The following is a 144179-nucleotide window of genomic DNA, read 5'->3' as shown; positions in this document are numbered from 1 at the left end:
GAAGATTCTCCTCATATATCCTCCCTGTGAATAACTACTCTTCCCATGAAGACCTAAGGCTGATTATTCCAAGAAGTCAAGGAATTCAAATATATGTCTGTAAATTTTAAAATAGTAATTTTTAAAGTTGTGTTATAGTATGGGATCATGAATAATATGATATTGATTTTAATTATCTTAAATGTTTAATCATATTTTCAATTAAAAAGAGCTTCACGAAAAGAATTGGATGGAAGTGATGTCTCAACTTGTCATTCTCTTTTGTGCCCATATTAACTTAGCTTCTCTTCTCAGCATTTTGACATTTTTGTGTAGAAGGGGTGCCTGTTTTTTAAACAACTGATTGCAAATGTCTGCATCTTCTAAACTTCATGTGAAAAGATTAACTGTTTTTATTTAAACAACATGCATTACTGTTATTAAAATCCTCAGCACCCACGGGTTTTGGGTGGGGTCTGAGTTACTCACATTCAGTGAGGGGGAAATTCTTTCTAGTTTTGCTCAAGTGGTTCTTCAATTATTTGAAAAAAACCTTGTTGGTTTCAGCTTGGTGTTTTCGGACTCCTTTACAAAGCCTTTAGTTCTTACAGGCACTACAACTCTGCTCCTATTTGAAATGTAGCATATGTATCTTAATTATCATAGAAACCACCAGACATACACCTTGATGAAGACAAACGTACAGATAAGACTTGTGTTATTCTTCAGGGTAGGCCAGCATGACAGGTTTTTAAAAATTCAAAAAGTTGAGAGAGATCTTAGAACATATATGGGCAAATCCTTTTCTTTTTTTTTTTCTTTTTTTTTTTTTTTTTTTTGGTTATGAAAATAAAGGCTATCAGGTTATGTTCTTTGTCTGAGGTACCCAAACTAGTTAGTGGGGGAAATTGGGGTTAGTATCCAGGTACCCTAATTTCAGGCCAGTTCTCCACACTAAGGAGAGCTATATTATAAAGAGAAAAAGTAGCAAAATAAGAGAAGCTTGTCTGACTCTAACTTAATTTAGGGTCTCTAGCCATTTTCTTGTTTCATATCAATACTCCTTTGATACTTCCATGATCTCACTGACCTTTGAAATAACCCTATTGAATAGCAGATGCCATTATCATCATTCTCATTTTACATTGGTGGTGAAATTGAGTCACAGAGTTTCATTTACACCTCCAAGATCACAGAGCTAGAAGACAGGACACTACCCAGATCTTCTGAAGTCTATGTAGCTCTTCTCTCTACGATTAGTCATGTCAGGAGAAATATTTAAATGATATAGCAAAATAATCTTAGAAAAGAAAAAACCCACTTCTGTGTTGTACACCAGTTGGAAGACAAGGGGGACAAGCTGATGATGGGAAATGTAATGGCTGGAAAAAATAGTAACAACTAACAGTGTTGCCATAGTAGCAAAACTGAGCAATTAGAGGCATTGATGCAAATTTCTTTGAACAAAAAGAATCAAATTCTATGAAAGAAGATAATTTTGGGCAGTCCTTACATAGTTTCAAAATACCAACTGCACAAGTGCAAGGATGAGTAGATTTGAATTAACATCAGCTTCTGGGTGAAGACGTGGGAATTTTCATTCACTGCAAACAGAATGTGATCCAATGTTATAACATGGCTGCCAAAAAAGTTAATGCAATTCTAAACCACAGTGATAGAAAGATGTAGGGAGTAAACTTCTCTGGTTAACCGAAGTTGAATCATTATGTTCATCTCTTGGTACCACATCTTAGGAAGGACGCTAAAACCTTAAAGTTCATGGAAGAGGATGATCACCAGAATGGAAGTCTGGAAGCCATTTCCTCAAAGGAACTTTTGAGGAACTTGGGAAATTAACTTGAAAGTAAGGAGAATTAAGTTTTTTTAAATTTATTCATTCACTTAGTGAAAATTTATTGAATGAATTTATTATATGTCAGAAGAGGTAGGGTCTTTTAGGTGACTGCAAAGACTTTGGCCAGTGCCTGAGTGAATTGGGAGTCTTGTGGAGGATTTAAGGTCGAGGAGTGACTGTATCTCACATATTTTTGAGGCATCATTCTGCGAGTTGAGACTAGGCTATTGGATGTGGGACAAGGGTGGAAGTATGGAGACAAAACGGGTTATTGCAATAATTCAGCAAGAGATGACACCGTTTGGACGAGGGTGAGAGCAGTAGAAGGAAAGAGAAGGGATTGGATTTTGGATATATTTTGAATTTGGGGGATATTTCTCATAAATGAAAATTTTTTTAAAAAAACATTGGTCCAACCTCACTTGAATCTCTGTGTCTCCGGAGGTCAGCACCAAGATCCATAGGTGATATTGTGAGGGGAACGGGAGAAGGAGGAGGGAATTTGCCATTGGTAAAGAGAGGAGGTAGATGGGGGTTAGGCAGAGCTGGAACATGCCTCTCTCCCTGCAATGTTGTAGCATTTCGACTCTGTATCACAGAAGGAAAAAGTTTGTAACTGTCAGAAATATAATAGAATTTCCAAAAGTTCATGAAATCAGCAATACAAAGTGCAAAGCATGAAGCTGCTATTATATTTGTTCTATAATATTGTAAAAATTTTAAATATTGTAATATTTAGAAAATTTTATTTTTTAAAAATGAAAGGAGAAAAGAGAAAAACTATGATCTATCACTTTCTTGAGGACTCAGATACTACTTGCACATTATCTGTATGACCAGCACCACCCCACATTCTGATTCATCCACAATCCTTTTTTGTACTCTATAACTATGAAACAGAAAGTAACTAATAGGAAAATGAATAGCATGGCTAAATATGGGCAAATATTTCTACCTCGCAATGGTCTGATGGGAAAGTAATGGAAATTGAACTCACAAGACATGAAAACCATACCTATGCCATTTAGGGAAGAAGAATTGGAGTGTGGGCTGAAAGCATGTCTAACATAAAAGAAAAGGAGAACTCCAGCTATTAAAAGTATCACAATAACAGGTTGATTTTTTTTAGTGTTATTTAGTAATTGATAGAAATAAATTGATATTGTAATATAATCATGAGTTTATGATTCGATCAATAACTAAGTTAAACCTCATCATTGTTGTTATACATTTGTATATAATCAGGATTATGCTGTTGGTGTAAGAGTTTATTGATTTTTTATTTACCAACTATCTTCTATGTGCCAGGCAATGTATCAGAGATACAATCCTGAACAAGACCAATGCTCTTCCCTGTCCTCAAGTCACTGATAGTCTGGTTTAGTGGTTCTCAAATGTTAATGTATTTGAGAATCACCTAGAGAATTTGTTGAAAATGTAAACAGCTTCTTCCACTCCAGTCCTCGTAGAAGTGCTGACTCAGATCTAGAGTGAATTCCAGGAATTTATCTCCATTTTAGGCTTCCAAAAGATTCTATTTTTTTTTTTTTTCAGTTTCTAGGAGATTCTAATGCAGGTGGTCCATGGACACCACTTTGAGAAATCCTGGAATATCACAGAAAGCCCCTGAAGAAAGGTGATGGGGTCTCTATCAGCCTCTCAGGGATGACAACTGTTGACTACAATCAGGATGACAACTGAGAAGCAAGCAAGTGTTCTTTGGTAAGAAGGATTATTCTTAGTGAATAGGAACTCTTGGATAGAGTCTCTTAAAAAAAAAAAGATTATTTATTTATTTATTTATTTGAGAGAGCGAGTGTGCATGTGCATACAAGCGGAGGGGAGGGGGGAGGAGATGAGGGAGAAGGAGAGCAGACTCCCCGCTTAGCATGGAGTCTGATGTGGGGTTCAGTTCCAGGACCCTGAGATCATGACCTGAGCTGAAATCAAGAGTTGGCTGCTTAACTGACTGAGCCACCTAGGTCCCCCAGAAATCTTGGGTGCTTCTTAGAAGAGAATAACTTCCAATTCCCAGGTTACAATTTTTCAAAATGTCTGGCCTTGTGAGAATCATTTACCCATCAAGAGCATTCCAGACCAATCAGTCAATTTGCCAGATGCTCCCAACTGCACTTTCTACCTTGACCTGCTGCACCCACTGCCTTCAGAGGGATACACAATTAACCTGCCCCTGCCTCCTCCCTAGCTGATTTGATTAAGGATGACTACCTACCTCAAAGTCAGCCAATCTACTACTGGCAGGTCAGGGAACAAATATTTCTGCTTTTAACTAAGAGACATAGAGTTGTAGTCACTTGATTGTAGGTTAACCTAAAAGGTCATGAATGGTCAAATGAGATGGTTAAACAGGAACCCAGCAAGAATAGAAACCAGAATATATGTACAGAAAACAGCAGTGAACCCACAAGAGAGACACTAATATGAAGAAGAACACATGGCCGCTGAGAGATTGAAAGAATAACCAACCACAGTTCCTGATTTCCCATTTCCCAGCTCCATATCCCTCAGATCCAGTTCTAATTGCTCTCCTTAGGTACCTTGAGGCTTCTTTAATGTTCTTTCAATGAGACGCTCATTTTGAGTCAACTGAAATGTGTTCTGTCCATTGTAACCAAATTGCCCCTAAGTAAGATAAGCAGAGACTAGACCCTTCAGGGGAAAAAGCTACTCACCCATTCATATAAAGGATTTTGTTCAGAGATTTGAATTGCAAACAGCAGAAAGAAACTCTAAGATAACTAAACCATTAGAAGGCTACTGGGGCACCTAGAATTGAGATTAGAGGACCAGATTCTGAAATGAACAATAACAAAGGTAGAAAAAATTGATTTGCCAGCCAAAAGTATAGCCACTGTCTCATGATTTCATCGTGCAATTGGCACCTGCCTCTGTGCTGGGTGACCTCTATCTACTCCTTTTACTTATGCCACATTCCCCTCAAGATTAAAAAATTGAAGAGAATTATACACCTGGCCAAACCTAGGCCACACACCTATGTCTGGGTTTATGAGGGCAAGGAAAGGAAGGATTTACCCTTTGTTTCCAGAGTAGGAGGTAGGCACCCAGTTATTCTCTGAAAACCATAAATTATGGAAGAAATATCATTTCCTAAAAGAAAATTGGGGCCTTTTGTGAGGAGGAATGGATACCAGAGAGACTTTAAACATGAGATAAGCAGCAAGAGACCATATGTTTACACGCAGACAGGAAGAAATGACAGAGAGATGACTGGGTGTTCAACAACAAAAAAATAATGTTCTGAAGATTAGAGAAATTGAATAGCAGGTTTGTGAAATAATGAACTGTGCCACTCGAACTGTCCAAGCAAGAGTTGGCTAACCATTAATTAGTAACATTGAGGGAATTCCTAAATCAGATGCCAAATGCTGACATGACAACTTGCCTGACTACTCACAGACCTTAATAGTATCTGAAGAAAACACATTTTTTTATTTTTATTTTTATTTTTTAGAAAACACATTTAAAGCTGTGTATCTATTTCCTGTCTTAAGGCAATGAGCACCATATATCTACTAAATGCTTTATGAAGTAGCTCTGCCTTTGATTCACCTTGAAATTGTTCTTTTGAGCTTGAAGCTGCCCTGCTCATTCCATCTGCCCTGTCCCTTCTCTCTAGTTGTCATTGCTGAGATAACTTCACCTTGGCTAAAGGTACAGTCTTGCCCTGCATCAAACTTGTCTATAGACACAGGAAACAAGAGGAGCCTCAAAAGCCCCAGGATAAAGTTTATCGACTGGCACATCAAGACACACTGTGTCGGATGGAGCACAGCTTGTCCTGAAGTTGGTTTCCTGGTTCCCTGACAATCAGGCTGGCACATTATTTACTTGGGATGGAGAATGTGTCTGGCACATCTGTCTCCCCAAGGACTCAATTTCTTTTTTAAAAAAATTATTTATTTGCCAGAGAGAGCGGGAGCACAAGCAAAGGGAGCAACAGGCAGAGGGAGAGGGAGAAGCACGCTCCCTGCTGAGCAAGGAGCCTGATGCGATACAGGGCTCTATCCCAGGATCATGACCCGACCTGAAGGCAGACACGTAACCAACTGAGCCACCCAGGCACCCCAGGACTCAATTTCTTGTCCCCAAACTGCCTGCTTACCTCCACTTCTGATTAATAGCTGCTTAACCCTGTGTTGAATGTCTGTCTGGACCATGTGTATCAGGTGGGGTTCAGTGCTGGAGAGAGATGCCACCTGAAGTATTTCAAGCAGAAAGTGACATAATACAGAGAATTAGATTATTACAAAATGTTGGCATGGATGTAGAGCACCAGTATGTTCATACGTTGCTGGTGGGAATGCAGAATGGTACACCTACCTTGGATAACAATTTGGCAGTTTCTTATAAGGTTAGGCATACATTTACCATATGGTTTAGCAATTCCACTCCTGGGTATTTGCCCAAGGGAAATTAAATATATATCTACATGAATATGAATGTTAATCACTTTATTCCTAATAGGCAAAAACTGGAAACAGAATCTATCAACTGGTAACTATATATATATATATAAGAAAGTTTTAGTGAAACTACTAAAATTGGAATCATATTGTTACTACTCAGTAATAATAAGAAATGAACTACTAGTACACATCAATCTGGAGACATTTCAAAACCTTTTTTTTTAATGTGAAGATCTAATTGGTTTTATTAAATAATTCATGAATGGAGCAGCATCTCACCTAGTGAGTAGGAGAAGATCCCCCTGCCTCTTCTAGTTAAAATTTAGACACAAAAAAGTACAAACTGTATGATTCCATTTATTTGAAATATTATAATGGGGAAAATTAATTCCTAGTGACAGAAAGCAGAATAATAGATATCTTTGATAGAGGGTGTGTGGACAGAGAATGACAGTAAAGGGACATGAGTGAATTTGGGAAGATGATGAAAAATCCTTTTTGATTAGGGTAGTAGTTACATGGGTACACTTTTGTCAAAACTCACCGAACAGTATACTTAAAAGGAAGTATTTTGTTACATGTAAATTATATGTCAATAAATTTGCTTTCAAATGTAAAAAGCCTGGGCACCTGGGTGGTGCAATTGGCTGAGTGACCAACTCTTGATTTCAGCTCAGGATGTGATCTCAGGGTCGTGGGGTGGAGTGCCAAGTATGGTGGCTCCATGCTCAGTGGGGAGTCTGCCTGAGATTCTCTCTTCCTCTCCCTCTGTCCCTCCCACTCGTGCTCACTCTCTCTCTAAAATAAAATAAGTAAATCTTTAAAAAATAAACATAAAAAATAAAGTGTAAAAAGCCAAACTCTATGGTATATGGACCTCTGATCATAAAACAAATTCCCAATTTATACTCCTGTCTAGGAGCATACAACCATATCTCTTTTTTTCTACATGGATAAAAACACTGGCTCTGATATATCCTATTAAATTTTGTTCCATTTAGCGATGCCTGGGTGTCTCAGTGGTTGAGCATCTGGCTTTGCTCAGATGTGATCCCAGAGTCCTGGGATCGAGTCCCGCATCGTGCTCTCTGCAGGGATCCTGCTTCTCCCTCTGCCTGTGTCTCTGCCTCTCTCTCCCTGGGTCTCTTATGAATGAATAAATAAAATGTTTTTTTAAAAATTTGTGTTCCGTTTGCTGTGTGGAAAGAGGTAGCTAATTGACTTGCATTGCTCTGATATTAGTGACTTGCCTGAAATACTAGCTTTTTAAGAGACTGAGAAGGAAAAATAGGAGAGGTGAGACAAAAACTCATTTTCACAGGAAAAGGAGTAGTAACCTTTCTAACTCCTCTAGGGTTTCTGCCTCCCTGCCCTCCCTCCATCCTCCATCCTCCATCTTTATGATGGTCTCTCTCCTTTCCCTGAGTCAAAACTTTAGGAGCTATTTTTGGCTTGTCCTTATCCTGACCATCATAATCATCCACAGGTCAGTTGCTAATCCCTTTATAATAGTTCCAACATCAGCATCATTTCCCTCCTCTCTATTACTTCTGCCCCTTTACTTCATTTGACTGCTTCCTATTCTATTCTAAGTACATCAGCTAAGTCTGTGGGTCTGGATTCTCCTTCCAAGCCAACCTACTCTCTGCTGTGTGGCCAGTTTTTTTGAAGCACATTTCTATGATGGTGCTTACAAGATCAAAAACAAACAACAGAAAACAAGAACAATAAAAAAATGTCAATGCAAAACCCCAAAACCAGCATTCAAAGTCCTCCAGAAATGGACTGCAATCTGTACTCCCAAACTTACAGCCCATTATTTTCCTGCATCTACTCAGGCTATATAGTGTAGTGGTTGAAAGCTGTCATTACTACCTCTGTTCACAAAAGTAACATGTAGAGCCGAATATTTCTAAAGTTGTGTCAATCATAAGCTGTGTACAAAGGCCAACCTCTGGCACTTCATCAAATATTCAGAAAGATCTCGATTCCTAAGCCACAGCTGTTTCAGTGGCCTGGTTTTCTGACAAAGTACATGTTTCTTTCAGGTTTGCTACCATAACAATGTTGTGTGCCTTCTCTTGTATCATCCAGAGACATGTTTAGCTAGTTCATTCTCCAAGCAAAGATTTGTATATAGAAAATAGCATTTTTCTGTTTGAGTACACCTTTATTTGACTTAGTACATTTAAGAAACCTTGGTCCATGGGGCACCTGGGTGGCTCAGTTGGTTGAGCTGCTAGCTCTTGATTTCGGCTCAGGTGGTGATCTCAGGGTGGTTTATTTATTTATTTCTGCTTCCTACTGGCCCTTTAAGCTGTCTCAGTGGACATAGTTCTTCCACTGCCCCAGGAGAAAAAGTTAGACAGAAATGAGATTTTGTGGTCATTTGTGGTTAGTAGATAGTCCAGGTCAATTTATTTCACAAACAATTAAATTTATCAATTAAAGTTATGTGAACCAAGGCTTTATGACACGGGTGGTTTTGAATAGGTAAGATTTTAACAGAGGTAGCAGAAGAAAGCTTTCTAGGCAGAAAGAATATCAAAGATCAACCCAAAAAGTTCAGAGGATGTTTGGGGTTTTCAGGGAGGAACCAGTGTACCAGATTCACTGACCCACAGTGTCCTTAAGGGGACTAGCTGTTGTAGGTCAGATCCATTTCCATTATAGACTGAGGATTTTAGACCAAAGTTTAAAACAAGGCACCTGTTAAGTAACAGATAATAAATGCATGATTAGCACAATCTTTGAGGGGGATTGAACACTAAGGATAGCAGAAGGGAGAAGAAGTCAGAAAATAAGGAAGAAAACTAGGAGTCTAACTAAACACTGGATGGAGAGTAAAACATTGGGAGGAGGGGGGTCATAGAGAGGAAGGTGAATAGAATTTTTAAAAGTGTTTACAGGATTTTACAATGTATTAAAGTTAAAGGAAGAGGAGGAAGACCAACACTGTCCATGCAACTACATGATACAGGCCCTTAGCTCACCTATCCTGCTGGAGGATGTGGGCAATCTAAGAGGAACAATGAAGATGTCTCCAAGACTTCCAGAATAGAAAACAGGGAGAATGCCTGTTCCGTGACTTAGAAACTGGGAAATTAGATGATGGTTTAATTTGGATGTATTGAGATGGATACTACCTCTGTTCACAAAAGCAACATGTAGAGCAGAATCTTTAGGTAAAATATTTGGTGGAATATTTAGGTAGTGATCTGTAACAAAAATTGAAAATAAAATAAGCCCAAGAATGGTGTCTAAGCAGGTGAGGTAGGTTATAAAATCATCCAGGTCATAGTGATAATGAAAACTGAGGATAAGATCATCAGAAGAGAGCTGGTAGAGAGAGAAGTGCTCTGTGCAGAATGATAATGATCTTGATAATCCTCATCATTGCAAACACTGTTGAATGATTAACATATGCCAAGCGTCGTGTCAAATGCTTTTCATGAATTACCTCATTTACTTATCACAATAAAGGAATCTGTGAAAGTTACAGTTATGACTAATTATTAATACACAATGTAAAAAATTAATTTTCTAGAAATAGAATTCCAGCTAATTTCAATATGTCAAGTAGTGAAGGGGGCCATGGAAAAGATAAAGAGCACCAAAGTTCAATATCTTCTTCAGAGAATGCTGATTAATTCTAGTTGTTGATTAGTAAAATAGAAATTTAATATGCATTTTAAAAGTTTCAAAGGAATACACACACACACAATGGAATATTACTCAGCCATAAAGAATAAAAACTTGCCATTTACAACAACAAGAATGGACCTAGAGGGTATAAAGCTATGTGATTTAAGTCAGAGAAAAACAAATACCAAATGATTTCACTCATATGTGAAATTTAAAAAATAACAAATGAACAACAACAAAAAAGATCAACAACAACAAACCAGACTTAAATATGGAGAACAAACAAGTAGTTGCCAGAACAGAGGTGGTGGGGGGAATGGGTGAAACTGATAAAGGAGATTAAGAGGTACAAACTTCCAGTTCCAAAACAAATAAGTCATGGAAATGAAAAATACAAGATAGGAAATATAGTCAATAAGATTGTAAAAACACTGGCGATAGTTGATGACTACACTTATTGTGGTGAGCACTGAGTAACGTATAAAATTGCTGAATCATTATTTTGTACACCTGAAATTAATATAATACTGTATGTTAATTATACTTCAATATGAAAAAACGTTTTGAATGGATATGGTATGCTCTTTAGTCACTGGAAGGAAAACATGGAATGTAAAGAACAAGTAATCATGATAGTATAACAGTTTTGAATCTTCATAATCTAACAATATAACATCAAAGTATAGGGCTTTAAACTTTAGGAATAGATACAAATTCACAATCATGGTGAAAGCTATTAGCAAATCATCTTATAAACAGACATATCCCTAGACAAAAGTAAACAAGGATTTAAATAACATGATTTGAAAGCATCTACATACTCATACACACATAATGAATTATATGGTGAGTGTTCTTTTCAAAAGACCAGGGGATATTATCAAATAAATGGGTTTGGGATCAGAGAACAAAGATGATTGCAATGAAATCCAAACAACAGAATTCACAAAGTCACACTTTCTAATCATGTTGTAATAAAAACAAAATAGCAATATGAAAGACAGGCAAACATTTTTAAAAATAATTTTGATTAAAGAAGAAATTGAAACTGAAATTACAGGCAAAAATCCACAAACTGATCTACCAATTCAACTCAATCACTATTAAAATCTCAGAGAAGGGATCCCTAGGTGGCACAGCGGTTTGGCACCTGCCTTTGGCCCAGGGCGCGATCCTGGAGACCCGGGATTGGATCCCATGTCGGGCTCCTGGTGCATGGAGCCTGCTTCTCCCTCTGCCTATGTCTCTGCCTCTCTCTCTCTCTCTCTCTCTCTCTCTCTCTGTGACTATCATAAATAAATAAAAATTAAAAAAAAATAAAATCCCAGAGAACTTTTTTTGGAGAAATTGATAATGGACATTAAAATACCCATGGATATGCAATGCACCTAGAATAAACAAAACAGCATTTAAAAAACATAGTAAAGCTGAGACTCCCATTTCTCAATTCCAAAACGTACTACAAAGCTACAGTAATCAAGAACATAAGGATACATAGAAAAATGAATGGGATAAAATTGAGAGTCTAGAAATAAACCTGAAACATCAATGGCCAATTGATTTCAACAAGAGTGCCAAAACCACTTAATGGGGAAGGAATAATCCATCTCTTCAAATGGTGCTGGTACAACTGAGTATCTACATGCAAGAGAATAAATTTGGATCTTGATTTCATAATATACACGAAAATTTAACTTGAAATGGATCAAAGACTTACAGCTGCTTTCTCCAACTCAGCCTTTATAATAATTAAAGGGATATTTAAAATTAGCTTGGTTCTATAAAGAAATGTTAGAGTTTTGTTTGATTGCACTGGTATCTTATGTTTAACGTTTTGAAGAACTACCAACCTGTTTTCCAAGTGACGGTACCATTTTACATTCCTACGGCAATGTGTGTGTGTGTGTGTATACGATTCCAGCTCCTTATCAGATACATAATGTGCAAATATTTTCTACATTCTGTGGGTTGTCTTTCCACTTTCTTGACAGTATCTTTTGAAGCACGAAGGTATTAAGTCCAATCTATATGTTTTTCTATTGTTTGTGCTTTTGATGTCTTCTTACCAAAGAATTCATTGCTTAATCCAAGGCGATGACAATTTATACCTCTGATTTTATAAAAAGATTTATAGTTTTAGCACTTACATGTAAGTGTGGCAGCCTGAGACACAGAACTAGGCATTTTTACCACCCATCAGAGGCACATCTGAATAACCAACTGTGTTCTCACAATGGACCTAATACTGTAAAACATCTGTGGCATAGTAGAGCCTACAAAAATGTGTGTTTCCTCTAAGGAGACGGCCCCCGAGAGGAAAAAAGGGACAACTGACCTGTGGATACCTATTTCTTAAATTCACTAAGCAGAGAAGTCATTCTATCTTCCTTGGGGAAGCTGGAGACAGGAGCTGTGCAAAGGGGGATGTTTAGGAAAAATATTTTTCATGAAAATCAGAGGAATGTGGAAGAGACATGTCACAGTAAACAACTGGATCAGAGGGTGTAAAGATTTTGTAGGCTACACACTGCCAAATCACTTTCCAATAGTATTTCACCAAATAATTTGTAGTACAACCAAAGAGGTATGATGGAGGTCAGTGTACATTACCTTTGACAGGTGTGCCAGCCACTGCAAATTGCCTATGCGATTGCCATTATCCCCCTTTTTTTGGTAATAGAATTACGATTTGGGGTGGCGATATGCCCAGCTTATAAATCCTCAGCCTCTTGTGCAATAGTGAAGGCAGTGTCATACATTACCTACCAATACAATGCAAAACAGAAGGCTGCTAGTGATTCCTAAGAAGTTTTGCTTTCTTAATGCCATACCCTTCCCTCCCTTCGTCTTCCTGCCTACAGCACAGGACTGATGTCTGAAGCGGAAGTGTCTGTCCATCTTGTAACCAAAATGAGAGCCACATGTCAAGAATGATGAAACAGAAACATAAAAGTTCCTTGAAGACATTCTTGAGCAGCTCCATCAACCCTACTTTGTCTTTTCTATAGATCATGCCATTTATCAACTCCAAACACTTTCCTGTTTAATGATTTCAGCTTTGAATAGTATTTGTCTTAAATATCCGTCTGGGTTAGTATCTGCAACTCATTTTACTCTGCCCTTTTATTTCAGAAGTCATTCTTTCAAATAAACGTATTTGATTTTCCATTCCAATCTGAGTATTTGACTTTTTACTCAAGAGAATTAAACTCATTTACATTGACAATCGTAATGTTTGCATTTATATAGTTGGTTGCATGATGTAGAAATTTATCTTCAATTAGCTTAGGCAAAATAGAAACTCATTGGCTCCTGCAACCAGAAAGGACAAGAGTGCAGTTAGAGACCCACTGAGCCAGAGACTTGATGTTGCCGAGATTCTCTTACTCTGCCTCACTTCTTTGCTTCTCTCTACTTTTGTCCACACACACCACTGCACACATCTTCCTGGCTTTGTCTCCTAAGGAAAAAAATTCCTTTCCTGCAAGGCCTGTTGAATAAACCCTAGAGGAGAAGAATGACGTTCACAGTCTGTGCCAGCCTATGCGCTGGATCAGTTTACAGGGCTGGGTGGGGAGTGGGTGGGGATGATGAGGTTCCAGGACTTAGGTCAGACATTCACTTCCAGACAATCCAGTCCAGGTAAGTAAGATCATGCAAAACGATGTTATCTCTATATGGAGTCTATGGCTAGAATAGGATGGGGTCATGGGATGCTTTTCTCAGAAAAATGCAAGCGCTCTGGGCAGAAAAGAGGTAAATGACCATTTTAATTGTCACAGAGTTACAAGGTCTTAGTTTATATCTCCTGGGTTTTAATCCCTTTCCCCTTTTTAGATATGGACTATTAGTTTGTTCTTATTCTCTGCAATAATTAAGAAGGAAAGCATCCTGTTTCAATTAAACTGTTCTTAGATTTTTACCATCTAATTATGAAAATCAGGAGCAACTTAAGAACATTACTCCCCTTTTGAAGGATCTAAAACCCAGTACTTTGGTTTCCTTCAGCAAAGCTTCTCCTTTTTCTCTTAGGTATGTGTTTTTTCCTTTTCCATTTACACTGTAGTCATAGACTACATCATTGTCCTTGTGTTGAAAGGTACAAATCATCTTTTCCAAGTAACTTTATTTCAAATATATACACTATTTGTATAAACTCGATTTATTCCTATATATTTACGTTACCTTACCTATCTCCCCAATCCACTTTCAGCCACCACTCTTCTTTTATTGAATCCCAAAGTTGGGGTTCTGAAGCAGGCCTTTAGGACCACTTATTTGGGAAGACAATCTGGTTTCTGAGCCCTGGGATGCCTAAGAATACCATTCTGTGGCTTCCCTACCTGATAATAAATGCCCCAACAAGCTCAAATGAGTGGAACGTCAATGCCTTTAGTTACTGAGTCATGGTCACTGTAGCAACGAGTAATGAGCAAGAACAAGTCTCTTGTATTTCAATCCTACTTCACAAAAAGGTAAGCAGGACTAGTTTATTTCTTAACAGAATCTGACTCTATCTTTCATTTTACTGTGCATTCATTGAAGATTTTTCTCATTTAACATATTTTCCTGGTTAATTAGGAAGGAATTTGAAAGCGACTTCTCATTATGTCTTTTATCACTGTTTTAGACAGATGTTGAGATTAGTTCTGTGATTCTACAGCTGGATTTGGCAGCTTCAGAGTACGAGCAAAGAAATAGACCTTAGGGATTTTCTTTTAAGCTCAAAGTCTGGCAAGCAGGCAATGGCACAAGTTCATCGCTGATGAAAGAGTCCAGTCTAGTGTTCAGACAAGAGCACTACTGGCAAGGCCGGGCAGAGTCCTACTGAGCAAGAAGGTAAATGAAGTTGCAGCAGATGGATATTCTGAAAGAAAAGGCAAAAGTAAAAACTGGGCTTTATTATTTGGATAAATAAGTTCTGCAGGAGCAAAGGAATGTGATAATTAGAGTATCGGGATGCTGTGATCAGAGAGGGAAATGTCAGAACTGGAAATGTTATAGCATCTCAGCTGCTCAGCCCTCAGGTCAATGTGTAAGTTTTATCCTACATTCAAATCTTGTTATCGGATTTTCTTTCTTTCTATTGTATATTTTGAAAAATCATTTCATCTCCAGCTCATACAAATGTTCTACTGCTTACTTTCCATAAGCTGGGTTTCTAAGCAGCCCTCTCAGTCTTCTTTATGGAAACCTACAGTTTAAGAGTCTGGAATAACATGCTCACTTGTGTCACTGAGAATAATGCCACCTCTGTTTTAACCATCAGCTCTGATTTTTTGAAGTTTCATTCTCAATGTAACCAATATGCCCAAACTTTCATAATTATGCACCTGTAGCGAGAAGGATGTAGATGTGTATGGCCTTTCTTCAGGGGAGAAGAATTAGAAGGACAGACTAATGTTAACTCCAAGTAGGTAAACACACACTTGCTGTGCATGCCACAGAGTATTCAGACTCCTATAAAGACGCTTTTCATGATTCCCTGATTCCATAATCGAGCTTTATAATTTACGTTCTACTACATACCCTGCTACATACCCTACATTTAGCAAAAGATTTCATAGATTGCTAAATTACACTTGTGACAAATCTCAGACTCTGGTGTTTTAATGCCAAGTAGTGTTCTTTCTAATACTGCCGTTGCATCTTTATTTGTGTCCTATGTCCTCTCCTAGACTGTAACTTCCTTGAGAGTAGGCACTCAATAAATATCTGTGGATTCAATTTGCACATATGTTTAAAGGGCTTGTATAGAAAGAAGTTGTGATACAGAGAATTCATTCCATTGCTAGACTATAATTCCTATTCCTCTCTATTTAAGCATATCTTAATTTTATTAATTAAATATAATAGGATATCAGTTAATTATAGATGATATACATATTTAGGTGTATCTAACATTAAGTGTGATATTCATGCTGAAGCCAACTGGAAATAAAGGAGGAAAAATTTAAATTGGAGTTACATCTGTGGTTTAAAACTGTCACTCGTATGAATATACTGGCAAATCAAATCCTCCTCCAATAAACTATGTATGTAGTCATTGTCACATAAGCAACTCTTTTTTCCCAATTTCACCTCAATTTGAGTCTCACACAAGAACATCCACGTATATTTACAAAATTTGGGAACGTCCTCTATGTATGGCTTTATATCTTGGGTTCACTTAAACATTGTGCCACGAACATTAGTCAGTATAATTAGCCACTCATATTCACATAATATTCCATCTTTCCCCCGTGTTGAGCATGCACCTTCTTTCTAATGTTTTTGCTATTGTAAATTATGCTGCAAAGAACATTCTTGCACCTAAGTCTGTGTCTGCATCTTTGATAATTTCCCTAGGATAAATCCCTACATCAGCCAGGATTTTAGCAGGAAACTGATGGTATATTCAAAATGCTAATTCAAGAAACTTTAATGAAGGGGCTGATTGCAAGAGTTAAGGCCAGGGTCCAGGGAAGCAAAGGGAATGGTAAAGTGCTCAGGATTGGCAAAGAAGCCCTCACCACGTCTAGACTTGTTGGAGAGGATTGGGCTCTAGTGTAACTGGAGAAGAAAGCCTTTGCTGGGGAATCGGGGCTGTCCTACACGGGCCTTAAAGTTGTGCCTCTCAAAGGGTGGTCCTTGGACCAGCAAGATCAGCAACACCTGGAAACCTATGAGAAATTCAAATTCTCAGGCCCTACCCCATCCTACTGAGTCAAACAGAAGGCTCCCCCAGTGCTTCTGATGCACTTAAATCTGAGAACCACTAGTTTGGAGGAACAAAGCCACTCATAAAGCCCTAGCTGAAGAGAGGGAGCAGGGGTAGGGAGTTAACTGTCTCCAAATCTCCCTTCTTCTGGCCTCTCTTCTTTCAGTGCCTTCATCGGCTAAACCCAACTAAAAGCTAGGGAGCAAGGGATCCAGGGATCTCATCCATAGAGAGCAGCATGTAGAACAGAGAGGGGTCTAGTAAGAATTTGGAAAGGTTAAAAAAAAAAAGAATTTGGAAAGGTAGAATAATAATCATCCCAGCTCCTAAATAGAGAACCACTGGATCAGAAATGTAAACATTTCCATACCTGAGATACATATGAGCAACTTGTTGTTGTTGTCATTGTTTTTAATAAAGAACCTGTGGATAAATCCTGTTACCAGCAGAAGCTTAGACTGCCAATGTGGTGGAATTTTTGTTCACTTTAAATATGAGTTAAAAAAAAAAAAAAGCCTGTCCCAGTTTTATAAATTAAAAATGGTATCTCAGCTTTGTTTTAATTTGCATTTCCTCATTTAAAATGAGATGGGTTTTTTTTTTAAACGTATGCTTATTGTCATTTGCATTCTTCCTGGGTATTATCTATTTATGTCCTTTTTTCACTTTTCCATCATGATGCTATTTTTTCCCCCTAATTTGGAAGAACTCTTGTTCAATGCTAAAATGACTTCTTCTCTGTCATATTTGTCACATGTATTTTTCTCAGTTTGTCATTTATCATTTAGTTTGGACATATAGAAATTTTACATCATTAAATTTATTGATCTTATTCTTTGTGATGTACTCTTTTGCTTGATCAGTGTTGTCCTTAAAAACTCTTTCTTTGAACTGTGAGGATAATTGGTAACTTGGCTTCTGTATCAGTTTCCCCTCAATGCTGTAACAAATTGCCTCACAATCAGGGGCATAAAACAATACAAATGTATTATCTTACCGTTCTGGGGGTCAGAAGACCAAAATGGGTCTCCATGAGTTAAAATCAAGGTGTTGCCACGACTGAGTTCTATCTGGAGATTCTGGAGGAGAAACCTTGCCTCTTTCAGCTTATAAAGGCTGCTTACATTCCTTGGCCATGGTCTTTTCCTCTATCTTCAAAGTACATTTCTTGAATCTCTGTTTCTGTCATCACATGTCCTTCTCAAACTCTGACTCACCCACTGTTTCACTCTGACTCCCTCTTTCACTTGAAAGGACCCCCTTTTTTTTTTTGAAAGGAGCCTTTTGATCCTACTGGGCCCACCCTGACAACCTGGCGTAATTTCACCACCTCAAGATCCTTAACTTAATCATATCTACTAAGTCCTTTTTGCCATGGAAGATAATGTATTCATAGGTCCTGGGAAGTAGGACATGGACATCTTTGAAGGCCTTCACTCTGCCAGCCACTGTGTCTACCACACTAACCTAGACTCCTGTCAAGCAGTATCGAATGTAGAAACCTCCTTCAACAGATATTTTCCAGACATTTGAGGTTGACAATGCCTTTTGTTCAAGAACCATTTTATTATCCTCCTTCTTTTTAATTTTTTGTTTAAAGATTTCATTTCTTTATTTAGAGAGATGGAGTATGAACAGGGGGAGGGGAAGAGGGAAAGAATCTCAAGCAGACTCCATGCTGAGCACTGAGCTTAATGCAGGGCTTGATCTCATGACTTTGAGATCATGACCCGACCCAAAATCAAGAGTTAGGCACTTAACCAATGAGCCATCTAGGTGCCCCATCCCCTTTCTTCTTTAAATAACCCACAGAATCTTAAACTATCTTGTTGACTATGATGATTCTCACCCTAGCCTAAAGAGCAGTATCTGTAACCAAGTTTCCCATCTTTGTACCCTATTTACTTCAGATTTACTATTTGGCTGAATCCCATGAACTAGTTTTAATATCTACAGCTAATTTATCTCTGAAGCTAAATATCTTCCAAAATCACAACTCCTTTTTGTACTTAAGATAACTTCCAACTTGCAAAACACTTAAAGCAGAAAACTTATTTTTTAAAAAATATTTATTTATTTATTTATTATTTATGATAGACATAAAGAGAGAGAGAGAGAGAGAGAGATCGGCAGAGACACAGGAGTAGGGAGAAGCAGGCTCCATGCCAGGAGCCTGACGCGGGACTCGACCCCGGGACTCCAGGATCGCGCCCTGGGCCAAAGGCAGGCGCTAAACCACTGAGCCACCCAGGGATCCCCAGAAAACTTAATTTTTAAGGGGAAATCCATTGTATACTAAAATTCATGATTTAAGAAATAAATCCCTATTCATAGGAATGAACATTTACTTTTTGACTCACCAATACTGTGCTTAGTGTTGGAGATCAAAACAAAAATTGGATATCATCTTTGCCCCCAAGGTCAAGGGGAAAATATGGTTCCAATCATCTTTGTCATATTTTTAAAATGAAAAATAGAATCAGAAGTTCATGTGTTTGTCTTTTTTCTTACCATGTAAGATTACTGAGAACTTGGATTCCATGTGTTGTGTATGTATTTGTATATGTACAATAATACATGTACAATGCATTCTGAAAAGAGAATACGGCATAGTGAGTCAGACATGGGTTCAAGTCTTGGCTCTACCGCTCATTTGTTCCATGACCTTATATGAGTAATCTAATTTTTATGAGCTTTAGTTTCCATATTTGTAAAATGCTGATGAGAGTACCCATCTCACTAGGACTTTGTAAGGTTTAAATGAGATAAGATGTAAAGCACTTAGAATAATAGCCTGACATATAGTCAACCCTAAAATGTGTGGGTCAGAATGTAGAGTACAGATGCTTTCTTTATACTACAGAGTGATTAAGAGTAAACACTTTGGAGCCAGGCTACTTGGTTTGAAATCCCAGCTCTATTACTTACTAGCTGTGTGATCTTGACTGTAAAGGGGTGATGATAACAACAATAATAATTATTGTTTTAAGGTCATCACAAAGATTATGAGTTACCCACTCTTACATATATAATATGCATAGAAGAGCTCCTGTCCCCTTGAAAATGCCTTACAGTTGTTGGCTATAATTACATATCTCCCTAAATGTATAGTTCCTCAAAATAGAATTAGATTAGTTATATTATATAATACAACTATTTTGATTATATAAACTAAACTTATAGTTTCTCAGCATCATGTATTTCAGCTTCTATTAGTGTGAAAGACCAGTGTCCTGGGCAGACCTGCATGTATAAGCAAGGCTGGACAAGACACCACTCCTGTGAGCTGGCATCTTCCCCTAAGAAATGTCAACACAAATCTCTGCCTAACCCAGGATTCTTTTATCATCAACACATTAAGAAATACAGATATCACAGATGGTCTAGTTTGAATCCTAATTACCAGATATTTTGCCTTGGGTAAGTCACTTAACCTCTTTCTTTCACTTCAATGTAAATTATTTTTTTAATGGATAAAAATGATTTCTATAGCTGGTACCATGGTTGTTCCTACAATGGGGAGAGCTGTTTTTATTTAGGAAAATATCTCAGTGAGTTGAAAGTGCAAATGGGAACTAAAAGCAGGTATTGAAAGGGGAAATTTTAACAAATCCGCGCTTGGAGATAGAAACAGAATTTAAGAATAAGAGAGAATATGGGAAACAGAAGAAAGGAAAAAGGAACAAGAGAGTATGGCAGGAGCCTAGGGCCTATGGAGAAAGATAGCCAGTGGGAAATGAAGGGTGAACCAATAAAGAGCTTTTAGGAAAAGAGATATCCTATGTTTCAATCTATGTTTGCATTTCTGTGATGTAAATCTCCTTTCCTTCCCTAAGACTTCACTGAAGTCTGATATGTCTGTACTTATGTGTGAGTGGGGAACAAAGAGCCAGCAACGGGAAGTGTGGCCCTCCTCACATTCATATCTTCCTGATACGTGTAATGAGGTAAGAGCATCATATGAGGACAACAGATTTGGAATTCCAGGTGGCAACGAGGAACAAAATGCATGATCTGGAAAAGCATCTCTTCTACACTAGAAGAATTACATCAAAAGAGGGAAGCTGGGGAAAAAATACCAATATCTATTTCCTCATGTTATCGTAAAGATCAACTGTGAAATATTGCACATATAGGGTTTGCTATATAGGGTTTTGTTGCTGTTGTTGTTTGTTTGTTTGCTCATGATTGATTCATCAAATATGCATAAAGTGCCTGATAAGTGCCAGGCCTGGGGATACAGCAGTAAACAAAACAGACAAAATCCCTGCTCATAGAACTCAGTTTTGGGGACTGTGGAGATGGGGGGATGAGAAAGTATTAAGTGCACAAGCAAACATCTATTAGATGGAGATAAATGCTACCGATCAAAGCAATGCAGGCAATGGAAACAAGGAGGTAAGGAGTATCGGAGCAAGGTTGGAGGAAGGTGTGGCTCTAAATAAGGCCAACAGGGAGCCCTCAGTGCACAGATGAATCGGAGCAAAGACCTGAAGGAGGTGAGGGAGCATGCCTTGTGGCTCTCAGGAAGAAAAACATTTCAGGAAGTGGGAGTAGTATACGCAGAGGCCTTGGGTTGGGAATGTGGCTCATGGTTGGGCAAAGCAGAGAGAAGCCAGTGTGGCTGGAGTGAAATGACCTGAGGGAAAGTTGTCAAAGAGGCCAGAGAGGTAGGAGTGCAGGTGTCGGAGAAGGCGTGATGGTACAGGCAGAGGTCCCTGAACCCTGACTGCGCTGGTACCATCACCTGGAGAACCCCAGCTCAAAGCCCCCAACCCTGATGTAACTGGGCTGAAATAGGACCTTAGCATGAGTAGGTTTTTAAAAAAGCCCCCTGGGATTCTAATATGCAGCCAGACTGGAGAGCCACTAATATGAGCAATGTAAGCTGCTGAAAACTTTCCTGAGAGGGAAGGGAGATTCCTGCAGGGTTTTGAACAGAGGAGTAAGTGATCTATTCTGATTTAGACTTTAAGAGGATCCCTGGCTTGAAAACATATGCCATCCAGTTATGGTCAATGTATCTTTCAAACCACTCTTAACCACCTACAAGGTTTATCTCTCTGGGAGTACCTGGATGATTCATTTGGGAGAGCACTCAGCTCTTGATCTCAGGGTTGTGAGCTCGAGCCTCGTGCTGAGTGTAGAGATGACTTAAAATCTTTAAAAAAGAAATTAATTAATAAAATAAAATCTCTCTTGGTACAGTCACAAATTTATACAGCCATAAATTTTGCTTATAAAGTAAGACAAGTAAAACTGTCTTAGTGTTCAGGAAAGTACTTGGATTTTTATTATGGTTGCTAAATAAGCATTAGTGTATTACTATGTGTAAAGTTTTGTATACTTTCATAAAAATATCGGGTATCAAAATTATAATTATAATTATCAAAAAGGCTGTATGTATAAGGTGGTATATTTGGCAAAATTCTGTTTAATATTATTCTTCAGTTTCTGATGGAAATTTATTGAATGTTATCTAGTGAATTAGAGAAGAATATACATAGACATATTTTTCTGACTTCTGAAGATGAGAAGAATGGCTTAATATTAATATGACTTATCTACAAAACCTTGTCTGAGATTGGAAATAATACCTATTGGTGATAAAGTTTCTGAAAGTCTTATATGGGTGGTAAATAATAAAGAAGAAGGAAGTCAAATGACCAGATCTTTTCTATACTGAGAGGATGCCATTTATAGTAATTCTTTGTGAAATGTTTTATTATCATGTAAAATATATGACATTTTCAAGCTGACAGTTTTTTTGCTTCCTTTTCTGCAAGAAACAAAAAAAAAAGAGAGAGAGAGAGAGAGAAAGAAAGAAAAATATTCTGTTAATAATGAAAAACATTCTTTTCTGTTCTGGAATATTTGGAAAAACTAGCTATAAATTTGAGGTGCAGTACAATGTTTCAAATATACAGTTACTCTGGGAACTCTATAAAACTAAAATCTACCCACAGCTTTTCAGAACCTAATATCCACATTCACCAGGGGAATTATTAACCTTTTGAAATACTTCTAGGTATTATTATTCCAAAAACATAGTATTATGATTACAAGAGAAATTAGAATAATAGAAAAAAGAGTAGATCTGTAGAGCATGAGGCTGATAATGCAATTCCACAGCAAAAGCTATTGTTGTTTCAAAATGGGTAACTGAAATATTTAATCTACACAGAGAAAACATTTTTAAACATATTTCTCCTTTTTCAACTCTTAATGTTTTGTTATGAAAAATGTCAAGCATATGCATAAGTAGAGAGAACAGCATAATGAACTGCCATACATCAATCACTCAGCTTCGACAATTATCCCTGCTAATATCCCTTGTTCTGAAGTCAATTTTCTTTGATATTAATAAAGCCTCTCCAGCTTTCTTATGAATAGTGTTGGCTTGCTGCATATTTTTACCCATCTTTTTATTTTTAACCTAACTAAGCCTTCATAATTAAACCTTTTTTTTGTAGATGGCTTTGCTGAGTCTTCTTTCTTTAAATTCAATCTGATAATCTCTGCTATTTAAATGGAGTATTTAAACATTTATAATTAATGTGATAATTGATGTGATTAAAGATATAGTTAGCTTTAAGTATACTATTTTGCTATTTATTTTCTATTTGTTATGTCTGTTCCAGATTCTTCTCTGTTAGATTATATTTTAATATTCTACTTTCTCTCCATGGTTAATTTATTAAATATACCTCTTTTTTATGTTTTCATGTTTTTTCTAGGATTTACAACATTCATCTCCAATTTAACACAGTCTATTTTCAAACAGCATTGTACCAATTTACATATAATGAAGAACCTATGACAACATCCTTCTGTTTCCTTCTCATTCTTTGTGCTATTGCTATTATACCTTTTACTTTTACATATTACAAACTAATCATGCATTGTTATTTTTGCTTTAAAGAGTCAGTTATTATTTAAATAAAAATAAATAAATAAATAATCTGTTATTTTAAAGTCGATTTTAAAAAGAGAAAAGATATTTATCCACATATTTAGCTCTTCTGATTTTCATCTGGTATAACCTTCCTCTCATATATCTTGTAATGCAGGTCTTCTAGGGACAAATTTTCAAACTTTTGTTTAAAACGTTTTCATTTCATTTTAAGTTATTGAAGAACTAACCTTCCAGTGGTATTTCTACTATATATATAATCTCTCTTCTAAGTCCTTTGCTTTCAAATTCCATCTGCTTCTATCTCTGCCTTTTCAGAGACTACCTTGTTTTATTCAGATTCCTCTCCCTGTTCCATAGTCATGAAAGTGCCTTTGGAAAAAAAGCCAGAGTGATCATTGGCTTAAGTTAAATTTAATTTTAACTTTAAATTTAAGCTTCAGGGCAGCCCGGGTGGCTCAGCGGCTTAGTGCTGCCTTCAGCCCAGGGCGTGATCCTGGAGACCTGGGATCGAGTCCCACGTCAGGCTCCGGCATGAAGCCTGCTTCTCCCTCTGCCTGTGCCTCTGCCTCTCTCTCTCTCTCTCTCTCTCTCCCTCTCTGTGCTTTTCATTAATAAATAAATAAAATCTTAAAAAAATAAATTTAAGCTGCAGATTAAATTTGCTTCCTTTTTTGTAGGGTTTATAAATTTGCACTTCCTATTGTTCAATACCTTAAGACAGATGTTTCTTAATGTTGTCCAATTTTCTAGTTGTGTGCACTAGGAGGACCAGTCCATTACCAGTTACTCCATCATAGCTTGCAGAGGAAGTTTCTGTTTCAATAATTATCTACTCATAGCCAATTTTATTTCATCTATACTTCTTTCTACCTCCACTTCTACCCCTCCTCAATATGATAGAAACTACCAGCTTTAAACTGATGGTGGAGGGCATGATTGCAAACCTAATTAGGAGTGATTTATTTTTTTAAATTTTTTAAATTTTTTATTTATTTATGATAGTCACACAGAGAGAGAGAGAGAGAGAGAGAGAGAGAGAGAGAGAGAGGACAGAGACACAGGCAGAGGGAGAAGCAGGCTCCATGCACCGGGAGCCCAACGTGGGATTCGATCCCGGGTCTCCAGGATCGCGCCCTGGGCCAAAGGCAGGCGCCAAACCGATGCGCCACCCAGGGATCCCCTAATTAGGAGTGATTTAAATAGTAGTATCACTGGCAGGTTGATTGTGTGCCACAGATGCTAGACTGTACAGTGTGGGCATCAATACCCTCATCTTGCCTTTAAATCCATAGCTCAGCTTACAGTCAGTAAAGTACATTTTTTAATTTGAATTCACAGTCAATTGCAATGTTAATTACCATGAAGCAAATGTACTATAGCGACAATTATTTGGTTCTTCTTTTATAAAGCAATCACACTGGATTTGAATGACAGATCCTTAGCAAAGGTATCAATTAATGATTACCTAAATGTTATTATATTCTTGTTACTGATTCGTGTAGCTTAATTGGTTCTATGGATATTGGGCAAGAAAATTTTTGAATAGCTAATAATATATCATTCTGACACTTATTATTTGGACATGATCCAAATTAAGGCATCTATTAGGTAATGTTCCTCCCTTAACCATTTTAATCATCTACAATGAGTGAGCTAAACATTTCTACATGTTAAAATTTCCCAAAGCAGTTTCAGAAGGCTGCAGAATAAATACTATAAATGGCAAAAAACCTTTAACACCCTAGCCAAAACACTGACCTACTGTAAACACCTTATAAAAAACACAAGAGACTTGTATTTTCTGTCAACAGAAGTGACATTATAGTACACTTTTCTTCTAGGAATGTGAATGGTGATGTTATTAAGAAAATGTTTTATTTTATCTTTGCTTTCTTAGTAAAGTCAGGTGGTAGTATGACGTGAGTAGTGGTATTTTATTTTATTTTACTTTAGAGTAAAATGGCTATGAATGGAAAAACTTAAGAATTCACAGTATTTTTTTCATTTTAGCATAAATGAGTAAGGCAATGTGGTGTAGCAACTGATCACCAGAATGAAGTGGCTAGGTTTTAATCCTAACTGCCAATAACTTGCAGGCTTCAGTTGAGATGAAATTTGTGCATTGTTATGAATTCCATAAAAATAAATTGTTTCTGTTTTTTTTTTTCTATCCACATATTTGAGAATGAGAATGAACAGCTCACTCATGAGGGGTAGGAACTGTACTATGGAGGCATGAATGCCATCAGGGATTTCTGAGGCCTATTATAGTGATTCTTAACACTGGAAACCAATGCTACCATTTTGATTGTCTTATTTCTGTGTTTGATTTGTATTTTCTTCCCCCTATTTTGAAACGCTTTATAATTTACATACAGCGAAACTCACTTTTTTTTTTTCGCAAAACTCACTTTTGAGGGCATACATTTCTAGAAGTTTTGACAAATGCAAACAGTCATGTAATTGCTGCTACAGTCAAGATTCAGAACAGTTGGGATGTCTATGTGGTTTGTCAGGTAAGTATCTGACTCTTGATTTCAGCTCAGGCCACTATCTCAGGGTCCTGAGGTCAAGCCCTGCCTCGTGCTCCACATTGGGCATGGAGCCTACTTGAGATTCTCTCCCTCTTCCTGTGCATCACATGCACATGCTCTCTTTCTCTCTCTCTCTCTCTCTCTCTCTCAAAAAAAAAAAAATCAGAACAGTTACCATTACCCCTCAAAAAAATTCCTTCATGCAGCCCCTTTGTCATTAAACCTTCTTGGGAACTCCTAACCTCTAGCAACCATGGATGTGTTACCTATTTGTAGTGATTATCTAGATAGCCTTTTTCACCGACCCAGAGCTGCCCTTTTTTATAATAGATATTCTGTTATTTCCCCCTTATTATCCTCGAATAGAATATGAGATAATATCATCTACTCTGACACATATAATTTCAAGTAATAAACATAATGCTCTACCTATATGAACAAAGCAAAAAAAAAATCTATTCTAAAATAATATACTTTAAAATGGAAATGGTCGAGCACAACTATTCTAGACCTAGGGAAGTAATTGGATGCTCACGATTGATTTTTTGGGAGGTAAGAAAATCAGAAGCTATCATGTTTTAAGAAGTACAGGAGAATGAAAAAAAGCAGACGTGTGATGTGATTTTTCCAAAATGTGAATAATTCTTGATAAGGATCCAAACAAAACCAAGAACAATCTTACTTTTCACAGAATCTTACTATTCCCAGTAGTTGCATTTCTGGAAAATTCATTGTGCATTTAAAACTGTGTGTGTAGGGATGCCTGGGTGGCTCAGCGGTTGAGCGTCTGCCTTCAGCCCAGGGTATGATCCTGGAGACCTGGAATGGAGTCCCACATCAGGCTCCCTGCATGGAGCCTGCTTCTTTCTCTGACTCTCTCTCTGTGTCTCTCGTGAATAAATAAATACAATCTCAAAAAAAAGAAGTCTCCTTAAAAACAAAAAAAAACTGTGATTATATGTAAAATAGAACTAGATTCTTAGCTTCAGGTAATTATAAAGTTTTTCATTATATTATATTTTACTTATAAGGTTTTCATCTACATGAATCTCCAGTGGGGTGGGTAATCAAAAGATGTATAGATTGTGGCACAATTCATATGTGGCCCTGTCTCATGCATAGCAGGAAATGTACATCCCTGGCTTAGACCTAGCGGGAGCCCAAAGCACCCATCGGTCATTGTAACAACCAGAAATACCCCCACAAATTTCTCAAATACCTCCTACTGTGTAGCAGTTGAGATTCACTGGCCAGATGAAGTATCTCTCATACCATCCAATACTCTTATCTGGGATCAACAGTCACCAATCTTTTCATTACTAATAGAATTTTGCAGGTAGCCTCATGCTAGGGAATGGGTGTTGCAGAGTGCTAACTTGTGTTCCAGTCCTCAGAAATATATTCCACATCCTGGAGATTAATAAATTATCATTTTGGTTGATCCCAGTTCTGAGTGTGTTTAGCCTAAAACCATCCCTGAGATCTGATCAACTTGGAAGTAACAAAATTGAGATTTATCTCTGCAAAATAAACTTCCAATTTTGTGTTAACTACACCGAGTTTTTATCCCCTCAATAGGTTTTAGGTTCGCAATAAGCTCATCTCCTTTGAAATTTTAAATATGTCTTTTTAAAAATTCATGAGTGTGATCCTGTCTGGTGGCTTAGTTGGTTAAGTATCTGCCTTTGGTTCAGGTCATGATCCCAGGATCCTGGGATTGAGCCCCGCATGGGGCTTCCTGTTCAGCAGGTCAGTCTGCTTCTTTTTCTCCCCCTCCCCGACATGTGTGCTCTTTCTCTTCACTCTCTCTCAAATAAATTAATAAAATCTTCAAAAAAAATTCACAAGTGAACGTTTTTTTAAGGCTACAGCAAATACCATTTGGTATTTTACCTAAAAAAAAAGCCAGTTACACAATCTGGCATTGTTTGATTTTGATTATTTACATGAATGGAAAGAAAATGTATCATGTTCAGGTGGTCCAAGGAAGATACTTCAGGAAACTTGAGAATTCTCAAGAATGAGTGCAAGATAGAAGAACTCAACTCTTAGCGTGGCTATTGTTGTCAGTGAGGCAACTTCCACAATAAATTATATGAAATCCTTGGTTTCTAGACGTTTTAAAATTATATATATATTTTTGTATACGGGAAGGGTTTTTAGAGTCATGATGCTCTCTGAGATTGTATTTGATGCTGCTAGTCTTGCATGGATGATGAAACCAGATTTATGTCTTCGTCGTCCATTAATGGTAACATTTTTATTGCAATATCCAAAGAGTAAAGTAAAATTTGCTTCTTGGAAATAAGCTATATGGCTCCATATAAATTAGCGATAACCAAGGTAGTCATGCTATTAGAGCAGCCTGAGTTAAGAGTAAATTTGTGTGGGCTGCCCGGAGTAACTGAGAAGAAGGAACCAACTATAACCATTTAGATCCTAGTATTGCATTAAGTCTTTCAATGTACATTTAACAGACACTCATAAAGTACCTATTATATTTTAGGAACTTTATTTATTTATTTTTTTAGGAACTTTAAAACCAGAAATATTCCTTAAACTGAATCTGAGTTGAAGTATAGTCAAAGTTAACACCATTTTAACTTACAGCATGACATTCATTGTGTGCTCACTTGTTCAATTTGGATGAGCAATGTTTCTAGTCCTTTAATATTGTGAAGTCAGTCAAGAACATTCTTTTTTAAACATTTTTTAATCTAAGTTCAGTTTAAGTAATGTATACTGTATTATTAGTTTCAGAGGTAGAATTCAGTGATTCATCAGTTACTTACAACACCCAGTGCTCATTACTTCAAGTGCCCTCCTTAATGCCCATCACCCAGTTACCCCTCCCCTCACCCACCTCCCCTCCACAGACCCTCAGTTTGTTCCCTATAGTTAAGAGTTTCTTATCATTTTCCTCCCTCTGTTTTTGTCTTTATTTTTCATTCCCTTCTCCTATGTTCATCTGTTTTGTTTCTTAAATTCCACATATGAGTGAAACCATATAGTATCTGTCTTTTTTCTAACTGACTTATTTTGCTTAGTGTCATACCCTCTAGTTCCAGTCACATCATTGCAAATAGCAAGATTTCATTCTTTTTGATGGCTGATATTCCTTTATATATATACGCCACATCTTCTTTATCCATTCATCTGTCGATGGACATCTGGGCTCTTTCTCCAGCTTGGCTATTGTGGACATTGCTGCTATAAACGCTGGGGTGCAGGTGTCCCTTGAAATCACTATATATGTATCCTTTGGATGAATACCTAGTAGTGCAATTGCTACGGTGTAGGGCAGCTCTATTTTATCTTCTTGAGGAACCTCCATACTGTTTTCCAGAGTGGCTGCACCAGTTTGCATTTCCAGCAACAGTGTAAGAGGTATGTGTGTGTGTGTGTGTGTGTGTGTGTGTTTAAAGATTTTATTTATTCATGAAAGACACAGAGAGAGAGGGAGAAGCAGGCTCCCCACAAGGAGCCTGATGTGGGACTCGATCCCTAGACCCGGGATCACGACCTGAGCCGAAGGCAGACGCTCAACGCTGAGCAATCCAGGCGTCCCCAGAGTTTGATAAGTTCTTTATAGATTTTGGATACTAGCCCTTTATCTGATAAGACACTTGAAAATATATCCTTTCATTCTGTAGATTGCCTTTTACTTTTGTGGACTGTTTCCTTTGCTGTGCAAAGCTTTTTATCTTGATGAAGTCCCAATGGTTCATTTTTGCTTTTGTTTCCCTTGCCTTTGGAGACATGTCTGCAAGAAGTTGCTGCAACTGAGGTCAAAGAGGTTGCTGCCTGTGAAGAACATTCTTGTTCACATATATTTTATGCATTTTAATTATTTTATGCATTTCTAATTATCTCATAAATTCTCAAAAATAAAAATTCTTTAAAAATTTGTGTATCCAAAATGCTAATACAAGGTAATAATATTACTCTTTGGAAAGACTGTATCATTCCTGTTCTCAATACCAGTGAATGCTATGAATTATTTACAACTTTGTTCCAGTGAAAGGTAAAAGAGAGTATCTCATTGTTATTATTTGTATCTCTGTAATGACTAATGAAGTAGGATATCCTTTAAAATATTAAATGACTGTAGCTTTTCATTTATTTTATGTGTATGTCAGTTACCTGGAGATATGCCCATTTTTCCACTGTGATATTCACCTCCTCCTCTAAATTTTGGTGAGAATTGACTTATATTAGAGATGTTAGCCCAACATTTTCCCCAAAGGACATCATTGATCTTTTAATATTGTTTCTTGTATCACTAAGCATATAGATATATAGATACATGTATAGATATGTGTCTAGATGTACACAGAAACCGTACATAAATGCATTTAGTTAAAAAGATAAAAAATATAGATCTTTGGCACCTATATACAATATATGTATATACTATATACCTTTGATTTTTTTAAGAAAGATTGCCAAAAAAAAATAAATAAAAAAAGAAAGATTGCCAAATGATCATGTAAATTTTTTTCTAGAATGTTTACAATCCATCACACTTTCAAGATTTTTTTTTTCCTGCGAGACAGACAAATGGATGCCGTAACCCTCTCCCCTAAGGCCCAACAGACAAAAAAGACTCATAGAAGGAAGGGGTGAGGATTCCTTGGTGGTGGTAGCAGTCACACCCCTACCTACCCCAAACAACACTGTTGCAGTGTGATGGCTCCTGCTCTAGACAAGAAGGCCTCATCAAAGCCGCGTGTCAAAATCATCCTGCTACCTCTTAAGGCTCATTCTGAAAAAAATATCTTTTACATAGTATTTCTGTTACTCATGGAACTTTCCATTCTTCAGGTAAACTGTGTTCTAGGATGTCTGTGTCTGTGATAACTTTCTGGGTGTCGAAATGAGTGAAGGACTAGAACTCAGATTAGCATAAAAATCAGACCTCCATCAAGAGAGGAAGGTTCTTACTGCTCTGGAGACTTCAGAGATCAGTGATCACGAGAAGAAAACCCTCCAGCTCCTCTGTCCTGAGGGTGGCCTCAGGTCTACAGGTGAGTAAGCAGCTCCATGTCGAGGCCTTGAGCCTTAGCTATTCACTTAGATCACTACGACTAGAACTCATGAAATACCAGCTACCAGTGGGGCTTTGCGGTTTACGGTTTGCTTCCACATGACTTATGCAGTTGTTATTGAAACAACATTTCTCATTAACCTATCAGGGCATTTTCTTATGTTCTGTGTGTTTACATTACACATAATACATTACACAGAAACACTGTTCTCCTGGTTTTTTTTTTTTCACTCAAAACTTTATTTTCAGCTATTAAAAGGTATTTGAAAATGTCATTTAAAAATATTTCTTAGGGACGCCTGGGTGGCTCAGTGGTTGAGCGTCTGCCTTTGGCTCAGGGCGTGATCCCGGGGTCCTGGGATCGAGCCCCACATCAGGCTCCCTGCATGGAGCCTGCTTGTCCCTCTGCCTGTGTCTGCCTCTGTGTGTCTCTCACGAATAAATAAATTTTAAAAATATTTCTTAGAGTCTTATTTTTGAAAACGGAGAAGCAAAGAGAAGAAATTTTAAATGGCTCATAATCACATTTACCTTACTAATTCCTAGTAACATTTCAAAAGGGAGAGATCAACTATTAAGTGTCTAAAAAATAGATGATGAGGGATCCCTGGGTGGCGCAGCGGTTTAGCACCTGCCTTTGGCCCAGGGCGCGATCCTGGAGACCCGGGATCGAATCCCATGTCGGGCTCCCGGTGCATGGAGCCTGCTTCTCCCTCTGCCTGTGTCTCTGCCTCTCCCTCTCTCTCTCTCTCTCTCTCTCTCTCTCTCTGTGACTATCATAAATAAATAAAAAGTAAAAAAATATATTAAAAAAAAATAGATGATGATAGATAAAAATGATAAATAAAATTTATCTATCTAAAAGTGATAGATAAAAAATACAAGAGAAAAAAACCCTCTTCCCCCAAAATGGAACTAATCCATAGTTCTCTTCTCTAAAGGAAACCAGCATCCAGTTGGCTATGTATGATAAACTTAGGGTGTGTGTGTCTACGTGTGCATGCTATTGCGTCTTTTTGGTATGTACATGTACATCTGTGTTTAAATGCTTGTATATATAATTTTATGTACATTAAGGAACAGAAACTACATACTCTGCTTTGTACTTGCTTTCATAATGAATCTTGAGAACTTTCATAATCAGCACATACAGAGCTTCCTTTTTCTGAATATTCCTGATATTTGCCTGAAATTCCACTCTATACATGTACTATAATTTGACTAATTTTCGGTTAATGCATATTTAGACTGTCTCATGTTTTTTGTTTCTTTGTCTTTGCCTTTACAAGCAACAGTACAATGGATATCTTTGTAAATGTATTTTGGTGGGTTTTTTTTTCATCTGTATTCATGTAATAAATTCTCAGCAGTGGAATTATTGAATCAAAGGATGTATGTGTTCTGAATTTTTGTTGGATATTGGGAAATTAAAAAATTGTTCTTCAAAAACGATGAATCAATCAACTTACACTTTCATAAGTCATATGAGAATATCTCTTTCCTACATCCTTAACGATACTTTAGTTATTTTTAAATTGGTCTAATTTTTAATTTATTTAATTTTAATATTTAGCAATATTTTGTATTTATTGTTTGAGTTTGCATGTCTTTCATTAGAAGTGGAGGTAGGCACCTCCTAGTCTTTTGTACTTCTGTTTCTGTAAAACAGAATTCTATAGTCTTGTCCATTTTTCTACTAGATGACATGCTTACTGGTAAGTATAACCATTTTGGAAATTAAGAAAGTTCTTCATTTGTCTCTCATATGTTTGCAGGCATGTCCCCCAGTGTTTTGTTTATGGGGCAGATATTTTTATTTTAATTCCTACATAGCTATGTCAAATACTTTTCTAAAAAATACTTTTTAAGTCAAATTTATATATCTTTTCTTTTATAGCTTTCAAGTATCTTGCTCATAAAGGTCTTCCCCATTTGAAATTTATAAACACATTCATATATGTGTCCTACTAGATCTTTTATGACTTTGTTTTTTATATGGTATAACAATTTTTAGTTAGTATTTTATTAAAAAATAGCATGTTAAAAAGTGCACAACTCTAAGTATGCAACTTAATGAGTTTTCACCAAATAAACATTCCCATGTTGCTAATATCAGGATCAAGAAACAAAAACATTATCAGTATCTCAAAGCTCCTTTTATATTCCCTTTCAATCATAACCACCCTCCAAAGGTAATCCCTTCACTATCTTGACTTCTAATACCATGTATTAGTTTTTCCTATTTTTGAATATTTAGTAAATGGAATCATCATCCAGTGTGTACTCTTTTGGATTATTTAGTTCAACATTATGTCTGAGATTCATCCATGATGTATGCGATTGTAGTTTGTATATTCTCATTGTTGTATAGTATTCCATGTATGCCTAATAATAATTTATTAACTCATTACACTGCCAATAGATATTTGAGTTGTTTCCGTTTTGGGGCCAAGATAAATAGTGCTGTTACAAACAGTCTTTGGATACATATATATGCTCTCTCTCTCTTTTCTTTCTTTTGCTAGGCTGTCTCTCTAGGAGTGGAATTGCTAAGTTGAGCTAAATTGAGCTTTTGTAGTTATTTCCAAATGGTTTTCCAAAATGATTGTACCAATTTACACTTTTGCTAGCAGTATATTCTTCACATCCTCGCCAACTTTATATAATCTTTTTTTTTTTCATTTTAACGATTCTGAGGAGTGTGAATTGGTTTCCCACTGTGGTTTTAATTCACATTTCTCTAATGGCTAGTGACATTGGGTAGTTTTTCATGTGTTAATTGGCCATGTAAATATGGTATTCTGTGAAGTGCCTGTTCAGGTCTTTTGCCCATTTTCTACTGGCCCTTTTTCTTATGGATTTTAGAAATTCTCCACATATTCTGGACAAGATTCCCGTACATTCAAGTATCTTGTCCCACTCTGTGGCTTGTCTTTTCATTTTCAATGCTATCTTTTGAAAAAAAGATATTCTTTTTTTTGAAAAAAGATATTCTTAATTTTAATATAGTTCAACTTACCAATTTTTTTCTCTTATTGTTAGTGCCTTTTGTATCCTGGTGAAACATCATTTTTTTTTTTTACTTCTTCAGAAAAAATTTAAACAGATTTAATGATATTCAGTTGACAGTAAACTGCACGTGTTTAAAGTGTATGACTTGCTAACCTTTGGGAGTGATGGGAATGTACATTATCTTGATTGTGATGATAGTTTCATGATTGAGCATATGTGTCAGAACATTAATTTTAATGCGATAATATTTCATCCTATAAAAGTGTTCTAATTTGTTTCTCATTCCTCTAATATTGGGCCATGAAATTGTTTTCCTCTTTTCCCCCATCATAAAAAAAAATAGTACCTGTTAAATGTCATAGAGACGAAATAGCATGTATGAACAGAGAATAAGGGCTATGGCTTGTGGAAGACAAGATATGCTAGGTTGCTTGGCAATGCCATTATGTGAGGGAAGAAGAGCAAGAGTGTTACATGGGATGACGAGGAATGCTCAAGCTGTGCTGTGCTTCAGTAATGAGCTGTCATGTGTTGTGATGTACAGTTTTGAAGTGATAAAGTATGCAAGCAGCATAGCAAGAAGTGCTGGCCTAGGGTGGTGACAGCTGCCTACTTTAGGAGAAACTGAAGCAGGAAAGAAAAGATCTTTCTCCCTTCTTAAAATGGTTTTAATTACAAGAGCATTTGCTTATTTAAAAAAAAATCAGGAAATATTTCTGCATGAAGTGAAAATCATGCCCTAGACCCAGTTCCACTCCCTATGGACAATCCCTAGAGGTATTTTGGTATGTGACCTTTTAGACATTTTCTGTGCATCGTTTTAAACACACACAAATGCATACATATGTCCACATACACATTGTTTTTTTTGTTTTTGTTTTTGTTTTTAAACAGGACTGCAATAAAAATAATGCTTGGCAACTGGCTCTATTTACTCCATATCTTATGGTCCCCTCTCCATACAGGGTACTATGGGGGTGCCCGTTTCCCTCCTTTCCTTTTTTTTTTTAATTTTATTTATTTATTTATTTATGATAGTCACAGAGGGAGAGAGAGAGGCGCAGAGACATAGGCAGAGGGAGAAGCAGGCTCCATGCACCGGGAGCCCGACGTGGGATTCGATCCTGGGTACCCAGGATCGCGCCCTGGGCCTCCAGGATCGCGCCCTGGGCCAAAGGCAGGTGCCAAACCGCTGCGCCACCCAGGGATCCCTCCCTCCTTTCCTAAACACAGATTAGGATGCAGGAGAAATGCCCTGGTCTCAGTGGCAACACCTGGAGCTCTGGTTGAGACCACGAGGCAGAGTAGGCAACAGAAAGACGGCTTGCCTGGTAGGTGGGTGGCTGGACACTGGCAAGCTCCTCCTCTACAGCAGGCTTTGCCCCTGTTCCCTGGGATGACTGCTGGTTTCAACCCCCTCCGGCACCTCCCCACTCCCTGTCCCATTGCCTCTCCTCTAAGTCCAACAGTAGCAAACTCAGAAGCCAACAGAAGCCCAGCAAGTCAAGTCAATGAGTCAAGCAGGCTCAGTAGAAGAGTGTTAAGAATTGTCAGAAGCGGAGCCCTGCTTGAATGGCAGCCTCTACTCATACCACCACTCACACACCTCCTCTTTTAGGAGGGAATGTCGCCAGATCTCTAAATTTTCCTTGAAGAAGTCATAAGAAGCCAGGAAAAGTCTTGAGAAGCTAGAAATCCAAATTTCACGAGAAATCTTCTAAGTTTCAAATATCAGCTATCCCAGTGTTTGGGGATGTACTTAGGGCTGTTACTTTTTATTTTTAAAATAAACTTTATTTTTTAGAACTGGTTTAGATTTACAGAAAAAAGACAAAGATAGTTCAGAGAGTTCTTGTATCCCCTCATACCCACATGTCCCTGCTACTAGTGTCTTACATTAGAATGGTAGATGGTCACATTTAATGAGCCAATATTGATACATTAATATTAATCATTTATTCAGATTTCCTTAGGTTTATCTGATGCCCTTTTTCTGTTCCAGGATCCCATCTGGGACACCACGTTACATTGAGTTGTCATGTGTCCTTAGTCTCCTTTTGACTGGGACAGTTTCTCAGATTTTCCTTGTTTTTGATGACCTTGACAGTTTTGAGGAGTACTGTTCAAGTATTTGTAAAATGTCCCTCAGCTGGGTTTTTCTGATATTTTTCTCATGATTAGACAGAGGTTGTGGGTTTTCAGGAGAAGGCCACAGAGATAAAGTGCCATTCTCCAAACTTACCAAGGATACATATTATCAACATGACACATCCCTGTTAATGTTGACCTGGATCACCTAGGTGAGGAAATGTTAGGCCTTTCAACTATAAATTCACTCTCCCTCCCCCGTTTTTGTACTGAACTCTTATGAAAGAACGTCACTACGCACAGCCCACACTTAGGGAGTGGAGAGTTGTGCTCCACTTCCTTGAGGACAGTGTCTCTCCATAAGCTACTTGCAATTCTTCCCAGCACAGTCTTGCATAACCAACTCCTACACACCTTTCTGGCTTCATCCAGCTGCTCCCTCTCTCTCCTCGTCCAAGCTCTCATGCTGCAGACCAGTACTCGCAGGTGCTGGATAGTTCCATTCTTTCTCTCATCTTTTGTTCTAAGGCCACTCTCTGTGCAGGGACATCCCAAGTCTTCCTCCCTTGTGTGTTCAATTCCCTTCTAACCTTCAAGACTGTTCAAATATCCTGCACTCTAAGAAGTCTTTCTGGAACCCTGTGTATTAGGGGACTCTCCTCTGAGTCCCCGAATACCCAGGGCATGTTCCCATCATGGCATTCATCTCTCACTATGGTTCACTCTTTACACTCTCCTCATAGACCAAGATTTCAAGAGCAGGAGGCATCTTTTTACTCGCTTTTCTAGCCTCTGTGTCTGTGCAGTCCGTACATCAGACACTTCACCAATGCTTTTTGAATGAACTAAAAAACCTTCTGAATCCCAGATATGAGATTTCTTCTTTGAATTCCCAGTCCTTCTGTGAATAACCACCATATTGTGCCTCGCATTATAATTACTTGGGGGCTTGTCTCACTCATTTTAATACCTCTAATACTCCTCAGGGCTGAGGTCATGTTTTGCTTTTCACACAGTTTATTTTTTATTTTTTTATTTTTTTATTTTTATTTTTTGCTGCCTTTGTCTTCCTGTAACTTTTAGGACAGTGCCTTGAACAAAATAGGTTTATTTATTTATTTATTTATTTATTTATTTATTTATTTATTTTAAAAGATTTATTTATTTATGATAGAGAGAGAGAGAGAGAGAGAGAGAGAGGCAGAGACACAGGAGGAGGGAAGCCCGATATGGGACTCGATCCCGGGACTCTAGGATCATGCCCTGGGCCAAAGGCAGGCGCTAAACCACTGAGCCACCCAGGGATCCCCAAAATAGGTATTTAATAAATCTCTGTGGAATGACTGAATGAGTTAACGAACAAACAAATGAATCTGCCTACAAATGTAGTTGATGAGAACGAATTACATAAGGAAAGGAAAAGTAACAGTCTCAAAAATAAATGATAGAATTTTTTAAAAAAATATATTTTTAAAGATTTTTTTTATTTATTCATGAGAGGCACACACAGAGAGAGGCAGAGACACAAGCAGAAGGAGAAGCAGGCTCCGTGCAGGGAGCCTGACGTGGGACTTGATCCTGAGACTCCAGGATCACGCCCTGGGCTGAAGGCGGGAGCTAAACCACTGAGCCACCCAGGGATCCGTTTAAAAAAGATTCTGAAGTAATCTCTACACCTAACATGGGGCTCAAACTTCTAATCCTGAGATCAAGAGTTGCATGGTCTACCCACTAAGCCAGTCAATAAATGGTAGAGGTTTTAAACTGAATGAGTGGATTTGTAATACTACATAACACATTATTTCCAAATTTTTATCATATGCAAATAAATATTACTTTTAATACAGAAATTTGAAACAGGACTGTATTCTAGATGAAAAAGCCACTTTGCTCCTTCACAAGAGAAAGGAGAGTCAAGCCTGATTTAGGTCTTAGGTGACCCTTCCCCCCAAACAGATACACCCTGTTACTCTTGGAAATAGCTCACCGTGTGTACCATATGTTCTTTTCTTCCCTTTAAAATGCAAGGAGCTCAAATCCAAGATTTTTTAAAATAGCATGTTTTTCTAACTATAATCAAACATAATTTTTTTTGATAAGTGTCCACTGCTAAGGTGAAGTGAATAGAGAGGGTCTCAATCAGAGGAAGTTGGATGAGGAGGAAATTTAGGCCCCTCTTTCTCTACCAGAAAGTACATTTTAGGACTATTTCCTCCTAGTATTTGATTATAACAGCCTGTAGAGGGCGTCCTTGCACCAAGAGCCAAAGGGGTTTGAGCATCGCTAAGGGGAAAAAAGTTGCAATTAAGACCACACTTTCTGGAATCAAGGGAAAAGGTCTCTTGTGTTTTGAAACGATCTATAATTGGGAGACAACTAGCATTAAAATGTTAAAGAGTTTTAAGGCTTGCCTAACGCATGTGCATACTCTCTATAAAGGAATAATTACTGAAATGAAATCAAAACTAATAAAATGTCTGAAAAGGGGTAAACCTTTTTGATTTTCAAGGAAGAGTGGCTGTGAGGCTTGGGATGTAAACGCCTAATTATGATTTACTTATCAGTGCGAGGTATAGGGGCTAAAAGAATGGGCCCTTAAATCGGGGTGCCTGGGGTTTGAACCCTGCTGGTGCCCCTTCCCAGCGAGGCAACCACAGGCGATTTACGGGGCGTTTTGGAACCCCACTTCCCAAAAGTAAAATGGAAATCACAACATTGCCTATTTAAGAGAGTTGTGAGGATTAAGTAAGCGCTTTAAGGTACTTAGGGGGCAGCCGGGGGCTCAGCGGTTTAGCGCCTGCAGGCCCAGGGCGTGACCCCGGGGTCCCGGGATCGAGTCCCACGTCGGGCTCCCTGCATGGGGCCTGCTTCTCTCTCTCTCTCTCTCTCTCTCTCTCTCTCTCTCTGTCTCTCTTTCTCTCTGTGTCTCTTATGAATAAATAAATGAAATCTTTTTTAAAAAGTACTTAAAAACTTTGACACTGCAAGTTCAAACCAGTCATAACTAGACATCCACTCTACTCCTAAAGACCAACAGTTGTAAGGCGGGAAATAGTCCACAACTGGAAATGCGTATTCTGGGCCTTTTAGGCGCTTCCCGGCGCCAACCTCCTCCCGCGGACGCCCGCCCTTGCGCGGCTCCTCTTCTGTTCCGTTTCCCTCTTGAGGCGGCCCCGGCTCTGCGAAGGCCTGAGCGGAAGCCCGCGGCCTGGAGCCTCGACCCCCGGGCGTCTGTCACAGCATCTGGAGCTAAGGGACAGAGGGAAGTCGACAACCCTTTTCGGGGTCTGAAGCCTTTCTAAGTTGTTTTGGTTTGAAACCTTTGGCTTCCGTGTGCTTGGAGGCAGCCAAGGGGCCAGGCAGGGGCAGGCGAGACGGGGCGGCCCCTGAGGCTGCAGCCCCCCACCCCCACCCCGACCCCGGGAGGCCGGGCCCCAGCGCGCCGACTGCACGAGGCCGGGGCCAGGCAGGGGCAGGCGAGCTGGGGCGGCCCCTGGAGGCTGCAGCCCCCCACCCCGGGAGGCCGGGCCCCAGCGCGCCGACTGCACGAGGCCGCGCGCCTCCGGGCTCCCGCGCAGTGCTCCGATCGGCGCGCCGGGCGGCAGGTGCACCTGTCACCCTTCGCGGCGCCGCCCGAGCCGCGGGGACGACCGCCCCCTCCCCGCGAGCCCGGGGCGGCGGCTCGGGCCTCCCCCCGAGGGGACGCGCGGAGGGCGGGCGCCGACGGCTGGGCAGCGAGGGCGGCGGAAGGCGGGGAGCGGGGGCGCAGCGCCTCCTGCAGCACCGCGCGGGGCGGAGCCGTCCCCGTCCGTCTCCGTCCCCGTGCCGTGCCGGTCGCCAGCATCCCAGCCGCGGCCGCCGCGCCCCGCCCGCGGGCGCCCCTCCGCGCCTCGGCCTCCGCCCCCGCCCCCGACGGCGCCCCCCGCCCGCGCGGCCGCGTACTTAACCCCGGGGCTGTTGGCCTCGCGGCGCGTGCCGGCACCTCCCGCCCCGCCTCCGCGCTGCGTCCGCCGAGGGCTCGCTCCGTCGCTCTCTCGCTCGCACCGGGCTCGCGGGCTGGGCAGGCGAGGGGGAGCCCCGGGGCGGCAGTCGGCGGGAGCATGGCCCGCAGGGGCGCCGTCCCCGCCGCCGCGCTCGGCCTGTGGGGCCTCCTGCCCTGCCTGCTGGGGCTGCGCGCCGAGCTCGGGCCGCCGCGCGAGGAGAGCCTGTACCTGTGGATCGACGCCCGCCAGGCCAGAGCGCTCATCGGTAAGGCCCCGCCGCCGCGCCGCACCGGGGTCCGCCGCGCCTCGCTCCCCGGGATCTCCCCCCCCCCTCGAGCGCGCGTCCCTCCGCGGAGTCTCCTCGCTCCCCGGGATGCCCCCCACCCCCGCAGCGCGCGTCCCTCCGCGGAGCCTCCTCGCTCCCCAGGATGCTCCCCCCCACCTCGAGCGCGCGTCCCTCCGCGGAGCCTGGCTCCCCGGGATGCTCGCCCCCCCCCCCCCCCGCAGCGCGCGTCCCTCCGCGGAGCCTGGCTCCCCGGGATGCTCGCCCCCCCCCTCCGCCCCGAGCGTGCGTCCCTCCGCGGAGCCTGGCTCCCCGGGATGCTCCCCCCCACCCCCGCAGCGCGCGTCCCTCCGCGGAGCCTCCTCGCTCCCCAGGATGCTCCCCCCCCCGCAGCGCGCGTCCCTCCGCGGAGCCTGGCTCCCCGGGATGCTCGCCCCCCCCTCCGCCCCGAGCGTGCGTCCCTCCGCGGAGCCTGGTTCCCCGGGATGCTCCCCTACCCCCCCGGAGCGCCCCCCCCGCCCTCCCTGCGCGCGTCCCACCGCGGAGCCTCCTCGCTCCCCGGGATGCGCTCCACCCTCTTCCCCACAGCGCGCGTCCCTCGGCGGAGCCTGGAGACCCCTAAGCGGGCCCAGCGTTCCGGTGGCGCGGGTGCGGGCGCCGACGGCCCTGCGGCTGTAGGGTGGGCGCCGCGGGGACCCCCCCCCCGCCCCCCGTCCCCTGCCTTCCCCGAAGGCCTGAGTGCTGGCACTGCTCTCATCACACGCCGCCGAGGACAGTCAGGTGGGGCAAGGACAGGTGCCTGGCAGGTAGCACCACGCTCCTTCTTGGGCGTCCCCCCCGCCGGCGTGCGCTGTCTGCTTTGGCTCCTCTGAAGTCGGCCTGGTTGGATGGTTCTGTTGATTTTACTTTATTATTGTTTTTTTTTAACCAGGATTTGAAGAAGATATCTTAATTGTTTCAGAGGGGAAAATGGCCCCTTTCACTCATGATTTCAGGAAAGCGCAGCAGAGAATGCCAGCCATTCCTGTCAATATCCATTCCATGAATTTCACCTGGCAAGCTGCAGGGCAGGTAAGCTTTGATAACGAGGAAGGGTGGAGAAAATGAGCCTGTAATATTTCCACTGCCGGATGGGCGGATGGGCAGGTAGAGAGAATACTGTGTAGTGTGGAGGCTGCTACACTTTTAGGACTTTTTTAGAGTGATTTCTCATGGGATCATCTCCAAAGCAAATAAGGAATTTACTCCCGTTTATTCCAACGTGTCACATAAAGATTCCCAAAAGGAAAAGGTGAGCAAATAAATAAATGAATAAAAATAAAAAGATGAGCAGTGTGCCTAAGCTTGCTATTTTGATATGACTCTGAGTCTTCAGGCTTCTAGAGACAAACACCAACACCACTTCTTTCTATGATCGTTGACATTAAAATTTAACATAATATCTTAAAAGATTCTTTGCCATGGTATATACCCAATCACTCTTGATGTTGTTTATGCTTTACAACAAATTTTAAACTCTGTAAGTGATTTTGACATTGTGCGTTTGAAAAAATTGTTGAATGTTATTCACTGGGACAATGTAAATGCTGCATATTTCTGGTTGAAGTTCACAGCCTCAAAAAGTGTCACATTTGTAAAATATTGCAGGCTATTGATTTTTTAAGTACCGTTTTAAATACTTTCATATGGAAAAAGAGAACTGCAATATATTTTTATGAAGAAGCATTCCTTTTATTTCTTAGCACATTACCATCCTTTGTATGTTACCTTTTGTACGGTTCCAGTAATACATAAATGATCTCTAATTTTGGAAAGAAAGGGAGAATAAATATTATGTGAGTTTAATTTCTTTTGTGCAGTTGGAGAATTTACCCTGGAGGACAAATAGTAAGTAATAAATTTTTTTGCTCATTAGTCGGTAAAATGTGTCCACTATGAGAATCATTGTAATTATAATTAAAATCACATTTTCAGGTCTTTTTTTTTTATTCGAAATTTACTTACATGGCTATTTTCATGAACAATGCAATCCAGAAAACACTTTATAAAAAGTAATTATTTTGAATTGAGAAGCCACATTGGGTGCCTCTAATTATCTGTTATATGCTGGGTGTGACTGTTTTACTCATCTTTTTCCCTCAGGTCTGTTCTCTTATTTTGTTTTTGTTTTCTAAAATAAACCGAATCTAGACCTATCAACACTCCATCGTTGTAAAAATAAAACAAAAACAAAAAACAAAATGGATTTTGGATCCACCAGGGTTCATAGCAGGAAGGTCATGTACTCTAATATCCCCATTTGGCAGATAAGTTCACTGAGGCTCTTATTGCTCGAGAGGAGATCATTCCTTTTCTCCTATAATTCCCTCTTTATAGATACTTCATAGACTATTAATTTTGGAATAGTGTGAAATCAATAATAAAGCAGTGAATGGCCTTTTATCATCTCCTTTTCTTTTCACCTGACGTAATCTGTGTTTGACCACTTGGCGGATGAGATCAATATTAATTCTGTAGTTTTATTTTTTAAGATGTTATTTATTTATTCATGAGAGGCACAGAGAGAGGCAGAGACTTAGGCAGGGGGAAAAGCAGGCTCCTTGTGGGGAGCCGGACGTGAGACTCCATCCCAGGACCCCGGGGTCACACCCTGAGCCAAAGGCAGATGTTCAACCGCTGAGCCACCCAGGTGTCCCTAATTCTGTAGTTTTAAAAAGGACATCATCTTTACCTATACTTTTATGAATTTATAAGAACCATTAGAAGGTAGCTTGACTTACACCCCCTCCTAGCTGAAAGTATTTGGTAACTATAGGAGAAGCAGAAAATGTCAACAGTTCTTATTTATTACTTTATTTTACATATGCATTTGTCTTCTGGAGAATGGATTTTGAAGCAAAGACTTAAATATCATGTCATCTCCCCTGTTGCTTTATAGTTTAGTGCATGTTTGCAAACACTGACACATTGTTGAGTACAAAATGAGTCTCGAATCAATCTCAGGAATGTCTCTTGTAAAGGATTAGAGAAGATGTTGGAACTGGCATGGACACGAAGCTCTAGCATCTTTTTCTCTCCTGTTTAGGTGTTGATCACCCTTGTGAATCATCTCATTATGCAGGATAGTGTTAGCACTTCGGTTAAGTTATCTTGCTCTTTATGCTCAGTCTGCTCTGGATATAGTTACCATCAGTAACTACATGAACTCTGGTGTCTTTCAATTAGCTAGGAGAGTAGGTGAGGAAGGTAGGGTCTACACAATGCCAAATAGAGGGACATTTAAAAATACTACTTAAATTTTACTTATTTTGCTCAATAAAGTTATGTGACTCCAGCAGCATAATTTTTGAAATGCATGGAAATTTTGAAGATGAGAAAAATAATCATTTCAATGCCAATTAAGTATTTTGAAAGGCATCTCTGGCTACAGCCAAACCACATCAAAACATCGACATGGAAAATGAAAAGTTCATTTCATTATCTAGTTATTTCATCCAAATAATATCAAACATTTAGGATTTCAATACAAGCAAGAACACACAGCTGATTAACAACATTTTAAGCTTAATATTTAAGTGTTTTGGCAACACGTGGAGAAAGTTAAAATAACTTTAGGATTGAAGACCTAGAGGCAGTAGGTATTATCTCTTTCCAATAAATTATTAGTCCATTAACCCAAAGCGTTCTTGGGGCCATTTGAAATAACTTTTATGTTCTACTTCAAACAAATGCAAATAAAAATTACAGTGAGATTCATTTACCCAAATCAAGTTGGTCAGGTTTTTAAGAGTGTTTTGAGTATGTGGAGAAGAGTGCATGCTTATATATGGCTGATGGCCCTGATATCCTTTTTGCAAGGCTATTTATTCTGATAGCAAAAAGTTTGATAGACACCCTTTGACTGGAAAATTTTATTTCCAGAGATTCATTCTAAGGAAATAATTGTGGATGTTAATAAAAATGTAGGTGCAAGACTGTTCCTCATTGTGCTATTTATAAAAGTAAAAATGGGTAGGATCTAAAGGTCCGGTGATCGTGGCAGGAGAATGCAATGAAGCATTAATAAGAGTATTCTAGACATTAAAAAAAGAATATTCTAGGCATCTACTCAATGCCATAGAAAGACATTCATGACAGATTAAGTCAACAGCCTGCATCAGTATATTCTATTTGATTCCATTACAAAATATGTAGGCAGACACAGGAATAAGCATCTGATACACCTCTGATTCTCCAAGGTGCCAACAGTAGTTACCTCTGTGTGTATTATGTTTTTGTTTTCCCACAATGAGTGTGTATTGATTTGTAATTTCAAGAACTATTTTACATTAAATGTGTGCAAAAATCTCTATTTTAGAGTTAAAACTTTCATGATGTTCTACATTATAGTTTACTTATATTTATTAGCCAGTATCATTTTTACACTATGTATCACTCAACAAAATGGTAAAACAAATGGTTTTCATGGCTGATCATAACTACGGAGCCCAAAGAATTCACTAATGCTTATCTGATTGTCACCACTTTCTTTTACGAACCCTAAAAATCTGTATAGGAAGGCTTTCCTATCTGAAATCAGATGACCTGACCCCTTCCTCTTACTGAAATCCTCATTTTCCATGGAAAACCCTGTCTCTACTTTATCTCCCATTTAAAATACTCATTTTCTGACATGCCCCTTTTCGAGGCCTTTAGATCAGAGAAGAATTTCTATTAAAGAAGTTTAGGTTTGAAGGATTTTTAGTAATTAAGGGAAAATACTCTTTATTGCTGTATATAACTTTTAATAGTTGATATTTTTCAATGAGACATTCCTTATTCTAATTTTTCTCTAAATTTGGGACAGGTAGGGGCCATGAGTGACCATTTTGGTTTTCTAAATGATGCACTAAATACAAATTTTATTTGGAAAATAGCCCTTTCTAAAACTAATGACTTTCAAATAAAACTTTAATGAGAAGTTTTGTTGAACAAATCTGAATTCTAATACTAGGACACCACTGCTGATTTCCATATGAACCAATTTGGTTCAAGGCCAAATTTTTTTGTTTATATAGACCATATAAATAGATTTTTATTTATAAAGATTTATAAAGATCATATAGACTTGATTTTAATAACTGCAGTATAGTCTATCACCCGCATATAGATGCCAAGGTTCTGTGAATTTAGTACCCATTTGGTAGGGCATCTCTTTTAATGTTGGCTTTTTTTTTTCTTTTTTAAGCAGTGGTGATGGATTTATGTTGAGCCATTTGTACTAGTTTACCAACCTCCTTGTGACCAAATGCTTGGATTTCTGAGATGGTTGGCAAGGACTGGGATGAAACTGGGGTGTATGGAATAAAAATTCTCCGGGTGAAGATAACTAGTCACTATTAACTTCCAACCCACCACGTGGATTACCAAGCAAGCTCTTGTAACAACAGGTCCAGATCTCAAAGTACGCTTGTTATCATATATAGTGGTCCCAATTCTTATAACCACTAGAAGTCAGTGACAGAGCTTCATTTTTCTCAGTTGCAAGATATTTAAATACATAACTGAGAATGTCATTGTGGATACGGGAAAGGAAGAGGAGAATTTTGCTGTCCTGGGAAGGGAGTGGTCACATGCATATTTTAGAAGAATCTTTTATTGGGTTACAGTGCAGAAATGTGCTCCTGTGTTTTATGTATCACCATAGAAAACAGCAAGTATGACAGATGGTGAAGATACAGTGTATCTAGTGCAATATTCACTCATATGTAAAGAACATAAATGTGTTCATAACCCTTCCTAGCTCCCTGTCAGTTAAAAAACTTCTTGAGTTACTTCAAACTGCCAGCGATAAGGGCAATAATAATACAAAATCAAGTATGAGGAAAGCTCAAGGACTTTGTCTGGATAGTGGTGTCTTTGTGAATGATTCCAGTCAGTAGCACCCAAAGTTAGCTTGAAATGAGGAAGGTACTGTTGGCAAAAAGGAAAATAAAAAACAGACCATTTTCCTGAAAACTGACTCATATTTTTGCTAATTTTTTTTAAAAAAAGAATCCTTCTGACGTGTTTCCATAATATGAACTAGATAATATGATTCTGGCATTTAAATGCCCCTACAGCTCTGGATAGCTTGTTTTTGCAATGTACAGTGTCACACTAGTCCCATTAAACTGGCTATAGCTTGCAGCCTCAAATCTCCCACTGGACTGGTTGAGGAAAGGAGACCTGTATGAAAATGTTTCTTTCTGGGACCCCTGGGTGGTTCAGTGGTTCAGTGTATGCCTTGGGCTCAGGTCATGATCCTGGGGTCCCGGGATCGAGTCCCACGTCGGGCTCCCTGCATGGAGCCTGCTTCTCCCTCTGCCTGTGTCTCTGCCTCTCTCTCCGTGTCCCTCATGAATAAATAAAATCCTTTTTAAAAAAAGAAAGAAAAAAATGTTTCTTTCCTTCTTTTCTCCCCTTGACAAAAATGAAAGAAAAGCAATAGAGAAGTGAATTTTAATTCACGTACTTCCCCTCCTTCTTCAAAGGAACTGCCAAATACCGTTAACCGCCTTCTTCCAATTCCCTAAGTTATGGTAACACTGATTATTATTATTTAGGTCCCTGAATGTGTACCGTCCACATTTTTTCCTAATGGAGTTGTGATTGTTTTGGTAGTTACAAGTGGTTGCATACTTGCATACTCCTGGGGTTAGCCATCATACCTTTGCAGTGGTTTTATGTCACCAAATGGAGGAAATACCTCGGTTTTTAACCCCTGGCCCGTGGTTTCAAAGTGGGAATGCGAATATGTTTACTCACTGTGGGCATGATTTTTTTTTTTAAGAAGGTACTCATATCGAAAACACAGCTTTAAACTTTTAATGTTTAGATGTTGCTCCGCTGTGGTATTTTGCATTGTGGTGTTGTGGACATGCCACTAGGGATCAAAGAGTAATTCTGCAGAGAGCCCATTTCATTTAGCAAAGCAGGCATGTGCCAGCCATCTGTTGTATCTGCTGATAGAAAACAGCAGTAAGTTTCTCAAACTTTTGCCAGAAAAAAAAAAAAAGCCTTTATTGCTTAGAGGAGATGAGTTACAAGGTACCTTGTACGCCACATCTGGTTCTATAGCGATTTACATGGCACAAATGTAAACTCTGCTGTGTCTTCCTTACACGGTGGTATAAAAGCGCATAAACAAACCCTTCACCACTATCCTCTGTGTTTATTCCTGACTTTAAAACACTTGCACAAATAAAAATCTTTTAAATTGTTGTGGCGAAGCGGAAAGGAATGATATTCAATAAAGCATTTTGTTTTGGATTAAGCTCATTTCACTTAAATGTCCCTGATGTGTTGTGAGAGGAGAAGTTTAGGGGAATAAGAGTTTAGTGAAAATGTTCTTCATCCTGTAGCAGGATATCTGGAGGAAGCCTTGTCAGGTCAGGACTTTAGCCAACTTGCCCCATTTGCCAGCCTGGGGGTAACTTGGTTCCATTGCTGTGAACCCTCCGTTGTTCTCCCCTGCCGCACTTCTCTGCTTCAAGCAGTCAATCAACAAACATAGACACTGAGTCATAGAGCACACGGACGGGAATAAATATGGTCCCTGCTCTCAGGAAGCTAATAGTCTAGGAAGCACATATTCATCATCCTCATCCACATGAGGTTAGAAAGAATGGGATTGACTGAGAGCACGAAGAAGGCCACTCTATTCCCTGCCTGGAGGAACGAGAGGCAGGAGCTCTTCACTGAGCTCACGGAGCAGGTGATGTCTGAATTCATCCCCGAAGGGTGAGGAAGCATTCATCAGACCAGCAAGGGAGGAAATTTCTTTCCAAGGGGAGAGCTCAGGATGTTCAAGTGCATGGAGATCTTAAAGAGAAAGCTGTGTTCTAGGTGATAATGAGGGCCTCCTATCATATCTGAGAGGTCTTGGAAATTCAGCGAAGGAGAGGTCAAGGTCAAATAATGGAGAAGGGTTCTGGGGGGAGAGAAGATGGGAGAAACAATTCAGGGAGATATCTCTCTTCTCTGCTGTGAAAATAACAGACTCAACATTTTGCAGGTTTGTCCCGGGGATATATTAAATAAATCTTTGGTTTAGGTGTTGGGTGGACAGTGGCTTTTCTACAATCATCAATTAGTTCTTCTTTTTTACTAAACTTTTGGAAAACTTTGTGATGGTTAGTCTCAGTTCCAGGTTAAATTATTTTTGGCAATTAGAGTATGGAACGATAAAAAAAAAATCTCATTTTGTGAGTGCGTAGAACTTTTAAAAAATCCATTTAATTTTCTAATGGAGCCTAAAACTTTGACCTTAGTGTAAAAAGAAGCTTAAATAAGGAAAATAACACGTTGATATGGGAAGGAATTGATTTAGCATCTATTCTCCACTCCCAAACCTTTTTAAGTATCAAGCAAAGTACAATAAAGGTAGAGAAATTACACTTGGCAGGTGATACTTCCATTTAAATGAGGAGAAGTAGACACTGGACATAGATTTATTTAAAATAAGCCTGTTTCTTCAAGTATTTACCTTTCTTTTAAAACTTACTAGTTAAAACTCTAAACTCGGGCACCCGCGTGGCTCAGTTAGGTGTCCGACTCTTGATTTTGTTTCAGGTCATGATCTCGGGAACATGAGATGGAGCCCTGTGTGGGGCTCTGTGCTCAGCAGGGAGTCTGCTTGAGATCCTATCCCTCTGCCCCTACCCCCCCCCAGCAAGTGCACCCATGTGCCCACACACACACACACACACACTCCCTCACTTTATCTTAAATAAATCTTAAAAAAAAAAAAACAACCTTCTAAGGCACTTTCTGTTCTCTGTTTTTCTCAGGTAGACATGTGGATTTTGCCTTCTTTTTGAATTTTAAGATGAATGTGATTAAAGAATCTTGAAAATTGTCGGGCATCATTTGAAACGCATTTACCTGAACACAGTCTCATAGAGCAGCTATGTCTTGTGTGGCCCTGAGACAGGGGACATATTCACGATCGACTTAGCTGACGGTATGAGACAGGCCATGAACACAGTTCTTGCCTAGCTGCTCTTGGCCAGAACGCAGATCATGCCCTGGGGAGGCAAAACATGATTAAGGACCAATTCTCTGCCCTTGAGAAAATTAGAAGCTAACTGGAGAGGCAGATATATATAAACAGATCATCCTAATAATTACTGGGAAGTGCTATTGTAGCAGTACTAGGACATTGCTAGGCTATAATGAGAGAAGAGAGAAGTAACTCCAGAGCTGAATCTGACTTTTGGGTTAGCCAAGAAACAATGTGGAAGAATGGATGGTTTTTAGGAAAAGGAAACAGCTTAAGGCAAGGTGTAGAGACCAGAAAGACGGTATCTGGGAACCAGTAGTTTGGTGTGGCTGACGTGTATGTTCAAGTGGGAGGTAAAGAGGTCGGCAGGAGTTAAAGGACTTTGTGCAGAATGTTGATGCACCTGGGATTTACTCTACAGACAAAGTTGAGTTAGTCCACAGAAAAGTATAAAGCACAGGATAGTGGCGTCAGAGTTATGTATTTAGATTATTGCATCAGCAGGATAGAAGATAGCTTTAAGGGGGGTTGACTGCAAGGAGAGAAATCAGGGATAATAGCATACAAGATCAGGGATGAAGAGAAGGGGAAAATGTATTGGGGAAACATTTAGGAGATGAAAATCCAAAAGTCTTGGTGCTAGGGATAAAATCTCATTTCCCCCACCGTCTGCTTCATTAACTTGGTAGTCGCCCTGTTAGCCTTTCTGCCCCCTGCCACCCAAGCTCATCCTTCCTGCCCAAGGGCCTTTGCACATGAAATTGCCTCTTGCCTACAATTCACTCGTGCTAGATTTCTGTGTGGCTTGCTCACTCAGTTCCCCCATGTGCAATCAAACATCACCTCCTCTAACAGACTTTCCCTGCCTCCCCTCTGCAAAACAACAGCCACTGCCCTCAACACTCTTGAGTCTGCTTCTCTGCTGTATATTTTTTATGGCCCTTACAATAATGATTATACTTGATTATATTTTATTTTAATTGTTCAGCCCTCCCATTCAGTCTAAGCTCATGAGAATAAGGACTTTGTCTCATTCACCATGTCACTAGTCCAGGTCCTGAACAGCTCCTGACACACAATAAGCAGTTGATAACTATTTGTTGAATGTATTAAGACATGAAGTAGATCCCGTGATTATTTCCATTTGATAGATAAGGCGACTGAGGCAGAGAAGAGCAAGAGAAACACAGGTAGTAAGTGACAGAGCTGGAATTTAAAGCCAGGCAGTTGGGATTTGGAGCCTTACTCTGATGAGGGCTGGATAGAGGTATGAACACAGAGGGGGCCACAGCCAACCTTGGCTGAGTTGGGAGGGGAAGGCTTTGCTAGAGAAGACACAACTACTGAACTGGGACTTGAAGCTGAGACAGGAGTCAGGGGTAGAGAGGAAGGCTATCACAGGCCGAGGCAAAGGAGCTGCAAAAAGGCATTCTGGGAGAGGTTGTGATGCCCCAGATAGGGGCTGGATGTATGCAAGGGAAGATATTGGGGGCCAGGGCTGAGTGGGCGGTATGTGTGTGTATGAAGAGATGAGGCCAGACATTTGGGAAGGGCCGGAGGGAGAAACAGAACCCATGGAAAGGTCACTAAACCCAATTCTTTTATCTATAAGAAAAGAAGTTTGGATTATCTCTAAATGCCTTCCAAATTCTAAAATATTGTGATTCTATCTCTTGAACATCTTCAATGCTGTAACACTGATGGTAATATCCTTATTTAGACTGCAGTAACTGTCCCTGTTTCTTAAATCAAGGCAGAAAGATTCTTCCTCCAAAACTGTCTTATTTGTTGTCAAATTTAAAAGGGCTTGTCTTAGAATACTCCTTTTTTCAGTTATGTTGATGATAATAGTCAATAACTCATGTAACATAGACTCAGGGCTGGTCACTTTGCCAGATACTCTTTCATTAGATCTTCACAGAAAGCCTGAAGTAGGCACCAGTAATGTCCTCAATTTATAAATGAGGAAACTAGGGAATAAGGAAGTCAAATTATTTGCCTAAGATCATGCAGCTAAGAAGACTTTTTTTTTTTTTTTTTTGCTAAGAAGACTTATGTACGTGTTTATATACTTAAGACATTTCTTATGATAACTTCTGGAATGTCTTCTCACTCAAAAAACAACAATTCAAAGAACATTTATCAATGCTTACTATGTGTGAGGTTCTGAGAATACAAATTTTAATTGATCTAACTGCCTTCTAGGAATTCACCAGCTGGTGGTAAAGACTGTGGCATGTAAGGCAATAATAACTGTTGAGTTCTCAGGGCCCATGCGTGGGGTTGGATGGGCTTTTTCGTTGTATAAGGTAACCTGACCAAAGTGGCAGGTTCAACCTTCTGAGCAGAAATCCAGCTCACTTCACTTGTCAAGTCTGACAACATGCCATAGAGCTGCCTCTGTCCAGAGGGGACACTTGTACGTAATTTGCACAGAACCTTCATATGAGCTAGGTGGCCACCATTAAATGCCCTAATAGAAGTGCTATGGGAGCATAAAGCCGAAGGGTTTTGTCTTTGATCAGGTAAATTTACAATTACTTATGTTCTGAAGAAGATATCATAGAAGAAGTAACATCTAACCTGGGTCCCAAAAAATGTTCAATAGGCAGACACTGGCCAAGGCAGGTGGGGCTGGAATGGGCTTTCCTACATACACTGAATAACCCGTAGGAGGGCACATAGGATTAAGAATCACTGGTGTAGTTGGAAAAGGACTATCATTCCCAAAAAGTTTGGAAAGATTATGGTTTCTGTATGCCATAGTTGGCTTGTCTTATAGAAAATGGGGGGGGGGAGAAAATGGGGAGCATGATTACATAGGTGATAATGTGATGCCTGTATGAAAGACAGCTTTGGTGGCAGAGGAAGGATAGATGCTGGAGTGCCTGGCTGAAGACTAGGAACCAATTAGGAAGTTCTTTAAGACGTTACAAGGTGGCAAGAGCGTGAAAGAAGACGAGTAGTGGGGAGAGGGAGGAAGGAGCAGATTCTAGAATATCTCTCAGTATAATTGACACGGGGGTGTTATGAAAATGAGGGACTAGAGGATGACTCCAAGATGGTTGGACAGATGGTTGGATAGTTATGTCTTAACTGAGAAATTAATTACAGGAGCAAAAGCAGAACAGTTTGAGGTACAAAAGCAGTGGGGCCCATTTGGAAATTCCTAAACATGAATTTTCTGCTGAACATTCAGACAGCAGAGTCTGGTATGAATTTGAAAACTTGAGTCTAGAGGGAAGATAGGAGATGGAGAATAAAAAGCCTGCTTTTGGAGAGCTGAGGTTTTCCTTCTGTACATCCCCCTCTTCCTTACTTGTTTTGACCCTAACTCAGTAAATATTTAAGGACCTACCTACTGCCAAAGCTTGTGCTTAATGCTAAACAAGCAAACAAACAAAAAGAATTCGTATATGAAGATTGCCCACAAGGAGATCAAGCTTGCCTTCAGTCTAGTGTGACAGCAGGTATGAACAAAACAACAAGAGCGCAATATTAAGTGGGTTATAATTACAAAATGAACAAGGTACATAACTGTTGGGAGAGGTGTGAATTAATTTACATAGCGTCCCTGGTGTTTTTCGGGGCGTAGCCTAAAACCTATTAAAACGAATAAATGCCCACTTGGAACAACCGCTCTGCTTCACTTCATGGTTTTTATGTACTTGAGATAGATTGGCCTCATGTATGCTGCCTTCTACTTGCTGTTATTATTATTATTATTACTGTTTTGGAAATGAATATGACAATTGTCCCTATATCACTAGGTGTCTACACCACGGGCTTTGTTAGTATGCCTCGTTTTTAAGGGCTATTTCAGGATTAGCCGTGGGTGCACCACCAGGGGGTGAATCACATCTGAAGTTAAGTCCATGTAGATTATCTCCTTCTTAAGGCAATACTCTGATGGATGGATCCCCAATAAACTTGTAAAATTACTCTGCTGTCTGCCTTCTGAGTACTTCGTGAAGCCATTTGATTCCTGTCATTGGTAAATTCAATGAATATTCCTGTTTCCAGTTGGAACTTGGTGTGTCTTTGAAATTGTATTTCTGTTGCTGTCAGAGCAGTAGCCAGCAGGTGGCAATGTAAAAGTTACTTCTTTGTGCAATATTCCACCTCAACATTTTTCGAAGCTGTGGGGCTGCTCTCTGTCTAACAGAGACCAATTTGTGGGGTACCGTGATCTTATGTAACTCATTTCACTAGACCATTAATATATTCAGTAAGTTAGAGAATGAACTGTCTCAAATTCCACGTCACTGAAAGCATCTGAGACTCATCATAGGTGTGAGAACTCATCCTAAATAACTACAAATGTGAATGATTTCATTTTATGCCCATTTTCTGTTTTCTTCCTTTTAAACAATTGCTCGGTTTCAGGCTGGAGTCAAGTTTTGAGTATCTCTCTGTATTCAACCAGGATTTTCTTTGCCTTCTGTGGCTGTAGCTTTAGGTGTCAACAGAATTGCAGAGTTGGAAGAGATCCCGGAGCAACTCCACCCCATCAAGCCCAACGTTTTCTGAAGCATCCATGAATCGGGGGCTCTCAGCCTCTAGTTGAACGTGCTCAGCGGCAGGGAACTTATTAGCGCAGGTGTTACTGAATACTTTTAATTGTGTTAACCAAAGAAAGTTTTCTTCATAATGGGCTACAACCTGCCTTCCTGCTGTAACCTGAATACTCAAGACTCGAACAATCTGTGTGCTCCCATTTGGAGAGTCCTGCTTTGCATTTATACCCTAAAGTTTGCTGATGTGTCATCTCCCTCATGGCGGATGTAGGGTCTCTGGTTCATTTGCCCCTGCTTTTTCCCTAGTGAAGACCAGCTATTTCTGTGAGTTCGTAGAAGGACTCTGCACATGCCATCCTGGAGGGAGATGTCTTGATCTCAGCTGGTACAGTGTGGCCCTGGTGAAACCCGCCTGTCAGGTCTAGATGCAGCCTCACCATGCTCCCTAAGCTATGAAGACTCAGGGGCCACAGAGGGCTGTATTCTCCATTGGCCTCCCAGTCTCAGTGCAACATGGTGTTCTGCGCCAAAATGGGGAATCTACCTCTATCCTCAATTTGACATTGAGCGTTGTCACCTGGCACCTACAACAGCATGACTAAAGACCCTTGACCGCCACTAGACACCAACATTAATTTCCTGCAGCCTGAGTCCCTTCAGCTCCTTCACATTAGCAGTTTTGCATGTCTTCAACCTTGACTCCTAAATCCTCAGTGAAAGTATAAAATTATCACAGATGGCATTTACTGGTACTCTACTCTTTATACCCTGGTGAGAAAAGAGTTCATTGCTAGAATCAGGGATTACTTCTAGGATTGTGAAATCATCTTTTGGGTCATAAAACTTGTGTGATAAACTAGGGAAGAAACAGAAGAAGAGGGAGGAAAGGAAGAAAAAAAGAAAATATCTAACACTTCTGGTATTCTATGTGCCAGTCGTTGTTGCTAATAATCACTTTTCACCACTAGCTAGTTTAATTCAACAAGCAGTGAGATCAGTGCTCCTAAGACTACCATTTTACAAAAATGCAGCTGGGTCAGAAAAAAGTCAAAAATGCAACATGCCTAAGGTCACTCAGCTAGTGGGGGCTGGAGCCAGGATACTCAGCTAGATACTCAGGTATCTGACTCCACAATCCATGACAAAACTGCAACGTGTTTAATTCTCTTTAAAACCAAGAATTTCCTGAACCGGCACCTTTATTCTTTAGACATTTATAGTACGCACACCACGTGCTGTGGAGCATGAGTAGATAAGGACCCTGACCAGTAAGAGTTCACACTGTTGGAGGAGGCCAAAACAGAATGTCTTTTGTAGAATATTAGGTTGACTCACTTGAAATTGTCATTTATAGTAGGTCAAAAATGGTTGAATTTCATGTGATTTAACTTAATAAGAACTGATATTGATTAGATATTTACTGTGTGCCAGCAGCTATTCTAAGTAATTTATATGGATTTAACTCTCCGACCAATTCTTTGACCTGAAGATACTGTTTTTATACTATGAGAAGACTGAGGTACCAAGAAAGTAAGTAACCTGCCCAAGATCATACCCTAGTCATCTGCAGAGCCTGGGTGTGAACCCTGGTAGTCGGATGCCCAAGTAGGGCTCTGGCTGTATATATTATTTCACCCTCTGTGTTATATAAGAGTAGGCCAATCCGGTCCAACCGAATCAATTTTTAATGAAGCAGCTTCATTTAGAGAGTCCTGTCTTACAAGGTAAATATCAAATCAATTAAGTCAAGATCTAGTCCAGAAGCTAAATGGAATGAATGCAAAGTCCATTTGGCTCCAGACTGGCTAAATGTCTTCATTTCCCAAAGCTTGATCATTACATTTTTCTGATTTCTTGGGTATCCACAAGCTTGAATTTGGAGAGTTATCATTGCCTATCCTATTGTCTGGGGTTGGGGAACATTTACTTGTAAACTGAGGGAGACAGTGGAAACTGGTACAGCTGTCTTGAATTGAGGTAAGAGATTTCTATCATTTTGCTAATAGGAGTGACACCTTTTTATATTGCACTTAATAGTTTAAAACATGCTTCATTGATATTGTCTCACTGAGTTCATTCAGGTCTCCTAATAAGTTAAAAAATCATGCATTGCTGAAACTGTAGATAATTAAGTATGAGGAATAACTGTGATAATTTGCAGTGAATGGCTTTTAGACCAAAGTAAAATAATTCAAACCTGATCTTTAATAGTTGTGCATTCCTCCATAATGCATGAAAAGATTTGCTTTTGTGATTATATAGAAATACTTATGCCTCTTGATAAAAATAAATAAGGGCCCATTCAATAAATACTATTTAAATTATAAGGAAGCATTTTCAGTGGAAAACATAAGTGGATTACCATTCCATGCCATGGTAAGTATAGAAATAATTACCCTTCATCTGTTTTCATTCTTGATATTTCAGATATTTGTTGCCATCAATTCCTTGAGAAACTGCATATCCAAGACTTTTCTAGAATGGTATTTATATGATTGCAGAAAGCTGTCCCCTTAATACAAAACCCTTCAAGTTAAGAGAGGTGATGAAATCCGCCCTTTTGAGTGGGACATGGGGCCAGGAGTAGGGTGAGTGAGACAAGTGAGGCACTCAGGGTGAACCTAGGAGTAAGTAAGTGCCTCCCTAAATTTACACTCTGCATACCTTGATCACTTCCCCCTAGTCCAGGCCCTGACCACACTGAAGAACATGATATATGATTGTTAATTTTATGTGTCAACTTAACTAGGCCACTAGGTACCCAGACATTTGGTCAGACATTATTCTGGATACATCTGTGAAGGTGTTTTGGAGGAGATTAACATTTGAATTGATAGACTGAAGGCATATGACGCCGCCCCTGCCCAGTGTGGATGGGCCTCATCTGTTTGCATGAAGGCCTTAATGGAACAAAAAGGTTGACCCTCCCAGGAGCAAGAGGGAGCTCCTGCCTGCCTGCCTGCCTTCAAACTGAAACACTGGTTCTTTTTGGGTCTTGACCCTGCCAGCTTTCGGACTGGAATTGTATCACTGCCTCTCCTCAGTCTTTAGCTTGCCATCTGCAGATCTCAGGCTCACCAGCATCCATAATTACATGAACCTATTTCTTGTTATCTATCTGTCTGTCTGTCTGTCTGTCTATCTATCATCTAGCCTACTGATTCTTTCTGGAGAGCTTTAATACACTGTTTTCTGTCTTAGCTGGAGAAGTTACTGTCAAAGAGAAGCAAACAGCAGCATGGACCAAATCTTAAAAATGCTTGGGGCCTTGGTTTCTTCAAGTGCTAAAAGGAAATCATTAATTTACTTCTTACACCGGCAGCAAAATGCAGTGGCATAATGTGTACAAAGTACTTGACACATAATCGACACTGAAAAAAGTAGGGTCTTTTCTTCCCTTTGTATTAATGAGCTGTTAGTGCTAAATGGGAGCCAGGAGGCCAAAGAAAGGTAGCCTGCCTGATTGCAGGCTGGGGAGTGTGCCGGCGAGGTGCCCAAATTCCACTATATGTGATGGTGTCCCAGTCTCTGAACTCAGCGTGTCACACTGAGCTGGCCTCAGGAGACCTGGCTTCTGGCCTGGACTCCCACACCATCTATCTGGGATCTCAGACAAGTATTTCATTTTCTTTCTTCTGCAAAAATAAGGGGTTCTTTTTAGGTCTAAATGTCTGTGATTTATTAGTCATTATCGTTTCCGCCTTGTTCTTGGTTTGTGTTTGAATTCAAATCACCAAAAGACAAACAACTTGGAGAATACCATTAATTGTAACAAAAAATAAACTTGAAGCAGAATTAACTTTTCTAAATATGGTTTGCCTGAATAATGCCAGTAACATCTTCCAAAATCTATTTTAGGCAACCTTCATCAGGTTTTCATATTAGCTTGATTTCAGTTCGTTCAATCTGACTGATAAACTGATTTTAGGAGTTCAACTCTGAGGCAGGTAGACCAGATGGCTCTATTACTCATGTTTACCCTTTAAGATCTCCTTCAGACAGTAGTTCCTTTCTACCGTCTGAAGGAGATCTACTATATTCATAATATTTATCCTTGCTTGGCTCTTTACAAAGAACGGAGGAACCAAGTCTGAGATTTTGTCTCTCTGGTACAAATTGATGTTTCTGCATTGTGAGCTGCCTTTGTAGTAATTACAACTTGCAAAACCCATTACTCACTCAGTTACATAAACTGGACTTCATTAGAGTGTGCAGAACTTAATTTCCTGGGTAAAACTATTTCTTTTTATGAATCCTTACAGAGTTTTATTTTAAGTTCATTACTTTTTTCCATCATAAACTAGTACACCCTCTAAAAGTTGTTGGAAAAATACAGAAAAAGAGAAGGACGAATGGGAGAAGGGAAGTCATGTATGGTCAACGCATATAAGAAAATGCTAAAATTTTGGGTTTTTTTTTTCCATTCAAGCAACAACTTGTGCCCTTTTTTGCTTGTTGTTTGCTTAAGGATGGTGGGGCAGTTTCCCATGTTATTACATATTCTGTAAATATGATTTTTTTTTACCAGCCACCGAATATTCTGTGGATTATTTAATCATTCTTCTCTTTAGATTGTCTCTAGATAGTTTTTCACCATTATAAATAACACTGTGAAGAGCAACCTGGTGCATAAGAGTTTTTCCATATTAGGATTACTTCCTTAGGACTGAGATCCGCAAGTGGAATTTTTGAGTCAAAGCACCTGATCGCTGTGTCGGCACTTGGCACATACATTAATGCTGAATGGCTTGCAATGGTTACTCCATGCATTCAACATAATTATGCAAGTATATCCTTTTTAGTATTCTCTTGTGGCTTATTTCTAAACCTCTAAATGAAGCTTTCCAAATGATACTGGTGGCTGTTGATTTGTGCCACAGGATTTTTAAGTTCTGACGAGTTTACCTCAGTAGGAATTTCATACTGTAGGGGGCAGTGGGGGATCAGTAAGTGGCTCTCCTCCTTTTCCAGAGAAGGAGATGTCAAGGTCGGTCAAGGTAAAAAACTACATAGGGATGATTATCAATTGTGAACACAAAGCTCTTCAGAAACATATTATTTTCAGATTACAAATACAAAACTAATGGGTGACTTCCAAAGATTAAAATAGGTCATTCCTTTTTAACATAGCAAGGAAACACATTTTCTATTAATTTTTAAGAGAATGTGAATACATAAATGAGTTCCTCTGCATGTTTCATGTACATATGTAGTTATACTTATCCAGAAATGTTTTGAAATAGTAGTGATTGGAACATTTACTTCTGCATATATGCTCTTCAAATAATTTTAATGTATTTTATATATTAGGTAATTTATTCTCTAAATACTCAGTGATATAATTTTCTCAATTTTCAAAGGGACAGGGTAGAGAAGGATTAGCAAGTAGATCAACTTCAAAGCCTAAAGGGTTATTGTCATCAGTGGCTAGAGCATAGCACTTTCTAAGAGGAAGAATGGCATGTTTATTGCATTTATCAGAATAAGAGAACCCTGAGCAAATAAATTTGCCTTTATAGGTGTTCCATAAAAGGGAAGACAAATTAATTTGCCAATAAGAGCTCCCAGAGCTGTATATCCAAGTGGAAGAAGGGGAAAGGGTTGATATAGAGGATTCTTTTTTTTTAATAAATTAATTTTTTATTGGTGTTCAATTTACCAACATACAGAATAACACCCAGTGCTCATCCCGTCAAGTGTCCCCCTCAGTGCCCGTCACCCATTCACCCCCACCCCCCGCCCTCCTCCCCTTCCACCACCCCTAGTTCGTTTCCCAGAGTTAGGAGTCTTTATGTTCTATCTCCCTTTCTGGTATTTCCCACACATTTCTTCTCCCTTCCCTTATATTCCCTTTCACTATTATTTATATTCCCCAAATGAATGAGAACATATAATGTTTGTCCTTCTCCGATTGACTTACTTCACTCAGCATAATACCCTCCAGTTCCATCCACGTTGAAGCAAATGGTGGGTATTTGTTGTTTCTAATGGCTGAGGAATATTCCATTGTATACATAGACCACAGCTTCTTTATCCATTCATCTTTCGATGAACACCGAGGCTCCTTCCACAGTTTGGCTATTGTGGACATTGCTGCTAGAGACATCGGGGTGCAGGTGTCCCAGCGTTTCATTGCATCTGTATCTTTGGGGTAAATCCCCAGCAGTGCAATTGCTGGGTTGTAGGGCAGGTCTATTTTTAACTCTTTGAGGAACCTCCGCACAGTTTTCCAGAGTGGCTGCACCAGTTCACATTCCCACCAACAGTGTAAGAGGGTTCCCTTTTCTCCACATCCTCTCCAACATTTGTGGTTTCCTGCCTTGTTAATTTTCCCCATTCTCACTGGTGTGAGGTGGGATCTCATTGTGGTTTTGATTTGTATTTCCCTGATGGCAAGTGATGCAGAGCATTTTCTCATGTGCTTGTTGGCCATGTCTATGTCTTCCTCTGTGAGATTTCTGTTCATGTCTTTTGCCCATTTCATGATTGGATTGTTTGTTTCTTCGCTGTTGAGTTGGATAAGTTCTTTATAGATCTTGGATACTAGTCCTTTATCTGACACGTCATTTGCAAATATCTTCCCCCATTTTGTAGGTTGTCTTTTAGTTCTGTTGACTGTATCCTTTGCTGTGCAAAAGCTTCTTATCTTGATGAAGTCCCAATAGTTCATTTTTGCTTTTGTTTCTTTTGCCTTCGTGGATGTATCTTGCAAGAAGTTACTGTGGCCGAGTTCAAAAAGGGTGTTGCCTGTGTTCTCCTCTAGGATTTTGATGGAATCTTGTCTCACATTTAGATCTTTCATCCATTTTGAGTTTATCTTTGTGTATGGTGCAAGAGAGTGGTCTAGTTTCATTCTTCTGCATGTGGATGACCAGTTTTCCCAGCACCATTTATTGAAGAGACTGTCTTTCTTCCAGTGGATAGTCTTTCCTCCTTTATCGAATATTAGTTGACCATAAAGTTCAGGGTCCACTTCTGGGTTCTCTATTCTGTTCCATTGATCTATGTGTCTGTTTTTGTGCCAGTACCACACTGTCTTGATGACCACAGCTTTGTAGTACAACCTGAAATCTGGCATTGTGATGCCCCCAGCTATGGTTTTCTTTTTTAAAATTCCCCTGGCTATTCGGGGTGATATAGAGGATTCTTTAGAGAAAAGTACTCAGGCATCTGAAGAGCTGGTTTTATCTGAACCAGCAATCTTGATATCTGAGTAAATATTCTGCATTTTAGACTTTGAAGTGTCTGTTAGCTTGTCCTGAATTTGTTCTCTGTGGAATAAAATGATCCAGGGAAGAAAAAAAAAAAAACCTGGTAGGTAGACACAAATTATTGTTTATAAACTGCTGGCTTCTCTGCCACAGAGCATCTTCTGTAGCCACTTCAAAGACAGGAGCCCTCGTGTACTTCTTTGAGCAAAATCTCCTGCAGTGAACACGTGGCAAACAAAATGGAAATGGGCAGATCTGATGGAGGGAATTCATTCTCCCTCTAAGCAGTCTCGTCAATTGGTTATCAAAATGTATCTCTGCAGTTTGAAAACATCAGAAATTGATAAAGGCAAAGGTGTAGTTCCAAGGATATCTGTGCAGCAAATTTCCAGGTTTGTATGTTTCTGAGAAAATTCCTCATTAGGTCCTAGATTGTAAAGGCATTTTTAAAAAAGATTTATTTATTTACTTGAGAGAGAGATAGAGAGATGGAGGGCAGAGGGAGAGTTTCTCATGAGGCTCAATCTCACATGAGGCTCAATCTCACAACCCCGAGATCACAATCGGAGCCAAAGATAAAAAAATTGGACGCTTACCCAACTGCACCACCAAGGCACCCCACGAGGTCACTGTTTATTGAGCCCAGTTCTCTATCCAGTTATCTATGCAGAATGAACTCTGTTCTTCTCAGATGCTCAGGAGAGACTCTGTGTTAAACTCTGGAAGGATTTGTCAAGTGCTGCCTTCACTCAAAATCACAAACTCTTAAAAAAAAAATTAAAAAAATAAAAAAAAATTAAAAAAAAATCACAAACTCTTAGAAGGCAAGGAAGGGCATCTTAAAGGTTCCTTTGACCTCCTTAATTTTCAGATTTGAAAACCAAGGACCAGAGGTGACAACGGACTTTCTGAGGATCACAGAGTTAGCAACAGAGCTCGCAAAAAAGCATGTGTCTTCTGAATTTCACCCAGCACCAGTGCCCAGAATGTGGTAGGCAGTTAACAATGGTAGTGCCCCAAATCTCAGGCTAATATCAATGTTGGGTTCTTTTTCTCTTTAATTTTAATATTAGTGTAATGAAGACAGAGGTAGGGAAGTATCATGGAAAGCGTGCTGAGCCAATCCTGTTGGATGGGCCTTGGAAATATAATTTAACCTCCCTGGTCTTCAATATCCCCAAATGATCTCCAGACTTTTTCCAGCTCTACAATATCATATTTTCCCATGAGAGGGACTTAATGAAGACTGACCTGTTCACAAAGCTTTCTGAGGTTCCTTACTGTGAAAATTCCAACAGTATCAAAAGAAATATATACACAAATTTTTCAATGAGATTTGGAAAGTCAGATAATATATATATTTAAATATAGCATTGTTTTTACATGACTTTAAAAAATTGACCTGATCCTGTGCTAACCTGTTTCTAAAAGTCTGGGCTCTTAGGTTGGCTTTTGCCTTCCATCCACTGCCTATGGAGAAAGAATGACCTGACCTGACATTAGCACAAAGTGTGCTGACCCTTTTGTTCTCTGATTTCTAGAGTGATATGTAAACAACAACAACAACAAAACCAGGAAGAACTATAGACACAATGAACTTGGAAAAGTAATCAACCTGAATACTTAATTTTGAAAAACACTCATTCATAAGACTTTTTAAATGATTTCAATAAACTTACAATTTTTTATTTAAATTCAATTAGCTAACATATATTATTAGTTTCAGAGGTAGAGGTCAGTCAGTGATTCATCAGTTGCTTATAACACCCAGTGCTCATTACATCACATGCCCTCTGTAATGCCCATCACCCCACTACCCCATCTCCCCACCTACCTCCCCTCCAGCAATCCTCAGTTTGTTTCCTAGGGTTAAGAGTCTCTTATGGTTCAATAAACTTTTGATATGTTTTTCTAGATCCTTCTATTCATTCATATCATTTAAAATAGATACCAGTAGTATTTTTTTTAATTTCCAATTCTTTTCTTTTAATTGAAGTATAATTAACACACAATGTTATTTTAGTTTCAAGTGTACAACATAGTTATTTGACAACTCTCTACATTACTCAGTGCTCACCACAATAAGTGGAGCCACCATCTGTCCCCACGCAATGTTATTACAATCTTATTGGCCGTATTCCCTATGCCGTACTTTTCATCTTCATGACGAAGTTTGTTCCTCTTAATTTTACACACAATAAGCTTCATAATCAAGTTGACATTTTCCATATAGCAGAAAATTGCTAACTCATCTTCAGTTTGTGGTAAACTGATTTTCCAGATCTGGTTTCCCTAGTTTCGGTTGCTGCATTATGCTCAGAAGTTGACCTTTTGTCCCTGCAAATTTAATTCTAGTTTTAGTGTTGTCACATGTTAACTGATTAAGAACACTTAGATTCTTCTGTCTTCTAGAGTATAAAACCCACTTAACTCAAGAAAGTCTCCAGCTTTTGTGAGCACCTTTACATTTTGTTTGTAAAAGTCACTAATAAGGGTATCTGATAGATTGGTTTTCTAAAACCAATCTGAATGAAACATCACCCAATATGTACACCTCATATGTACCAGCCTGATGGAGATTAACATAAACTCTTAAACTCTTAAGCCAATTGTTTAGCTATTCCACAGAGGAGTAAAGGCTGGACTTCCCAACTGTGGGAAGCAATCAATAGTGATTTTGACATAGAGGTAGACTCTCTATTGCTTCCTGTCCTCTCTTATGAGGAAGAACATTAATTTGGTCAGGCACTGTTTATTTCTTGTGACTCTGTATTGGTATCTAGGTTATTCTTCCAGGTGTAAGAGCCATGAAAACAGGTACTGATGCTGAAAGATCTATAATTTCCATAACCATCCTTTTTTCTATTTTGAAACAAAACAAAACAAAACCCAAAACCAAACCAAAACAAAATGAATAGAGGAGACCCACTTCTTAATGTCTTTTAGTTTCCACGCATTCACATAAATCATGATTTAGATCATATTGTCCTTGCTGATTTGTGTACGTCTGGTTTTCCCATGGTCTATTTCTTTTCCTCTTTATATAGCCTGTCACAACTTGACAGAGGCTTATTGGTATTTTCTTTAAAAAACATCAAATCAAAGATATTAAAAGCTTGATCCTTCTCCCCTTTAGTGTACTGGTCTTCTTTCATCATCCTTGTGTGTGTGTGTGTGTGTGTGTGTGTGTGTGTGTAAGACTTTGAAATTACTTCTATAAAATAAAGTTGGACAATTGAAAATAGATTGGTAAATAGTTATAGTCTCTGCATTTAGGAATTACATACAAATAGAGGAGATATGGGGCCAAATATCACATTCTTAATGTAGATGGTATAAGAAATGCATTGTGAGTCAGTAATTCAAATTTTAATATGGAAGCTAGTAACATACTTAAAGTTTGAATAGTGACCATAGAGTCACAAAGATTACTTAATGGTGCTATTTTGGACTAAGGAAACTAAAGGTGTATACATTTGCTGGAAATGAGCTTTGGCAACATTTTTTAATGGCGCTATAGTTGACACACAGTGTTAGTTTCAGATAATACAACCTAGTGATTCGACAGGTGTGTACGTTATGCTATATTCACCACAAGTGGAGCTACCAGCTGTCACCATAGAACATCATTATAATACCAGTGATTATATTCCTTATGCTGTACCTTTTATTCCTGTGGCGTATCCATTTCATAGCTGGAAGCCTGTGTCTCCCATCTCCCTTGACCTATTTTGCCCAACCCCCTCCCTACTCCCCTTTGGCAATTTTCAAATATGTTCCAGAAGAAAAACTAATTCGTGGCAACAGGTAACAAAACTGAATAAGGCGACACTGAGAGGGGTCATAATGGTCGAGAGGGAGAAGGCTAACATGCAAAAAAAACAACAAAAAAAAACCCACCTTTAATGTGTCTCCTCCCCCCTTTAATTATTGGTTTGGGCTTTCTATACTCCTCTCTCTTTAAAGATCTGATGTTTAGTCTAAAAAGATAGGACTCGTCCTTCCTTGGACATCTTTCACTCTGTCACTGAATGTTCCTTCAGTTCAGACTTCTAATTGCTGTGACCATGGGTTAGGTACTTCTCTTCCCAAATCTTTTCTTGCGTGCTTACTGCCCTTTCTCCCAAAATGAAGCCAATTAAGCTACACTAAACACTTACATTTACAATTTAGTAATAGTGTAATTTAGCTTAGCGAGAGAGAGAAGTAAGTATCAGTCTTAGATAGATAGTGGCATAGCGGCTTCCTAGCCTGGTCCCAGTTATTTGAGAACGTTACATGAGAACATGCCTTTTTGCTAAGTGAATATATTTTCTACTTGTGTTTTTAACCATCATTTGCTGGAGGTCTTTTCCCCCGAAATATTTTTTAAAGCACACAAGCTGCACAATTAAGTAAACAATTACTGGCTTTGATTAAATTGCTTTGCACAAATGAATGTCTATTGGATTGGGAGAAATATGTATTTATCCTTTTAAGCTTTCCAAAAATCCTGCCTGTTAACGTACCCACACCCAAGCTCAGAGGCCTGAAGAGTTCAAGGCTGACAGTAGCTGTGAAAGTTTCATAGCCTTTTAAGAAAGTTCAACGGCTATGTTTTGGGGAAGAAATATATGTATTATGCAAGACTGTAGCTAATGCAGAGATTGTAGCATATGGAATTCATAAAGGTCCAATTACAGGACCATCACTGTTTGCCATGGTTTTAACTTATGTAAGTTATTGATTATACTTTCATGAGATCATAATCAAAAGGTTATTCTTTGGTAATGGTGTGTTAGAAGGGCTTTATCCTGAACTTCAAAGCCATCCTCTGAGCCCCAGGAACAAAGGCTGAGAAGTTTGAACCAGGGCCAGAATCAGTCTGTATGAGTTAACGATGTTCCAGACCATCCGGGAGCCGAATCAACCAATCCACGTGCATGAACTTTCTCTCATCACATCAGATCAACAGTCATCACTAAAAGATGACAGTTGATCCAGCTTTAATGTGCCTTTTTTTTTCTTTAATGAATCAGCTTGACTAACTAGGTGCCTGCCCACATCTGCCTGTTTATTTTAACTGCACAGCATTGTCATTCACTGCGCCCTCGAGAGTCACGGTCATTAACTAGGTTTACGTCTAGGAAGGGGAACTCAAAGGACTAAAGAATTTACAGGAAATCATTCTTAGAAATGAGAAAGCTAACATGTGACATAATAATTAAAAAGAAATAAAGGAAGGTTCATATTTGTGCTAATATTCTGGTGTGTTTTAAGTGGGCAAAAAAGAAAGACCGTGAGGTTACAAATGGAAGTATGCTTGCTGCCCACCCCTTGGCTCCTCAGAGCCTTCTGTAAGGACCCAAGGCTTAAAACTCTTACACCCAATAAGCAAAATGCCGCCATGTGTAATGACCTAGAGCAGTCGTGGCCTCTTCTCACACAAGCCCCTACAAACCCGCTGTGTGGGCTATTTTCTCCCTGGGCCTTCGGATGACTCCTTAGGTAGGTCCTGGACTTTCTCTAGTCAGCCAAACATCATAAATGTCCTCAAATGACTTTAGTGCTGAAGTTATTCTCATTTCAGTAATTAAAATACCCACTACTCTGTAGTAGTTAAAGTTCCCATCTTCATTCACAGTTAAAACTCCTCCCCTCCCTTAGCTGCAGCCTGGAAGGCACAGTGGTTGACTTCTCTAGACACCTCCAGCTCCCCAAGGGTGGGAAGGCTAGGGTGTTGGTGGGGGAACATGGGAAACAGAGTCTTAGGAGCACTTCCCTGGGTTCCTCCAGTGGGAGCCTCTGAGCCCTTCCTTTGGCTGTGACAGGGTGAGGCTTCCCGGCCTGCTGAATGCTCCTAACCCCAGTGCCCTGCCCCGCCGGCTCTGGTCCTGCCACCACTGGCCTCCTGCTGTCTGCTCAACCTGTCAGGTACCTTCCCACCTGGAGGTCTTGGCACCACTATTCTTTCTGCTGGAATGTTCTTCCTTCAGATATTTGTTCAATTACTTACCAGTTTTCCAAACTTCATATTTGCCTCCTTGTATCAACATGAAAGCTTTTCTGACAAAGACAACAATGGAGAGTATATTTTGTTTTTTCGTTTTTTTTTTTTTTTTTGTTTTTGTTTTTTAAAGTACTGGTTTAAGTCAGTAGTATTTATTACCTGTATTGTCTAGGACGGTGTTAGGCAAGGCAAGGATTGCAGAAGAAGTCTTAGTGTCTGGCTTTGAGAAACTTGGATAATAATACTATTTGAACTTATGAAAGGAAATAAGAGGATTTGCTCTTGTTTAAATTAAATTTGATGTTTAATCTCCTACAACCAATTTCTTGTATTAAAATCTGAATAGAAAAAAGATAAAATCTGAATAGAAGGAAATCACGTGATCAGTAAAATTGTGGTTGAATTATACTGTGCTTGAAAAGGGGGCAGAGGATGGTCTCTGGGTGGTTCAGTCAGTTTAGTGTCTGACTCTTGGTCTCAGGGTCATGGAATCCAGCCGCACTTTGGGCTCCGGGCTGAGCATGGAGTCGGCTTGAGATTCTCTCTCCCTCTCCATCTGCCCCACCACCCCCAGCACACGCACACACCCACTCTCTAAACAGCAGCAATAAAAATTATACTGTGCTTATGTTTCCAAAAACACATACGATTTTCCTAGATCTTGCCTTTTACCCGACGGATGAATTTCAGCCAACGGCTCTCAAATTGGCAAAGTAAATTTTAAAATAAATTAACTGTAATTAATTAATAACAAAAACCTTTCCAAATTGAAACATAAACAGAAGCATGTCATATGCTGGCTGACCTTTCTTTATTCGTTCCTTCTTTAATTCACCCGATAAATAGTTATAGTTAGGGAGCACTTTCAATGTGCCAGGCACTGCTCCAAGTACTGGAACTATAACAATGAACACAAGAGAGTGATGGCCCTTGTGGAACTTACTTTCCCTGTGGTGAAGAAGAGGAGACACATAATTTCTTTTTTTTTTTTAAGATTTTATTTATTCATGAGAGACACACAGAGAGAGAGGCAGAGGGAGAAGGAGGCTCCATGCAGGGAGCCCGACATGGGACTCGATCCTGGGACTCCAGGGTCATGCCCTGGGCTGAAGGCGGCGGTAAACCTCTGAGCCACCCAGGCTGCCCCACATAATTTCTTAAATGTTTAAATGGACACATATCAAGTGATGATAAGTGCTAGTGGAAAAAATATAGCAGAAAATTAAAATATGCATGGTGAGGAGGTGCTGTTTCAGAGAGGACAGACAGGCGAGGCTGCTTGGATGAGATGACATTTTACTAAAGAGGAATACAATTCATAAGGGGGCAAGCTATGTGGCTATCTGGGGGAAGAGCACCCCAGCTGAAGGCGGTCGTTAGTGCCAGGTCTCTCCGATGGGAGTGCACCTGGCACATTCAGGAAGCAGCAAGGAAGTCAGTGTGGCAGGACCAGAGTGGGTGGGGAGCTACAGTTAGTGAGCATCCAGCCGGAGGGGAAGCATTACCGTATCACTTATGATGTGTTATTCTCTATGAATTAAAGCTTATTCATTCAACACAGATGCCGATGTGAGGCTTTTTTTCTTTTATAAAAAGCCTTTTATTATGGAAAATTTCAAACATATACAAATATTGACAGAATAGAAAAATGAACACCCACTTATCCATCACCCAGATTCAAGAATCGTTAATTCATGGTTAATCATGTTTTATCTACACTCCCCTACCTGTGGCCCCCTCCCATAGTATTTTGAAATAATCTCAGGCATCATGTCATTTTATCTACCAGTATTCTAGCATGGATCTATAAAAGGTAAAATTTAAAAAAAAAAAACCTCTGTAAACCATTAAAAATAGTTCCCTAACATAATCAGGTATCTGGTTAGTGTTTAAATTTCCAGCTATTGCTCATAAACGTCATCGATTTTTAAAGTACATATATGTGTGTGTGTGTGTGTGTATACTTTAAAATATATAAAAATAAACAATGTTTGTTTGAATGAGAATCCAAGTAAGGCACTCATACTGTGACTGGTTGATAAGTCTTAGTTCTCTTGTAATCTGTAGGCTTTCTCTCTCTCTCTCTCTCTCTCTCTCTCTCTCTCTCTCCCCCCTTCTCTCTTTTTTTATTCCTTCAGACTTTTTTTAAAGGCTTTTATCTTGATTTCTTATTTTTAAAATATTTTTATTTTATTTTTATTTATTCATGACAGACAGAGAGAGAGAGAGAGAGAAAGAGAGAGGCAGAGACACAGGCAGAGGGAGAAGCAGGCCCCATGCAGGAAGCCTGACATGGGACTTGATCCCAAGTCTCCAGGATCATACCCCGGGCCGAAGGTGGCGCTAAACCGCTGGGCCACTAGGGCTGCCCTCTTTCAGACTTTTGTTGAGGAGACTGGGTATTTGGCCCATAGTTTCCCCTAGCCTGGATTTCACTGATTATATGTTTTTGGTATAGTTTTACTTGTTCTTCTATCCTCTAAATTCCCTGTAAAAGAATATTTCAATAAGACATCTTTAATTTGTTTCAAAGCTAAAGAAATGAGGCAATTCCAGGTATACCTATTTATGCTAACTTCAACTGTAAACCCACATCTGCAATAAGCAGAAAATAAAATGTTTTTTAGACTATTTTCACAACCTCTTGTTCCTTTTGAACTCTACTGCTCTGCCCACAGCACATAGCTGATTGCTTTGGGACTATGGGAACCCCCTTGATTTCATTCCTCTAGTGCCAAACACTCAGAAGTCACCACTTTCTACCTATGGATTTTTCCACTGTCTAGAAACTCCCATTGGCATGCCCCAGCAATAGGAGAATTGTGTATTGATCCTATTAATGATGACCACTATTTGTTGACTGCTTACCATGTGTCAACATTGGCTACCTACTTTACCCATTACTTATTTTCATCTTTGTGACAACACCGTAGAGTGGGAGCTGGCCCAGTTCAGTCCTCCAGCTTGCCAAAGTCCTGCGAGAGCTTATGCACCTGATCTTACCTCTGCCAAAAATGCCGCCCCTCTTACCCATGTAACCTCCATTCCATAAGGAGATCTCAATTCTGCCATTCTTTCTCAGTCAAGCTTTTCTTGACTCCCCTCCCCAAGCTAAGCCTAATTACACATCCCCAAAACACTATATTTTTCTCCTCTGAAGCACCTTATCACAGTCTTTTTTTAATCATTTATTATTTTATTTATTTAATTTTTTAACTATTTGGTTAATGACCAATTCCCTTCCAGTCTGCAAGCTCCATAAGCATAAATATTAGATCTATTTTTGCTCCTGTTTGGCATGGTGAGCATGTACAACATCTATTGCCTGGTACATGATGTGTTGAATGAATAAGAGGCTAAAACTAAAAACTAAAAAATAAAAATTAAAAAATTTTAAAAAAGAGGCTAAACTATGCCCAACACCAGCTAGTAAGTAATAGAATGAGATTTCAAGCCAGTTGGTCTTACCATAGCCCAGATTTCACCCAAATTAACCTCAGCCTGTGAATGTGGTTATTTGGACTGTCAGTGGTCTGTCTCCATGGAGAGCCAGCTCAAGACCAGCTTGAGTCTCCTTGTGCATGACTCCATCTTCTCCCATTTCCTGCTGACTTGTGATTAGGATCTCAATGTCTACTTCTCTCAATCAGGACTTCACAAGTATACTTGGGCCTCTGTTTCATTTGAGTCAGAAATTTCGGGACTGGGAATGGATATGGTAAGATGTGATTTACCTAATTTTTCAGGGTATGACTAGTTTGACTCAAAGCCTGTATTTATTTTTTATAAACAGTCTCTGTGCCACAAAAGTTGTTAGTCACTGGGGATTCAAATAAGAATAGACAAAGTCCCTTCCACAGAGGAGACTTTAATGGCGAATTCAGGTAAATAGACTGTTACTGGAAGTACAATGGTAAAAATAAGGGGGAAAGGACAGGAAAGAAAGATCTGAGGTAGGAAAGTTTTACAGAAGAATTGATATTTCACCTGTGCCTAGAGAGGTAAGTCAATTTGCTTGATAGACAAGGGCAGTGAGGGAACATCCCAGGCATATAGAGTAGGGAGCAGGGTTCATGAGAAAGCACAGCAGTTCAGTGGACTCAGTGCTTGCTATGGCTGGACCAAATATGTGAAAGAAGAGGACAGTGGGCAGAGCCAGCTGTAAAGCTGTAGCTAAACTCTTCCCCATGATTAGAAACCATTAAGATTTTTAAATGGGAGCAGTGGTATGGTCCAATTGGCATTTAGGAAGAAAACCTGGATGATATTGTAGGGTGGAGAGTATAAATCTGGACAGCAGGAGTTAATAGGGAGTTAGGTTAGGGGACAATTATACAAGCACGTATGAGAAGTCTGAATTTTGGTAGTAACAGTAGGAAGGAAAAGAAGGGAATAGATTTGAGAAGTCAGTGAGAGTTTGTGGAAGTGGCTAGTGAGAGAAAAGTTAGGGATCTAGAAATATTGCCAAGTTTGTCTCTTGAGCAATCAGGCATCAGGAAGGTAATGAGTTTGGTTCAAACATGTTAAGTCCGAGGGGAGATGTCTGCAAGACAGCTGCCAGTAGAGCGCAGAAGACGTAGAGCGCAGAAGAAACGTGAAAACTGGAGATAAAAATTTGGAGGTCATTGAAATGTTGGCAAAAATTGAAGTCACAGAAATGGATATGATACCTCAAGAAGAGAGTAGAAGCAGGAAGAGGAGAGCAGCAGCTGTTTCTTGGAAACATCAACTTTTAAGGCAGTGGCTCTTACCATTATTTTTTGAGTCATGGACTCCTTTAAGAACGTGATGAAAGCTAGGGTCTGTTCTCCACAGAAAAATAGTCACAAATATATGAACACAAAAGCTATGGGTTCGCTAAGGGTGCACGGGCCCACATTCAGAACTCTTTCTAAGTCCCCATTGTAGAAAGAGAAGCACATGAAAGTCATGAGGGAAAGACTGATGAGAGAAGGAGAAGAGGAACTCACAAAGACTGTTGCTATAGACATGGCAAAAAAAATTGATTATAATAAAAAATTTCTATAAAAGACTATACGAGAGATTAAAAAGGAAAAATGTCCATTGGATTTAACAGTTGGGAGGCCATCTGCGACCTTTTATGAAGACATTTTAATAGTGATAAGGGCAGGGGCACCTGGGTGGCTCAGTTGGTTAAGCATCTGCCTTCGGCTCAGATCATAATCTTAGAGTCCTGAGATCAAGCCCCATGTTTTTGGGCTCCCTGCTTAACAGCGAATCTGCTTCTTCTCCCTCTGCCCCTCCCTGTCTCATGCTCTCTGGTGCGTTCTCTCTCTCTCTCTCTCTCTCTCTCTCTCTCTCTCTCTCTCAAATAATTAAAATCTAAAATAATAATAACAGTAATAATGAGGGCAAAAGCCTAACTGTAGTGAGCCAAAGACTGATGAGCAAGAACACTGAAGCCATGAGTACAGACCCCTCTGGAAGCAATGTAGTGACAGGAAGGAAGAAAGCCTGATGGACACAGTGTTGAGTTTTCAACCTTTTAATCATATTAATACACATGAGGGAAGATGACATTACCATTAGAGCCAACCTCCCAGGATATGGGAAGGAAGCAGACTGAATGTGAATGTGGGCTCTTTGTAGGTGGATGGAGGAAAAGTTGAGAGAATTCCTGTCTAGTAAACCCCTGTTTTCTTTGTGAGTAGGAAGTTGTCATCAGTTGAGTGATGATAGCAGAGGGGGCAGTGGACTTTGGGGAAACTATAGAATTGTGTGTGTAGGAGAAGGGAAGGAAGAGGGATGTTTAAAAGAATTGCTTAGGGGGGCGCCTGGGTGGCTTAGTCAGTTAAGCATCTGACTTTTGATTTCAGCTCAGGCCATGATCTGAAGTTGTAAAGATTAAGCCCCCCATGTCCTGTTGAGCTGTTGAGCTCCACGTCAGGCATGGAGCCTGCTTGAGATTCTCTCTCTCCCTCTCCCTCTGTCCCTCTCATCGTCGTTCTCCCTCTCTAAAAATAATTAATTAATTAGTTAATTAATTGAAAAAATAATTGCTCAGGGGTATTAGGGGGCAATTGAAGTTGGCCACATAGATTTAGCCAGTCCTCGGATAACGAATTTGCATCATCAGTGTTCTCCAGGAAATTGCTTCAGTTCTGCCTCAGTTTCTCATTTTCTTAAAAAGGATGAATAATGTGTGTATGAGTAACAGTTTTAAAATAGCAAATATCTAGAGGAGCTTGGAAGATGAAAAGGGCTGATGACACTGCATGGTCTAGGCAATGGCTTTTTTTTGAAGTATAAAAATAAATTTATAGTGATGACTATTACTTGGACCTTCTGCTAGTAATACTAGTTCCCTAAAGTTTTAGACTTTGAAAATCTGTAACTATGAAATTGCAGACTTTTTCTATTTGGCTCTTAGATAGGAACAGAATAACTGGTCATTGGAGGATATCTTGTAACATAGGATTTTGATATATGAAATTGTAATTATATGAACTAAGGAGTCAAATTAAGGCATATCTCACATTTACCAAATAGTATAATGTATTTTTTCAAAATACAAAGTCAAGAAGGACAGTCTATTTTTTTTTCTGGTTTTTATCAAGAAGTAGGTTAATACTGTCCACATGGATTCAATAAAAATATATTAAAGAATTTTAGAAAAAAACTACCTGAAGCTGAAACTAAGAAAAACATGACCTAATGTTAAATATTTTGAAAGCCATCACCGAGAATATTTACTGATATTTCTACATCAGTTAAAAATTTCCAAGCACTTTTTATCAATGGAATGAAATAAATATATATGCCAGGAGATAACTATATATTTTAAAGAACTCGAAGGAAATGGGACACTAGTCTTGCCTCCTTTGAGCTACTTCTATGTGCTAAACAGATTTCTGTGGACATTTTATAAGAGTCATTCTGTCCTGTAAAATGTCATGTGCTACCGCAGCGCATGAATTGCATGCAGGTGAGACAGAGGGAAGGAGATATACTACAGTGAGGAATGAATGTACTACATGAAGCATAAGGGTAGCTGCTCAGTTTTGAAATTATTATCAAAGAAAAGAGCTCTTAGCCCATTCTCTTCCCCTCTACCCCATATAAGTGAATACCCAATGACTGCCTCTAAAACCTTAAGAAAAGAAAATATTCAAATACAGATTTTGAGATCAGCAGAAAAAAGTATTCCTTTTCCTGAAGGAGCTGAAATCTCTCATCTCCTCTAGAGCCCCTGCATTCATACCGCTGCCTCCTCGGCCCTTCCACGTTCTCCATCCTCCTTTCCAGGAGAAATGTGTGACTGTGCTCCTGACCTTTCTTTTCCCGCACATCCTGTTTGGACTGCTCCTGGCTGCACCCTGTAGAACAAAGTTTTCTTTCCTCAATCCTTTTCCTTACCCACCTAACCCACCCCAATATTGCCCAATACTGTCCCTCTCAGTGCCCAGTGTGGGAGTTGACCCACAACTTTGCAAATGCTTGAATTAGGGCAGGCTTACTGTGAGGAGGAGGTCCTGGTCCCAGAAGCCTTGAGGAATAAAGAGGAATGAAGTTTTCGGAAGCCTCCCTGCTGCCTACATTGCCCTTCCCGTGGAAAATTTTGGCAATCTGGTGAAAGCAGTATGCTGAAGGGCGGGGGGGCTATACTTTTAGAGCCTACTTTGTATGCATACTGATACCCTTTTTCTCTGTCTTTAGAAGCACTAAAACAAAACAAAACAAAACCACAAAAAAACCACTTTTCCATTCCCCAATGCTTGGCTTTTCTACTTCCTTGTGTTATGCTATATGTTGGCAAATTGAATTTAAATAAAATATTCTTTAAATAAAAAATAAAAATCGCTAGCTTTTGGTTTTATCTAACACAAAAAAGCAATATAGTGCTCTGTGACACTGCTTTTCTATCTTTAGGAATCTTAAAAGAGAGTGACTAGCCAGTGATTTGTCAGATAGCCAGGTCTGTTTCTGGTTTGCATGAGCAATGGTGATTCCAAACCGTAGGAGGAAAAAGATGGAAAATGGCTTAGATATTTCAGATTCATGTGAAGCCAAACTCTGTGATCTCCTGCCAGTTTTCGTTTACAAAACTTTCATGGTCCCGTATGTGTTTACTTGGACTTTAAGTTTTAATGTTATCATTATATTCCAATAGCTTTACTCCCTCACCCCAACCCAGTAATTGTGGTCAACGGCAGTGTGGATAAAAATAATTACTGGAACAGAAGAATGAGGCCACTGAGATTCTCTCCTTAAGTGATGTTCACTTCATTATCAATTAAGCCAAGACCAGTAAGACAATTAAATAACCACTCTGCATGAGGAGCTTTTTCTTTTCTTTTCTTTTTTTAAAGATTTTATTTATTTGAGAGAGAGCACGAGCAGGGAGGAAGGCTGAGGGAGAAGGAGAAGCAGGCTCCCCACTGAGCAGGGAGTCTAACAGACTCAGGGCTCAATCCCAGGACCCTGGGACCATGAGCTGAGCCCAAGGCAGAGGCTTAACCAATTGAGCCACCCAGGCGCCCCTTCTTCTTTTTTCTTTTTTTGAAACAAGTTCTTCTTAGAGGTAGTTTCAAAAGAAGTCATGGTCTTTGTTGATATTTTACACTTTCTCAGTGACATTGTAATTGCATAATTGTAATTTGCAGAAGGCGTTTATATGTATAAACTTATACATAGTTTTACAAAATTTATAAACTTATAATGATATAAATTACATATAAATACAATTATATATGTGTGACTTAGAGAAGAGATCAAGTCTCTTCTGGAAATACAAGCCAGAAGAGGATTGGACAATGTCATGTTTCAGAACTGGGCTTTATCTACACTATCTGCTTGTATTTATTCTGGGAGCCTCATTGCCAAGGTTTTGTCCCTAAACAAGTATGAAACAGTTACAAACTACATGGAGATTGGCTAGATATCAAATGTCAGTATTTGGTTCATCGTTATTTTTTTCAAAAATATTCTCTATTCTCCATACGTGCTGTGGTGACTGGCCACACAGCAAAGTAAAGGAGAATATTTTGGCCCATAAAAGTAATTTAGCAGTTGCCAAAACAGAAAAGCTGATTCCCGTCTGTAAAATCAGAGGCTAATGCCATTTCACTGTAACAGTGTGTTCTGGAATGCACTGGGCTTACGTATCTGGATGCTTCTCAGTAGGTCATTCATTCATTGAGCAAGTATATATTACATACCTGGCTGTACCTAATGCTGGGTACTGGGGGAAAAAAACATAATCCCATCCTCAACCACCAAGAATCCAAACTGTACATGACAATACATGATCTGTACATGGGAAAGGTTTAATAATAATACAGGACATATATGTTTAGGGCCACACTGGTTTGAGTCCTATTGCAGGCCAGTATAGATGAAAACCCTGGGAGATAGGTATGGCTATGATGTATTCAGAGCAGGCCAGTTGAGCTCCAGAAAAGTATCTCTGTTGGGGAGTAGTCCGAAATCAAGGAAATTTGGAGCTAGACTATGAGGGACCCTTAACAGGCTAAGGGCCTTATCCTAGAGACAAGAGGTGACACGAAAGCATTGCAATATGGCAAGTCTATGTCTCAATTAGATATATTGGTTCATGTCATGATGGAGATTTTAAAGAGGGAAAATAGAAAGATATTTCAGGAAAAGTTATAATAATGCCAACATGAAGGCCTAAGGGCCAAGTTAGGGCAGAAGCAGTGGGAATGACAGGCAAGGGGCAGAATCAAGATTATGCAAAGAGAAAGGACAAGACTTTGATGTCTTTGTGGCTATCAGGACACGGGGTAGAGGCAAGAAACAACAATGACTCAGAGGTTCAGTACTTTTGTTATTGGAAAAAATGATAACTCTGTTGACAGATACAAAGACGTCAAGTGAGGCTTCTGGCTTGGGAAGGTAATGAATGAAGCTCCGTGCACATGAGGAGCTTGGCCACGAGGCAGTGGGAATGGTTTGCATCGAGTGAGCATCATTGCCCAAAAGGAAATAGTTCCATCTGTACAAGTGCGTGAGCTTTATGATAGAGTATAAACAGAGAAGAACTGAGGCCTGAGTCTTAGTGATTTTTTGAGATCCTGAGCTGGGAGGAGGAGGGTTAACAAGGAACTGCAGGAAAAGCAAGGCATGGGAGAAGAATCAGCAGTGTCCCAGCATCCAAGGATAATGAGTTGTGCGTCTGAAGGATGACATTTTGCAGGGAGGTGACAAGAAGAATGCCCAGGAAGAATGCGAGATCTGGCAATTTTGGGTCTAGACATTCAGGCGTCAGATTATTTTAAGCATTGGGTGTGCTCATTCATTTTGTTTGGGACTTTAACATCAAACTCTTTTGCTTTCTCGCTTATTACTTTAGTAGATTTCTTCTTGCCGTTCGCACACAGCATAGGAGTTTACTTCAAATCGCTCTGGTAATTCTCATACTGAATGCCTGGCTAATCTGAACACAACGTGTATGCTCTGATAATACCAGGTTCTTGTGAGAATTAAGTGGACAGTGACTGGAGTTTAGTAAACACTCAATAAAAATTATTTGCACATTTTCAAGCTTTATGGCATCTGTATGCTTTGCATCTGTCAATCGCCTGAAATTTCCTTCAGGGCAAATCTGATACCTTTATTGTTCCATGTGCCTCATGAACACTTAGGACAGCATTGTGATACATGAAGTTGAAAGAGGTTGGAGAGCCATGGTTTTATGAAGAACCTTTGATTCTTAACTCAGACGCTCCTGTAATTATTGTGCTAATAGATTAAGTAGGCACCACAAACCCAGAACTTCAAAGATGGAAAAGAAATACTGGATTCCCTCTGTTCCTCCCAATGGTTAATGCAGTCCTCTGCTTCCTTTCTGTGTGTCTACCCAAGAAAGAGGGCCAGAGCGAAAGCCTTCTGAGTTGTCCCATTTTGCTGTTTAAATAATGTCTTCATCTCTTCTGGAAGGAACGACTTTCATATTCAGCCAAGTTGCTTGGAAGCAAGTTAAGTGGCCTCCAGCACTCACTCCTCTCTTGATAATATTTGGGTGTCTTTTATACTTCTCCATGAAAAGAAAATTTACTGCATGGGAAACCAGGCCAGCAAGATTTTTCAGCGACTTAATTTAGAAGTGAATTATTCTCCTGAATAGACCCATTCTTTGTTTGAATACAAGGCAATCTTTTCATGTGTTTCTCGACTAAGCACCCTACTTACCTCTACCTGAGTTTCCACTAGTGTCATTTAATAAAACAAAATGTACTTTTCCCTAATAGAGGTTTCGTGCTCTCCAATATGCCACCTCCCTATTACAGTTCATACTCTGAGTTCCTTTTATCTAACTAATAAATCTACAATCTGTGAAACTTGTTCCCAAACTTGAAAGCGAGCTCGCTGTTCTCTTTGGCATAGAATTTAGGTTTTATTTGCCCCCAAATAAGTGTTTCCAGTGGAGAGGTTTGAGACTAAGACTGTTTATGGTATTATAAATAAAGTAAAAACAGAAAGTCCTGTCTAGAACTTAAACTGTGACATTATAAATCTAACATTTATTTCATCAGCCATTTTTTTTTTACTTTGAGGGAAATATTTTAGCCACTTAATAATTAAGTTAGATGAGGAATATAGGTTATCTCTACTACCTGGTGATGATACCTGATTTGCAGAAATATTTTATATGGCATGGGTGGTTTTGCTAGGTCTGTTGATAGTGACAGAGTGAAACATTGAAAGAAGTCCGTGTCAAGATCAGAGACAAAGGGTTGGTCAATTTCTAAGTAGTTTTCAAATTGGAATTTTTAAGAAGGAAAACGGTAAATGGACAAACCCCTTTAAAATGTATATGCTGAGGGGATGCCTGGGTGGCTCAGTGGTTGAGCATCTGCTTTCAGCTCAGGTTGTGATCCCGGGGTCTGGGGATCAAGTCCCACATTGGGCTTCCTGGAGGGAAGAAGCCTGCTTCTCTCTCTGCCTGTGTCTCTGCCTCTCTCTGTGTGTCTCATGAATAAATAAATAAAGATCTTAAAAAATATATATGTGTGTGCCAAGTATGAAGGAAATTATATATTTCAGAAATTACAGCATCGTTATCATCTCCAAAAAGAAGGATTAACAACAACAAAAAAAAGTTTTCTCTGGAAACTGCCTATTGCAGATAAAATCCAAACATAAACTGTTTTGACCAGTTCCTGCTGTAAAATATAATCTTAGAATTGCAGCAGAAAAACTGATATTTACTGATTCTCAGAGAAATCAAAGGGACACCCTAAAACCTCTAGTGTGAAATTTGTTATTGATAAGATGAGACTATTGACTGGACAAATCCATTGAACCTCGCCGCATCGTGCTAAGCAGTCACACCAATACTGGTTACAAACTCTCTGACACTGAATATGACAGATTCTGAGCTTGCCAGTCTACCTGATGGGGTCATACTCAAAAGCAACAACTGGAGACCCAGAGGCTCTATGGAATTGTCTCTGGACCCTGAGTGAAATTCTTTCAGTTCCACATTCTTTGAACATAGTCAAAAGCTTTTGAAAGACACATTCAGAAGCTGCTTTACTACTAAATGTTGTTTTCTTAAAGCACACTTTCAGGGAGGGGCACCTGGGTGGCTCAGTTGGTTGAGGGATGTGACCATTGATTCTGGCTCAGGTCATGATCTCAGGATCATTGGGATCAAGCCTCATGTCAGGCTCCGCCCTCAGCACAGTTTTCTTGAATTCTCTCTCTCCCTCTGCCCCTCCCTGCCACTCCCAATCAATCAATCAATCAATCAATCTTTTTTAAAAACACACTTTTAAGAAGACAAGAGATTTAAATCAAACTGTTCCATGAGCACAATCTCACTAAATAAAAGGTCCAAGAATATTTCATCTATGATCAGAGAATTCTACAAACAGAGCCAATGATTATCACCAGCCACATAGAACTGAAACAAGGTACATAATTAGCGTTTGTTTTTAAATAAATGTCTTTATTTCACTAGGAAAGGCATGGAACCACTTGTAGAAAATTTGGGGGAAAATCAGTATCAGTCCTACACAACCATTGTTTTAATATGGGTGGCTAATCTTTCATCCTTTTTCTTATTAACACACACAAAATTGTTAACTTATATTTAATTGTATTTTTATTAATGCCCTTTTAAAGTATATCGCCCATATAAATGTAAACTTCATTTATAATGTGATGAAGCTCAAAGATGTAATTACAGAACAGTAAATGACGACTTATGAAATGGTGTTTGAAGCAGTCTAGCCAGCGAAATGTTTTATTTTCAGCATGCTTGTGCTCTACCCACCCAGCTCTTTTCCATCATGATATGTACTGTTAATACAAGTGTTCAAAATAAGTCTTGGGACGTGGGATGCATTACACAGGTGTTTGCTATGTTACTGTTGCTAGTCATTATTCCTGTACTTAGTAATACAAATAACCCAAAGGTATTATTATAAGGGCATACATCACTAACTCCTTTCATTAATGCCAACGAAAATATGTTTTAGAACAAAATGTTAAGTGATAAACATTATCTAGATAAGCAGAGAGGGAAGCACAGCTGGTAGAGGTCATTTAAAACAGCTGGATTCAGGAAACACTCCCTAAGAAGTAACCCACTTTTAGTAGTTGTTGGTTTTACTGCAGGGTCAGAAATCATCTCTTTTTTTTCAAAGGAATTCATTCCAAATTGAATTACCTTGACGGGCAGTGACGAGAGCACTTGATGGGATGAGCACTGGGCGTTATACTATATGTTGGCAAATCGAACTTCAATAAAAACAAAAACAAAACAAAACAAAAAACCCAAACAGATTGAATTACTTTTCCTGATGACACTCCTTTCTTTCATCGGACTTCTTGTAACCCTCTGCCTTCCCTCAAACAGGGTAGGAATCGACTATCTTAAAACTCATTATCCTCAGGGCCCTCCTGGTGAATGAATTTAATAAAATTAATTCACAAATCTTTGTTACCCCATAAGGAAGGACCCTTCATGGTGGTCATGTGGAACATTGCCACAACCCAAAGAAGGGGCTGCGGTGGGAATTTAGTCTGTTTTCCTGGGGAAACCAAGAAGTGTTTCGTGCCAATGTGCTGCAGGTGTCACCCACGGCAGCTGGGATGACCCCTTTGCATGACCCTCCTCACTTGGGGTCCTCAATAGCTAGTACATTGATACTAGGACCCAAGGCAACAAAACTGTGTGGATATGTACAAGGTATCTCTTCATTTTCTCCATATTGGGAAATAAATTGTATACTGACTATAAGAAAGACTATATTCTTTTTTAAGTGTTATTCTAGCCCATGCTCATGTAATTCATAATTTAGTTACTTAACCCGTCCAAATTCTGCGTATCTCTACAGATAACCGCAGAGCCACTCAGCTCACCTCTCACTTTGACAACAACACTAATTATTGGTTGTCCTCTCTTCCCAAGTGAGAACACATTGTTTCCATCACAAATCCTTTGAATAACCCAGTAGAGAATCAGTTAAGCGTCAAAGCTCTCCAGGGAGATTATGCTTCACTATTTTCAGTTATTTCGTGCCTATTCAAGTAGCAGGAACCATTTTCTCTACTAGACTTGGGAAAATGAAAATGTTTACAAAGTCAAATTTCACAGCATGCTGTCATATTGCAGTGGTGGTTTTTACACTTTTAGGCTTCTCTCTCCATAATTAAACTGAGACGTGAAATGTAAACCTGCCAAAGAAATGATACCGAAAAATAAATATTAAGAGCAAGTTCATTACATTTTGGGCTTTAATATCTTCTTTCTTTGATAGCTTACTGCATTCATTATCCCTTATTTATTCCAGCTTTCCAAATTTTGATCAAAAGACTCACCTCAGATTTGAAAAGAATTAAAGAATGGCCCAAGAAGCTGCGATGGATCTTCTAGACTAGTTGCTGATTGTTTTGACACCACCTGTTTCCTTAGGAGCATTTTTTTTTCTCCTCAATCCTTTTAAGAGACAACAACTAAATAATATCATAAAAGGCTACCTTGTGGGTATTTTGGACAGATGTCATTAATGTGTTTAAAGCTCCACTTCTCTCCCAATGGAGTCTGATTCTAGAGTTCTAAAATCCAGAAGGGTGAGTTAGGCCTACCCAGTTTTTTAGACGTCATGTATTCCAGATTTCCTGTAGTGCAAAGTGTCACTCTCCCATCAGAGGAGTGACCAGTTAGGAAACGCCTTCTCACGCTCCATGGTTCCCTGGTACTGATTGTCAATGCCTTTTATTGTAGGAAGAATACTTCTATGAATTCCTGTCCTTACGCTCCCTGGATAAAGGCATCATGGCAGACCCAACGGTCAATGTCCCTCTGCTGGGAACAGTGCCTCACAAGGCCTCAGGTGGGTGGTCTTTGCCTTGGGGGAAAGTTTACACTTAAACTGTAATGGTGACCAAAATAATATTGAAGGTCCAGAAGCCACTCATCAGAGGAATCATGGAATAATTTCCTGAAGAGATCCGTTGATTTGATTTTTAGGGCAACTCAATGGTTATGTCCCTATCTCTTTGGGGCAAAAAATTAGGATGGGAATGATGAAATGACTCTTTTCTTAATTTGCTAAAAACTCTACATGGCCCCATTTTGTACGTGATTCCAGATTAAAAAAAGAAAGTCACCACATGAGATGTATCCAGCCAATAGGTATGAATTAACGTAGTGCACATAAATGTGACAAAGATGCAAAGCAAGTCATTGGGGGAAAATGGGATACATCAAGAAAAACATCCCCCAAATGAGCATGGTCCTGAATAGGAATTTGAAGGAGAGAAGACACCTGGAAATGTGGGAGGTTAAGGGGTTAATATGTCAGAGCTAATCATCCTTCTCTGCTGAGAAAATATAGTATGGGGTATTTGTTTAGAGCTGTTCGGCTTGCAAAATAGCAGCTCCTTCCTTATCTAATTTGAGTTTTGGGAAGGAGTCAAGGCCACAATTACTGCTCCATTCTACAAATTAGAAAATTAAGCCTTCTGAGGCTTCACTGACTTTCCCAAAATCATATGACTAATAAGCAGTGGAGCGGAGAACAGGTTTCATGATCTTTAGAGAAGTACAGAGATCACTTATGCTAACATGTTCAAATACATGTTTGTTTCTTTCTAGTCTATAAAGATATATTTTTCCAGAGTTGTGAAAATATTACATACTTGGTTTTGCACTGTGTGGTTTGTTTTTTTGTTTTGTTTTGTTTTTTGGGTTTTTTTTTCTTTTTTGCTTTTAACATTTTAACATAAGCATTTTCCCATGCCATTTTAGATTTTTCCAAAAGTTGTTTTTGATGCCCTCATTATCCATTTTATGAACATACCCATAATTGGTTTACTCATTTCCTTATTGTGTGTTACTTAGATTATTTTGGGGGATTTCATACTAGAAATATGACAATAAGCACTCTTTTTGAAGTAATAGTTGGTCACTGACCAGGAGGCCTTGTCTTACTCACCACAACTGCCAACAACGGCCCAGCACGGAACAGGCATTCAGAAAATACTTATTGGATTAATGTGTGTACCAAAATCTTTGCGCTCATCTCATTATTTTGTTAAAGTAGATTCTTAGAAGTACAATTATTGTGTCAAAGGACGTGAGCTATGAACATTTTAAAAGCCTTTTAGAACAAATTGCCAAAGTGCCAAATTAGTTTCCACAAAGGTTGTGCCCATTTGTGCCCTGGCTAGCAGTGTGGGAGAGGGCCTCGCTCACCGTAACCTCATCAATGCTGGTTCTTAATCATGTGAACTGTTCTGCTCACTTAAAAAGCAAAAAGTGGTTTCTTAGCGTTCTTTTGATTTTTTAAATTCCAACTGGGGTAGAAGATGTGTTCCTGTATCTATTAGATGATGTAAAATATCTGTGTACCACACTCACTTTTTATATTGAAAATATAAAATAATCTATTGATTTGCCAAGCTCCCTATATATTAACTGTCTACACTTTCTGGCATATTCTTCAGTTTATTACTTTTTTTTAAGGTGGGATATTTGATTCTAAGACCTATGTGATCACAATTATCTTTCCCTTTGTCATTTTTCCCCCTATTACTTTTCTGTTTGGAAGTTAATTCTTATTCCAGAGAGCAGTTATGTGATCATTTACATATGCTTCTGGTATGTTGTCAACACTTACTTCGGCAATAGTACGAGGTAGGGCTCTCACCTGAATTATTTTCCTGAGTATTCAGCTTCTCCAGTGTGAGAGGTTGAATTGATTCCAGATATGCCCTTTATTTCACATTAAGTTCTTTCATACATAGAGCTCTAGACCTTACTATTTGTTCTAATACTGTAATATTTTTAGTTTCATACTATTTTTAAATAACTGATATTGTAATCCTGTCCTTTTTAGAAAACAAATAGTCTTATTCTTCTAGAGAAATGTTAGAATAAGTTTAATGTCAAATGAAAATCTCATTAAGCACTAATATGAATCTATGCAATAATTAGGAAATCAGATACCCTTGTAAAGCCCACTTGCAGGTTGCAGCCATCTATTACTTCCAGTGGATCTCTATTTTCACGTCTCATCACTGGAAGAGCTGGCGACCAAATGAGCAGAGTTTTTTTCAGTTTCCTGGCATAGGCATCAATGTGGGTGTAGACACGGGTGTGTAATTTGAGGTGTAACTAGCAGCCCTTCCGGAGTATTTGCTTCCAATCTGGATGAGTTTGCGGTTCTACGAAATTCCTGTGAAGGAATGAGGCCTTGGATTCTGGAGATAAACTCACCTGAGATTTGTAGCCCCAAGGATATGGATACCCCGTTCCAGATCCATGGCCATCCCTATTGCTTACAGATGGCATTGCTACTGTAGTTGCATACTGCTACCTCACAGAGACAAGAACGTTCTTGTACGAGAACATTCCTCAGTCTCAAGCCACATCTCACAGTGTTTCTTTTTAGTCAAAGATCTTTTTTTTTTAAATAAAATGTTCTTGATCATATATTTTGCTCTCTCTTTTTAGAAGAAATGCAGAATGTAGCTCCATTTTATATTCTCGAATTTTTCCTTTGTCATTCTCTGATTATTAAAGGAATATAAGCTCATTGTAGCCCATTAAATAATTAAATTCATTATACAGTCACATCAGCTCAACTTCCAATAAATCTTGCATCTTTGGGTTTCCAATTTAATGCTTATATCCTAAATCTTCCCAGCTTCATTCACTTTAGTGTCTAGTGAAAAAAGCTTCATGAAATTCTATTTCTTCAGAATCTGAGATAATCAAATTGTGAATATATGATGTGAGAATGTTTTAATACATCATGCTGAGATAAAACTTCAATTTCTAATTTAGAATCTTTATAAATAATAAAATTTAGGGGAAAAGCTGATGGATGCTTTGGACAAGGTAGGATTAAAAAGAATAAGCCTTCTGGGCTGAAGTGACTTATGCATGTGCATGCACACACATACACACACACGCTGCATGTACAACCCCACCGTCCCCACACAGAGGGTTTTGAAGGCAGATGCAGGTTTGTTTGCAGAAATGCAGGTGCAAGATGTTTATGGGAATTTTAGCTCATTGCAGGGCAGTTATTCATTAGCCTTATGAGCTCAGTCCCCACAGTAGGAGCAGCAAGGGTACACCTTGAATTATTAAAAAGTAACCAAATCAGTGTGTCTTTCCCCCTAAACATCCAGGTAATATTCATTATTCTACGGGTCTATTTTATATCCTCATGCTGCTAAGTTGTTCTTTCATCCCCCCAGACTCCTCTATGTCAAAGCATTGCATGAAAAAGAAAACTCTTGATCTTTAACAGTTACAAAGTGCCTGCCTTCTGGCATCTGAAGAAAACAAAAACAGGAAATACAAACTGCAGGCTGCTTCAGTAAAATTGGGTAACAAAAAACAGTTTCCATAAACCCAAGGCTTTGCCTCTCTGAACATGGTTTCGGTCATACCGTGAAACCAGCAGAGCAGGCTTGTTTCTCAACCAACATTTCCAGGAATTCCAAGTTGAGAAATGTTTCAGTAGGTGCTAATGCTGGAGGGACCATCTTCTTAGCGACCCCAGTCCTTGGGGGAAAGTGAAGCCCAGGGAAGGTGCTCAGGATTTGCTGAGACAATGAACTGCTGCCAGCACAGCCTGGAGCACTGATGACTTGGTGCCATCGCGCAACCCTTTGTGGTCAGGTGTGCTGAGGATGTGCTCTCTCCTCTTGTCTGGTCTCTTCCCTTGTAAGGACAGTGGCTCAAGTGACCAGAGGCTCCCATCTCAGAGTGGAAGAGGTGTTTAGTCAGAATACGCTGGCTGTTTACTTCCCTTTGACAGTTAGTTTATGTGCCATCAGTTAGGGGCACATGAGTGTCCTGGAACACCATGTGAGTTAGGTTCAATCTGCTTTCATTTTTTCTGGGTTCTTTTCATTTACCTCAGTCTCAATGATACAATCTAGACTTCCCCTGAATTCACAACATCTGGACTATTTCGTCTAGCTGTTGGTAACAGTGGCCCTCCACTCATATGCTTATTGTTGCAAAAACACAACGTTGCCATCATGTTGCTGTTACTCCTTGGAAGTAGGGAGTCTGTGCTTTCTCTACCTTTGAGATCTCTTTTTCTTCATGGGTGCGTTTTTCTGCATACACACTGTTAATGTCTTATTCTCTGCATCTCCCATTGTCCATGGTGGATTTCTGTGTGTATGCATTTGTGTGTACGTGTGCTGGTGTGTGTGCAAATGTGTGCCTTTGTGTATAAAGTTATATGGGTGAGTCTCCCCACAAGGTTCATCTTTGTGTCTGTCAGTGACTAGTTGGTGATGGACAATATGCTAAGTGCTGAAATTACAAAAACCAGTAGGATATGGTCCCTGCCTTTGAAAGTCTCATCCTTAGCGAAGGATGCAGAATCATAATTAAATCATTATGTTAAAAGGCAAGCATATGTAGAGGGGCTCGTGAAATATGTAAATGAAGTGATTTAGGCAGGTGGTATTAGGGAAGGTTACAGAGAGCAAGTGCTGTTTCACTTTAGTCTTGAAAGACAAGTAGGAGGACACTGGACAGAAAAAAAGAGAAAGAATATTCCAAGCTAGTAGGATGGGTGCACGGAGTCAGGGGAATGTGGACCTGGACCACATGTTGAGGAAATGAAAGAAACCTAGTTTGGGTAGAGCACAAGTTACAACTAAGTCAACTACTAAAGCTAACTAAAGTCAAGTGTTGCTTTTTGGTTTTGTTCTTGTTGTTGTTTTTATTTGAGAGAGAGTAAGACAGAGAGAAAGTTGGTGGGGGGAGTGGCAGAGAGAGAGGAAGAGAGAAGATCCCAAGGAGATGCCCCGCTAAGTGCAGAGCCCAACGCAGGACTCGATCCTACAACCCCAAGACCATGACCCGAGCTGAAATCAGGAATTGGACCCTCAACTGACTGAGCCACCCAGGTGCCCCAGATGGTTCTTTTTATAAAGCAAATTTTTTTGCAAATAACTCCAAAAGGTATAATTATAATTCTTATTACTTGAATGGTCTTATAGATAAATTTATAAACAGAAAGGAGGACAGGTAGCATTTGCACAAAAGGAAATCACATTCTATTTCATATTTTAAAACTGAAAAATATGCAAGTAGTGTAATTTATACATCTTTTATTAATTTCTACTTTTATCTTAAAAGTTAATTCATTGAGGGGCACCTGGGCGGCTCAGTTGGTTAGGCGTCTGCCTTCAGCCCAGCTCATGATCTCAGGGTCCTGGGATCGAGCCCTGTGTTCGGCTCTCTGCTTAGGGGGGCAGGTCTGCTTCTCCTCCCTCTCTCCCTCTCCCTCTGCTCTTCCCCTTGCTCATGCTCTCTTGCAAATAAATAAATAAAATGTTTTTCTAAAGAGCTAACTGATTGAAACTCATAAACTAGGTACCCCTTAACTTTATTTATTTTAAACTTCCTTTCAAATCATTCTGTTTTGAGGAAGCCCATACTTATGTTGACATACTTCCTGTTTCGAAAGAGATAGGTACATGTTGGTAAAACGTTTCCACCTGGGCTGAGGGAATTTGCGATGTGTTCATTTTTAATTGAAGTTGCATTTGTTAAGTTGTGATTATGAAAATATGCACAGGTTTAAACCTGGGGTGTTAGATCTTTAAAAGATGAAGAAGAAAAATACTTCATATGAATATTAACATGAATTGAACATCATTTTAGATTAGTACATTAATTCTTAGAGATAGCTTCCTTTTGGTTTACTAAGAGAATAGAGATGCTACATCTTTAGTTACCTGCCAAGATTGCCTGAAGTATTTCTATTCAAAGATATAAAAGACTTTTTCTTTTGCATTTGATAGAATAAGGCCATAACTATGCTGCCTGAGTGAGTGCTTCGATAAAATTTTTTTTTTAGAGAGAGAGAGATAGCGAGAGTAGGAAAAAGGGGGAGGGGAGGGGCAGAGGGAGAGAGACAGGCTCCATGCCCAGTGCAGAGCCAGATGCAGGGTTTGATCCCATGATGCTGAGATCATGACCTGAGCACCCCATGAACTACCTTTTTTAAAGAATTAAGTGGGCTGAGAAGTGGAGGCTGAATAAGGTCCAGGAAAAAGATGCACCTGGAGAATAATAGCTTGGATGATTACATGTGGTGAGAAAATTCTGAAAGTTTCATCTCTAAGAATCCTTTCAGGTTCTTCCAGCCTTTTATGCCTCAGGATGGTTATTGACCTCCCCCGTCCATGCAAAAGATTCATGAGAAAGAGTAACAGAATTTTGGAACTGAACACAGCGAAATTGCACTGGAAGAGTTAACAATTGAAGGAAAATTGTCAGCGCTTTTGCTTCTTTTTGAAATGGAAATCCCTACAATGGATTTTTGTGTTTTGTAAATTGTCATTTTCACGCATAAGATTTCATTAAACCAAGGCTTTCGGTGGAGACAATTTTACTTTGAAACGTCAGACACAGTTTTGGTTTTCTCTTCCTTTTTATTTCTGTTAGAATGTCTGTATTTCCTTTTTACCATTTAATTTATTATTTGCGTTGCTCAGATCTCAAGATTCAGGAGAACTAGAAATCCGTATTATTTTGAGATGGCACAGTAATAAACACTGACAATGCCAAAGCCTTGAGAGAGGTTTTTGGTTGTCAAGCACATTAAGATTATGTGACCAGGGACGCCTGGGTGGCTCAGCAGTTGAGCATCTGCCTTTGGCTCAGGGTGTGATCCCGGGGTCCTGGGATCAAGTCCTGGATGGGCTCCCTGCAGGGAGCCTGCTTCTCCCTCTGCCTACGTCTCTGCCTCTCTCTCTGTGTTTCTCATGAATAAATAAAATCTTAAAAAAAAATTTATGTGCAATGCCTTATAGAAGAGCAAACCAATTTCCAAATCATTCCTTTTTAAAACCTAGGGGAAAGGTTTATGAAACCTAAAGGGAAAGGATTTTTCTTGGCTTGGTATGATTTCCCCAAGCTTGACAGTAATAATAACCTGCTGTATAAAAACAAAATGAAGCAAAATTTCAACTGTATACCTATTAGCAATATTTCACCTAGTGGATCAGCTAGGTCAGTATTCCCCAGTGGATATGTTATGAGAATTCAGGGGATTTTAGAAATTTACATCATCAGGGTCTCAGTTGGTTTGGTGTCTAGACTCTTGATCTCAGCTCAGGTCTTGCCCTCAGGTCATGAGTTCCAAACTCCACCCTCTAAAAAAAAAAAAAGGAGAAATCTACATACTCCATCTCTTAGCCAATGACTTGATCCAGTTTCCACCCACTGACTTGTGGGCATTCCACAACTGGTGGTCTCTTTGCTCCTCCAGTCACCATCATCATTAGTTGTCATTCTTTGTTAAGTCAACATCTACACACCCCCAGTGATCATTACACTTATACAAATAATGGTTCATTTTTAGGAAACTAAACCATTAGGTATAAGCTTGTCATGACATTATTTGAGCACATCAAACTTTCTTCTAGATCTCCAAGATATGGACTCTTTAATATTAACAAATAGCCTAAGAAAATATTAGCTTCGCTAACTCAATCCAATAATTGGAGTCTAGTCTGAGTTGTAAAATGTTTCTAAAGAAAATATTTTGTCACTTTCAAGCACACAGAGTAAAAAATAAACTAGCGCTTATGGGTCGTTATTTAATAGATTCTGGAATACTGTTTTTTAGCTCTTTTTGGATTATACGAAGGCTGGTGAAGGTACCCACAAGGTTTCTTTCCCTAATCAGTCCATCTGTGTTGCCTATCTGCTCCTTTAATTTTTAGAGAAAATGTTTTTTTCAAGATAGTACAAGCCCAGACTAGGAACAAAATATCCCAGATTCCATATTGGTAGGGCACAAATTAATGAGTCATTCATTCTTTTGCCACCAGGCATGATGTATAAGTTCTGAGGAGAATGCCCATATGATCAAAATACAATCACTACTCTGGTAGAGATACAAGAATGTCAAATAAATGAAATGTGAACGTTTTTGCCTTGTTCTTTGTCTTTCTAACCAAGATTTCTATACAACTGGAATCAATTAGCTAAATGGTTTCTCTATACTTGCCTTTTCGTTAGTTGTCCAAGTTGGTTTCCCGTGTCTTGGAAAACAAGATGGAGTGGCAGCATTTGAAGTGAATGTGATTGTAATGAATTCTGAAGGCAACACCATCCTACAGACACCTCAAAATGCTATCTTCTTTAAAACGTGTCAACAAGGTAATCAGTGATCACCATCAAGAGACGGCTCATAGGGCTTCCTTCCAGGTGTGATGTGGGTTAAAAGATAGAGATAGATAGATGATAGATAGATAGAAAGATAGATAGAAGATAGATGATAGATAATTTTAATTATAATTAATTAAGATAGATTAATTTTTAATTATACCGAAAAGTTATCGGTATAATTATAACCACACCAGTGGGGAAGGGCTGGTTACTGCAGGGTCCAATACTAAGACTTTCTCTGCAACCCCACTCACAATTTTAGGAACTCCCAATACCCCTTCAAAAGCCCTTTTCTACCTCTCTCCTTCCCCTCCTCCAACACAATCTTTGGGAGTCCCCAGCCTCATAGCAAGGCTGCCAGTCATTACCAGCAACCACCACCTATGAAGGCAATACCACTCATACCCCCACCATAAGCTTGGTGCTGCTGACCTCCCCAGAGGACAGGGTGCTCCCATCACACCAGCAATCTCTGCCAGGCAAAGGCATCTCAACCTGATGCCCATTTAAAGCATGAAGGCCTAGATTTTTTCCCACCCTGATACAAGCTTTTCCAGCACATATTTTAAGCTTTGCAGTTTCTCAGGGCTCTAAAGATGAACCAGAAGGCCATTCCACCCTCTGAAAGTGAGCATGATGGGCCATATCATTTATTTCGGTGTGAATTTAAGAAGGTACAGGATATTGATAGGTGGGGATGAAGGCAGAATGAAGCTTGTTTGTCTTCTTCCATGAGCCCCCTACTGTTGGAAGTAGAATTGAGAGAAGCAAAGTCTGACTTGGATGAGGATTTAGTGAAGCACGACTGGTGTAGAGGGAATACACGTAGAAGTCATCAGTACTCAGTAAATTAAGATCATCAGTGCACCAGAGGGGGAAAGTCACCACTCACCTCTTCGTGCTCACTGTAATTCACTCAGCACAATTTCAAAGGTGTCCATATAACCTTGTTTCTCTTTGGTGAAGCCGAATGCCCAGGAGGGTGCCGAAACGGAGGCTTTTGTAATGAAAGACGCATCTGCGAGTGTCCTGATGGGTTCTATGGCCCTCACTGTGAGAAAGGTAAAGACTGGAGAGAGCCAGCTACCCTCGCTTGCTTCCCAATGAAACTGATGTCATACCAGAGCCCCCACATATGCTTTTTTAACACATTCCTTGAAATTATTTTTCTGGGCATAAGGATTGGTAAAATCTTAAAAAGCCACAGAAAAATAGTTGGAAAGTACTACTAGGAGTGATTTTCTGTTAAATCCAATATATGGGGACGGGGCAGAGAACTTTAACACAATGTCTACATTCCTTGTGGCCACTACCCACCGCCCCCCGCCCCCCATCCCTAATTCGCTACTATATGTGCTATGCTTCGGCATAATCTTATAAAAGTCTTTAAATTTTTCTCCTCCACTTAAATTGGATTTAAAAAGCTAATATTGTGACTGGTCTGAGAATATCTACTCCAATTAAAAGTAGCTTGATTCACAACTGAGTCTACACCTGAGTTATGAAGTTGCTAGAAGGCCAAAAAAAAAAAAGTGAAAATAATTTGATTATAAATATTTCTCTTAGTGAAATTCCTATTATTATGAAAGAGTTAAACAAGAAAATGTGTATTAACCACAAGACCATTTTCATTTCAAGACTTAAGAATTTTTCTCATTTGCATAGATTTCATTTCATTTCAAGACCTAAGAATTTTCATTTTCATTTCATTTTCAAGACCTAAGAATTTTTCTCGTTTGCATAGATTTTGGAATTAGAAGGGGAAAAAGGGCAGGGAAAAATATTTATAGTCATAAGAAGGCTACATCTTAGTCAAAGTAATGATTCAAGACAAATTTTCATCAGCCATGGAAATGGAACAATTCCAAAATTCTCATTGATGAGATTGGCCCCTAAAGAAGCACCTCATTTATAACTCATATATAATGTTTAATAGAGCAAACCTATAGCTCTAAAGATTTTACAGAGATCAAAAATGTAGAGCTATTGCATTACTGGTATTTCCACAATGTCCTTCCTCAAACCTCTACTTGGCCTTACTCAGTGCTCTCTCTCTATCAGCCCTTTGCACACCATGGTGTATGAACGGCGGGCTCTGTGTCACTCCTGGGTTCTGCATCTGTCCACCCGGATTCTATGGAGTCAATTGTGATAAAGGTAACAGTTTCTTTTTAAAAACAAGGTTCTTTTTTACTTTTTAAATGTTTAGTGAAAAGAAGTATATTTAATATATCATCACTATGTAATAGCTCTGTAAATAGGGTGTAACAGTTCGTTGGCTACTATGATAACTTTAACACAAATTTTAATGTAGTTCAACACAGTCGAAGTTTATTTTCACCTACAGAATGCTCCAGGGCAGGGGTCCCTACAGTGGGCAGGACAGCCCTTCGTACTTTGATTCTGGGGCCTGGCACCTTCCACCTGTGGTCCCGCCTAAAGCTCTGGAGCTCTCTGAAGTTAGCCAATGAGCAGAGAAGAAGATTGGAGTAGACACTACTTTAAAAATGGGGGGTGGTGGGGCACCTGGGTGGCTCAGTGGTTGAGCATTCAAGTCCCACAGTGGGCTCCTTGCAGGGAGCCTGCTTCTCCCCCTGCCTGTGTCACTGCCTCTCTGTGTCTCTCATGAATAAATAAAATCTTAAAAAAAAAAAAAAAAAGGTAGTGGTGGTGGTGCCTGTGTGGCTCAATCAGTTAAGTGTCTGCCTTCAGCTCAGGTCTTGGGATCAAGTCCCACGTTGTGGTTGGGCTCCCTGCTCAGCGGGGAGTCTGCTTCTCCCTCTCCCTCCCTCCTTGCTCATGTTCTCTCTCTCTCTCTCTCTCTCTCAAAAAAATAAATAAAATCTGTAAAAATAAAATAGAATAAATTAAAATAAATACATGCCGTGAAATAAAAAGATGCGTTAGTTTTGAGAAGTGTCTCTTTGGTGATCATGCAGTTAGCATCAATTAAGATGGAAATGAACAGCTTTTTTAAAAAGAAGGAAAAAGTACAAGAAGAATCCCTCAACATGAGTCAGAAGAATAATTTGCAGGCATCTGCTCTTTTGTGATACATAAAGTACTTCACACATTTATCTGATTTTACACTCAACAACAGCCTTTTGAGATATGTAAAGTTTTCTCTGTTTCATTCTCAGATAAGCAAGATGAGGTTTACGGAACTTCAGTAGCTTGACCCCGAACTCACATCTTCTGCTGTCCTGTGTTGTCACTCAGGCTAGCTGCCTCGGGTCCCCATTTCTCCACAAGTGACTGCATCTGGGCCAGTGACTTGATCTCTTTGGGGGTCACACTTTTCCAGAATATAAATTGGGAATTAAGCCATTGCCCTTGGCTCCCCAGCTCCAAGCTAATTGAGATAATATGTGAGATCATCTCTACCTCTTATTTTTGAGTGATCTAAAACTAGAGTGGTTGGATTTAACACAGTTTTAAAGTCTCTGTTCATCAAGGTTAAGCACTGATGACATGAGGACAGCCAGTGAGTAAAAAAGTTTCTTCTTGTCTTAATCTACCATTCAGCATCTCTGCTATGCCAAAAGTGGGCAATTCTTAAAGCAGAATTAAGCTCCTATTGTCACAAAACTGTTAGGAAATAGAGCAAATCCTTCAGAGATTTGGAAGAACAGGTTTAAAGAGAGCATTTTTGAGACCCGCTTACTTGGGTGTGGCTGTCATTGTGTGTCACTTGTACAATGGAGCGTCAACTGCAATGTTTTCCCAATGCTATGGAGCCACAAACACTGTGTGGCCACGGTGGAAGGAAAATATGCATATTCCAGTATGTTTTACACTTTATAATATCTTACCTTTCAGATGAAAGATTTTTCCCTACTCGTCAGACTCCAGTAACTTTTTATTATTATTATTCTTTTGGAAAGCCTGTTGAAATTCCACTTGGTCTCATTGGAGATCTGGGAATATTAAAAAATAATGGTTTTTACTACCTCAACAAAAAGATACATTTATCATCCAGGAGGGAGTATAGAGCTTCTGAAAAATGGCTTAATTACTGGCCCAGAGCTAGACCTTAGCACAGCATATTTGAAGAAACATTAAAGATTAACATTCAGTGGCTCTTGGGACATCTGTTGCAAACTTTAGGAAATGAGTAGTTAAGCCCTGGCCCAGCACACCCTCAGCCCCAGTGAAAGTTACCTGGTGACTCTGGTTCATTTTCCTGGTCAAGAATCATTGCACAACAGAAATGTAGAGAAGCTTGTAAAGTGTTCTACAAATACTGGGAGCGGGGACACATTCTTTAACTAGCTCCGTTGTTCTTGTTCTCCCGTGACTTCCAATCCAGCTCCCAGGTTCGCTGCATTCTATTCATGGGATGGTGCCCAGAGGACTCTGGCCAAGCAGATCCTAATCCTGATGTTTCTTCATCTCTTCTTAATTCCCCAGGAGAAACAGGGACAAGTGGGGAGACAGAAACACACCCGCCAAAACAACCCTCCGGCCCCAACAATACTAGCAGCAAGTAGCAAGGAGGAAGCCCTAAGAGCTGGTTCTCCTAAATCCTAAATTCCGTACCCAAATGCTGCTGCTCCCCTGTGCATCAGGAGGCTGGATTTGCCAAAACAAGTACAGCATGACCTTAAGATGGGAGATACTTAGGATTTTAAACAAAAAGCTTTATCATTTTAGAAGCATGATATTTGCAGAACAGGCTAGTTGGACTTCTTTTCCACAAACAAAGCGTACACATAGCTCTTGGATCTCCTTTTTGATTTTCCGCCTGGAAGCTTACTCCAGCTTTTGTTCATCTGCAGCCAACTTTGGCCTGTTTTATATAGGACACGAACAAATAGGGCCTATAACTGGAATTGCCGAGAATCCGAGCTCTCATTTTAATCTCCTTTATAGAATGAGCCAACTTGTCTATCTTTAGATATTCAGTCTACCTTCTTTTGTCCCCATTTTTGTCCTCTTTATTTTACGTGTGAACAGCAAAATTCCAGAAGTTGACACAAAGACAGGGTTTAGGATGAATCACAAACAGTATGATTATTACCTGGAAAATCTAGTTAATTGGACTCCCACAAAAAAAAAAAAATTGGATTCCCACAGGAATCTGTCCAAGTAGCTGGTGCCACTCCCCTGCCTGTGGGATCTCACGAGGGATTGACAGTCTGTCCTTTTCCGAATACCTTGAGTCCTTCCTCTGAAAGTCATGAAAGTCTATTTTTTTAAAAATCCCAATGACATAAGATGAATCTCTGTTCTCATTCTGGGAAAAAAATAAATGCTTTCTCCCTTGCCGGCTCCCAGTATTGATGGCCTCTCTCCCTTTTATCTAAAGTAAGTCTTCTTTTCACTCTTCTTCTAGCTTCAACAAATATTTTAGGGGGTTTATAATGTTCTCTTTTTTAAGGGCATATTTACAAGAAAATATTGTATTATATTTACAAGAAAATATAAAAGTATTTTATTTTTATTATTTTTTTTTTACACATTCTGCCTTTTTTTCTAAGATAGAAACACCTGGGGGAGGATAGGATATAATGTGTGTGCTATTCTGTTGTGTGGTTGGAATCTGCCATTGGCCAAGCAGTTGGTGACGATCCTTGGCCTTTGCAGAAGTGGCTTATTTGACTAAGTATGTAAACGGGCAGGCAACAGATGCCTCAGAAGTATCACCTCACTTTAAGTGAAGCTGGATTTTTTTTTTTTTTTGGTTTGCCCTACTGTCTAATGCAATCACCCTGTTATCCATTCTAATAGCAAACTGCTCAACTACCTGCTTTAACGGAGGGACCTGTTTCTACCCTGGAAAGTGTATTTGCCCTCCAGGACTAGAGGGAGAACAGTGTGAAATAAGTGAGTATTGACCTTCTGCATTCTCTTCGTTGGGAGGGAGAACTTCAAAACTCCACCTATCATTTAATCAGTGAGGAAGCTGAAGCCCAGATGCAATGACTAGTGGTTTCTTTTCACCAGATTTAGCCACCGTTCATTGTGGCTAAAGCTGGAGCAGAGGGGGCCATAGCTCAGCTCAGCTGACTGAGCACACACACTGACTCAGTTATATCTGGGTTTGGGTTGTTTAGCGTGTTGCATTGTTTCTTGTTAGTGAGTTCATCCCCCTCTCATCTCAAAGAGCCCATAGCTTCAGCCTAGAAATGTAGACCAAAGTTTTGAGACAGGTGGATTTGTTTATCTACCTGCAGGCATAGAAGTTTCTTCTCCTCCTTTCACTGCCACATGTCCTGAATTACACTGAGCCAGACCCATCTAAGAAGAAAGGATAAATTCAAGAAAAAGGGAGAAAGGGTGCAGAGCGATAACAACAACAACAAAAAAGAACAAACTAACAGTACATACAACACGAATCAATCACACAGATGTTAAGTAAAGGAAAAAGTGCATACTGCACGATTCCGTTTTTATGAAGTTTAAGAACAGGCAAAAATAATGGATGATAGTAGAAACCAGGATAGTGGTTGGGGGCACAAAAGGACTTTATGGGGTGCCAAAAATGCTCTATATCTTGAATGATGAAGTGTCACGTGAGTGTTTATTTAGATTAAAAACAATAGCTGAGCTGTAAGCGTAAGATCAACACAGTTATGTCTTCATTACGCCCTCACTATATGTTTGTCGTGCTTCCATACAAAGAAAGAAAAATGTAAGGGTGGAATGTGGTAGATAATCATTGTTTTCAGAATCAGGATATCAAACTGCTTATCCTGGCTCTGCCACCTACCGGCTGCGTAACCCTCAGCAAATCACGGAAGCGCTCTATTAAACTCAGAAATGAGCCAGCCACATCCTAGATTGCTTTGTGATCCAGGAAACAGATAACATCAGCACTCTGTTCAGGAAGGAGCAAAAAGAACATGAGCATGTCTGCTAAGGGTGCCGTGTCTGTGCCTTTCCTGAAGTTCTGGAATATAGCATTCTCATTTCCAGCTGGATTGGGTCTGTAAAATACTGCTGTGTTTAGTACAACCATAATTTCTGAAGTGGGTTGCAGTGGGATCAAAATTAAATAATATCGACTTCCTATTTTTCAACCTCTAATTTATTTGTGAGTTTTTGTACTTTGATGAGTAGTAGACGAAGTAACCATTTTTTACTGAGTTCAAATGAAATACCTCTGAAGTTTCCATAGAACATGTAATTAATTGTCAGGATGTGGTTTCTGTTCTTACGAATTACCCTGACCTGATAAAGATATCTCTGAACTAACTCCCCTCAATTTTTTCCCCATACTTACTCTCAGACTTCACATACTTAGCTAGATTATATTTATGAATCTTTGTTCATGGGCTCATTTCTCCTCATGTAAGTCTGCCCTTGGGTTTACGACCTTTCCATTGACAGAGACAATGATTTCTATTCCTGTTTTTTCCCCTAATTGCACCACAAATGTAGGCCTTTGAAAGCTCCTGATTATCCCTATCACAAGTTATGCTCAAATTCCCCCCTAGGAAATGTCCTGTTTCTATTACAAGAACCACATTACCAAGAAAATACAGAAATAGGTCTTGAGTTGCAAAGTGCCTCTAGAGAGACAAAAAGTTGAATTATGAGTTCTTATTTTTAAAATTGAGATCTAATTCACATACCATAAAATTTGCCATTTTAAAATATGCAATTCGATACATTCATGAATTTATACAGCATCATTTCTGTCTCATTCCAGAACATGTCATCACCCACAAAAGAAACCCTGTTCTCGTTCCCCTTTCCCCAAGATACTAGAAACTGCTAGTCTACTTTCTGTCTCTTGAGATTTGCCTATTCTGGACATTTCATATAATAGAATCATGTAACATATGTCCTTTTGTGTCTGACTTCACTTAACATGATTAAGTTTTTGAGATTCATCTGTGTTGGGCATGTATCATTACTTCCTTTTAATTGCTGAATAATATTCCATTGTGTGGATATACAGACCACCCTTTGTTTATCCGTTCATCAGTTGATGGACATTTGGGTTGTTTCCACTTTGGGGCTGTTGTGAATAAAGCTGCTGTGAACATTCATGTACAAGTTTTTGTGTGGACATATGTTTTCAGTTCTCTTGGGTATATTCCTAGGAGTGGAATTGCTAGACCACATATTAACTCCAAGTTCAGTTTTTTGAGGAACTGCCAAACTGTTTTCCAAAACAACTGTACTATTTTACTTTCTCACCAGCCACGTATGAGGGTTCCAATTTCTCCAGATCCTTGCCAATACTTGCTATTGTCTAATTTTTTCATGAGATATATATTCGGATGTTATTTATATTTTCATTTCTCCTGGCCTCTATCGGGACTGATATCTTATCACACTTTACTTTGACTTAATTTGAGATACTGTTACCAGTTAACAAATAACATCATGGTTAGAAATATCGATGTATGTAGTATACATTTACCCCATTACTTAAGATTTATAGATAGCCCAAGGATCTTCAGCAGACTTTCAGTTAAAAAGTTTACATGGATTATTTATACTGTATTATAAATGAAGTTTTAAAATAACTTAATGGGTTCTTATTATTATAAAAGTCCTTTGTGTAAAGTGTTCTTTATAAAAAAAGAACACTTAATAAAACAATTAAAAATCACGCATAATCCTAAGACCCAACAATAGTTGTTGACACTTTTGTAAATCATTTTTATCTGTTCTCTACATGAAGCAGAGTCACAAATTTAAGTTCCACAATTCGATGTGGGTAGAAGTTTAATGCCCTTATTTTGTCAATTTCTAACTAATTGTTCTCCTTGGACTCATCCACTTGTTATAGTAAAAATGCTAACTGATTAAACTGAAGTCAGATCTGTTTGTCTTCAAGCAATGCTTAGTCTGTTTTAGGTAAAAATATGTAATCTTCCAAGTTGGCTCACTTTCCCACTGTCCAATGGATAGAATTTGTTGCAAAGTGTTTTCAAAGAAAGGAAGTCAATATTAAAGGCACTTTTTAGGATTCAGAATTGTAAAGCAATCAGACCTTCATGCGGCTTTGGCTTCATAAAATTTGATTTGAAATGGCCTTTGAACAGTCACCTAGAGTCACATTTCTGCTGTGTGATGACCAGGAGAGAACGTCCTTCTTCCTGGCCGGGGTGAACCTAAGGACTCTCACTTCCCTCTGACCAAGAAAACAAAAAGACCCATGGAGCCAATGAAAAGTTTCTCTCCACCAGTCATTCTCTGTGATATCCCTGGCTACCAAGTTCACTTCTCATTGAATGTGGGGAAATCTGGACTTACCAAGTATTTTACAATAAGTATTATCTTTTCTGCTATATAATTATTGCCCCATATCTTGTTTACTTGAAAAACCCAAGTGCATTGCAGAGTACTGTGATATGATCTGATTTCATACATATGGCAGGGTCAGATGTTTTACTGATATAAACGGAAATTCAGAGTTATGTGTTTCCTTTAGGTAAGAACTGAGATCTTGACCAAATAGTAAATGCTATTCTTTGTATCCAAATCTAGCAAAAAGGTCTCTTTAGTATTTTTAATAGTCAATGAAAAGGTGGTATTCTATTAGTAAGGTATTAGTAAGGTATTCTATTGTTTTATGCTTATTTCTACAACATCCCTGTATGAGGAAAACTTAAAGGTATAAAGGCACTCCAGGTTTTTGAGAGACTCTAACATCTCAACATTATGTATATATTGTCTCCACAATGACTAAATGCTGTTTGGATCTATTTACACATGAAGAAAGTTCTTTTGGATAGGTGAAAAGAGAAGTAAAGTGCGTTAGCAAAATAATTTGCTAATATGGAACTCAGATTTATCAAACATAGCACTTGCTGGGAAAACATAGAGTAGCTCACTTCTTTCAAAGGTTCATTTGACCATAAAAACAAGAGCTTAGAGAATAAAAGTGTGTTGTTTTATAATAAAGATTTCATTTCTTCTCCTTGTATACTGAAACTGATGGAATGAGTGCTCTACTAAAAAAGAACTACAGTAAAAAATCCAAACTCCTCCACTACTAAAATCTAATGGCTGTTTGCTCTCTTTGGAACATCATTATGCCAGTTACAGGGTGCCATCTCAGCTCTGGGTGAACAATCCTTTTTTCCTACTTCTTAAAAACATTCAGCCTCTGGATGGCAAATTCTAGATTGCAGAGGGAGAATAAATAGCTTCTGGAGTAAGAAAGAAGACAGTCATTATGTCATTTTTATATCTAAGGCTCTATCCCAGCTCTACAATCCTGTAACCCAAAGAGCTGTGAAAACACTAGCAGTTCTCAGTTGGCACCGACATGAGAGAAGGAATGATAAATTGTAAGGATCTAAGGCATTCTAGAAAAAAAAAAACATAGGTGTGGCATGGGGCCCCTTTGGTGCCCTACCTCATATCTCTGCTCTGCCAGCCTTTCACTCCAGTCACTGCTGTGGGAACCTGTTTTGCACAGACACAACCTGATTGCCCCTCATCTTAGCTGTTCCACACTTCTGCTTTCTGCCAGACGCCTCTGAGTCCTGACAAATCAGTCTGCTCTCACACAGTGGCAGATTGGAAGTGTGAGGAAGCTATCCCATAGGGTGACCCTCAACCAGGGGGAGACAGGTGCCAATGAACAAATGCCCCCCTCTCCCTTCTTAAGAGTGACTTGAAGGTGCAGTCTCCATGGCTCCTCAGTAGGACCCAGCAGGACAGAGCCTGGTTGCCTGTAGTGATGACCAACCCACAAACATAATTTTGTGATGGCTTTCCCCCCTTCCATTTTCTTCACTCTCTCTATCACCCCATCCCCCATTCTTCACCAAAGAAACTCTGCATGCAAGCCCTGCTCTCTGGAGAATCCTAGGCTAAGAAAGACACTGTTGGGTACAGGTGTAGGCATTCTTTCAGAAGGAGTGACATTCAGAGTCAGAACTCAGAGAAAAGATCATTTAGAGGCTTATTCATATCTTAACTTTTACTGTAGTTTAAATTACAAATGTTTATGAATCAGATTTTTATTCTGCTTATAAAAAGTTCACATAAATGTAGCATGTGGGCCACACATTTATTGTAGAAGATATACATTGGAAATTGCAAGTAAAAATGCTAGCCTGTTTGTTCCAAAAACAAAACACGAACGGTGTCAAAGCCAGTGCAGGTCCAAAATAAGTGGGAATAACTGCCCTTTAGAAGCATTTATCCTCTTAAAGCTGTGCAGTTCCTTTGAAAAATGTGATGACCTCTGAATGAAGCACTGAGTTCCTTGCTTACTCACATCCTTCTCTGTTTCAGGCAAGTGTCCACAACCCTGTCGAAATGGAGGTAAATGCATTGGTAAAAGCAAATGTAAGTGCTCCAAAGGTTACCAAGGAGACCTCTGTTCAAAGCGTAAGTGCCATCCACATAATCAGCCTGGGTTTGGGGATCTCTTCCTACACATCTTCTGGACCATGTTGCCTGGGCTTCGCAATGAACCTTTCTTCACTGACCCACATGTTCCCTTTATCTAAAACAAAGACATTGTATGAAATCCATGCGTGTAAAAAACAAACAGACACATTCACACACAAGTAACTCAAGTTTTTAACTAATCGGGGTTTTCTTAAGGAAAACGCATTTCCATTCCAGCAGTTTCAAAGTCTTTACTGAGCATCTTTTGTGAATGAGAAGCATTAAGCTTAGTTTATGATCTCTCTGAGGACTTTTTTTCAAAAAGTCTCAAACTGACTTATAGCTGGAGTTTGGCTTAGGAAACAAAACAAAACAAACAAACAATAGCCCAAGGGATGAAGCCCAAACTAACACATTCTAAAGAACTGCAAGCAAAGCAGCTGTGTAATTCTGTTGGACAATGAAAGCTCAGCAAATGCCTTTTATCTCCTCCGTGTCTAGCTGTCTGTGAGCCTGGCTGTGGTGCACACGGAACCTGCCACGAACCCAACAAATGCCAATGTCAAGAAGGCTGGCACGGAAGACACTGCAATAAAAGTGAGTGGGAACCATCTGGAGGGCCTGCCTCTTTCATATCTTGGTTCCAAAGGCTAATAGATAACCCCTACCTCAGCCCTGCTTTCCATTTCAGTGAAAGCAGCTTCCCCTTCTCTGCTTCCTCTCCCCTGTGGTTCCCCCCTGGCCCCTACAGCTCTCTACACCTTTGACTCCACGTTTTAGAGTATAGGGGCAATGCAGCTGCGTAAATCATCGCCACATCTGTAAAACTGCTCCACGACCGTTTTCTAAGCACTAATTCTCAATTAGAAATTTATGTATACAATGGAATATTCCTCAGCCACTAGAAACAACAAATACCCACCATTTGCTTCGACGTGGATGGAACTGGAGGGTATTATGCTGAGTGAAGTAAGTCAATCGGAGAAGGACAAACATTATATGGTCTCATTCATTTGGGGAATATAAAAAATAGTGAGAGGGAATAAAGGGGAAAGGAGAGGAAATGAGTGGGAAATATTAGGGAGGGAGACAGAACATGAGAGACTCCTAACTCTGGGAAGTGAACTAGGGGTGGTGGAAGGGGAGGCGGGTGGGGGGTGGGGGTGACTGGGTGACGGGCACTAAGGGGGGCACCTGATGGGATGAGCACTGGGTGTTATTCTGTATGTTGGCAAATTGAACACCAATAAAAAATAAATTTATTAAAAAAAATTCAGGTTGACTTGGTGTGGTAACTACGAAAGAAATAACAAGTATAAAATTTTAAACCAAATCTATAGATCTGTTGGGCTCTGATTTTATCATTCAAGATTTATCAGCAAGCATATAAGACATGAAAGGTTTTGCTCCTTAAAATCATTAACTGTTATTGGTTATGATATGTTTTAACTAAGTTCTTTCGAGGCAAAAAAAAAAAAAGCATGGGAGAGATGTTATAATGGAGTTGTGTTTTTTTCTTTTTAGATTGACTACCAAAAAAGGAGCTAGCTTTATAGATAATAAACACTGGCTTGTTTGGACACAAAATGAAACTGGCTACATTCAACCATTTCATTTTGATTGATATGTTCTCTGTTCCAAGCAGGAATCCAGGCGTTGGAGACATGCCAGTGAACAGACAGAAAGTGTCCTGCGTGGTGGAGCCCAGGTTCTAGTGGGAGGGACAGTCAATTAGTGAGGGAACAAAATAAACATTGTGGTTTCAGTACATCTGGCAGCTAGAGTTCAGTCTCCTGAGCATGGGCCCACGGTCCACTTCTTTGAGAGAAGGAAGGCTTCAGTCATACAACACCCTTTTTAATACAAGCACCCAGAAGTTCAGATTGTGCTTGTCAGAGTGAGTCTCCAAAATAATGGACACACACTGAACAGATCACATTCATGTCAGATGTTTTTTCAGATCCACAGCCTCCAAAGGGCGATCTGTGTAGCCTGGTGAGTATGGGAATGATCAGCTGGGCTGATGGAAAATACTAGTTTGAAAATATTCTTATATTTTATTTTATTATATTTATATATAAACAGATATGTAAATTTATTTATATATGTGAATCCCAAATCTCTAATTTTTGCACATATTTTAAAAAATTTATTGGAGTTCAATTTGCCAACATATAGCATAACACCCAGTGCTCATCCCACCAAGTGCCCCCCTCAGTGCCTGTCACCCAGTCACCCCAATCCCCCACCCACCTCCCTTTCCACTATCCCTTGTTCGTTTCCCAGAGTTAGGTGTCTCTCGTGTTTTGTCACCCTCACTGATATTTTCCCTCATTTTCTCTCCTTTCCCCTTTAACCCCTTTCACTATTTTTTGTATTCCCCAAATGAATGAGACCATATAATGTTTGTCCTTCTCCGATTGACTTAGTTCACTCAGCATAATACCCTCCAGGTCCATCCATGTCGAAGCAAATGGTGGGTATTTGTCGTTTCTAATGGCTGAGGAATATTCCATTGTATACATAGACCACATCTTCTTTATCCATTCGTCTTTCGATGGATACCGAGGCTCCTTCCACAGTTTTTTTGCACATATTTTAAATGTTCACATTATATCATTAGGATGTATATCTAATATGCTTCTATGGAGATAGACGTACTTAGTTGTTGATTTTAAGGTATGTTGTTGTCTGGTCCAGGCTACACTAAGCCATTGACTTGAGTCTTATCACTCACTGAATTGACTGGATGGTAGATTGAATTGGCTTCAGGTGATTGTAGCTTAACAGGAATTGCATCTCCTCTGGGAAATAGTTCTTTCGCCAGGTAGGCATGGCTGAATGGTATCCCTGCAGGGACACCCTTGGGGGGGAGGGGACTTGTTTTGGACTAAAAGACCTAGAAAATGAATCATTTCTAGAGACACTTTGGGAAAGAATAAACCAAATCCTTTACATCACCCTTAACTTGAGATACAAGTAACTTTTGAGACCTCCTCGGGCCTAGGGGTGGCTTGCGATCACACTGTACATCCCAGGCCTCAGTTACAGAGATCTTCTGGGACCCACGTTTGGGACCTGGGGACCAAGAGTGGTGGTGAGAGAGTAGAAGGGCACTGTTCCTGCTGGTACACCAGTCATGCCTCCAACAAAGAAGGCAAGTTAGGAACCCTCAGGTGGCATTGAGGAGCAATCCTGACCGTCTGCCAGCCTCACCCCCCCCAGGCACCCCCACTCCTAGACCTGCTGCTGAGAGTTTTGTCACCAGTGTACCTCCCTCAGATCAAGGCACCGCATCCAGAAGATGCCCTGGCTCCTGATGCAAATGTGAACGTGTTGTCCAGGGGAGGCCACCCAGCCGTTTTGCACATTAGCTTAGAGAATCAGGCCGGAAGAATGAGGTTTATTTTGACCAGGGGGAGGTGACGAGGGAGCTTTGAGGCACAGAGTTCTGCTGAGAACAGACTCCCAGCGAGGTGACACTTTGGGAGGTCCCAGGCACCCAGACATGTTATTGGGGAGGAGGACACTGGAGACAGACTTCCCGGCTGAGGCTCAGCCTCGCCGGCAGGGAGGCTAGAGCTTCATGGGTGGCGGGGAGACAGCAGGGTGGGGATCTACTCCAGCGCATTGTTGGCTCCTGTTGCGGCTGTTCTTGAGCTACTAGCCTACATACTGACAATTCAGAGAAACACATTCAGAGACAAAGTATTCTGTTCTCAGTAGTTACTTAATGGCAAGCTTGCATTTGAAAACCACAGGGAACAAGCTGCAGTGCCAAACTTGACTCTAATGCAACAGGAAGATGGAGGCAGATTTTTTTTTTTTCAATGTGATTGCTGTCTTGAATCCCTTTTAGGAAATCAGTAGAAAATGACTCAGTGCCCCAAACACCTCCAGAAGTTCTCAGGTAGGAGGAAAGGAGATCTGAAGCAATGTAAGTCAGTGTTAAGAGTCCACTTACAGCTACGCTGGAAATGGATAGATGCCCACTTTGCCCGAACTGACAAATCCCAGTTGATAAGGAGTCCATTCAAGTCATAACCCTCCTCTAAAATGCATCATGGAAGTCCTTACTTCTTCCAAAGTCTCTATCTTGTGTAAATGCAATAGGTACACTTGACGGTGTGATCGAGATGAAGAGTAAGGTGGGGGGTGTCCTGGATCAATATAATCGAGGCTGGTTTGGCAATGCAGTGAAAATGGTCAAGTCCTCTGCAGCAGCCTCCTTGCTTCGGGGACCCCAGTGCCAGATGCTTACCAGACCTTGAGTGCAGGAAATCCTTCATGCAGTCACATTGGTCCAAACTTTGCATCGAGAGTTTCTACGTGGCCAAAATCTCTAGTGAGTCAGAGCTTCGATGGAAGCCAGGTTCCATGGAGTTCCTAAAATGGGTTTCTTCTGTAACAGAGATCTTGAACCTATAACATCCCCTCATTCAGGTAGCTTTTAGTGGTGCCTGTGGTCTTTCACTCTGGGTTGAAAAGGGAAAATGGATTTCATTTGAATGGTTAATAATGAATCTGAAGAGACTGTTTTTGTAGTTTCTTTTCTTTTAAGCTGTGAATAATTTTACAGGGTACGGAGCCAGCCTCATGCATGCCCTGAGGCCAGCAGGCGCCCGGCTCAGGCAACACACGCCTTCACTTAAAAAGGCCGAGGAGCGGCAGGATCCACCTGAATCCAATTACATCTGGTGAACCCCGACATCTGAAACGTTTTAAGTTACACCAAGTTCATAGCCTTTGTTAACCTTTCATGTGTTGAATGTTCAAATAATGTTCATTACAGTTAAGAATACTGGCCTGAATTTTATTAGCTTCATTATAAATCACTGAGCTGATATTTACTCTTCCTTTTAAGTTTTCTAAGTACGTCTGTAGCGGGATGGTATAGATTTCTTGTTTCAGTGCTTTGGGACAGGTTTGATGTTATGTCAGTCGATCAGGTTAAAATTGTGTCTTTTCGGTTGCATAGCCGGCAAATAATTTCCAAAATGACAACGCACTCGTGGTGTCAAGGGGCTGGGGGACAGTGGAGAAGGTAAATGAACCAAAAGGCATAAGTCAAGGGTTCGGATGGAGCAGTTAATCATGTTGAAGTTATGTTTCTCACCTTATTCTCATGTGTTTAGACATTCGTCACATTTTTAAAATCCCCCTTGTTCTTAAACTCTCGATATCTTTTGACCTTACTATGATTCCAGAGAATTCAATATAGAAAGAAGAAAAGAAAAGAAAGACAAACACTGTGGCAGTGGCATTTAACAATATAATATATTGTAAACACAATAAAATAGGGAATATAATGTATGACTTTTGGCATTGGCTTGAAGCAATATAATATATTGTAAACAAGACACAGCTCTTACATAATGAACATTTTATACTGTTTGTATAAAATAAAGGTGCTGCTTTAGTTTTCCGAGGGTTGTGTGGCCTGGTGTCTGCGCGTGCTATCTTACAGAAAAAAAGTTGGTCGCAGTGAGTTGCCACAAGTGGAAAGAAGTTTGGTTGCAATGAAAACTCTGCAGCATCATAAAGAAGAGACAATATGCCAGTCCCCGGCCCAGTCCAGCTCCCCAGGCCCACCTGTCCCGCACTGCCTGGGACCTTCCTACGTTCCTCAGCTCCCATTTAGTTGTCATTGCTTTCAAGAAGTCTTCTCTACCTAGAATGTGTTGAAATATCCCTTTCGTGGGGGGCTTTCTAAGACTTTCTAAAAATGTCAGAATGTTGTAAATGGGAAGAGCTGCCATTTATGAAAAACCTGTTGGTTCCCAAGAACATTATAACATGGTATCTTACAATCCAGAGGGGCAGGTCTCATTGCACCCTTTCACAGATAAGAAAACTGAGGTAGGGGGATACGTAGCGATTCACCCAAGATCACACCTGAGAGGGACAGGTTTGAATTCATGTCACCTGACTCCAAAGACTTTAACACTAGGCTCCTCCCCCTCCTTCCTTTTCCACAGCAAATGCAGACAGACCTCCACAGATCCCAGGTAGGCGCTTTCCAATATGTTTTAGTCTCCCCGGCCTTCTCAGGAAATGTGGACTTGATTTTATAGATAATCTAAAACATTTTCTTTTGCTGGGCAGTGGCATAATGACTTGTGTGGTTTAGGGACATGACGTGTCATGGGAAGCAATCAAGGAAGAGGCTAGAAGCAGAGTGAACACATCTTGTGGTGCTAGGGCCACAGCAGTCTTCCTCCTCTACCTAGCGAGAGCCCAGGGCTCCAGCTCCTGCTCACCTGGACTTGGCAAAGCAGGCCAGGAGCCAGGGAGCTAACCCTGGGGATCCTACTGTGAGAACCAACATGATTTAAGACTTTGAAATAAAAAATCCAGATGCTTGACAATGAGGATTTAAGATGGTGACAGAAAGTGAAGTTTGGGAATAGGCTCATAGTACTAATAGCTAACACTTGCATAGTACTTAGTTTATTCTAAGCCCTTTACCTCATGGGTGAGTAATAAAATGGCAGGGAAGTTAGCAGGGTGACAAACCGCAGTAGTCTACGTTGGTCGTCTCCAAACCATTTTGACTCTACACTCCCTTAGAAATTTCTGAGCCTGTAGTCCTACGGGTGACTATTATTTATCTACATACTTAATTGGCAGGTGTTAAAAAAGCCAGAAATGTTGAAGAGAGAAAAATAGAAATAGAAGCTCTAATATTTTCTCCACTTGTCCAGAAGACAGTTTTACGTACACCCTGGAGTGCGCACCCTCATAAAGGAACTCAGGCAAAGAAGAGAGAGAGCAGGATCCGAAGTGGGCTTTGGAAACAGAGTCTACATTCAAGGATGACAAACGTAATCAAGGGACTGGGTCACTGACTGAATGCAGGTTCTAGACAGGAATCTCAACAATGATGTATAGGACTGAGGAGGAACCAGGATGGGTGGTGGTGAGAGTTTCCAGAGATGGTGAGTTTGGCACTGAAGATGTTGAATTTAATGTGCCTTTGGGACATCCTAGTGGAAACATCTGGTAGACAAGTGGAAATACAGTTGTTAGGTTAGTCTGATAATTTGTTGATAATTAGTTCTACTATACGTGAAGAGTACTAATTATATATTGAATTACTTTTAATATGAATACACATAACAGCTTTATTTGGTGAGAAGCTATACAATTCACTTGTATTTTATTGTGTGTTTTGTTTTAGGGATTTTGTTTCTTTGAGAGAGAGAGAACGTGTGCACACAGGAGTGGGGGGTTGGGAGGGCAGAGGGAGAAGGAGAAGCAGACTCCCCACTGAGCAGGGAGCCCAACGTGGGGCTCCATCCCAGGACCCCGGGATCATGACCTGAGCTGAAGGTAAATGCATAACTGACTGAGCCCCCAGGTGCCTCTTTAGATCCTACAAAGTTAATACCCTTTGCTGCTTTTCTTTTCTATATTTATTTATATAACAGTGTAGTTTACTATTTGGCAAACTGAGCACTTCCTCCCTCCCTCCCCCATATGTATTATGAATCTTCATCCAAAATATGCCCTTTGGGTACTTGGTTAGTTTATGTCAAATCACAACAATAGTGGCCAGCTCTTGAAACGTAGGCCAATAATATGAAATATGAAATAATTGCTATTACTCTTATGAAGCAACCATGGAAGAGGAGAAGAGAGAGGAAGAAGAAAGAGGAGGAGGGGCACCTGGGGGGCTCAGTCAGTTGAGCCTCCAACTCTCAATTTCAGCTCAGGTCATGATCTCAGGGCCATGAGACTGAGCCCCGTGTTGGGTTCTGGACTGAGCCTGGAGCCCACTTGAAATTCTCTCTCCCTCTCCCTCTCCCTTTGCTCCTCCCCCTTCCCCTGAAAGAGGAGGAGAATATTTATATAAAATATCTCTAAACAATAATTTAAAAGTTAAAATAGTAAGGAGTTAAGGCTGTCTGAGAAGATGTGCACTGTTTGGCAGGATCGAATAATTAGGAAAAATTAGGCAAGAGGAAATAAAGGCTAAACAATAAAATGGGCCCCAGAATGAGGTTAAGACAAAAGGCATACAGGGACTCCTGTGCACTGTGTGAGAGGTGGATGACACATTTAGCTCTAAGCCCTGCTCCAGCCACCTCAAAGAGGAAATCGGGGCTGGTTATGAGTCCCAAAGACCATAAACACAAAAACCAAGCAGTTGCTCAGGAGAAGTTAAACTATACAAGGCACTTCATTAGGCCTGGATCAAGGTAGGGAGATCTGTGGGAAAGCTGCTTGGGCATCCCTTCACGCCAATAGTCTTTAAAATCTCTCTTCCACGCTTATTTGCAGAGGAGCTGCTTAAAGATCTTTGCAAGGGGGGAAAAAGGGGGTTGCTGACAGGGTTCAGCTTCTCATCCAGTATCCCAGGCAATTTGTCTCCAGCCCTAAAATTCCACGCCCCACCCAGCAAACAAAAGCTCTCCAGTTAAATGCAGCCAAGATGCTTGGAGGGAAGTTGATGGAGCATATTGTTACTTGATCACACTCCTTGAAATTCTTAGCACTTCCCCAAGTGACTTCTCAAAATATTCCCTTCAACCATGTACAGTAATCCTCCTAAAAGAAGTTTTGGGAACTAGGCTTTTTTTCTCACCTCATTCCCGGTGGCCCTTGTGACACAATGCCAGCTGGCTGTGCTAGGTGTTACCCCCGATGAGCTATAGCCCTTCCACCAACTCTACTTGAAAGTGAAGAGTGTCACGTATGACACATGCTCTCAGGAATATAGATAGAGTCATAACAGGACTAGTTCTTTCCATGCTCTTCAAGAAGGCACAAGTCATCACAGTAGAGTGCAGTTTCATAAAAGCATTTCTACCAAAAGCAAGGGAGGGAAGGGGAATATCGTGAGGTGAGCCATTTTTAAATTAGTTAAATGAGAAACATTGTCCTTGCAGAAGAATTTCCTGAGGCAATTAAATGAAAGAAAAGGAAAGAAAACAAATGACTATCCAAAGACAGGAGTTTCATCATCATAATTTTTAGGCAGTTTATGCAAGTGGTGCAAATATAAAAGTTTAATAAGCGTATTGAATAAATGTCCTCCATATGGCTCAACATAAAAAAATAGAAACAACCTACAGGAAACTGACATCATAAAACGAAGTTTTCAGGTGTTCAGTAAGACATTTTAAAAATTCTAATGTAAACTCCAATGGAAATTGATTTTGCACCTATTTACTGGTTTACTGTTAATAAGGATACAGAAATTACAAATGAAAAATAATTTTTATTAAGCTTTGGCACTGCAAAGCTTTTACTAGGTAACACATTTCCGTTCCTGCTCATGGTTGGCTGGCACAGCTGTTGAAATTACCTGGCATTTCTTGAAAGTTTGGACCAAAAGAAAGCCAGTCTGAGATGACAAATAATCCATACAATCCACAGGAGGACGGTTGAAAGTTGACTCACCGCAGAGTGAATATCAGCTTCCCACTCCAGTGAACATGGCACTGAGCATGGTCTTGAGGCTGTGTCTGGGGCCATAGGTGGGAGAGAAGAGCAAGAGGAGAGCAGAGAGCCTTGGTCAACAACAATCCAAGAGCAGACTAGCTGTCTAATTAGAGGGGCCCAGAGCAAAACGAAAATGTGGAGCCTCTTGTTCAAAAAGCATTAAGAATATCAACCTGGTGACCACAGGGCATTAAGCCTGGGGTTTTTCTCCGTGCAAGGGCCCTGTGCAACTGCACAGTTCACGAATCCATGAGGCTGGCCTGGCCTTGTCCAGGAACAAGTTCTTAGGTCTGTGGACAAGGAAATCTAGGTAAAATGCAAAACATCTTCCTCTCCTTAGGCACCAGCCAGATAAGCTCTTCCATGCTGGTCCCCCTCTCAACTTTGAAAACCAAGCCTTGAGAATGGAAGACTCATTCGTCATCAAGGCAGCTAAGTCAGTGACCATTGACTGAACTGTTCCCATGTTAATACTACAAACACAAAAATAGGGGAGAAAGTATGGGGCATATTAAGGAGATAAAGTATATTGCTTTATACTTCAGCCCAGTCAAGTTCCTTGAACCTCAGTTCCTGTTTGAGAAAGAATCTGTGGCTTTCAGTGGAGCTCACAAGGGGAAAGACATTTTTCAGAATTTTATGAACAATCTACTTTAACCAAAAAGATCATCTTGGGTTTTTCCAATTTATAAATGCTGTTCTTTATTAGACGACAGAGAGGCAGAAACCTGGCTGGAATTGGGATCTAAAGCTTTGTTTTTGAAGTTAAGTTCATCTCCACCCAGGGAAGCTTGATTCAGTGAAGAGCCTTATGACACTCTCCAGAGACCCTAAAGACAAAGATCCCCCAAAGCCCAAATTAGTCTTGCCCTCACTTCAAGGAAACACCCAAAACTAATTTGTGATTATTTTCTACATGCAAAGATGAGTATTTGCTCCTACTTAAGCTTAACACACTCTGGGAGGAGAAGACGTGAAGCCAGTTATGGGCCCCTGGTCCATTGGGCACCATGTTGATTAATGAATCATTGGCTGGTGTCACAAGAGCTAAACTCCAAGTATCCTGCCAGAGTGCATACTTTTCAGTCTTTTGGGTACTTTGCCCTGGCTTGTTTATTTAGATTACATACTACCCAATTTCTAAACTATACCCAAACTGAGAAGGCAGCAGAGTAATGAGTAGTCATCCTGGCTCCACATTTAAGCCTCCTTTGAAATGATGATGTGAACCACAGGTAATTCCATGACAACTTGTCACAACGTACGTGGCTACAAATATACTAAAGGGAATTACTCGTTGTGCTTTCAGAAGAAAATAACAGGACCTTTGAAACAAGCCACCAGGTTGAAATTGAAACAAGTTGTAGCTTCCCTGGCCTTGCCCAGTGTCCCCTTCTATGTGTGTGCCAGTCCCAGGTGACATTCTGTGGTGGTGCATTATGGAGAGCTGCAAGAGAATAGAGTAATAGGAGAACCTATACGGTGGCTTCCTGGTGATGAATCTTAGCCAAACATGGAAGTAGCATTTCCAAAGTTTTGAAAGAAGCTTTCTGTGGAAATTTTGGTTCATAGCATCTCTGTCGGGGGTTATTAGTTGAAAGGAGAAACTGAGGCTAGGGTTTGCTGAAGATCACAAAACAATTTATTATTGCTAATAATAATCCCCCCAAGTGGGGATTCCAAACTTGTTCCCAAAGAACACCAGTTGTCCAAGATGTTCACATGACTTATATGAAAACAGGATCCAGGAGCCAAACAAGATGGGGAGGGGGTTACACAAAATTAGGGCTTTGTCTTTATAGCAGCGCTGCTCAGAGCCTTTATCACACTGTTGTGTGTTGCACATCCCCAAGAGGGACTAATATGCAGCAGCCCCCAAACTTACTTGATCAAAGAGAGCTTTTTCCCCTAAAGCATCTCCCAGGGAATAAAATTTTTACACAGCACACTTTGTGGTGCACAAGTCCTAGAATAGATCGAAGTCTCTGAAGTTGAGTCTTTACTCCACTCTTTTTTTCTTCAGCATGTTTAATGTTATTCTATCCGTTGGGAGCTAATTCAAGGAAAACTAAAACTTCCAACTTACAACACAAAGAACATCCAGTGTAACTTGTAAATCAGCTGGTTTTACGTAATTTGTTTATTTTCCCCCCTACATATTCCAGAATAAATTGATCTCTTAAAGGAGCATTTAAAGGAGTATTAGAAAAACACTTTAATTATTGTTAAGTACTTTAAAACTTTGGATATAAGTTTACAACTTAGGGAATTAGTTTCATCAACAAAGGATAAAGCGATCATTATGATGAATTAATTTTCCAGGCTTTTAAGCAACATCCAACATTGAGGGAGCCCATGCGAACTACCTGGCAAAGGGATTTCTTTAAGTCACTTGCCTTTGGACCGTGTTTACGGTGACTCATAAATTCTTGATCTCCACAGTGCTTCTTATAAATATTACTCAACTTTAAATCAGAGGTGGAGATGTCAGACAGAGAACAAAAGGTCACCATCTAAAGACTAACAGGGAGCATGATGCACCAGGAAGACCAGCAGACTGGAATGAAGAGACCCCAGCTTCAACTCTGCCACCGGCTAGCTGGTGGCTCTTACCCAAAATCCCTAAAATGGTGCGTCAGCTGCATGCTGCCCTCCTCATCCCCCTCTGGGCCTTTTCTTTATTCCTAACAGTTGGCTCCCAAGGCCAAAGTGCTCTGAATGCATCAAGAATTCTGATAGATGGAGAAGCCACCATTTCCTCCGTTTTGCTACCAATTCAGTGCTGTTCATGGGTGCCCACACTCTTACCCTTGGGTCTCTCCTGACAGTCATTAGTCATCCTTGGGGACAAAAGAGGATCCTGGGTTAGTGCCAGGGCTTTCCCAGAGTGATTAAGGAAAATACCTCATTTCAGCTTTTATAGAGCTCACTAGTCAAAATAATAACAATAGCAGTAGAAATTAGCTAACACTTATATACCGTTTGCTGTGTGTCGGGCTTTGTTCCAAGTCCCTTATATACATTAATTTAAATAAACTCGAGTTAGTCTATGCCAGCTCATGAGTAAGTGTCAGTTGTTAAACTTTTGGAAATTTATAAGCCAGTTGTTAAACACAGCCATGATTAAAGAATTCAGTAAATTCTTTTTAAAAACAAGGTTAACAAATGTTCAAAATGAATCTCTCCCTAATTTATTTCACTACGTTTACTATTATCTACATTCTTGTGGTTATTTCAATGCATTGTTTCTGTGTTAGAGGAAATATTATGTCACGTCATGGTGCGCTGCTGTGCATCTCTTTCCAACGCCATACTCAGTGATGCTACTTTGATAGCTTCAAATTGTCCACAAAGGGAGCATTTACACCACAGAGATTGGCAAATGCTACATACAAATCAAGAGAGGTGGTTGTTAAACCTTTACTGCTTGATCCTTATAAAAATTGTATGAGGTTTGTGCAATTATCATTTCCATTATTTAGAAAAGGGATCCCATGCACAAGAAGGCTAAGTGACATGCCCAGAGCCACACAGCTACATAGTGGCAAAGCCAGCTTTGAACACAAGCAACCTGGTTCCAAAATCCTGCTCTTTATGATTATAGGCAGTAACACTGGTTTGTGTACAATGGAAAATAAAGTATATCCAAAAATGGCTGATGTGTAATTTCTTCCCAGAGAGAAAGAAAAACATGTCCATGATGTAGTAAGTGCAGTCAAACAGAGTTCCTAGAACCTTCTTGGTTGAAGATGAATGACTGAATGAGTCAGTGAATGCACTTCATTCATAAGAAGGCTTATTCCAAAGGAATCGGAAACCCCTTTGTCTTCTGGATCCAGGACTACGTTTATGACCTCCCAATATGCTGTGTTGCAGATTCTACTCTTGCTCCATTTAGCCACCACACTAAGCAACGGTATTAGTTTCCTGTGGCTGCTGTAAGAAATTATAAATTTAGTGGCTTAAAAGAAATGTGTTCTCACAGTTCCAGAGGCCAGATATCCAAAGTCAGTTTCACTGAGCTGAAATTAGGTGTGGCCAGAGCCATACCCCTTCTGGAAGATCTGGGAAGAGTTTGTTTTCTGCCTCTCCCAGCTTTCCGTAACTGTCAGCATTCCTCGGCTTGTGGCCACTTCTCTCTCTGCTCTGTGTTCACATAGTCTTCTCCTCTGTATATATGCATGCGATCTCCCACTATCCCTCTCCTCCTATAATGGTGCTTGTGACAGCATTTAGGACCCACTTGGATGTTCCAGGATTAGCTCCTCCTCACATCTTTGGCCACATAAGATAATATTCACAGGTTCCGGGGATTATGACATGGATAATATCTTCAGAGCCACCATTCAGCCCACTATAGCCATCATCATTAATGACCACAACCCTCTCCTCCACTGACAGTGAGAGTTACAAGGGGCTACGAGTGGGATTGCTATCTGCAGAAGTCTACAGCGTATAGAGACAGAACTCATACAAAGATGTCCATCATGTGGGTTGTAAAATTGGGCACTGATGTGGAAACAGGCAGTTTCTTAAATAGTTAGATGGTCTTACGATATGGTGCAGCAATTCCGTTCCTAGGTACATACCCAAGGGAAATTAAGGCACATGTTCACATAAAGACTTACCCAGGAATGTTCAGAGCAGCACTATTCAAACCAGCCAAAAGGTGGAAACAGCCCAAATATCCATCAACTGGTGAATGATAAATACAGTACAATATATCCAAACAATGGAACACTATTCCAACGTATTTCCATTGGTACAAAGGAATGAAGTTCATGCTAAGTGAAAGAAGCCAGACACAAAAGATCACATTTTATATCACTCCATTTATCCAAAGTGCCCAGGAAAGTGGGACGCAAGGATTGACAGCCAATGCTGGTGATGGTTGCACAATTCACTAAAAATCATTGAACTGTACACTTAAAAAGGGTGACTTTCATGGAATGCAAATTACACTTCAGTAAAATTATTTTTTTTAATAAATAATAGCACAAGACCACACATGCCAAAGGGAAAGCGAATGATGGAAAGGTTGAGAATTTGACTGACACAGCAAAGCATCAGACAGAGCATGATCTTGGGCTGGTAGACAAGCAAAATCTGGGGGAGGACCCACCCAGGAGTGCCATGGGAAGGGTCTAGTCTCTGAGGCCCACAGTGTCATCCTTCTCTCTACCTCTTTCATGAACATCCCACTAGCCTTCCCTCGTCCTGCTGCCTGAAGGCCCAGGGGTCCTGTGGCCCAGTGGACTTCCTGAGCCTAGCCTAGCCCAAGATGAGTAGCAGCAAAACATGTCAGCCCCTCCCTGCTCCCATAACTCTGAGCCAGGCTTGCTGGGACCTCCTCCCTCAGAAGAAGGATGTTCTGGGAGACAATCTAGCCGGAACCTTCCAAAACAAGATGATAATACCTTTTCATGTCCTTTTGGATCTATCTGACAATATTTCCTATGGGTTTTCTCTCAAAAGGTTGACAGGAAGCTCTAGGGTTCTGTTGTCTAACTCTGATGAACCATCCACATTGTTGCAAAACATTCCCTAAAGATAATGATTTCCCATATATTTGGAAATCAACCAGACACTCTAACCTAGCCTCGGCTTAACTAAGAAAGAACTTTTTCTTTCACAAAACTATTAGTGATATTTTAAAAAAATCTCTGAAAGACCATAGGACAGACTTTAGAAATTAGATATCTACTGTCAAATTGCAGTCTAACAGGATTACAGGCCAGTCTTGGGTCTCAAGTCACGTGTTATAAATTATGTGAAGGCTATCATTTGGGGAAATACCATTTGTAACATATATTCTGGGGCCCCAAAGATGATAGTTAACTACTTCACAAGGTTGACGAGGGGATAACATGTAATGTGCAGGGACTGGCACACTCAAAGCAGAACTCAATAAACGATTATGGTAATGGCACTATTAGCCTTTAAGTAAAAAGAAAAAGAAGAGGAAAAGTAAACACTCAGGAATCATTTGAAAGATAAATGAAATTTAAACCAAAATGGGATACTGTTTTTCAGCCATTCCAATGCAGTGCAAGTGTTAGAAAAAATGTGAACCCAGAGGAATGACCATCTGCTGATAGTGGGAATATTCACTGCTACACCCAAGTAGGAAAGGAGTTCCACATTATCTTGAAAAGCCAAACATACACGCCATCTAAGACCCAGCAATTCCACACCCTAAAGAGACTTTGCATATATAATGCCTCAGGAATCACGAGCAAGAATGTTTGTAGCAGTGTTGTTTATAACACCAAAGAGTTAGAAATGACCCAACTGTCCATTGACAGGACACTGAATAAATAAAAGGTGGTACATACACATAAGGGAGTACTATTCAGCAGTAAAAACAAGTGAACCTAATGCTGCAGAAATCAAACATTGGTGATTTTGAAACACAGCGTTAAAGTGCAGAAGACTACACAGTGTGACTCCATTTTCAAAAGAGATAAAATTAAATAACATGCCATTTGAGGACATGCAAAAATCAATGGTTTCTTTGTGAAGATGCTGAGCAATGGGATTGGGAGATGCTCATCAGGGTTTCAAAAGAATCCGTGATGTATGATTTCTCAGGCTGTGTGGTAGGTTCAAGGCTGTTTATTTTCTTTTTCTAAATATATCTCACTGTGCACAGATTATTTCTAAAGAAAATAAGTCCTAATATTCACAACAGAAAAATCAAAGAAAGGTGACCAGTTGATCCTCAAAAGAAGATATATGTCCATGACTAAGAAACTAATTTTTAAATATTCAAATTTAGTAACAATCAGCTGTAAAAAATTTTATTGCAAATTTTTTAAACAAGTAGCATTTTTCACCAATTAGATTGGCAAAGATATTTTTAAATAGCACTTAACGCATATGTTAATGCAATGAGATGGGCAGTTTGTTATACTCTGCTGCTAAAAGGGTAAGTCAGGACAACTTTGGGCGTCTGGGTGGTTCAGTAGAGTAAGCGTCTAATTCTTGGTCTCAGCTCAGGTCATGATCTCAGGGTCATGATATAGAACCACGTGTCGGGCTCATGCTAGGTGTGGAGACTGCTTAAGATTCTCTTTCTTCCTCTTGCCTCTGCCCCTTCCCCTGTGCTCTCTCTCTTTCTCTTTCTCAAAAAAAAAAAAAAAAAAAAGGAACAACTTTTCTAAAAGGCTGCTAAACAATACATCTCAAGAAGGCTTAACATTTGTTTCCTTGACTCAGTATCAGAAGCTCACAAGAGAGTCAGTGAAAGATTTAGATGCAATACAGCATCATTCACAACAACCAAAAATGCAAACCACATATCCACTCATTTGACGAGCATTTACTGAGCACCTGCCACGGGCCAAGTATTCTTTGGGGCACCGGCAATACTGTAGTGAACAAAATTGACAAAAATCTTTACCCTCGTGGAATTTACATTACGGTGGGAAGAATCGATCACAAACAGTAAACTTGGGAAAGAGCTAAAGTAAAATAGTACATGAGAGAACAGGTGCTGGAAGACCAAGAAAAAGCAGGGCAATGTAAGAGGGATCAGGAATGGCTGGAAACAAGATGAGGGGGCACAGGTTGCTTCACTAAGAAGCTGATATTTGAGCCAAGTTTCAAAGGAGGTGAGATATCTAGATAGTGGGTCCCTGGGCATTGGAAGAAGAGGGAACAGCTGGTGCAAAGATGTGGGGACACAAGCCTGTCCAGCAATTAGAGAAGCAGTAGGGAGTCTAGTAGCTTGAGTACAGCAGTAGGAGAGGAAGCTGGGGACCACAGAGAAAAAGAGCTCCAGGGCAGTTATGAAGGGCTTCAAAGGACTTAACTCTCAGCAAAATAGGGAGCCTTTGCTGCTTTGGAGCAGAGAGCCATGCTGTGCCTTTTTTTTTTTTTAAAGGATTCAAGTGTTCAAACAATAAGGAAATAACCAAATAAATTATAGTAAATACTGTGCTTGTTTATAGTAGGACCTCAGGAAACATCTAGAGGACAAATGAATACAATGAAATACTATACAACCATTAAAACCATAACTTCAAAGAATATTCAGTGACCTGGAAGAGTGTTTATCATGAATATTAAATGAAAAAAAATCTGATTAAAAAGTTGCATGCGGGGCACCTGGGTGGCTCAGTGGTTGAGCGTCCACCTTTGGCTCAGGGCATGATCCCGGAGTCCTGGAATCAAGTCCCGCATCAGGCTCTCCGCAGGGAGCCTGCTTCTTCCTCTGCCTCTGTCTCTGCCTTTCTCTTTGTGTCTCTTATTAATAAATAAATAAAATATTTTTTAAAAGTTGCATGTAAGTTACAGTTCCAATTTTGGAGATAGCTAGATAATAGAAACAAAAGTAGATTAAAAAATTATAAGGAAATACCATCAGATATGAAATGGCTGTAATTGATGAAATTACAGATTTTTATAGCATTTGTATTTTTATACATTTCTGAGTGTTTTGTACTAAAGCATACTACTACTCTCATAATCAGAACAAAAAATAAATACAACCTTAAAAAAAAAACCTACAAAAAAAAAAAAACCTACCACAACTGCTTGGTATTCTTCACCACTTCTATGGTGAATGTCTGGAAATACGTCCATTGATCCAAATTATTGGATTTGTTCTGGGTCCACGGGAAAATGGAAGGTGTTTGATATTCATTGGCAGAATTTAGCAGCAGGCAGCCTGCAGTTCATCAGTGTGGCTGTCACCAGTAGTTCAATAAATCCATTGGAATCACTACAGAAGAATTTCTAATGGGATCATGGAAACAATTTGGCTGGTAAAAAAGACACATGATTAAAAAATCATTACATTATCTACCAGGCAGGAGAAGAATTGCCTAATTTAACCACGAAAGTCACTACAAAAGACCAAAATAATTACAGTGTAAATGGATACCCAAAATAAGGGATCATTTGATTTTAATGATACCTTGAAAGAAAATTATGGGTGCGGGGTGAGTTCGCCAGAATCACGTAAAACAGCTCATTTGCACCCTTACTGGACTCAATTGACTGCTCATTTGGATCTGAGGCAGCACCCGATACCCTCCTCCCCCTGCCCCCCCACCAGCCCGGGAGCTCCTTCTTATTAATTTCATTTTGGTGCTTGGGTCTCAAGTCTTCAAATGCCTGCGTCTCATGTAAGGCATGCTGGAGGACAGGTCTCCCCAAGACACATCTCCTTTGAAGTTCCTACGAAGCTCAATTTGTAGCAGCATTTCATCCCTCTGTAGCCAAGAACATGCTGATCCATCAGAAAAATGTGGCAATTTGGTCCACGAGGCATATGGAGTGAGGAACCAAGCAAAGAGTCCTTCCCAGAACCCCAAAGTGGGATTTCCATGAAGTATTTGCAATGCTCCCAGAAACTTGCTTTTCCTTCCTCAAAGGAAGGGTCCATGGCCACTCTTTCCTAAGAGGCTGGAGCATGTCCTTGCACAATTACATCTTCAAATCCAATGTCTTCCCCAGCAAAGGTGGCTCAAGAGCTAAGTGGTCGCTGGTTTATTTAATCAGGTTCTAAGTTCAAAGGTGAGTAAGTCCCTGCATTAAGGAGTGAATTATTTCAGAGGAAAAGGGGATAGATAATTTGTTGACCTGCTCTGGGATCAAGGGTGCCATGGGGGCACAGTGAAGAGTCCAGAGCCAGGCAGGGCAGAGGTGGTTACTTTTCCTTTGACAAGAAATGGCTCAAGGTAATTCCAAATAAGTTAGGCAGACAAGAGGACAATGGGATCATTCTTATGATGCCTGACACAAAATACTCTGAAAATAAGCCCAATATTGCTGGGTTTTATTGTTATCGCTATTGTTTTTGTTTTTATGAAAACAGCTTTTCTCTCCAATTACAATCCATGTTCAGCATGAAGTTCTTGTATTTCACTGGCTTGAGACAAGAGGTCTTACACTCCAAAGGTCTTGTTTTAAAAAAAACTCAACTGAGTCAATCTGAAGATCGAATTGGTTTTACTCGTTGGTTCGTGAGTCACATAGCAACCCATCCAGCAAGCAGAAAAGAACTCCCAGGAGCTGTACAAAATGGAAGACTTTTCTAGACAGAAAGATGCTAAAGCAAGGAAGTTATTCTAGCAAAGAATGGGTCATTTCAGACAAGGTCACTTGTGGAAGAAATGTTGATATGCAACCGATGTTTTGTGTTAGGACCCCAGATGAAACATCTCAAATGGGAAAAGAGGCCCAAAACCCGCCCCCAAACTCCTGAGGAGTGCCTCAGGTAGGTAGGATCTTTCTGAGGTAGGAAAAGATGAAGGACCCTGGGAAAAGGAGGAGCACTATGTTGGTGTGCTAGGAAGGTAGTGCCACTGGAAGGCCACCAGGCCAGCCCCAGGGGGTGGGGGGTGGGGGTGGAGGTAGAATCCCTTCCTCACAGCAACCCTCTCCACAGCAGCAGTTCTTGGTTCTTGGGTGTGACTAGGGTCCCTCTGAAGGAAGGTGAGGTGGCAGCTTGGGTTTTCCAGGGATTCTCCTAACCGAGAGCTACAAATTAAAGGCAGCGCCCTCTCCTCCTCAGTGAAGCTGTTCCCAGCATCCTCAATCCTCCTCAACCAAGATGGATCTGCCAGGGTTACCTGAATTTGTAATAAGACTAATGGCAAACACTTGCCTGAAAACTCTGATAAAAAGAAGCAGATATTTCTCTTTACTGGTATGAAAGGATTTTCTCTTTCTCAGTTAGAAGTCAAAAGATATGAGTGAACCACCTAAAGGGTAGAATATAAGTGTTTAAAACAACTATGCTGGAAACATTTTTCTGGGCCAAAAGGTGGGAGAAAGCTCTCCTTCCCCCTCCCTTCTTCCCCTCCTTTCTCTTTCCTTCCTTTCCTAAAGAATTCACTCCTGAAGCCATTAGGTGGAGGCAGACCACAGTGGGCTCCGACGGGCAGTGGGAGAGGGTCAGAAGCTGCAGAGCCCAGAGCAGAGGGGCAGGAGCCAGGTGGGATGAGAAGGGAGCCACACACGCAGGCAGCTACATGGAGGGAAGGGTCAAAGCCCAGGTGAGGGTGGTCGGGGGGGGGGGGCAGCACAGATGATGGCCAGACACACAGCAGGTGAGGAGGCGCCCAAGGTGAGGTGTTCAGCGAGGATGTCAGAACCCAAGCTGGGCCAGGAGAGGCCACACAGAGGGGTTGGCCCACAGAGGGTGCAGAGCCCCAGCCGAGGGTGAGGGTGTGGAGGGTGACCATACGGAGGAGGAGATGGTGGCGGAGAAGAAGTATCAGTGATGCTCTGGGAGATCAATCGAACAAGCAAATATATTAAGGGTATTGGGAGCCGAGTCTCTTGTTGTCAGAGAGGGAAGCTACAAATATGAACCCAACAATGTCGGTGTTGAATTCGAATCAGAGCTATGGATGCGAACCTACAGTTTTCCACATAAAAGCTAATCACAGAAAAAAAGATTGCACATGTGAGTGCACGTGGGCATATGTGTTACTCCTTGGGAAAATGGCTCATTCCCCGGCTGGAGCAGGAAGGTACGAGACAAGCCTGGAGCATCTTATGGTGGGAAACAACGCACCCATAGAATGACAAAGACATGTCCAAGGATACAGAACCCAACTTGCAAAGGAAAAGGGTCCACCGACCAAACTCAGGGACAATTAAGCAAGAGCATCTCATGAGTGTGTAGCCCACGACAGAAACAGGAAGGAAACCATGGGTCCTTACAGACTTCATCAATGCAACAATTGAAAGTTGGAGGCTGAATGGGATATTTACGTGGTTTCAGTCAGATTACCTCCCCCAGAACACCTTAAGGACACCACCTTAATCAAGGCACCGAAATGGACATTGCCAGTCACTGGACAAATGAAAATCCTATGCATCTAGAGAGGATGCAGTGGGAGAACATAGCCTCCCTTCTGTGATTTCCCTGCCCAAAGAGAAGAATCGAAATGGAATCATGAGCACACAGCAGGCGAACTCAAACTGAGGGACAGTCTACCAACCAACCGGCCTATAACCCTTTAAAGTGTGAAAGTCAGGAAAGGCAAGGGGAGACTGAAAATTTGCTGCCAGATAAGGAAACCAAAGAGGCATAATAACTGCATGGCATGCATTATTCAGAACTTGATCTCTTTGCAATAAAGCGTGTTGATTGGGGCAACTGGTGAAACTGTAGGGGAGACTGCAGTTTAAACAGTAGTGACGTATGTCTTTACATTCCCGACCAGGATGGTTGTACTGTGGCCACATGGGGGAAAGCCCTCGTCGATTGTGTGTAACACGCATTAAAGTATTTAGAGATGAGGGGCAACAGCTGGGCAACTTCCTCTCCACTAGTTCAGAAAACATGTTTTTAGACCATAGTTGCAAACTTTCCATAAGTTTGTGATTGTTTAAAAGAAATTTGAAGTATTTTTTTTTTACATCTAGATAAATATGTCCTGTGATGACAATGAACGACCTGATAGGAAGGCTCTCCTACAACTATCAGGGTGCCTGGCCGTTCTACCCGCTGTGGGTGAGACAGAACCTTCTGGGGCAGTTCTTTGGGTTCCTCCAAGAGCAGCTGGGCCTTCATCTTTGAAGTCTGGTTTTCTCTCAACCATGGAACTCTCATTCCAGATGATTTACGTTTATGATTAGCATGGCTTCTCCAGGCTCAAAAATCCATCCCATGCTTAAGAGAACTTAAAACACAAAAGGCCAGGCACCTGTGCGTTGAGTTTCCTTGCCAAGTAGCACAGAATTGTTGCCACCAGCTGACATCTGTAAACTGTGTGCACACAGTGGCTCACTGGTCAGAGCCAAAACTTTTGAAGGATGCCAAATGGTTGGGGCTGAACCAATGGTTGAACCATTGATGTCAAATGGTTGGACACCAAGAGAAAGCCATTCCTCCTCTTCCTCCTTCTTCCTTCCTTCCTTCCTTCCTTCCTTCCTTCCTTCCTTTCTTCTCCTTCTCCTTCTTCTTCTTCTTCAAACAAATACTTATCAAGTAGTTAATTTGAGCCAGACATTATACTCAAAGAAGGGGATGGAGCTGTGAATAAAATCTCAGTCTTTCTCCTCAAGGAGAGTACAACCTAGGGCACTGCCTAAAGACCACATTTTCTAAATTGAACAGTAACATATACACACAAAAGCACACAAATCATAATTGCACTGCTCAGTGAATTGTCCTGAACCAAACACACCCGTGTGATGAGCACCCAAATCAAGAAAGAGAACATTAAGAGAACCTAAGAAGCCTTGCTGCCCTTTCCAAGCACCACCCCTCCTCCCTGACCTCCTGACTTTTAGCAAAGCCTAGTTTTGCTGGCAAACCTTCCCTTGTAAGGGAGATTTAAAGGAGGACACCTAAGTACTGGCTCTTCTAGAATGGAATTTCTCCTCCTGGGGACCAGGATCATACAGTGTTAACATTATCTCCTTGCACAGTGAGTTGATTCTACTTCTCCACAGTGCTGAGAGTTGCTGGTTAATGGTGACAATTTGAGCTTTGCCTGGTATGGATCTGGATGATAATTCCCATATGAAAAAGGTTGAGCAGAACTGCTGAATTTGGTTGCCAGCAGGGGGTCCCTTTTGTTAGGCCAGATGCATCATGGCGGGATAGAGCAAGCACCCAACTCATGCAAAGGCCTAGCAGCAACCCTGAATGTAGGAGTTGTTTGGGTTGGCAAAGTGAGTGGAGAGGCACAGTGAGTTTTATCCATGGATCCCATGGCCGTTCATGGGCTTGCGGGATTCTCAGGCGGCCCAAAAAGAACTCAGCCCTTGTTTCTTTAGCGGAGGCCTTAATGAATACCTCCCTAATTTCCCATGGTGGTGCTGCCCCCTTGGGGCTGCTCACTTCTATGTCAGAAGATCCCACCTCTATCTCAGGGACTGTTGATTCAAGTGCCCTTTTATTTGTGTAACAGAAAGCCCCACAGAGCTCAAGAGGAAGTAGGTGTACGTTCTCAGCTCGGCCGGTTAAAGTATCTCTAGTTTTTAAAGAAATTTTGAGCAATTGCAGGGCTGTTGAATCCCTCTCATCCTGAAGACTGCCCAGAGACAGAGTCCATTCCTCATGGAGGTCATAGGTCCCTCCCTCACCAATCCCTTCCTCACATCTTTTTCTTTTTTCCTCTCATTCTGACCCGTTCTTTCTTTTCACTTTTCTCTTCCTTTCCTTCCTATCTTTTCCTCTCACTCCATTATTGCTTCTAAGGCTTCTACTTGGATCTCATCCATTTGCAGTTGTATGAAGAACAGAGAGAAAGGAAGACAAACTCTTCCCCAGAAGTGTGGTAAGAAGGAGGAGAATGTTCCTATAGATGGCAATGTTCGTCACCTGCACGGAGCAACTGAAAACGGAGAGACATGTATTGCTACTGTAGGAAGAGAAAAATTTCTCCTTTACATTTGGGTCCCCAGGCCCAGCTGGGGAGGAGGAAAAGCATACAAGTTTTAGTTACTTTTTTTTTTTTACACTTGTACATTAGAGCCCTTGCAAGAAAAATGAAGACGCAAAGAAGCAGCTAGAGTCAAATGCTTCCACATGAAGTTGGACAAGGAGGACTAAACTGTGAGCACGTGACAAGGCAGAGGGGCTTAGGCTAGGGTAGTTAATTAGGGAGAAGCAACTAGAAGGCTAGATTAGTTTATTTTTTTAAATTTTTTTTCATTGGAGTTCAATTTGCCAACATATAGCATAACACCTAGTGCTCATCCCGCCAAGTGCCTCCCTCATTGCCCATCACCCAGTCACCCCAACCCCCCGCCCACTTCCCCTTCCACTACCCCTTGTTCATTTTCCAGAGTTAGGTGTCTCTCATGTTTTGTCACCGTCACTGATTAGTTTAATAGGTTTGTTTGCACTCTTGGCCTTGACACCTCGTCTCTGGCTATAGGCAGGACATCTTCCATATCAGCATCTCATCTCCTGCTTTCAGGAGGAAAAAGGAAGGATGCCCTCCATGGATCTGCTGTTTCTAAAGTGCCTTGAATTAAAAATGATCTGGAATAGGATATTTTGGGGTCATATCTTCTAAACTCTTTCACTATATAGGAAATACTTTCTATGAAGTCTTCCTTTTAAAGAAGAATTTTGAAGAAGGTGCCAGAAGGGATGACTAAGAGTCGTGTCCATCACTAAGATAAACTTAAATCTATAGAATATTTCATTTGAGCCCATTTCCAGAACTTAGAGGTCCTAAAAAGTCATCCAACCCAATACCTTCGTTTCACAGATCAGATGGCAGTCCCAGAGAGGCTGATCAGCTTACGGATGATGGTCACACAGGTAGTCAGTGGCAGGAACCCACACCTAAAATGGGGACTGCCCTTTCCCTTGGGATCATTCTTGTAAAGGTGGTAAACAAGCCAACTTCCTCCTAGGAGTCCTGCTTAAGTGGCGAGCTCTACCAAGCTGAAAAGTAAAAAATGACAGTATCATTTACAAAAGCATCCCACAGAACTAATTCCAGCCTTCAGAAAGCACAATAGAAAGTAATCCTCTAGCTGACTACCTTAAATTATGGGCAGCACATTTAGTGATGTTTCTCTAACTTACTCATTTAGGAAGTGTTGAAACTTTTCTGAGGAGTCCTATCTTTTTGTCTTCCTGTGGTTTTGTTTGAAATTCATTAACTGCTTTCATCCCCTGTGATCCCCTTCTCTCCCTCCCCACTCCTTCGCCCTTCCACCCCACCCCATCCCAGGTCAAATCTGAAGGATCTGCTAGGGGAATATCATAGTCACCAAGGACCTATCATCATCACCAAGATTGATCCCATATGGTGTCTACAAAGATGAGGGAGGAGGCCACGGTGCTTGCATACTCCACAGGGATGATGTGGGAACGCAACTCCTTTTGTCTTCATTCCCAGTCCCTGAGATGAGCTCAGCCTGCTAGAACCAAGAATTTCTACTCCCCTGGCTTCACTGGCACTTCCAGCCATGCTTTTTCCATTTCTTCAACTGCGTTTCAAGAGCAATGGGATTCAGAGATTTGAAAAGCTTTAAAAAATATATTTCATGTGATCTTGTGCCTACAGAATTCATGCTCCAATTTACCTTTGAGCTCATGCCTATTCTTACTAATTCAATTGTTCCTTTTGTGTCTATAAATTATATTTGGATTTTTTTTTCTTTCCCCCAGTTTGTTTAGTTTCCAGGAGAGAAGAATTCTCATCTCAGGCTCTAATTACAGCCCCAGCACTAGTCTATCATTTGTTTCCAAGATGTTTGAAGAGGTGTCTCACTGAGTTCTTCCCTTTCAAGCTGGCTTCTCAGAATGTCAGTGGAGATTTCCAGAAGCTTCTTCCACTAACCATGTGTTGATTTGAACCCTGAACGGTTTCCCCCAAGTTATGTGCTACAGTGGAGGCAGGGAACCACAAAAGACTAAGCGCCCTCCAACATAATCCTTATAGCATTGGTGCTTGGAGCATCCTTGTCTTCAACTACAAAATGACAACTATTAATAACATTTTGAGTTTATTTCTTTTAAAGTAAGAAGCGACTTACTGTCTGGTTTCTTCTCATGGTCTTTGTCTGGCCAGCTGTGTTTGCAGAAGCCAGGAAAGACTTGCTGAAGAAGGAAGATCTGTCTGGTTGGACTAATTGCTTGCCCAGTTACCCAAGCATTACGACTCATGCCAATGGCCACAGTATTGAACAGTCAGCCAGAAATGGACATGAAAGAGAAAGAAAACATAAAAGCAAGTCTACTCTAGTAAACTGCATGGCATTCAAGGAGGGGAAAGACAAACTACTCAAAACAAAACCTTAGAATGTTCTCAGCAAGAAACAGATGGCCCACGAGGGGCCTCTGGAACTTCCTTCTGATGCAAAGTTCAGTTGTACCCCGAAGTACTGAGTAACTGGAGGTCAGGCCATGGTAAAGGAGAGCAGACTCTCTCACCTTACGGAATGCAGCTCTGTGAAAGATTTATCACGTAGCTGATGGACTTGCCACATGTCGAAGACTAACTTTTATTTTATGAATTCTTTCCCCCACCCCTCACTCCACACAATAAAAACTGTAATTGTGGTGATAGGAAAGTGTCTGTAACAATTTTAACACATGTGAGATTACCCAAGAGGTGTATCATATGTAGGAGGTTTCAGAATTTCATTAATCCACCTTCTAGGAATGTGATATTTTACAGACTGTACTTGTGTACAGGACAAAGACAGCGAATTCCAAACAGACACTAAAGAACAGTCCCTCTTTTTCCAACCTGCTCCTCACATTTCTCTAGCTGAGTGGTTCAAAGGCAGAAAAGTAACTTGTTGGATGCTCTGCTACTGGCTTCTGACCCAGATCCCCTTCAGAAAACAAGTAAATTCTGTTTGCAGTTTACCAAAAATAGAGTCAGGAGCTAAGACATTATATTAAATGAACTGACTGGGCATGAATGCCACTCGTTAATTTCCCTTTGTTAGATTTGCTCTACCAACTTCAATTTCAAAGATGCTAAAATATATATATATATATATATATATATATATATATGTATGTATGTATGATATATATATGAGATATATGTATATATCTCGCTGAGTTGAACTGTCTCTGCAGGGTAGGCTGGCAAATCCTAGCAATGAATTTCCTGGGATGACCATTTACAGCTGTTTCCTTTACATAAATATTAGATAAGAATGCCCCTCTTTTTTAGGAAAAAGGATCTGTTACCCATAAGCCCTTGTGCTTTAGAGCTAAATGCCATTGTTAACCTGCTGCCACTTCTAAACTTCTTCTCTCCTGGAATGTGATCTCTGAGTATCTTGTTGAATCAAGGCACAATGTTACATGGGTATCTTCTTGCTCCAACCTGACTCATGGAAGCTCTGCCAACAGAACAAGCATAGATCTGAATATAAACTAGAAATATTTCATCATGATTCAGGACCACATGCAACCCTTGTCCAGAATTTAAAGATATGTAGAGGGCAGCCTCTGTGGCCCAGTGGTTTAGTGCCGCCTTCAGCCTCTGGTGTGATCTGGAGTCCCGGGATCGAGTCCCACATCAGGCTCCCTGCATGGAGCCTGTTTCTCCCTCTGCCTGTGTCTCCGCCTCTCTCTGTGTGTGTGTGTGTGTGTGTCTGCCATGAATAAATAATCTTTTTTAAAAAATAATGATATGTAGAACTACAGAAGGGAATTTAGTTCATCACCTTGTCACTTTAGACCCATGCTCAGATAATCTGCAAAAAGTTTCCAAAATTTTTAAACCAATCAGTAGTTGTTGACACATCTTTGCAAAAAGAGTTAAGAATGTGATGGTAAAATGAGCTATATGAACCATTACAGACAACTGCATGATCCTGCCCCACTTTTATAAACCCCTCTACTGTAGTCACTTCTATAAGCTTCTCCCTGTCTCAACGGGCTCCAGGCATGCTGGTCTCCTTCCTGTGTGCAAGTCAAACCCCCACCTTAGGGCAGTTGCCATCCCATCTGCCCAGAGCCCTCATTCCCCAGTTGTTCAAATGGCCAGCTCAGGCCTTTGCTCCAATGCGTCACTCAATACTTCCTTCTGATTGGGGCCAGCCCTGACTATTCTATTTAAAATTGCATGCTGCTTTCCAGCCCCACACTCTCCATCCTATTTGCCTTTCTTTCTCTTTTTTTGGTAACATTTATGATCTTCTGATATACTACATAATTTACTTATTTTTTATGTCTATTGGTTGTCTCTCCTCTCTCCACACTAGAATGTAAACTTCATAAGGACTGGAGTCTTGGTTTTGATCACTGACATATCCTGAGTGGTAGACAAGTACCTGGTATATTATAGGTGTCCCATAAGTATCTGTCAAATGTATAAGTAAATGGCTCAAAGAAGCAGAAGACCATATAAAAAACAATCATAAAGGCATCCAACAAGAAGTAGAAATTCCTCCTTTGCTGGGGACATTTTGAGGGAAAGAAACAGAATAGAGCAAAGAGGTTAGACTGTAGGGCCCCAGCTCTTCCTGAGGGCTGAAACCCTGTGGGAGAGGAGGCCTGCGTGTCTGTAGGAATCCCCATGGAGCACTGGCAAAGAGATTCTAGTACAATTCTCCAAGTATGGCTCAGGAGAATACCTTCCCTGTATGCATACTTTTTAGGTTCACCCTGGGCCAAGGAAAAGAGGAAAAAGAAGGACTAAAAACCTTTGGGGAAAAAACTACAAGTACCCAAAAGACACTGGGTTAGACCAAACTTGGCCATTTTAAACTATTTTTAAAAATGAATTACTTTCATGGGTTGATAGCTTTAAATGGTTTCCCCACCATCAATAGGAATGAGGCCTACCATAAAAAAATAAAGAAAACTACTTTAATTTTTGGCACATCTGAGCTATAAGGCATAAACTCTAACCTGCCATAGTTGCACAGTCTCTACGGCTGGACATTAAGCATCACAAAGAAAGGCCCCTATCTATTTGGTTTACTGCTCTATTCACAGCATCTAGCATAGTGCCTTCAGTGTGGTAGATGATAAACAGCATTGGTTGATTGGATCAGTGGTTTTCTTAAGAATGAAGCAATAAATCTATTCCTTATGTGTTCTGGGGTCAAACTGCCTGAGTTCAATACCCTTGCTCTGCCAGGAGCAGTATAGACAATGGAATGGTCATATCTTCATCCTGCTGTGGAAGAATTATTTATTGAAATACTAATTTGTATTTTGTTGTCATCATATTTTTTCTATCCCATTCTAAGCACATGGATGGACCTTCATTACTCTAAGCCTCAAGGGAGGTAAGCCAGCCAGCCTGGCTAGTGATGAGGATGTACGCTCCACCTCGGTGATTTCAAGGAAAGGGCAAGCTCTCAGAGAAAGAATGGACTACATGGCCCAGTATCCACCCATTTTCAAGGGACCATGATGATCTGGATGGTGAAGATGTCAGTAGCGTGGCAGGCTAAAGATTAAGGGCGCATTTTCCATTTTCTAAGAACCACATAAGATTTTTATACAGCCCTGGGCAAGATATGTGGGCCCACTTCATTGAGCATAAATTTCCTGCTGTCACAGCATCGGTGGGGGGATTGCTTCTGAGTCAGATTTGACCTGACATAAAGAAAACAAAGACAAATGACTTATTTTCACAGTCAGCTTTATGGAGAAGGATTCACAGCAATACACTATTACTTTTAAAACTTACGATTCTAGAACAGTGATCTCAAAGTTCCTCTAAGAAACTTCTCCATGAAAAATTCTAAATGTTTGTTGGAAGTTGGATAAAGGGGACACTGAATTCAACTTAACCTCTTTCTAAAGTCAGCACGACATAACCCTGCAAGAAATCTGACCAGAGCTCATGAACTGTTGATAGTGCTCCTCCAGGCACCCATGGTCAGTGTCTAGGAGTTTGATGGGCTGTGGTTTGGGTTCCTGGGGTGGAGACTCTGGTTGGTAACATGAATGCTTCTCAAACAGTCCCACTCTCCAAAGAGCCTGGGAAGACATTTTCCAATCTTTATAGTTTCTTTCACATTTATTTGTTTTTCAGACTTTAAGTCTAAATCTTATAATCATACTCCCACAAAGCAAAGTTTTAGAGTTTAACTGAAAATTGCATTAATTTTCTTAAAAAGTCATTCTCTACATAGAAATAAATTTTCCCTCTTCCCAGGGCTCAAATAGGCATGAAGAATTTCTTTAATTTAATAAGTGCTTTACACTTAAGACAAAACCTCAAAACTATGTTTCTTTTCCCTTCAATTAATAATTACTAGAGTTGATCAGTCTTTGAAAAGATACTTCCTGTCTCCTCTCACCAATTTCTTTCAACATTGTGCTGGAGTTCTAGCTACTGCAACAAGATCAGAAAAGGATATAAAAAAAATACTGATTGAGAGGGAAGAAATAAAAATGTCTTTGTTCACAGATGATACAATCATCTATGTAGAAATTCCAAAAGAATCAACAAAAAAAATCTACTGGAACTAACAAGCATTATAGCAAGTTTGCAGAATAAAGGTTAACATACAAAAGTCAATTTTTTCTTATATACCAACAATGAACAAGTGCAATTTGAAATTAAAAACACAATGCCATTTATATAAGCATTTCCGAAAGTGAAATACTTAGGTATAAATCTAACAAAACATGTATGAGATTTATATGAGGAAAACTACAAAACCCTGATGAACAAAGTCAAAGAACTAAATAAAGGGAGAGATACTCCATGTTCATGGATAGAAAGACTCAATATTCTCAGATGCCAATTCTGCCATAGATCATCTATGGATTCAATGCAACTCCAATAAAAATCTCAGCAAGTTATTTTGTGGATATTGACAAACCGATTCTAGAGTTTATATGGAGACTGACACTACTTGACTTCAAGACTCACTGTAAAGCTACAGTAATCAAGACAGTGTAGCATTGGTGGGAGAATAAACAAGTAGATCAATGGAACACAATAGAAAGCCCAGAAGCCGACATATATAAACACAGACAACTGTTCTTGGACAAAGGAGCAAAGGTAATACAATGGAGCAGATAGTCTTTTTTTAAAATAGATAGTCTTTTCAACAATGATATTGGAACAACTGGATATCTACATTCAAAACAACAACAACAACAACAACAAAAGAATCTAGACATGTATCCTATACCCTTCACAAAAATTGCCTCAAAATGGATCATAAATCTGAATGTAAACCATAAAACTCTTAGAAGATAACAGGAGAAACCCTAGATAATCTTGGTAATGTTGATTATTTTTTAGATACAACGTCAAAGGCATAATCCCTGAAAGAAATAATTGATAAACTGGATAAAATTAAAAACTTGTGCTCTGTAAAACATAATGTTAGGATGAGAAGATAAACCACAGAATGAGAGAAAATACTTGCAAAAGACACATCTGATAAAGGACTATTATTCCAAATACACAAAGAACTCTTAAAACTCAACAATAAGAAAACAAACAACCCAGTTTAAAATTGGGACAAAACAGACACTTCACTAAAGAAGAAAAAAAGCAAATAAGCATATGAAAAGATGCTCCACATCACATACCATCAAGGAAATGCAAATTAAATCCACAGTGAGATACCACTACACATCTATTAAAGGGGGCAAAATCTGGAGCTGACATCACTAAATGCTGGCAAAGAAGTGGAGAATCAGAAAATCTCACTCATTGTTAGGAATAGTTTGTTGGTTCTTACGAAACCAACACATCATCCAGTAACCGTTCCCCTTGGTGTTCAACCAAAGTAGCCCACAATTTATGTCCCACCAAATCTACACACAGATGTTTATAGTAGCTTTATTCATAATTGCCAACATTTAAAAGCAATGAAGACATCCTTCAGTAGGTGAATGGATCAATAAACTGTGGTACACCAGACAATGTAATATGATTCAGCACTAAGCAGAAATAAACTATCAAGCCATGAAAAGATATGGAAAAAACTTAAAGTGCATCTTAATAAGTGAAAGAAGCCAATCTGAAAAGGCTACATACTGTATGATTCCAACTATATGACATTCTGGAAAAGGCAAAACTATAGAGACAGTAAAAAGATCAGTGGTTGCTAGGGATTGGCAGAGTGGGAGTAGAGGGGAGAGATATATAAATAAAGCACAGAGGATTTCTAGGCAATGAAAATACTTTCTACATACTAAAATGGATACATGTCATAATACATTTAGCCAAACCCATAGAATGCACAACACCAAGAATGAACCCTCATGTAAACTCTGGACCTTGGGGGATTATGATGTGTTGAGGTAGGTTCACTGATTATGAAAAAAGTACCATTTGAACAGGATGTTGCTAATGGGGAAGACTATATATGTGTACAGGCAAGAATATATAGAAAATCTCTGTACCTTCTCCTCAGTTTTGCCCTGAATATAAAACTGCTCTAGAAAATAAAGTCTTAATTTTAAAAACATTTGAACATAGACATAAAAAAACACTTCCTTAAAAAAAATCGCTCCTTACAGGTACTTTTTTTTTTTTTTTAGTTTTCCTCACTGTATGTGTTTGCATATGAAATGCCAACAAATATGAGAACTCGGTGAAAGTAATGATTTCCTTTCCAATGAACGTGAACTTTTGTTCCGAAACTTGAATTGGAACAGGAGTTTGGGAGAGGGTCATCAGAAGACCATCCAAAAGATTAGGGCTCTCAAATGAAAAAGTGGGCAATGGAAAGGGTGGCGTGGCATCGGCTTCCCATTCAGCCTCATGGAATGAGTTTAAGGCACAGTGGTTTGGACTCAGGTCATGGTCTCAGGATTGTGGGATCAATCAACCCTGTGTTGGGTTCCACACTCAATGTGGAGTCTTCTTGAGATTCTCTCCCTCCCTCCCTCTTCCATTACCCCTGCTCACTGTAAGTAAGTAAGTAAATAAATAAATAAATAAATAAATAAATAAATAAATAAATAAATATTTTAAAAATGCAAACATGTCATTAACTCCCCCAGAGCTTAATTGCCACAAAACGCATCCAAAAAAATTCACATAGCACTTTAGAATGTTAACTGTAATTCATGCTGCAATGGCAGTGCTACTTGGCAATGCTACTTGCTTGAGATGAGAACTAAATGGTGATGAAAACTTTCTGTTAATAAATGTCCTTTTGGAAAGTTGCCATGACCAATGAAAGAACTTCAAATACAGCAGGAGAAATATGATTAATCAGAGTCTTGCTTTTTCTATGTCTTTGCTTCCTGGGTGTGTTGAGATTTAGTGTCTCAATTAAGAACTGGGTTTTGTTTTTGTCTTTTCTAATAATTTTACAGGGAGTAAGTCAAGGTAGGTCTGGGCCAAGCCGATATTTTAGGGAAAGGGAAAAATCTGAGACATTCAATGTCAAGGCTATGGGTCAAATAACAGTGACTGGCAGCCAAGTTTTTGGCAAAAATTTCTTGAGTACTTCCAGAAAGTCAGGCACTAGGCTTGATACTGATAATACAGAGGAACAAAGTTATAGCCTTCACTTTCAAGAAGCACATACTGAGTGAAAGAGATAGGTAAGTCCTTTATTTGTTCATGCTCAGATCCCTTTCTCCTTCTCATTCCAATGAGAACCATTCCAAATTTCCACCAACGCACATTTCTCAATTCTTTTTCTCCAACTCCTACCTTCCTGCTTCTCAGCAAATAGCCTTACTTCATACTTAACCAAAGAAAAGGAGTGATCAGAGAAATAATTCCCACAACAACTCACCCACAATCTATGAGCATCTCCTCCCTTACTCATCTTTATTTCTTTTCATCCACTCTCAGAGATGAGATCCTTTTCCTTGTGTTTAAGGCCAGCCAGTTTCTGGATCTTGATCCTTCAGTGACCCTCCACTCTCTCTACCTCCTCCCTCCTCCCTCCTTCCCTCCATTTTTCACTTCCTTTTCTTCTCTAAACATTTATAGCAAAGAACACTTAACCTCATTAAGTAGACTTCCACTATCACTGCTATTATCCTTAGCACGTCTAAGATGTAGTCATAGATGGGCTAAGCCAAAAGTAGAGTCTAAAATTAAAACAACTTCATTCTCATCCAATATTATCTCTTTAGGTCAAGACTGAAGCACATGTGTGGAGCGTAACAAAAAAGAACATCTTTAATCTACTGTTGTAGAACTCTCATTCAAAGTTTTTGATCTATAGAACAAAGCAGAATGTACCAAGACAATTCAGGATGTTATGTGATGATAATTTGTTTAATCTTGTTGGAAAATGAGAATAAACACAACTGCCAATTCCCATACCTATTGTTGATACAATGGGAACCCATTGCCAGATAGACTGAGACAAGGGTGATTGATTTTAAGGAAAAGTTACAAACCATTGTTTTCATATTCTGGCATTTTAAATTGAAACAATCTTTCTTAGTAATACATATCAAAAGGCTTTAATATGTTTATATATTTTAATCAAGTAATTCCATTCTGTAATTTTATCCCAAGGAAATAATCATGGCAGAAACCCAAAATTTAGCTTCAAAGATGTTCACTGCAAAAACTGTGAATAATTGCAAAAACCGGAAACAGTTTTAATAGCCATGAATCTGCTGATTAAATAAGTTTTGATGGTATGCAATGCTGTTTTAAGAATCTTGGATTTCTCTTCTAAATACTTATTTTTTTCCTCATTACCTCATCTCTTTGTCTTTTTTATTCTGCTTTTGGGAAGATTTCCTCAACTTTACCTTCCAACTCTCCCGTTAAATTATTTCTCCCATCAAACATTGTATTTCCAAAAGCATATTCTTATTCTCTGCCTATTCCTTTTTAAATAGTGTCCTTGTCTTGTATCAGGGGTACAATATCTTCTCATCTCCTTGAGATATTAATTTTGGCTTTGTTTTTAAGTTTTCTTCTGCTCCCTTCATTGTCTCTCTTTATCTGTGTTCCTTTTTTCTGTTTATTTGTTTTGGAGTCTGGTTTCACACAAGACTTCTCTCACATAACTGATGACCCTTGACTGAAAGTTTGTATTTAAACAGTGATTAGAAGCTCTCTGGAGCAGGGGCAGGAGAGGGAGTGCCTGGGTGGCTCAGTCAATTAAGTATCTGACTTGTAATTTTGGCTCAGGTCATCATCTCATGGATCATAAGATAGAGCCCTGCATCCACTCCCCACTCAGCAGAGAGTCTGCTTGAGATTCTCTCCTTTGGTTCCTTCTCTCCCTACTATGCTCGCTTGCAAGCTCGCTCTCTCTCACTCCAAAATAGATAAGTAAATAAATATTTAAGAGGGGGGAAAAAAGCCTTCTGTGTGTGCACACAGAGCCTGTCCATTGTACAATTTGTTGAAGGGTCATGGGGTCGTACCAGGTCATACGTGTAAATTCTCTTCTGTGGACAGGTCAGATTTCCCTCCAAAATCCGGTTTAGAGTTTTAAGCCTGGCTGCTATCATCCTTGGAACCTAGCTGGGGTCTCAGAATTTTACCATTAACCTCTATGACTTTTCATTGTTCCCTACTTTTAGTGTGATTCCTTACTACCCGCTGGTGAGGTACTTTGTGTGCCTGAGTCCAAAGGCCTCTCCAGAAAGTAAAGTTCCTATCTTATGCCAAGGTGAGGGAGAAATAGTTGCTTGGATGCATGGGGTGGAGAGGATCTAGGGTTCTAAACACTATTTTTTTAAAGATTTTATTCATTTATTCATGAGTGGCACAGAGAGAGAGGCAGAGACACAGGCAGAGGGAGAAGCAGGCTCCATGCAGGGAGCCCGACGTGGGACTCGATCTCGGATCTCCAGGATCACACCCCAGGCTGCAGGCGGCACCAAACCACTGAACCACCCGGGCTGCCCCTAAACACTCATCTTAAAGACTTTGAATCATGTACATCTACCTAAAATGGAACATAATAGCTCTGATTCTACAGGGGAATTTGACTAGAAGAATCTGCTTTTAACTGGCTTTCCCACTGTGGGTTTAGTTATCAGATTTTTTCTGGTTTTCTTTTCTTTTTTTAATTTATTTTTCATTGGTGTTCAATTTGCCAACATACAGAATAACACCCAGTGCTCATCCCGTCAAGTGCCCCCCTCAGTGCCCGCCACCCAGTCACCCCCCCACCTCCCCTTCCACCACCCCTAGTTCGTTTCCCAGAGTTAGGAGTCTCTATGTTCTGTCTCCCTTTCTGATATTTTCTACCCATTTCTTCTCCCTTCCCCTCTATTCCCTTTCACTATTATTTATATTCCCCAAATGAATGAGAACATATAATGTTTGTCCTTCTCCGATTGACTTATTTCACTCAGCATAATAACCTCCAGTTCCATCCACGTTGAAGCAAATGGTGGGTATTTGTCATTTCTAATGGCTGAGGAATATTCCATTGTGTACATAAACCACATCTTCTTCATCTGTCGATGGACCCCGAGGCTCCTTCCACAGTTTGGCTATTGTGGACATTGCTGCTAGAAACATCGGGGTGCGGGTGTCCCGGCGTTTCACTGCATCTGTATGTTTGGGGTAAATCCCCAGCAGTGCAATTGCTGGGTCATAGGGCAGGTCTATTTTTAACTCTTTGAGGAACCTCCGCACAGTTTTCCAGAGTGGCTGCACCAGTTCACATTCCCACCAACAGTGTAAGAGGGTTCCCTTTTCTCCGCGTCCTCTCCAACATTTGTGGTTTCCTGCCTTGTTAATTTTCCCCATTCTCACTGGTGTGAGGTGGGATCTCATTGTGGTTTTGATTTGTATTTCCCTGATGGCAAGTGATGCAGAGCATTTTCTCATGTGCATGTTGGCCATGTCTATGTCTTCCTCTGTGAGATTTCTGCTCATGTCTTTTGCCCATTTCATGACTGGATTGTTTGTTTCTTCGCTGTTGAGTTAGTAAGTTCTTTATAGATCTTGGAAACTAGCCCTTTATCTGATACGTCATTTGCAAATATCTTCTCCCATTCTGTAGGTTGTCTTTTAGTTCTGTTGACTGTATCCTTTGCTGTGCAAAAGCTTCTTATCTTGATGAAGTCCCAATAGTTCATTTTTGCTTTTGTTTCTTTTGCCTTCGTGGATGTATCTTGCAAGAAGTTACTGTGGCCAAGTTCAAAAAGGGTGTTGCCTGTGTTCTCCTCTAGGATTTTGATGGAATCTTGTCTCACATTTAGATCTTTCATCCATTTTGAGTTTATCTTTGTGTATGGTGCAAGAGAGTGGTCTAGTTTCATTCTTCTGCATGTGGATGTCCAATTTTCCCAGCACCATTTATTGAAGAGACTGTCTTTCTTCCAGTGGATAGTCTTTCCTCCCTTGTCGAATATTAGTTGACCATAAAGTTGAGGGTCCATTTCTGAATTCTCTTCTGTTCCATTGATCTATGTGTCTATTTTTGTGCCAGTACCACACTGTCTTGATGACCACAGCTTTGTAGTACAACCTGAAATCTGGCATTGTGATGCCCCCAGCTATGGTTTTCTTTTTTAAAATTCCCCTGGCTATTTGGGGTCTTTTCTGATTCCACACAAATCTTAAAATAATTTGTTCTAACTCTCTGAAGAAAGTCCATGGTATTTTGATAGGGATTGCATTGAACGTGTAAATTGCCCTGGGTAACATTGACATTTTCACAATATTAATTCTGCCAATCCATGAGCATGGAATATTTTTCCATCTCTTTGTGTCTTCCTCAATTTCTTTCCGAAGTGTTCTATAGTTTTTAGGGTATAGATCCTTTACCTCTTTGGTTAGGTTTATTCCTAGGTATCTTATGCTTTTGGGTGCAATTGTAAATGGGATTGACTCCTTAATTTCTCTTTCTTCAGTCTCATTGTTAGTGTATAGAAATGCCACTGATTTCTGGACATTGATTTTGTATCCTGCCACGCTACCAAATTGCTGTATGAGTTCTAGCAATCTTGGGGTGGAGTCTTTTGGGTCATCAATGAAGAGGGAGAGTTTGACTTCTTCTTTGCCAATTTGAATGCCTTTAATGTCTTTTTGTTGTCTGATTGCTGAGGCTAGGACTTCCAGTACTATGTTGAATAGCAGTGGTGAGAGTGGACATCCCTGTCTTGTTCTTGATCTTAGGGGAAAGGCTCCCAGTGCTTCCCCATTGAGAATTATATTTGTTGTGAGCTTTTCGTAGATGGCTTTTAAGATGTCGAGGAAAGTTCCCTCTATCCCTACACTCTGAAGAGTTTTGATCAGGAATGGATGCTGTATTTTGTCAAATGCTTTCTCTGCATCTATTGAGAGGATCATGATTCTTGGTTTTTCTCTTGCTGATATGATGAATCACATTGATTGTTTTACGAGTGTTGAACCAGCCTTGCGTCCCAGGAATAAATCCTACTTGGTCATGGTGAATAATCTTCTTAATATACTGTTGGATCCTATTGGCTAGTATCTTGTTGAGAATTTTTGCATCCATGTTCATCAGGGATATGGATCTATAATTCTCCTTTTTGGTGGGGTCTTTGTCTAGTTTTGGAATTAAGGTGATGCTGGCCTCATAGAACGAATTTGGAAGTACTCCATCTCTTTCTATCTTTCCAAACAGCTTTAGTAGAATAGGTATGGTTTCTTCTTTAAACGTTTGATAGAATTCCCCAGGGAAGCCATCTGGCCCTGGACTTTTTCTGGTTTTCTAAGTGAGTTACTATATCCGTTAGCTATTGTTATGTAACAAACTACCCTCCAAATTCAGTGGCTTGAATCAATAATCATTTACGATTACTCATGAGTCTTTAAACAAGCTGCATGATTCTTTTGCTTTCAGCTGGCCTTCCTTAGGCTGTGCAGTCCAACGCAAGTCTGAAAAGTCAGTTTTGTCAACCTTGGCTGAGTTTACTCATAACACTTGCAGCCTTGACTAGGACAACTGTGCTGACTCAGTTCTGGCCACATATTCTCTCATCTTTCATCAGATTAGCCTGGAATTGTTCATGGCAGAGGCAATGGTCTCTAGATTTAGGACAGAAACCCATAGACTCTTTGATGGTTAGGCTGGGACTGGTAAAATTTTACTGTTTCTTTCTATTGGTCAAAGCAAATGACAAGACCACTTCCCATTCAAGAAACAGGGAATAGACTCTACCTCTTGATGGTACAGGCTGTAAAGTCACATTGCAATGTGCATAGATAAAGAGAACAATGAAGGAATGTAGTTATTTTTGCAGTTAATCTATCACAGTTACCTCTGATTGGTGAGTTTTTCTGCACCAAAGATGCTGACATCTCTCGCCAGCAACTGTTTCTGATCTCATCTTCATTTTTGTGCTTTGTGCCTCTTTACTCCTTTATTCATTTATCCACTTATAACTCAATATTTAAGCACTCACTAGGATATCAGGCACTGTCCTAACTGGTGAGAAGATAAACATGAATAAGGTAGTCAAAATCCCTGGCCTCCCCTCATAGGGTTTATAGTCTAGTGAAAGAAAATAGATAATAAACAAAATTCATAAATAAATTTTATGATTTGTCCAACAGTTATAAATCCTATGGAGCAAAGAAGAGCAGGGAAGTGACATAGGGAGTGTGGGGCATGTGTATTCTTAAACTGGATCATAATAGTCATTTTGTGAGACTTGAGGAAGAAATAGAAGGAAATGTGCGTGTTCTGTCTGCTAAATTTAAGCTGCAATTGTCCCAGTAAAATATCATGCATCCATTAAAAATTATGTTACAGGAAACTATTTGACTTCCAGTAAAGATATGTTAGAAATCTATGTTTTCAGACATCTTCCCTACTCCAAACAACAATGATACAATTAAAAAGAAAAAAAAAAACAGGCAGCCTAGTCACATTTAAATAGATCAGCAGATCTTTGTAAACCACAGACAGAGCAGAAACATAAACCAGAAAGTAGGGTGAAGTTGTAGACAGTCTGGGACCTGGGTCAGGTTCACTGCTCAAATCCAGAGACTGAAGTATGGTTTCCGCCCTTACAAAAAGACTAAAAATGCTTCAATTAACTACTTCCTGAGGCTGTGCCTTACTTATGCCCCCTTATTTATGATAGTAGGAGAATGCAGATATTGCCCCAAATCCAGCACCAAGTTACCCACATGCTTAGTGATAGGATTCTCTTTTTTAATATCACCATAGGACTGGAGCCCAAACCCCAACATAAGACCTGCTTCTGCATTAAGGATCCCTGGAGTATTGGATGGAGGTAACCACACAATGACTACTGAGGGTGGCATGAACCCAGAGAGAGTGAGAGCAAAACCAAGGAATAAAAAGTAAAAGGACACTCTAATTCAAGATGAGCCTATCTACCAAAATCCCAAAACATATGAGGAAACTAGGAAAAACAGAGATATTATTTTATTTTGATAAAATCTACAGTTAAGAGATGATTATAATCAATGCAAGCAAAATAAAATCGAACTACATAAAAATAACTTTAATATATGTATAGACAATCTCCAAAGTACGATGGTTGGACTTAAATGATTTTTCCATTTTAAGATGGTGCAAAATAATACACATATAGTGTATTATTTCAGATTTTGAAGCAATATGTGATATGATACTCTCTTGTGATGCTGGGCAGCAGCAGTGAGCCACAGCTTCCAGTCAGCCACGTGATCAGAAAGGTAAATAATTGATACACTCAACCATTGATACACTGTATCCATACAGTCATTTTGCTTTTCACTTTCAGTACAGTATTTAGTTAAGTACATGAGATATTCAATACTTTATTACAAAATAGGCTTTGTGTTTAATGATCTTGCCCAACTATAGGCTGATGTAAGTGTTCTGAGCACATGTAAGGCAGGCTGGGCTAAGCTAAGCTATGATGTTCAATGAGTTAGGTGCACTATATGCATTTTTTACTTTTGACTTTTTCAACTTACCAAGGATCTATCCAGGAATAACCCCATCATAGGTCAAGGAAAATCTCTATGTTTATGGCCCTCGGAAAGATAAAAGGAGTCATAATAACTATAAAAAGAGCACTCGGCTATATTAGTGAACAAAACAGAGCAGAGAAAAAAAATCCCTGCTCTTATAGAGCTTCATTTTAACAGGGGGAAAAAGACAAGTGATATATCAGGACCCCTCCATGAAATCGATTGCACACTCAAAACGGGTGAATGCGTATAGTTCAATAACTCTGTACGGTGTATGATAAAGCACCCAAGGCTAGCAACAGGAGGAAGTTATTACCAGAGGCTTGAAAACAAAACACAGCATTGCAGAGAGGTGAGAATTCAGAAGTTCCCACAAACTTAGAAAAAGACTGATTGTTACAGCCTTGGCAATACATAGCCATAAGAACCAGTTTTAAACCAGTTCAAATGATCCTCAAAAACTCAATTCAGTGCACATGCTTTTGTAAGGCAACCACTGTCAGACACTCATCCTGAAAGTCAGCCAAACAGGGACAGACCTCCCTCTAGAGAACACACCTCTGAGACTCAAGCAATCAACAACAGTCTTGCTGAGCAACAATACAGATGAAGGCCAACCCTCTAGAGCCTCTGAGAGTCCACCAATTCTCAACTTCTTGCTTCTCTAAAACCCTACATAAGATCAGTAGTTTGCTTGGCTTCAGGACACTGTGCTGACCAGTCCAGTCTCCTCTGACAGAGGAATTGAAGGAAATACACACCCTGAACTATCACTATCTCTCTCTCTCTCTCTCTCTCTCTCTCTCTCTCTCTCTCCTCTCTCTCTCTCTCTTTCTCTCTTCCCCACACCCAATCTTTTGATAGTGCCTTCTTGGCTAAACTGAACCAAAAGCCAGAGAGCAAGAAAGATTTGTTGAAACTGCCCATAGATTGTAGCTCCTCAGGGCACAGAGTAAGGTAGATAAGGGTGAAGAAGGGACCTCAAGGAGCAAAGAAAATTTCCAGCGTAATAACAAATAAGCAAATTGTATAATCAGTTAGAAGATAATAAAACAGGGGCACGGGATCCCTGGGTGGCGCAGCGGTTTGGCGCCTGCCTTTGGCCCAGGGCGCGATCCTGGAGACCCGGGATCGAATCCCATATCGGGCTCCCGGTGCATGGAGCCTGCTTCTCCCTCTGCCTGTGTCTCTGCCTCTCTCTCTCTGTGACTATCATAAAATAAAAATAAAAAATAAATAAATAAAATAAATAAATAAAACAGGGGCACTTAGGTGGCTCAGGCAGTTAAGCACCTGCCTTTGGCTCAGGTC

The 144179-nt window shown here is 40.0% G+C and overlaps 1 protein-coding gene and 2 long non-coding RNA genes across 3 annotated transcripts; 2 read left to right on the top strand and 1 right to left on the bottom strand.

The window, feature by feature from the left end:
* The first annotated feature begins 1757 nt into the window (after window positions 1-1757).
* LOC129511722 (uncharacterized) lies at window positions 1758-13049 on the top strand. Its single transcript, XR_008664890.1, has 3 exons — window positions 1758-1843; window positions 3389-3556; window positions 12789-13049. It is a non-coding gene; the product is annotated as an uncharacterized LOC129511722 (long non-coding RNA).
* A 27110-nt stretch (window positions 13050-40159) lies between these two features.
* On the top strand, window positions 40160-107617 carry WIF1 (WNT inhibitory factor 1). The gene is made up of 10 exons (XM_055329391.1): window positions 40160-40472; window positions 41422-41561; window positions 82447-82555; window positions 90736-90876; window positions 91852-91947; window positions 92947-93042; window positions 96616-96711; window positions 102094-102189; window positions 102694-102789; window positions 106772-107617. Exons 1-10 carry the CDS (start codon window positions 40325-40327, stop codon window positions 106891-106893), a joined length of 1140 nt encoding a protein of 379 aa, XP_055185366.1. The 5' UTR covers window positions 40160-40324; the 3' UTR covers window positions 106894-107617.
* A 3954-nt stretch (window positions 107618-111571) lies between these two features.
* On the bottom strand, window positions 111572-126856 carry LOC129511293 (uncharacterized). Its single transcript, XR_008664790.1, has 4 exons — window positions 126818-126856; window positions 120169-120404; window positions 116268-116423; window positions 111572-111662 (listed from the first exon to the last, which is right to left on the bottom strand). It is a non-coding gene; the product is annotated as an uncharacterized LOC129511293 (long non-coding RNA).
* Window positions 126857-144179: the final 17323 nt, after the last annotated feature.

Source organism: Nyctereutes procyonoides, unplaced genomic scaffold (genome assembly GCF_905146905.1).
Source record: "Nyctereutes procyonoides isolate TBG_1078 unplaced genomic scaffold, NYPRO_anot_genome, whole genome shotgun sequence".
NCBI lineage: Eukaryota > Metazoa > Chordata > Mammalia > Carnivora > Canidae > Nyctereutes > Nyctereutes procyonoides.
This window is presented reverse-complemented; position numbering and strand designations above follow the sequence as displayed.

Bases quoted from the DNA above. Each gene is read 5' to 3' on its own strand.
- WIF1 (XM_055329391.1), top strand. From the start codon at position 40,325: ATGGCCCGCAGGGGCGCCGTCCCCGCCGCCGCGCTCGGCCTGTGGGGC. The intron at 93,043-96,615 runs GTAACAGTTTCT...CCATTCTAATAG, and splicing joins TGGAGTCAATTGTGATAAAG to CAAACTGCTCAACTACCTGC. The intron at 102,790-106,771 runs GTGAGTGGGAAC...ATAATTTTACAG, and splicing joins CGGAAGACACTGCAATAAAA to GGTACGGAGCCAGCCTCATG.